The following is a 141,367-nucleotide window of genomic DNA, read 5'->3' on the forward strand; positions in this document are numbered from 1 at the left end:
GATTGTGTGAATCAAGCTCATACTTCTGTGCACCTAAACCATTCAAAAATGTCACGGCAACTGAGTGAAAGTTTCTCTTAAAAGCCCAGTAATCATTGTGATGGCATTTACAAATGAGCTGAAAAAATGGGAAGGATTGATGCAGTGGTCATGTATCCATAATCTGGACTATAAACTTGTTCTGTAGCTTATAGTCATTATAAAAAAAGTGAAATTGAATGAATGCAACTTAAATATTTCTTAATATAAAAATTAAATGTCCGTTGTGGCACAAAAAAGTACAATGCCTCTACTGATGGGGGATCTGTAACATACAAAACCTTTGCCTAAATAGCGACCTTTTCTACAATACTGCTGGTTCTGTGGTGTTGGCGCTTAAAATCTGATGCCTGCAGTGTGCCATGGAAGCATCAAATGAGGCAGGTCAAATAAGGCAGGTCAAAAGAACTGCGTCAATTATCGCTTTCAGTGCGTTTGGGCCTTGATTTACAGCATACAACATATTTTTCTTTTGATAGAGAGCAAAAATAAAAGGTAGGCTTTAATATATATAGCCTATTTCATAATTATATCTTCTGTAATATATTTAAGTTTGGAAAAGTTGGGACCTTTACCTATCCTCTTTAACATTCTTGGCTCAGTAGTCACCACTGGGACACACATTCAAGAATACACAATATCCCAGGATCTGAAGTGGGATGCAAAAATCAACACCACTGCAAAAGGCTGAAAGAGCATACTTCCTGCTTCTGGTAAGGTTAAACAGGACTCAGGACTTGGCCAGACTCAGCTGCATTATCCAGTTTCATAAATCATTCATTGGTTGAAAGCTACCATATCTATGTTTCCCCCCTCATTAACAAATAACTGTATGTATATATATAATATATATAGATTTCTTTATTTAAAAAGGGACAGTGCACATTAATCAACATGAGTACAATGTCCAACATGTAAATGTGCCAGATTTAGCCGTACCGGCTAATTTTCATCTGCAGTCCACAAACCCCTTATAACCCTTAAGCCCTGCTATTGCTATTGCTAACAAAGAAATCTGTATATTCTGTTTGATAAGATCATTACTTACCCTAGCCCAGATTTTCTTTTTTTTTTACACTCAGCCCAACCTAGTTTGCTAAAAAATGTAATGTGTTTCACATGGATTAATCATGCTGCTGCATCTGTATCCTTCATAACTTGGGCTGTTTAGGTTTAAACAAACAAGCATGTTTCTAACTGTGTGTTCAGGTGTGCCTGGATATTACAGAACTATGGGTCTTCATGTTGAGGTAAATTTCACAAACAGAAAAGTCAAATCCATAATTTAAAGTGTGTTCTCAGTCATCCAGGTCAGAGGATGCATTGAATTACTCAGCAAGAGCTAAATTGTCTTAAAATAACAAAAAAAAAAAATCTGCAGTCCTCCATTTTAGTAAAAACATGACCAGTCAGGGTCAGTAAAATTGCAATTTCCATATTCCCTTGAATGCAGCAGTAGTGCAGGTGCAGATTGCAGTCCTCCCTCCCCACCCAATGTCTCAACTGACCTGGTTGTGACCTCTGAAGCAGAGAGGCCCAGAGGAACAGACAGTTTGGCATGAATTCAGTTTGAGGTTATTTCCAAACAAAACCTCACGTTATTTTATGCTATACATTTTCAATAAAGACTAATGCATTAAATATGTGTTCATTATATTTATAATTATTTAAGAGATGATTAAGATATTTTAATACTTAAGTAATAGCTTACAACAGGCCATAGTATGTTGTGATAAAGGCACAACATATAGCAGGGCAGATAATGTTAGCCTAGCACAGAGTTTTTGCAGAGACTATTTCTTATACGTAAAGCTAATGAAAAGGCAAACAATAACAAAAACTAACTTAACAATCGAGACAGAACTAGACAAGCAACTAACTGCTGGCCGCAGTGGTAGAAGAGCAACTCCTGTTTTCTGCTAGATTAAAATTGCTGTGTTTATCAATGAAGAAGGCTTTCAAGAGAGCATAGACAACAACTTCAATTCCTTTTAGTAAAGGGCTGTCTGATGGCAAAATAAAGCGGGGAAAATATTCTAAATATATACAGTATATAGATACTTCGCCAACCAACTCTGTTTCATTGCAGTGTGTGTGCAGATGAACAGCTTTTGTCCGTTGCACCAGCTATCAGTTTGTGTAATGTTGTATCTCAAACTTGGAGTGATACTTATTGTTCAAAGGAATTCTAATTATAGCTTTTGTATGTGGTTGTTATTATATCACTATTATGAACCAGAACAAATCAGTTTGCTTGATTTGAGCAACCTTTTTATAATATGGTTTTGATATTTTAGTTATGCCACCTCATTGCTGGACTATCATACCTGATATTCAAGCTCATTTGAAGGTTTGGTGCAGTTCAGCTTTATTGCTTGCCATCCATTCTCCCTTTTTTTTCTCACCATGGATACTTCTGATGTTGCTTCAGATCTGCATCTTATCCCTACATTTCATTTACATATAGATAATATAGTATAAGCTAACAATGATGAATATATTGTTACTTTTGTAATTAACTTTAAAAAAGCTGTAAGGCCTAAAGGGAACTATGAATACAATTCTGAAAACTTTAAGCTCATGTATTAATAACAATACTCAAAACCATATAATTTCTATGGTCCAGACTGCTTAAAGCTGCCTACACATAAAAGCCGGCAAAATCGCTCTGCGCGGGCCAATCCATTGAGAGCAGTGCCGCCCAACTAGGCGCTGCTCTACCCCTGGCATCATGCACCTCTCAGAATTGCCGAATTGCTCGCTTGCTCTCAGCACAATTACATTTTTTTTCACTCAAATTCTAAATCAAACAGGACATCTTAAAGGCCCCTTTCAGTGTATTTTGACATATTTATGGTATTTCATATTTTCATGACAATTCTGAGTAACAAGTGAGAGATTCTGTGTTGTTCTAATAATTGTCTCATTTGTGGTCTAATAAACACTGACTTTATCAAATTGGAAGTTTCTAATATATTATAGAAGAGTTTAGACCAAAGATTTGGCGACGAGACACAACTGTTTTAGAACATTGCAGTTTCAGCAGTCTACAAACCAGCTAATGGTGTTGCTGCGACTCAGCTGGTCAAGTCTCCAGAGGCTGGTTTTAAAACGTTAGAGACATCTTCTGTTTCAACAGAAGTCAGCTGGTCGAGTGAGCTTACAAACTATAGAAATAAAATGATCCATAATGCATTTATTTCTGTTTACAAACTGTCAGCTGGTGGAAATGGCAGTTTTAGACGGTGGCTCAACGAGCGCTGCAACCAGGGTTTGTGGTGCAGCGATTTAGAGAGAGATTGAAGAGAGGGAGCTGCGTTATAAAGTTGAGAATCAGAACTACAATATATGAAATATATTTTGATGAATGTTATGTACATGTAAGATAAAAATATGTATAATAATTATTATTAATTAATTTTGTATTGATGGGGAGAAAAATGTATTAATTTAGTATAAAAAAACTAATAATGAAGAAATTAATTTCAAATAATGCCAAATATTTGTCTGCTTATATGCTAAAAACTTTCAGGGTTTGTAGCGTATGGTTTATATTGTAGTCTTAAATTGAGCTAATGTTACCACATTTAAAAGAAAACACTGTTACACACAATCTGTCATGTTCAAGTCCCCATCCTGACCACGCCCATCCCCCACTCTGGCCATGCCTTTACCATGTGGCGAACATGAGGTGTGTGTTTAGGGTCCCCTGCGTGTCCAGGCCCTCCCCTTACATTAGGTGAGTTTGGCGTGGTGTGAACTCAAATATCAACTGAACAGATAAGAGCACGCTGACATGCACAAGCATATACAGATATTTTGAAGAATGTTATGAATATTTATTATAATTATTAATTTTTGCTAATCAGGAAAAATGTATCCATTTAGTATGTACACTTGTCATTGGCTTAATTTTGAGGAAAAAAACTAACTAATAATAAATTAAAAAAATAATTATTTTTATTTCAAGTTAAGCCAAAAGCATTCGTCTGTTTATATGCTGAAAGGTTTCAGGGTTCGTTTGGTTTCGATTGTTGTCTCAAATTGAGCTACTGACGCCGTTTAAAAGAAAATACTGTTACACACGTATGTCATGTTCAAGTCCCCATCCCGACCACGCCCATCCCCCACTCCGGCCATGTGGCAAGTGTGTGTGCCGGAGTCCCCATGGTGTCCAGCCCCTCCCCTCACGTAAGCTGTGAACTCTGCGTCAGATCTTCACTGCATGGACGAGAGCAGGCTGGAGTCATGGATCAGGGAGAGATGGTGAGTCTAAAATTGATTTTACTGCCATTTAAACCGTTTACAATTCTGTTTAAAATAGATTTGTACTGTTATCACATGTAAACCAACTCTTATAGATTAATTTGAAAGTAAAATGTTAGAAGGCTAACTTATATCTTGTCAGCCAAATAAGTTAATGCTAGCTAGTTTAATGGCAGCTAACATTACAGTTTATAAACCAACACCATCTTAGTTTACAGTAAATTGTGCCGTCGTCGTGTCAAATGGAAACCTTAGTTTAGGACAGTAGCAGGTGTGGTTCTCAGGACAAGGTCAGCCATTTAGTAACGTGCACATGCCGTGACCTGTCGCCATTTTGCAACTTTTACCATACGTGTGTATGTGTGGGGGGGGGGGGGTTTAAACAAAAGTATAAATCAAGAGAGATGGCTGCAATAATGTTAAATGCACTGATACTGAGCTGAAATGAAGTGTGCTGCAACATGTGTCTTATAGTCAGAATCAGATAGTGCTGTGGGTGGGGGGGGGGGGGGGGGTGTTGAGTGAGAAGGAGTGGTGACTACAGAAGGAGAGGTGGCTGGGGAACTATTTTCTCCAGAGAGAAAAATATGTTGTACTTTTCCCATATAAAAAAACATCCTTTTATCGAAAATATGGACATACAGTGTTATACTACCTCTTTGATGGTGCATGTGACACGTACTGCCTAATCTACTGTTAATAAACTGGAGAAATGCAGCTAAAATGTGTGACTAATATGATATATGATATGACTTGCAGGAAGAAGATTTGACAACCATTCATGGTCACTGTGACAGCCCTTTAAATTCTTCAGGTCAGTAAGTCATAATTAGGACAACTTGTGATATGAATTTGCACTTAATGATCTCTTTTTGGTCATTTTGCTGGTACACATTAAAATGTCTGCTATAGAATGTTTGAAAATATCATGGAAATCAGTGTTGGTTTGGTGCATGAGAGTTGATGTGTTGCATGGCAAAGGCTCGATTTGATTATTCCACCTGCATTTTTGTTGATTAATCCAACTTTCTGAGTCTTATGCAGGGTTATCCCTGACATTATAGAGCTTAGGGGCAGCGCTGAAGCGTATAAACATAAAAACAATTTGGACAGCATCTGGACTGCGAACATAGACTGTATAGAAGCCGATGAACAGGAGGGGCTCCTGCTTGTTGTCTTCTGGACACGTGCTGTATGATGGACACAAACAGTGTCACAATCACACACAAACACCATGCATGTTACGCACACAGCTACAGGCCACACATTAGCGAGTGTGTGGTGGAAAAAGAGAGGGACTTGTGTTTGTCTGTGAGTATAAAGTTAATAATCATTAACATATTAGATGTTAATGTAGAAGTGCAGTCTGTGTACAGTATATCTGTTGGTAATTGCTACAACTCCTCAAGACCCAAGCCAAGTTCCCGTGTCCTGCTTGCTACCTGCTGGTTTAAAGTGAAACGGTTAGCCAGCCCGGCACAGAGCTAGCGACAACTTTAGCTAAGGTTCACTCACCAACCGTGGGCTGACCTTTAAGGTGGACAAGCTATTCTCATTTTAGTGACAAGCTCCTCCTCCAAGTTTTGCTTCTAATGATCTTTCCCTAGCTGCAACCGACAACAACTAAGCTTTTGCAAAAATAGATATATAATAAAGTTTAATGTCGTCACCAATATGCAAATGAATGTGTGACGTCATTGCACCTAAGCGCTTTGAAATCTCAGGGAAACCCTGTCATGCACTGTCACACATCAAACAATGCAATGTATGAAACATCCTCAACATTCTATGGCTGCCATCTTATAGTTTACCAAATGAGATTACCCTGATGCTCTATAACGTTTTAATTTGATCTATTTAAGTTCTGTGGTAAACATATTTTTGTCATATCTTTACTAATGACTATAACCCCATTAACACTCTCTGACAGTGCCTTGAAGAAATAGATACTAGGATGTCACAGAACTTCCTCCAGCCTAACAAAAATAAAACTGAGGTTGTAGTTTTTGGAAAGGAGGAGGGATGCAAACTTTCTACCTTGCTTGAAAGGAAGAGCTTAATAGCAAAGAAAGTGGTTAAAAAAAAAACAACCTTGGTGTCCTTATAGACAATGATCTAAATTTTAGCACTCACTTTTATGACTTAAAACAGTCATAAAATCAGCATACCTTCATCTTAAAAATATCAATAAAATAAAAGGATTTATGTCAAAGGAGGATCTTGGAAAAAATCATACATACTTTCATTTCTAGTGGGATTGATTATTGCAATGTGCTGGACTCCCTAAAAAGACTTTAAAACCACTCCAAATGGTACAGAATAGGGCAGTCAGGATCCTTACTAAAACAAAAAGAACAGATCATATTACGCCAGTCTTAAAGTCCTTACACTGGCTCCCAATTAGATACAGAATTGATTCTTAGGCACTTCTGTTAGTTTTTAAGTCACTGAAGGGGATGGGACCAAACTACCTGCATGACATCTTCCAACAACATTCTCAACCAAGACCCCTTCGATTACAACATAAGCAACTACTACTGAAACCTGCTGTCGGAACAAAACAGGGGGAAGCAGCTTTTAACCACTATGGTGTCCATCTTTGGACCAGCTTCCAGAGAACATAAACGCCCCAACTACCATTTTTAAAACAAAGCTAAAGAACAAGTTTTTCTCAGATGCGTTCAGCAGTTAATGCACATTGTTTTTTATAAGTCTTTCTATCTATTCATTTAGTTATCTATTTATTTTTAAATTGACTCTTTGTTGTTGTTATATATACATTTTACTTTTTCTATTATTGCTAAAATTGTATTTTAATTATTGTTTTTGCGTGAAGCACATTGTATTGCTGCCATGTATGGAATGCGCTATACAAATAAATCTGTCTTGCCTTACAGCTGATCGAGGGATGAATCCATCTGGACACCAGAATGAGGTAAGATAGAGGCTACACATGGGATATTATGTTAGATGGACAGCAAGAGATGGATCTTAAGGACAGTTATTTTACAGGAAAAAAACTGTCACATGTGTCGCCTTGAGAAACTCAGAAGACATCATGCTTTGTGTGAGGAGAGATACAGGAAATCTAGTATTGAGCGAGCAAATAAAGAGCATGAGAGGACTCTCCATCTACACACGCTGTTGAATGTGGTCAGTGATAATGCTATTGATTTTAATAGTACAGGAGCCATTTAAGTCAATGTGAGTAACACTATTATTGATAGGTTGAATAGGGTGACCACCTTTCATGCATTGTACTGGAGACTCACACATGAACTTTTCTCCCACCTCCTGCAATTATCGCACAAAAATCTCCATCAGCTGTCATATATAAAGGTAAATATGATGCATAATGCGCAAGCTTGTAGACTTCATGTGAGCACTTGTAGACCATGAGGTCACAGGAAAAAAAACATGAGTTTGTAGAAAAAATCTGAACTTGTAAATTGAGATTTTCACTCATAGAAAAAATTCACACAACCGTGATCTAAATGTGATGTTACAGAAAAAATAATACTAATTCACAAATGTGTAGATTTATTTTACCATAGATACAATGGCAGTAGCAAATTTGTAATGTAACTTTACTGATTTTTTTTTCTTGTTTTTTATTACATGAGTGCATTTTCCAGCACAACCACAACATTGCTAACAACATCTTAATCAATCACTGCAACTTTACATACATGCTCTCTCACATCACAAAGCTCCATGCTACACTAAATGAGCAAGACAGAGTTGTCCCTCATCTGGCCATAGAAACCCTGCTTTCCCTGTTCTGTTGGCTCAGAGCTCCACAGCCGTAGTCCACAGGTACAAATTAGTATTGCACCAAATGTATCGCAAGAAGTGTTGCAAAAGTAGAGGCGCACAGTTTCACCACTTGGTGATGCGAGAGAGCACTATACAAAGTTGCAGTGACAGATTTGAGAGGTTGTAATCACTGAGTTGTGATGTGATGGAAAATGAACCTAAGTAAAACAAATGATGGGTAAATGTTGCATTAAAAGTTTGCAGCTATCATTGTATCTATGTAAAAATCAATCTACACATTTGAATTTGTTTTCTGTGATTTCACATTCAGATCACAGGTGTGTGAATTCTTTTCAATAGGTGAACATTTTTCTCTTACAAGATCAGATTTTTGTTCTACAAGCTCTCACATTTTGCACCATATTTACCTTCATAGTCATAAATTACTGTGGCAATGCAGAAATATAAGCTATAAGTGTACAATGTTTTCCCTGTGTAGGTATTTTTGAAGTGGAAAATGAAAACAGTCCAACAGCTACCTGTAATGACTGCCTATAACTGCATCCTCAATAATAATGCGGTCATCAGCTACAAGTTTATGAGAAAAGTTCAGCAGCACCATAAGAAGAGCTGTGGCTAGTAACATTAGCATTATGTTTTATTATGCTCAGCAACAGTAATCATTCAGTTAAAGCATTCTTGCCATAGGCCCTCATACATGTTATCGGTTCATTATGGCTGCTGCTTAAACTCACGCCGTAAGTCAACTAGCCTGCAACACAAATCAAACATAGCTTACCTTTCTGTCATGCCAATGTAAACTTCCTACTTTTTAAGCAAACACACCTAGCAATCTCTTCCTCTCTCTGCATCATGTTTTTATTGAACAACATGGCATCATAACTAGGGTTGGGTACCGAAACCCGGTTCCACTATGCAGAGGTGTATAGTCCAGGTGCCAGAAAGTAGAAATCCTGTCCAGCAGCTGTCCCAACCATCACTAAACCAGCTCCTCTACCAGGTAGATGAGTTCGTTAGTGAAAACACCTGTTCTAGATGTAAAGGCAGATCCAAAAACATGGCAGGATTTTTACTTTCTGGCACCTGGAATATACACGTCTGCCACTATGGTACCGGTTATACGCAAACGGTAGTATTCGGACCGGATTAGAATGTGAATTTCGGTTCCTCATTTCGGTTCCGACTGAAATATTTTCCCTCTGTTGCTCCGGACAGCGGCAGACTCTTTTTTTTCCTTTCTCCCTTTTCTGCCGAGTGGCGCGCATGCCCGCTCGCGGTGTGAAGCGCGTGTCTGCGTTATTCTCGGACATGCACTCTACAATCTCTGCTGATAGACGGCTTTTTGTACACGCTCTGAAACGGACGTAAAAATATCACACTTTGTCTGTAGTCTACCGTTAGCTAGCTACCGTAAATGTAGGCTACTTTTAAAATGGCATATTTTCCCTCTGGGCTCACCAAAACAGACGTAAAAGCATATTAACCATTCACTGATTGCACATGATCGCTAGTAAACATTACACTTACTCTGCTAGTCTATCGTTCAGGACAGGACCCTGTAGCCTGGTGGTGGGGGGGGCAGGACAGCCTCTCCAAATTAAAAAAAAAAACTCCATGAAAAGCCTTTCTTTTATGTCATTTTTCAGTTTTTCAAGAATCGGTTTAAGAATCGTTTAGGAATCGTTTTAAAAGTACCGGTTCGGCATCGGAATCGTAAAAATCCAAACGGTACCCAACCCTAATCATAACTGGCTTAAGTGAGCCATTGCAGGATGATCCAGTATTTAGCCTGAGTTGTAGGTTTCATATTTTTTCCAAGTAAGGTTTTGCTTTGTGTAAGTCATTGTATTATAGATTTTGTTTTATAAAATCACAGTGTTGTACATAATCTCAAGTAATAATAAGCCTACATGAATCCCACCATAATATGTCACATTTTCATCATTAGGTTAATCTCTAAAAAAAATGCTTGTTAGGCTTTATCCATCATCATCAGTGTCAAAGATTACAGGTTTTCAACGGTGGTCATCCAAAGGTAGAGTAGAGTCAGTCAGTTTAGCAGGTTATACTAGGTACGTTAGATGTGGTGTATAGTAATACTAATATGGAATGTAGTGGGAGAGGAATTCTAAAATAAATTAGTTTTAACAGAAAAAATATCAATAAGTAAATGGCATACATTTATTTTAACTAACAACAATAATTGTTTGTTTTTTATTTGATCCCCAGGAAATGGACCAGAGCTCTTCTAACTCTACAGTGATCCTTGAACTAAGTTCCGTCCCTGAAAAGGAGGACATAAGTGTTCCTGAACTCAAGAGAGCAGAAAGTGTATTTGTAAGTTCACATAGAATCCAATGCACAACTTGGTCTGACAATAACAGTAGTGGAGGAAATTGTCTTGGTTTTAACCTGTTAAGTCTGGTAACTGTCACTGGTTCCACAGCACAGTAAGGCATGACTATATTTTAAAAATACTGATACATCAGGTGAATTTAACCTTTTATTTGATAGAAAAAATTTACATAGTGTCAACATGTATCTCACATGCCAGCCTACACCAACCTCTTTTTAAATATGAGATTATGGTGTGAAAAATGTTATTTCCCCTTGCAGGATTAATTAAATTTCGGCTTCTTTTTTAGCTTACCAGAAAAACTCTTGGATATTCTACAGATGAATCAATCAGCCTTGAAGACAGTGAGGACAGTGAGGACGAGTACGTTCCCTACTCAGTTTCTGACTCAGAAGATTCCCTTTTAGAGAAAGAAGTTCAAGGGCACCGGGCCGGTGGAAAGGCAAAAAGAGGCAGAGAAAAGAGAAGAGAGGTAGAGAAAGAAAGGGTAGCAGGAAGAAAGAAAGGAGGAAAGATGTCAAGTTTACATGAGAGGGAGTACGTTTCACCTTCAGTTTCTGAGTCAGAGGATTCCCTTTCAGAGAAAGAAGTTCAAGTGCACTGTGATAATAGAGAGGCAGTGAGAGGAAGAGCGAGGAGAAGAGAGGCAGAGGGAGGAAGAGCGGAGAGAAGAAGGGCAGAGAGAAGAGAGGAAGAGAGAGGAGAAGAGAGGAAGAGAGAAGAAGAGAGAGAAGAGAGGCAGAGAGGAGAGAGGAAGAGAGAGGAGAAGAGAGGCAGAGGGACAAAGAGCAGAGAGAACAGAGGAAGAGAGAGGAAGAGAGGCAAAGGGACGAAGAGCGAAGAGAAGAGGGGCAGAACGAGGAAGACTGAGGAGAAAAAAGGCAAAGAGAAGAAAAGCGAGCAGAAGAGATGCAGAGGGAGGAAAAGAGAAAGGAGACAAGGTGTCAGTCACATGAGAGAGTATGTTCCACCTTCAGTTTCTGAGTCAGAAGATTCCCTTTCAGAGGACAAGTGCACCAAGATAAAAAAGAGGCAAAGAGAGAAAGAGAAGAGCAACAATGAGAGTAATATTGAGAGGAAGAGAAGAAAGGCAGAGAGAGGAAAAAAGAAAAGTGAGGTACTGAGAGAAAGCAAGCAAGGGAGAGGGGTGCTGAAAGGAAAAGCCAAAGTAAGAAATGAGCAGAAGGGAAGAGAGAAAGGAGAAAAACTGTCAAACTCAAGTTCCTCATCAGACAATGAAGACTCTGAATCTTCTAGTGACTGTGATGAGGTTTCAGTCATGACATTAAAAAAGAGAGAGGATGGGGGCAGAATATACAGTAAAAAACAATACTGCTGCTTTTGCTTTTTGCCATTCAGTAAAATGGCTCGCCACTTGGAGGCAAGACATAGTAATATACCAGAGGTGAAAAGAGCAGTACGTTTTCCGAAAGGATCTAAAGAACGGAGAATTCAACTTGATCTCCTAAGAAATAGAGGTAACCGTATACATAACAATAAGGTGCTTAAAGATGGAAGAGGAGTGATGATCCCAAGTCAGCAGAACAGTGAGCCTGTCACCCCAAATGAATATATGCACTGCATTAATTGTGAGGCATTACTCAAAAGGAAAGGCTTGTGGAGGCACATGCAAAGATGTCATCTGGCCAAGAAAGTTGGTTCCTTAGCACCAGGAAAAACTAGAGTACAATCACTTTGTGCTTTTATGCAGCCAGTCCCAGATGATGTCAACAAAAATCTTTGGAAACTTGTAAATGACATGCATCAGGATGAAATAACAGACACAATTCGAAGTGAAAACTGCATAATAAGACTTGGAGAGAAGCTTTACAATAAGCTTGGACATGACGTAACGAAACACGAATACATCAGGCAAAAGATGAGAGAGACCGGAAGACTAATACATAAAGCAAAGTGTATTGGCAAACTTAAGACAACTAACGATTTCTTTGTTCCAGGTAACTTTGCTCATGTTGTGGAAGCTGTGAAGAAAGTGGCTGAATTTGATGAGGAGAAAGGTCTGTACAAAACTCCATCACTGGCTTTAAAGCTAGGCCACAACCTCAAAAAAATGGCAAATATAGTCGAATGTGAAGCCATGATGTCACAAGATGAGAGTGCCCTGCACAATGTGCGTACATTCAAACGGCTTTATGAAGCCCGATGGACTGAGTGTGTGTCAACACATGCACTCAGGAATCTAAAAGAAGCAAAGTGGAACGCACCTACGCTCCTTCCCTTCACTGAGGATGTTAAAAGAATGCACAAGTACATTGATGAACAGCGGATTGAGTACCAAACAAAACTGCTCGAAGCACCAAATAAGAAAAGCTGGTCGGATTTGGCCAACCTCACACTCGGTGAGATTATACTGTTTAATCGCAGGCGAGAGGGCGAGGTAGCAAAAATGCCTCTCAAAGCTTTCACTGTGAGAGACACCGCTTCAGTTCATCCAGATGTTGAAATTGGATTAACTGACCTAGAGAAGAAGCTCTGCAGGTACTTTAAGCGCATAGAGATCCAGGGAAAACGTCAAAGAAAGGTCCCTATCATCCTCACGCCAAATATGCTCTCATCCATGGAGGCTCTAGTTGAGAATCGCATACAATGTGGAGTTCCCAATGAAAACCACTTCCTGTTTGCAAGGCCTGAAGCACGAACACATCTTAGAGGATCAGATGCCATCCGACAACTTGCACGCAAGTGTGGGGCCAAGCATCCAGAGGCCCTGTCATCCACTAAATTGAGGAAACATGTGGCCACCATGTCAAAAGTCCTAAACTTGCGGGATAATGAAATGGATGACCTTGCCGACTTTCTTGGCCACGACATTAGAGTACACAGACAGTTCTACAGGCTCCCCGAGGGTACATTACAGCTCGCAAAGATCAGCAAAGTCCTTGTGGCCCTTGAGCGAGGACAAATGTCAGAGTTCAAAGGAAGGAACCTTGATGAGATCAGCATTGACCCAAATGGTACAATATTTATGATTTTAATTAAATGTCCTAGCATTCATAATTTAGCACGTGTTGTTTTGATGTGCATGAGTTAACAATTTTGATGTCTTAATGTGAACAAGTTCAGTTTGTCTCTGTTTTTTCAGAGGAAATGGCTGGGGACAGCAATCTATCTGAGAACGAGGAGTGTGAAATGACCCCGGACCAGTTGCTTTTAACAGGTATTCGGACACATATCCTCATTGTAGAATGTTTTTTGTAGGTTGTTTTTGTACATTCTTAATTTCTGGGGAAACAAAACGTATCGTGTAAAGGGTCAAAGGTGTTGGACAGTGATTTACAAAGGCATAAAGGTAATTGTGAATTTGCATTTGAGCTTAACTAAAAGGGATCTGGTCATGTAAAAATGTCTTGTTATTTAAGTAGGCCTATGGGATATAAGGCTGATTTTGTCAGTAAACGGTACTTACTTGCAGCCGGATCAAGGCGAAAAAGGAAGTGCACGACTGAAGTTGAATCTGACAGTGATTCACAGGACACTACAGGTATTGGAAGTTTCATTTGACAATTTCACTAAACAAAAGGTGAGATGCCCTGATTTAAACCGCATTTATATTGTTCCAGTGTGTCCCGTGAGTAAGACTGCAACAAAAAAAAGACCAGATAACAAGAAGCCAGTGGGTGAAGACAAATCTCCAGGTGAATCCCAGATCACCAAAGGTTAGTTTTTGTGATGACAAAGGAATACTCAAATCCGGTCCTTGGTGGCACACCTGGTGGTTGGTAGAGCATTGCTTTGTTTTTGCTAAGTAGATGTTAGGGGCTTATGGGGCTGAAAATTAATCAAAATATAATTTAAATCACTAGATTGCAGAAGCAGAGATGCCTTCAGCTACAAATCGTGTTCTTCAGATGTAAGAAAAAAGACCCCAACATAATATTACATCTTCATGAATTTGTTTTTTTTTTTTAAGTGAAAATGTATATTGTGACGTCTAAATTCCCACTTATTTTTTTTTTTCTCCATATAAAGACAGAGCTCTCCGTTGACTTGTATCGTGTCAAGGTTTTCTCTTTATTCTCTGTGCTAGCAAAAAACAGAAACATTTCTAAAAGCTGCTGTGTGATGATATTCACTACCAACAATGTGAAGAAGTTTTAACAAGCTGCCAAACCCGAAAATCTTCAGCTTTTATGAAGACAAAAGTGGATACGGACATGAGTAATCAGCAGAGAGAATGGGAAGACTGGAATCCTGACACTAAACTAAAGTTATGTCCAACGTTGTCCTGTGTTAGCTTACCTTACAGGCTGTAGTTAGCCTAAAACTGACATCTGGATATTTGACTTAATTAAATGCTTGCTGCAAACGTAACATTGGGCATGTCTTTAGCTTAGTGTCAGAATCCCATAGTCTTACCGTTCTCTCTGCTGATTCCTCACGTCTATATCCACTTTTGTGTTCCTAACAGCTCAGTTTTTGTTCCACAGCTTATAAAATCTTAGGTTCTGGGTTCTTTACATTGTCATTAGTAAATATCACCACACAGCAGCTTTTATGAATGGTTCTGTTTGCCAGCAGACAAAATTGACAATGAGGCACCTTCACCCAATACAAGTCAGGAGAGCGGAGAGATGTTCTCCCCTCTGGTGGGAGTGGCTTTCAGAGAATGATGCAATGTGATGTGTCTCTATTGTGCAGCCCTAGGTGGTTATGAGGTAACATCTAGCAACCACCTAGTAACTACTGTCCAGACACCCATAATTTATTCTTAATAAAACTGCAAGCGATTTTACATTGATTGGCCTTACTTCTTTGTCTAAGGTTCATCAAAAATGGCGAGAAGGAAGTGGAGCACAGAGGAGGTCCAGGCTGTGGAGAGCAATCTCATGGACAACATCAACTCTGGCAGGGTTCCTGGTAAAGCCCAGTGTGAAGCATGTATCAAGGCATCTTCAGAGGCGCTTATGGGAAGGAGCTGGCAGGCAGTTAAGTTCTATGTGAAGAACCGCATTGACACTTTAAAGCGTCTGGAAAAAAACTAATGGAAATATAAATTGTAATCACTGAACATAATTCTTTTTTGCTATCTAGTTTTTCTACAATCCCACAAGTAGGTACAGCTCTAGCTTTAATTTAGTTCATATTTGAGCATGTAAAGACATTTTATTAAGATTGATTGTCACAGCCATGTCAACAGCTATTTTGCTTTCAAATTTAAGGTGTCTACATCCTCTGTTATTTCATTGAGTGATGTCATTTTATTTTTTATCCTAAAGAACATTGTGGTAGTGGGTCATGGGTGGTTGGAGAAATGGAGGTAGAGAGGGACACAGGTTGTAGAGAGAGACATGTATGCAGGGAGAGTGACAGGTTAATAGAGAGTGACAGGTTTGTAGAGAGAGACATGTATTCAGGGAGAGAGAAAAGTTAGTAGAGAGAGAGACATGTATGCAGGGAGAGTGACAGGTTTGTAGAGAGAGAGACAGGTTTGTAGAGAGAGACATGTATGCAGGGAGAGAGAAAGACACCTGTCTTGAAGATACTAGATATGTTGGAGAGAGAGACAGGTATGTAGGAAATGAGACCGGTATGTAGAGAGAGAGGCAGGTATGTAGGGAGAGAGAGAGACACAGGGGGGAGAGAGACAGGGGGAGAGAGACAGGTATGGGGGGAGAGACAGGTATGTAGGGGGAGAGGCAGGTATGTAGGGATAGAGAGAGGCAGGTATGTAGGGAGAGAGAGAGGCAGGTATGTAGGAAGAGAGAGAGGCAGGTATGTAGAGAGAAAGAAAACAGGTATGTAGGGATAGAGAGACAGGTATGTAGAGAGAGACAGGTATGTAGGAAATGAGAGAGACGGGTGTGTAGAGAGAGACTGGTATGTAGGGATAGAGACAGACAGGCATGTAGAGAGAAACAGGCATGTAAAGAGAGACAGGTATGTAGAGGAGAGAGACTACATGGAGAGAGAGACAGGTATGTATAGGAGAGAGAGGTTTGTAGTGATAGAGAGAGACAAGCATGTGGAGAGAGAGACTAGATAGAGAGACTAGATGGAGAGAGAGACTGGTATGTAGATGAGAGAGAGACTAGATAGAGAGAGAGAGGGAGACTATATATATATATATATATATATATATATATATATATATATATATATATATATATATATATATATATATATATATATATATATATATATATATATATATATATATATATATGTATATATATATATATATATATGTATATATATGTATATATATATATATGTATATATATATATATATATATATATGTATATATATATATATATATATATATATATATATATATATATATATATATATATATATATATATGTATATATATATATATATATATATATATATATATATATATATATATATGTATGTATATATATATATATATATATATATATATATATATATATATATATATATATATATATATATATATATATATATATATATATATATATATATATATATATATATATATATACATTATAGAGAGAGAGAGACTAGATAGACAGAGAGAGACTGGTATGTAGGGATAGAGAGATATGGGTATGTAGAAAGTGTTACTGAACATTTGTTTTAAATAAGAAACAGGAGGTAGAAAGAGACACATACAGAGACAGATATGTTTGTAGAGAGAAATTCAGGTCGGCAGAGACAGACAGGTTTGTGGGAAGTGAGAGAAAGAGGTGAAGGAGAAGGAATGATCATAGCAAAGAGCCAGGATAAGTTAATTTGTGTATGGATGAGTTGTGACAATAAAGTTCATCTGCAATGTAAACAGCATTGCTTCTGTAGCATTTCTTGAATGAAATCCTATTAGATGCAGAAACGGACCACTTACACACATAAAATAACATTTGTCACAAACTATGCTATGAATAAATTAACTAGGTGAATCTGTGTTAAGAATCTTGACTTTTTAAAAATCAGACTCATAAGGTTTATTCAATTCAAATGACTTTATTGACCTGACATATTGCCAAACCGTGTTGAAATGTTGAAAAGTTAACATTACAGTAATGACAATTCAATAAAATAAACTAGAATATAGAAAGTACTACAAGTCAAAAGCTGGTTGGAACAATACCAAAAGGAAACCAAGCCAAATTAACAGAACATGTACAAGGTGCAGGCGACTGCTGTCACTCACTGTCCCTCCGTTTATGGAAGCAACACAGACTGCTGCCTCCTCACAGCTCTTAGTGTCTTCTCCTAGTAGGACTGGTAATTTAATTTAATCTGAGAGCTATAGAAAACCTTTTGGTTCTTATATATATTCTTTGGAAATATATTTTCCAAATGTTTATATATTTGACATGTTAAGTGAGGAAGTTTGGCTGTGTTTTAGGCTCACTAAGGGTGCAATCAGTGGAGCCTTTTGGTCTACAGGGAGCCAGGTTTTCCTTTGTCACCTGTTTTCAATGGCAAGGCTGTGCGCACTCAGTCTGTACTGTGCCGATCCGTAACCATGCTCAAATAATCTGCTATGGTGTCCTGTTGATTTAGAATGGATAGCATTGCATTTGCTCTATGCTTTTTTCCAATAGATGTAGTGTTTTTTAAGCTGTGGTGTAATCTAGTTGAGTTGTTGGTTATGTTCCTGATGCTTTGGTGGAACAGGTTTGTGAACTCAGCAGGGTAAGGGGGTGTCCATTTTTGTTCATTTTTGGTTTTCAATTTTGATAAACTTGCCTAATTCTGCCTCTTTGCATTATATGTGGTTTTCCTCTCGACATGTAGGAGAAGCTTACAGAACTCTGCATGCAGGGTTTCAATAAGGTGTTATCTTATTGATTAAATAATAATCAATAAATCATTATTTTGTTTTTTGGGGGGATTACTGTCATGGCTCAGGTCTGATGGTACTGTTGTCATGACGTCCAGGCTCTGCTGTGGGGTACAGCAGGAGCAGAAATTTAGCTTCCTGATTGTAGACTTAGACCAAGGATAAGGTACTTTTATATTACATCAGCCAATTCATTTATGTTAATATTAAAGAAGCCTGAGATGAAAGCCTGGTCGAACACCCTGCCCTTGGTTAAAGAATTCTTGTTGTTTTTTTATAAATACATTTTTATGCTGCACATATTTAGTATATACTGATTTAATAGCATCTGCTTTACCCTCCACCCCCTTTACATTATTTTCAATAGCTTTGTAGGACAGTCTTGTGTCAAATATACACAAAAGCTTTCTAAAAGTAAATTAAAAAAGCATGTATATTCTTTTATATGTTTATCAATGAGGGTATATAGGGTCTAAATATGATCAGCGGTTTTATTGTGATGTCAGTAGTCTGGAGTTTGAGTGGAGGATAGGGCATAGCAGGTCTGTTTGCGGAGCAGAGCTACTCTCTTTAAACCAGCTTGTCCACCCTTGCAGAATCAGAAAACATTTGTGACATTAAATGGCCAAAACAAACTTAAGACAGGCAAGAGGAGCATCAAAACATAAAAAACAAAAACCATGGAAGCGCCACCTGGTGGCTACTTTAATTATTTCACCTGTAATATACAACAACGAGTGATAAAAGTAAATATGAGGTCTTTTAAAAAAAAAAAAAAAAATTATATAATAGAAGGAGGAGTATTTCAATGGAATGGGGGTATAAATATTATAAATATTAAAAGAATTTGCCATGTGTCCCCATAGGGTTGGTGAAAGTCAGGTTTGACCTTTATTTGTGAAATCCTAACATTTTAAGTGATTTTCAGGATCCCAGAATCAAAAAAGATTTTTTGGAGTTGAAACCAAGTCTCTAGCTCATTTAGAAATAGTAGTTTAGAAAGGGTCCCCATGGTCATTCGCTATGTCATGAGTCCTCACCGAGTAATAAAAACGGGTATGTGTGTGTGTGTGTGTGTGTGTGTGTGTGTGTGTGTGTGTGTGTGTGTGTGTGTGTGTGTGTGTGTGTGTGTGTGTGTGTGTGTGTGTGTGTGTGTGTGTGTGTGTGTGTGTGTGTGTGTGTGGCCTGCTCTTTCCCCTCCTCTCTGGTTTCCTTTCCAATTTCATTCATAAAATGCAGCAGCCTCACTCCACCATTTTCACTCTAGCCTCATGTTGCTAGGCAACTGCAGCACAAAGAGGAGGGGGGGGGCTGTCTGGTCTTAACCATTTTATCTCTTCTTAGTTGAAGGGACTAACTCCTTCGTCCACCCATCTGTTGGACGAAGGTCTCTTTGTGCTTCTCACGTCTGCACACGGTTTGGTAGGACGCTGTGAACGGTTATAATAGCTGCAGGCGAAGTTAAAAAAATAAAACTGTGCCATGTTAAAAAAAAAGAAATGAATATTCATATTTGGCATCAAAATCCATATGTAGCATTGCCTGTCCCACTGGTGGAAAGTAACTGTTTACTTGAGTACAATTGTGAGGTACTTTTACTTAATTTAAGAATTTTCATTTTATGCTACGTTATACCTCCACTCTCCCCATTTCAGAGGCTACTACATTACTTTGATATAATTAGTTACTAGTTGCTTCAGAGATTCAGATCAATAATACAAATTATACAGCATACATTATGATGCATTATCAAAGGTTAAAATATCCTGCAGTATACTAAATAGGTCCACCTTTACCAGCTGCAACATTAAAGTGCATCGGTAATCATAATCCAATTTTTAATGTGTTCCGAAGTGGGCCATTCTGCATGATGCTCATACTTATGTACTTTATAGTTTGTGTACTATTTTCTCAATTTACAGACGGAAATGTTATTAATCATGACAATAATTTACAATGAAAACAAGTTTGTTGCTACCCGAGACTAGTTTTGAAAACCTGAGTAATGTGCCAGAGAAATTACTCGACCAACCTAACAGTGACACTGAGCTTGGTTAAAACCGTCAGGCAAGCACTGATAATTTCTCAAAGCGTCTATAATAATTATCAGAACACATTGAGATGTCACATTAATGTAGGGCTAAATATCTAACACAGTGCATCTTATTTAGCTCTAACAGTTTGGGTTCCTTTCACATAATAAAGTAGGTGGCTGTACAACCCTAATCTGATGGTGTCAGACACTGCAGTAGCTGTAGGGATCACCTATTTATAGCTTGGGTGTTGTTCATGGGCATGGGTCCTTTTATAAATTAAGATATTTTACCAACACAAGCTCAAATTGTTATTGAAATAAGATATTCAGATGCAAATCTATGTGAAATTATGCCTTTTGATGATCCTGATAAAAAAGGCCCTCGGGCATCTGCTACACTCGCCCTGTAGCTTGCCTACACCAGGTGTGGGGCAAGGATGACATAGATAGATGCTGTTGGAGGATTCTGACTGTAAAGCTCGTTGGTACACAGACAGTTTGAGGCTCTGTGTGTTTTCATCCAACATCGATTGTAAAAAGATTGTCTTTTATTTCCTGTGATTCATTTCCCACCATGCACGGCCGTCTGCGATCTGTTTAGAAGTCTTGCCAGCTAGACCGCGCCGCGCGTGCGTTAAATTCTGACCAACATTTCTAAAAATAGCTCGCGGTTGACGTCACTTAGCTAAACGTGTATCAGTCGCTTGGCGGCGCGGTAGGGAGTTTTTTTGGGGAAGAGATTGGGGGGGGGGGCATTCCTGTCAACCGCTGCTTACAGCCAATAGATATCCTCGCATTCACCGAGATTCCCACGGTTCTGCCGCGCCAAGCCAATAGAGGAGAGCAATCTGAGAAAGTGGGCGCGTACGTCGTCGGGAGGAAAATAATCGCTGATGTTCCCGTCGCTTGCTATTTGGAGGGCGGCGGGACGCTGCCGTTGTTGATGGATTACTAAGGGCCAATCAGAGCGATCCGTGGGACAGCGCCGTAGAAAGGTAGCCAATCCGTAGCAAGGCTTAAGCTGTCAATTTACTCCGGTTCTGGCAAGTAGGCGGGACGTTCGCTCGGCTGTAGTTCCGTCATCTCGCTCGTCTCCGAGGCTACAGGGGGCCAATGTTGATTTTGGCAAATTCCCGTCGTTGTCGGACCCCGCCGAGGATTCATTTTTAAAAGCTGGGTTCGGTAACGAAAAGTGGCAGGCTTTTGATTGAGAATATTGCATTCCCGTCGTCGGTATAGCTGTTTTTTTTTTGGGCTGGGGGAGAGGTGGGGAGCCGGGGGGCCTCGCTCGGAGGGGGCTGCAAGGAGGGACAGGAGAAGACTGAATCCTCCGTGTTCAGGCCAAATGCGCCGAGGTCGGCCTGGCAGTCCAGTGAAGCCCCAGCGAACCGAGATACCACAACGATAGCTCCCCGTGGATTTAAACACTATATCAGTCGCCGGTGGTTGATGACCGTGGAGTGAGTGAGCCCGCTGCACTATACCGTTACCGTCTCGCCGTGGCACCCCATCACCAGCTGTCAGGCTACCAAAGCTCAAAACCTCGGAGTAAACGCTTGGTAACTGTTACTGCTGGATTTAAGAAATACCGTTCAGACCTAATCTAGATTAGACCGGCTTGACAAGTCTGTAGGGCGGCCAAAAAGCCACGCTTCGCCCGTTGACAAGTTGTCATCATGGGCAACGCGCCCACGGCCAGGAAGGGCAGCGAGATGGAAAGCGGTGGGTACCGTCGCCAGTACACACCACTCCTGAGCAGCACCTGCTCGGTTACAGACTCATGAAATGATCAGAGACGATGTGATAATGCAGGCAATGTTAGCTTTACGTAACAAGCCATACACTGTTATTATAGGCCTATTCTTGCTTTCCCATTCACTGAGATCCACTTGTATTTCCATGATAACTCCTTGCTGCAAACGAATGAGCTTGTGCCATGCAAGCTCCAAAGAACCTACATTAGAATATAGGAGCATTGTATGTGCATGTAGATGAAAAGGAAATATCTCTTCAAATTAGGCTCAGGCGTAATGTTCATTGTTAAACTTTGTTTTCAATTTGATTTTAGTGGGTGCATAGGTAGGGTGAAGCAGGATGTAGAGCTTTTTCCATAGCCACATCTCTCTATGAGCTGCAAAACAGCCAACGGCAATTGTCTGCAAGGATCTTGGAATATTCACTGTACTGAAATATTGGCAACCTCCCAACACTGTCTGCTGTACTATAAGTCCAATGTAAGGTTGCTGTTATGAAGAAGAATGAACGTATGCTAATGTCTGAGGCCACTGGGCTGTTAGTTATTGAAGTAGTTAGTTACTTGGGCTTTTGTTTTTATAAGGACATATAAGGTACAGACTTTTTTATTTTTTTATTTCTAGCAACAGTGAGGCATAATCAATGCATATCTTAGTGTCTATAACATACTTAAGTCAGTCTGAGTTTGGCTGCCTGTGCTGGATACAATGTGTGTATGCTGCAACCATGCATTGCTATTGGAACAGTGTCCTATCAACCAGATATGTTTTTCAAAGAGTTTATGAAATATGATTTTAGAAGCTCTGAGGTATCCTAATATTTATTTTCTGTTTTCTTTCACTCTTTACACAAACTACTAAAGCATTTCTTGTGATTTTGTCTTCCACAGTCAAGGAGTTCCTTGCTAAAGCCAAAGAGGACTTTCTCAAGAAATGGGAGAACCCTGCACAGGTTAGTGTTCATCTAACATAACAGGAATGTGTCATATTTTCTGCATGAATTTGCATGCATATGGGGGTTTTTCATTCAAATTCTGTGTGACCAAATATATCAAATTTAAATTTAGGCTCTCTATGATTCCTCTTAAAAAATAACAGTCGTCATCGCTAGGCATGGGCCGGTATACGAGTCTGACGGTATGATAACCTTCAGCACAAAAATATCACAGTTTCACGGTATTGCAATTACAGTTTTAAAAAAATTTGTTTTAAATGTCTGGGTAAAAAAACACACTGCACACTGGCAGGGAGACGGATTACTGAACTGCAGTTTCTCTCCTTGACCACTCATGAAAAACAGCTTATACCTTAGGAACGGTATGACAGAAAACCTTGTTTTGAAACCTTGACTTTTTCAAACCGCGGTATACCTTAAAACTGGTAACCAGCCCATGCCTAGTCATCGCTATTGGAATTTTAACTTGTTTTTATTATTTATTGTGCACCACAAATTGGAATGTTTTTTTTTGTTCCTGCAGCTTTTTAGGTAAATGTATTTTTTTGTATATTTGTATGGTGACATGAAGCAAGTGGCTCGTAAAATATGTAGGGTGATGATTGAGTTTTATCATTTATTAATTTAGATTGAAATCATATTCTTCTAAGTCTTATCTTTTCTCACATTCCTGTTGTCCAAGTTATTTTAATGTTTTTGTTACATGTGTGAAGTTTTGTCAAATGTAATGGATAGCATTGCATTGAACATTAAATTGCATTACATTTTACATGTAATATTTTATATTCCTGTAATGTGTTTTAGAAAAAATATTCTTGTTAACATTTTTAACTCTATCATCCAGCCCTAGAAATATGATGGAAAAAGTTGGATGTATCCTATACAACGAAGCTTTAAGACATATTTTACAGACACAGATAAGGAAATTAAAATACACGTAAGATCTGTATCAAGGTTCTTTACATTATAGAGTATATCTATCTTTTTCTTTGACTCACAAAGTTATGAAAAATAACACACTTTAAAAAAATATATAAACTTTATATCGATGAGCTCAATCAGGACAGCTTTTACAGGCTTACAAAATAGTATTAAATATGACTGGGATCTATATTAATATTCTGTACAGTATATGTACAACATATCCAGTATGTACATATATGTATTGAAAACATAAAACATAAATACCATGTTTCCTATACTATACAGTGATTACTCTATAGTATGCAGAGTATGCACATATCCCACTCACATACATGTACACTCAGGCATTTGCTTGTCTGTACAAAAACATACATAATATAAAATAGACAGTACATGTAAGCATAGGACACATTAGAAAATAACCACCACATCCCTCACATCCCATTTTCACAAAAAACAACTAACCCTTTTTTTGTTTTGTCTGTTTAGAACACTGCTGGCCTGGAGCAGTTTGAGAGGTTGAAAACCCTGGGCACGGGCTCATTTGGCCGTGTGATGCTGGTGAAGCACAAAGAAACGGGACAGCATTATGCCATGAAGATCCTCAACAAGCAGAAGGTCAGTCTGGGTCAGGAGGGTCACAGTGGGATGGAGGGTGTTAAAACGTGACTGTCATTTCACGAAACTTGCAAGATGGTCATAGAAAATATGAAAATTGATATGGAAATTGTCCTAAAAGGGCTTCAAACATTTGTGGATATTGGAGAAAAAAAAGCCCCCTCTTTGTATGCTGGTGTAAAGATGCAGAGACTCAAATACAGGTGCAAGCCTTTTTCTCCCTTTGAACCTCTTTGAACCAGCTTGTGCTGAAGCAGGCATCAGCTGGAGTGGCAGAGCTGAGGTTGTGATTTTCCATGTTGACTGATTTGGGTATATGGTGAGAAATAAATTATATTTTCCTCAGTCTGCAGCATTGGTCTTTTCTAGTGTTTGGTGAACTTGTATATTTGCACTTTCTCTGTGTGCTTCAAATGAGAAGTAGAATTGCTAAAAGTGTTTTAGGTTAGCAACAGCAGTGTGTAACTGGTTCAAACAGAATTAAGTCATATGAAATGTGTGGGTTTCATATGGTAACAAAATATGTTTTTAAAAGAGTGTTTCATTCTGCTAATTGGGTGTGTGGTTGTGCTAATTGGGTGTAGTGTTTTGAAAAGCTGGTCCCTGTTTTCAAACTAGTGCTTAAGCAATTGAAAACTGTAAGAGTTCCTTATATATTCTCTCTCTCTCTCTCTATCTATCTATCTATCTATCTATCTATCTATCTATCTATATATATATATATATATATATATATATATATATATATATATATATGTATATGTGTGTGTGTATGTATGTATATATATATATATATATATATATATATGTGTGTGTATATATATGTATATATATATGTATATGTGTATATATATATATATATATATATATATATATATATATATATATGTGTGTGTGTGTATATATATGTATATGTGTGTGTGTGTGTGTATATGTATATATATATTATTTTTCTCAGACTGTAATTTTTCAGTTTGTTCCGCTTAGCACTATAATTACTGTATATTTGTGTGTGTGATTACCAAAAGTGCAAAAACATTTGTTGACTTTTTCCCAGTTTCACAAGAATAAAATGTTTAAACATTTTGGAAATATTGTATCTGTCATCTGGTAGGGCTGGGCAATGTATCGATATTATATCGATATTGTGATATGAGACTAGATATCGTCTTAGATTTTGGATATGGTAATATTGTGATATGACATAAGTTTTGTCTTTTCCTGGTTTCAAAGGCTGCATTACAGTAAAGTGATGCACTTTTCTGAACTTACCAGACTGTTCTAGCTGTTCTATTATTTGCCTTTACCCACTTAGACTTATGTCCACATTACTGATTATTATTTATTTAAGTATGAAGATATTTTGTTAAAGCACCAATTGTCAACCTAGAATATCGCCGCAATATCGATATCGAGGTATTTGGTCAAGAATATTGTGATATCTGATTTTCTCCATATCGCCCAGCCCTATCATCTGGTATATCACGTTACCTTTAAAACAGTAGTGTGCCAGGTGAACATAACCAGCATAAAAAAAAGATATGCTTTGAATGTAGATGCTTGCAGATGTTGGCCATGCAATACATTTAATGCCAGGCACTAAATACATTGCAATACAATAAGAATGTGCAGCCTGAATAAGGCAGATTGTGAAGTTTCAGAGCATCTATAAACTCCTAAAATTGGAAGAAGATGTGTTGATACTGGAGTAAAGATTATGATGGTGATAAAACATCATTGGCAAGTACTTTTTACAATATTGAAAAAAAAAAATTATTCTTATAATAAGACCAATATCTAAATCTTTTTCATTATTTATTTGTTCATCAAAAATAAAAAAATATTATTCACATTTATACAGAACTAAAAGTATGTATATATCATTATAGAAAAATAACAGAAATAGCTCAAAGATATAGCCCAAAACTTTTCCCAACATTACTTTTTTTTTTAAGTACTGTGGCCTCTTGGCCTTCTAAGTTGGCTTTTTTTTTTTATCCAAGCCAAAATAATGTTTTTCAGTTATTCCTGAGTCTAAAGAAGGACGTAGCTTAGAACAGTGTTATTCTTGCATAGAAACAGAAAACATGTTCAACATGTTAAAGTTTTAGTGCGTAACTCGAGTGAAGATAATTACCTCTTATGAAGAGTTCATCATGTTTTATTTGAATCCTCCGTGTCGTCCTTGGCTACTAGCAACTGCGTGGTGGGGGTGAAGCGTGAAGGCTTGTGTCATGTGGGTGCACCGACATAATTGTTGTCATTACTTAGAATTCATAATGGGGGAGAAAGAAACTAGACACTATACAGTAGCTTTAAAGAGACCTAAGATTATGCTGCTCTGATAAAACAATAGTTTATTCTTCTTAAAACATGATTTTGTGGACGGGTTGGCTCAGTGGGTAGAGCAGGTGCACATATACTTGGAGGTTTATGCCTCGACGCAGAGGTCCAGGTTCGAATCTGACCTCTGATGATTTCCTGCATGTCTTCTCCCTCTCTCTCTCTCTCTCTCTCTCTCTCTCTCTCTCTCTCTCTCCCCTTTCTCAACTAGCTGTCCTATCAAATAAAGGCGGAAAAGCCCAAAAAAATATAAAAAAAAAAACATGATTTCTATTTTGTTATAATAAAATATAAACTCTCCTTCTCCCGCTCTCTTTTTGCCTTTCAGGTGGTGAAGCTCAAGCAAATAGAGCACACTCTGAATGAGAAAAGGATTCTTCAGGCTGTCAGCTTTCCTTTTCTGGTGCGGTTAGAGTACTCGTTCAAGGTACTGTGTGTGTGTGTGTGTGTGTGTGTGTGTGTGTGTGTGTGTGTGTGTGTGTGTGTGTGTGTGTGTGTGTGTGTGTGTGTGTGTGTGTGTGTGTGTGTGTGTGTGTGTGTGTGTGTGTGTTCCTTCCATCTGCTCATCAGCTTGCCCTACATCCCCCATTAACAATTAAGTTGCTATTTGTCTACATTTTTGTAAAGTTCGTCCATTAAAAAACTAAATCAATGTTTTACCCCAGCACACCCAGTTTTCTTACCTATCACGTGTGTGGACGACACTTCGAACAAACTCGTTATTTCCAAACATGACCTGACCCTTACAGTCTAGGTCAGGGGTCTTCAGCATTTTTTAGTGCAGGGACCCCTTAGCTGAAAGAGACCCGCAGAGCAGGGACCCTCTAACACATATATTGTATACAAATTTAGTTCCATATTAACATGGACCAAATGGATGGATGAATAATTATAAAGTATATTATCTAGACGTGTTTCAGTGTTAAACATACATGTGGAAGGCACATTAAATCCTTAAGCGTATGTGTGGCTGGCTACCATGATGGGATACCTTACTTAGTAATAAGCGTATCATCAATGTTGTGTAAATTAAATGTTGTTTTTTTGTACAAATAGGCCAATTAATCTTTGCTAATAAAATGTTGCATTCATGTTAATATATATTTTCAGACGTATTTAAATAAATAAAAAAACTACTCCAAAATAAATATCAATCAATAATTTGGTGCCTCCCCCTGCAGTAACTCTGAGGACCCCTAGGTGTCACGGACCCCCTGTTGAAGATCTCTGGTGTAGGTCATTACCTTGAATAACATTCTCTATAAAGCTTTATATTAGAGAGTCTCACCCTGACTGCCAAAGTCTCTTATTTGTGTATTTGTATGTAAAGGTTTCTATTTGTGTTTATTTTGAGGTAATGTGGTACATTCCTTTTTCAACTGAGAACCCAAACACTGCATATTAAGTTTAAACCTTTGACTTTGTGTGGTGTCAAATATTCTTTACTTAAAGGGAAAATGTGCCACCTTTTAATGTGGATGTCTAATCAGTACTGATTGTATGTAGGGCTGGGACGATATGCTTTTGTCCCGATTCAATTCTTTCACGATACATGGGTGCTGTTTCGATTTACATTTATTGTGATTCTAGAAGTATTGCGATTCGATAGTATTGTGATTTTCTTTTCCTTCTTTAACAAAAACAAAAGTTGAATAATATATTTCTAGAGACAATATATCATGAGGCCTTTTTAAAAACGTATTGTTTTCTAAATATAATGTCAGTCAGTCTGACATTTATTTAATTTGTAGAGAAGTACATAACATGTATTTTCTGCATTTTGTGCTTCCCCTCTGTTTTGCTGGAAACAGATATGTTGTAGTTGCCATCGGCGGTACCATATAAACAAAAAAATATTTAGGTGAATCATTGGTAAAAAAAATAAATAAAAAATATCTAGGGAAAAGAATTAAGTTTAAAAATCGTAACAAAAAGTATCACGATACATACAATTTCCGATTTTTTTCCCTACCTCTTAATATATAGGGTATTGAAGAAATACATTCCCCAGTTTGTGCTAAATTGACTGAGTAAGCAAGTTCTCCTGCTCGCAGAGCTGTGGCAGCTGTACCTACATGTACCAGGATGCATTGCACGCAAGGGGGCATGTTGGCAGCTCTCACTCCTCCAGAGGCAGTCAAAAAAAATCCCCCTTCTGGCCTTGTTTGTCTTTTCCAGTTTATCTTTGGGATCCTGGAGAAGGTCTCTAGCACACCTCTGTACAAGTAAACGTGCAATGACTCACATACAGCCCCATGAGAGCTGTCATTGGTGACAGTATCCAGCGAAAACTGCCCATGCTGCGTTCCTTGCAGCAGAATTATTTCCTTTCTGTTGGTATCGGAGGTCAATTGGAGCAAAGGCCCCACCAGTTGGTGTTGGCTTTCTGCAGCTCATATCACCCCCGCTGCAGCCTCTCTCTGGCTGAACACAGATACGGCTGACTACCTGAGTCAGTCAAAACACTGTAAAAATAATTCTTGCCCATAACATCCTCTCGCTGATCAAAACGTAGCTAGTTTGCAACTACCCTTTCTGCCAAAGGTCGGCCGTCGGGTTGGTGTGTCAGAGCCTTAAAAAGAAAAAAATAATTGCCTTAGGCCACAATGTACAAAAAGTTGGATAACTTCCAAAACTGAGGAAATAATAAAGTGTGAGGAAATTTATTTATAGATTATGAATTTGTCATATTTACAAAACTAAAAGTGTATTAACATTTATCCAGTATAAAGCAGTTCTAATGTATATATTGCATATATATGGGCGTAAAATGTCATATCTGTCAATAATTGATTTAGTACCTATTGTTGTTTTTTGTAAAAAAAAAAAAAAAACCTGCTATCTCTTTATTCTGGTCAACTCTTGTCTAGGTAATTCCTGATGCAATAATCTGTCAATTTACAATCTCATCCTGATCGTCACTTTCATCATTATTGACTATTAATTCTATCAGGGGTGTGTCATCAGCAAATATAGAGTGAAATGAGCCACAAATTCACAATCTTCTTCAACATTTTCACACTCTATCTTTGTTGTTGGCTGGCTGTACCCGTACAGGCTAACCCATCTGATGGCCATTCTCCAATTAAAGCCTTATTCAGGTTAAGCTGTTTAGATGCTCATTGGATGCCTTGGATTTGAATATCCTTGATGCCTCAAATAAACCTATTAACAGAATTTTCCTGTCCACGTGTCTTGCCCTGCTCACTGAGAAGAGTCCACAACAAAAACATATTAACTTGGCTTAGTTAGAGTTATTTGACTATTCGAATTGCATTTGCAGGTGTCAACCAAGGGTTGATGCATAGATTGTACAAGTGAGGCTGGCTGCAGTATAGGTCATAAATCCCATCCCCTCCATTTTAGCAGATGGAACATGGGCCAAACAAAAAAATCAAAGTACACATACAGTTTTTTTTTCCTAAAGATAGTACTTCTTGGCAAGCTGATGTTTGTTCGAGTCTTAATTTTTTCTGATAAGTTTGGTTTTTATTTGTTATTTGATGCTATAAAAACGAGGTGAAACATCATGATTGAATGTCTGTGATTGACTTGCGATTGGTCTGGCGGGTGTATGGGCGGGGGGTTTGATACCACGCTGCACTGTCCAATCCCTACTGCGCAGACTCTGGCTCTGAAATTACAAAATGGCAGCACCCAAATCTAACTTCACTTTTGTACAGTCAGTGGAAGCAAGTGGAGACACGTGGTCCATCTTTATGTACAGCCTATGGTGTCAACCGATAAGCATGTGAAGAATGAAATCCTCCTTGACAATATAAAGCTAGTGTTATTTATCTCGGTGAAAGGGTCTAAAGAACATATGATTTCTACACCAGGTTTTGGAAATATAACACAATGTATAATAGACACATAGTATGGTAATAACTGAAATAAATCAGTGGATTTGTTTCATATAGACCCACAAAATACTGCTTCCATGTCGTCTAGTTGCCCATTTTGTGTGTGTGTGTGTGTGTGTGTGTGTGTGTGTGTGTGTGTGTGTGTGTGTGTGTGTGTGTGTGTGTGTGTGTTAATATGTATGTATGTGAGTTAGTGTCACTAACAGGCCCTCTGTCTTCCCTTCCCCAGGACAACACTAACCTCTACATGGTGATGGAATATGTACCAGGTGGAGAGATGTTCTCCCACCTACGAAGAATTGGCAGATTTAGGTTAGTGTCTGAGCAATGGAGTTAACATGAAGTTTACTCTCAATTCAGCTCTGTTCTCCTCTTTTTTATTCTCTTGTAGTCAATTTTATTTTATTCTAAAGAACTCTGTTCTCTTCAGGTCTGTTTAGCTATGTTGAACTCTGTACTGTACTCTCCACTAAACTGCTCTCTTTCTGTCAATCTCCCTGTGTGTGTGTGTGTGTGTGTGTGTGTGTGTGTGTGTGTGTGTGTGTGTGTGTGTGTGTGTGTGTGCGTGTGCGTGCGTGCAGTGAGCCTCATGCTCGGTTCTACGCTGCTCAGATCGTTCTAACCTTTGAGTATCTGCACGCTTTGGACCTGATCTACAGAGACCTGAAACCTGAAAATCTGCTCATAGACCAACAGGGCTACATACAGGTAAACAACACCTGTTGCAATAACATACAAAAGCTGATCATAAATTAATTACTCAAAATGTCCGCATGTATTCATATGATTTGTCTGCAAAGGCCCACATAAGGTCTTAATTAATCTTTATATTGTACATCAGTGGGAGTTCCCAAGTGGTGCTAAACAATGTCACCTACTCTTGTGATGGCTGACATTAATCTCGCATTGCCAGACCTTCCTCCACAGCGCTGCGGAGGAGGGTCTGGCTAGTCCACACTGCTTTCGGGATAGGAGATTTCTTTAAACCAATCACAACCGCCTTGAGGGGCGCTAAGCGCCGGACACATTGACAGTGCTTCTGCAAAATAGATCCTTGAAGGAACTTGTTTTGGTGGAACGTGTATGTTTAAAAGTCATGCAACAGAAAACTCAGATTCAACAGATAGTCTAGCTAGCTGTCTCGATTTACCATGCAGAGATCTGAGGAGCAGTTAACCATAGTCCTCATAGATCGACCAGAGTTTAAAATGCCAAGAAAGCGGAAGGTGTGGGACATCTAAAAAGAAGGACATCCGGTTGAATTTCCAGCAGTACCTGAACAATCCCGTAAGTGGAACGCTGTCGATATAAACTAGCTGACATTGACATTGATGGCTGCTGTATTTCTAAACATACAGGCTGAGCCAGCCCGGTGTGTTTGCTGGGAATTCTCCTCACCCCTTAAATTTTCCGCCTACAGCCAAATCTCCCTATAATTTCTTGCTGTGTCCCATGGTTTAGTTTGTCCAAAACCCGAGTTAACATCGGTGCAGCATTTGAGAGATGCCAGTGCATTTGAATTCATATTTATTTGGTCTGCACCTACAATTATTTTCATGATCAGTTCATCTGCAGTTTTTTGCCCCAATGAATTGATTTTTGGTCTTTAAACAACAGAAAACTGTGAAAAAAGGACATCACAATTTCCTAGAGCCCAACATGATGTCATTACATGTCTTTTCTTGTATGACCAAAGCCAAAGACATTCAGTTTACAATCTAAGACAAAGAAAAGGAATCTGGAACCATAAAATCTTTGACAATTTTTGCTTGAAAATAACATAAGGAAGGAATAATGTCCGACGAGGTGTCTATTAATTCCTGGATTATGGACACCTCGAAGGGCAATATCTCGCTTATAATACCATGGTCACTTACCAAAAAAATTAAATATTTTCATTCGTTTTGCAATCAAATTCAAACATTTTTCACATGCCATGACTTATTTTCCCTGGTAACACCTGGGGGTTTGACTAATACCTGAAACAAGTATTCCCATCCCATAATATTCTTATGAAATGGGAATTTTGTTCACTACTCCAGTAAATAGGACGAACCTTAGGCACGACTTGGCAATGGGAGATGTTTCTAATCCACTCAGCTCACAGAACCCTTTGGTTCAGCTATGAGCCAGAAAGCTAAAGTTTAGCAGTGCATTGCATGAAAATAAGATGACGGATTATTTAAATAAACAGAACATTTTGAAAGGTATTGGTGCATATTTAGAAAGATGGGTGTCCCAGAAATACAAACAATATAACTGTGTTTGCCCCACCCCTCAATCCAAAACATACATGAAAGTGTCTAGAAACTATCAACAACTACCCAGAGAGTGCACAAGCGCAGCTATGATGCCAGTGTTTATTTTGCAATTTTCTGCGTTTGCTGAGTTGTGTGCTGGCACACTTAGGCTGTCTTGTAGCACAGATGATGCTGCCCTCTAGTGGTAAACAGATCCTTGCTCTACTCCCCCTCTGTGGCTCTGTCTAAGATTTGTCTCTCCTTTCTGCTGCCTTTCATCTGCTAAAACTCAGTGGGGCACTTTGAGATTGTGTCTGCTTATTTTGTTCGTTGTCTTACTCTCATTATTTGTCATTGCTCTTTCTTTTCCTCTCTCAGGTGACAGATTTTGGCTTTGCCAAACGTGTAAAGGGCCGGACCTGGACACTGTGTGGCACCCCAGAATACCTGGCCCCAGAGATTATTCTCAGCAAGGTGAGCCACCATAGTTTTTATCTTGTGAACTGTCCGCTGTGTTTCCTTTCAAAACGAGATATTCTGCTTTTGAACAAACAGTGACACCAACTTGTTGCACAACACATTACAACACTTTTCTTACAGGATAGTTGTTCATTTGAAGAATTATAACACATGGTTGCTGTTATTTCAGAAGTATTGATTCAAAACTTAAAGTGGTATTCATGGCCCTACCAGCCAGAGGATGTTGATGTAGGATTTCAAACCACGCTGGGCATGTGGGTTAAAGGAGCATCTATGGAGCGCACACAACTCAGATGTTCCTCAAAACAAGATGTAAACTGTGAAACATGCCTCAAAGGACATTTTTAAAATGTTTAACATGCTGTTGTTAACTACTGCATTTGACAGTGTATCACGTGGTGGGGAACAAAGCTGTGCAAATATTTGTCAAGGTTCGACTAGATGTTGTTTGGTGCTATGTAAATACAACGTGTGACGATCATCATGTAGGATGCCCTTGAATAGTTCTCATCTTCATAATATCACAATTTTTTTTGACTAATTCATTACTTCTAAGGACATGCTATATATAACAATCATATATTTTTCCTCTGAACCTCTAGATGGGTTGCACAGACTATGTTAGAAAAATAAGATGTATAGGATGAATGAAGTTTAATAACGCAAAAAAACAAACATTTTCAAAACATTTAAAATGTTATCTCGATTAACTGTCTATAATAATCTCTTCTTTTCTCTCCTTTCCTCCTTCCTTGTTACATCCACCAGGGGTATAACAAGGCTGTAGACTGGTGGGCGCTGGGCGTACTCGTCTATGAGATGGCAGCAGGGTACCCGCCTTTCTTTGCTGACCAGCCCATTCAGATCTATGAAAAGATCGTATCAGGGAAGGTGAGCCTGACTCTCTGATTACCACTTTGTCCTGCATTTAATATCTATTTGTAACATTTGGAGTATACCCACGCCTCATCCATAGTCCCTGACTTCTTTCTTCTGGTTTATTGTAGAAAATGTTTCAGTTTGGTTTATTTTCATAGTATAGCTCAATTTTAGGAATAAACAAAACTGTTAGAATTAATCCTCAGCAGCAATTTCAATTTTGGGTCAAGCATGCCTCTGTACACTTTGAAGGCAGGTACTTTACATAATACAGTATGATAGACAATTCCAATTTAGAAAATACTGCCTTCTGTCTTACTTTACTCTGCTGACTGATTTGACTTTTTTTTCAGGCTGATAAAGACATATTCAGTTATTTTTCTTTCAGCCAAATTTATCTCTATTCTGTGCTAATAATATGCTTTTATTTACAGACACTCTGTAATGATTCTGTTGCATGTCAGGGGTGCACACAAGGGGGCAAAAAGATGCACATTAAACACAAACACACCCACTCATGCAAAGGCCTTTGCTATAGGCAATTAGTCTATTTCGTCTGTTCCAACCACGACCACCTCTGTGTCACAGTTTTTAAAGCATATTTATGTTACAAGGTATACTATACTGTATGTCCCATTTTCTATATGAGGTTCATAAGCTTTAGAAACAATGTTTTTAAAAGCTTTAAACAACAAATTATATTGCAACACCTTTAGTGAGAAGCCATGGTTGCTGTTTTTTTATTTTTAGTTTCCTGAGATCATTTTACAATCAGTGTTGATGCTGTGATGTTTACATTCTTAGAATTTTATGTTGTTTGATTTTCTGTTCGGTCCAGCCATGTTGGATATGTTAGATAGCCGTACAAAATAAGGCTTCTTATTGAATTTATTACAGACAGACTGTTGTAGCAGATGTCAGAATTGTAAAATACATCACTTCTTCCGGCCACCACATGGGGCAGTGGTGGCCTGAAGGTTAGAGAAGCAGGTTTGTCCCTATAAATCTGGGTGGGGCAAGTGAATGAGCAGCACTTGCCTCTCCCTCATTTAAACCACTTCAGGTTCCCTTGGGCAGGCCTGTGTGAATGTGAGTAACTGACTGAGTGTCAACAAGGCATTCTCAGCCACACTTACCTGCTTTAATAAAGGCTAAAATAAAATAAAAAGTTTGTGCCTGAAGATTTTACCAAGGAAACACCCATCACTGGCTATTTCAATCACAACTGTAATATATGTCATGAACTGACTTTCAGTTTAATTATTCTTGTGTTATATCAAACAGCAGGTATATGAAATTAGATATTTATTTGAATGTACATTTTTTCTTCAGCACATTTTGCATTTTTTTCCCCCCCAACATTATTCGTCAATCCACACACTCGCACCTGGAAAATGACTAGTTGAGGGAGGTGAAGCATTAGTTACTTACTCTTTCTGTACAGATGTATTTAAATTGCGAGAGATTCATAGACTGCATCTCCGAATTCTACTGCTGCCTCATTCTTCTTCTTGCCTTCTGTCTCAGGTGCGTTTCCCATCTCACTTCAGTTCAGACCTGAAGGACCTCCTGAGGAACCTGTTACAGGTGAAAGCAAATATCTCAGTCATTCTGATGTTAAGGCTGCCTTTACTTTGTGTGTTCTGAATTTATTCTAATCTAAAAGTGAGAAAAATGTGTCGCTATTATTCTCAGGTGGATCTAACAAAACGTTACGGCAACCTCAAGAACGGGGTCAATGACATTAAGGGACACAAATGGTTTGCAACCACTGACTGGATTGCCATCTACCAGAAAAAGGTAAGTGTGGCTGTGAGTTGTAAACTTTGTAGATGTGTTAACTTCCCTTCTGTAAAGTTCTCTTCTTAACTGACGCTTTTAATTGTCTTCAGGTGGAAGCTCCCTTTGTCCCCAAGTTCAAAGGACCAGGCGACACCAGCAACTTTGACGACTACGAGGAGGAGGAGATCCGCGTCTCTTTCACTGAGAAATGTGCCAAGGAGTTTGCGGAGTTCTAGAGTTAGAGAGCGAGAGAGGAAGAAAGAAGGAAGTAGGGAAAGTCAAAGGTAGGCTGGTCAAGTGGGAGACGTGAGGAGAGAGTACTGTCTCCTGTCCAATCACAAGCACCAGCTACGAAAAGAGGGGGGGGGGAATGGGATAGAGAAGGGAAAAGAGCAAGGACACTGACAACCAGCAGTGTTGCCTTTTCTGTTGCGTTTCTGTTGTATTTTATTTATTATTCTGTCTTATTTATGGATCCCTTTACAACGAAGGTTTGCTTCAGATTCATGAGTGTTGGGAACCCCACTTATCTAGAGTTGCCTCTAGACATTTTCACCCAAGATCTGCCCTGCTCTTTTATTGTTGAATTCATAATTTAGTCACTTTTGGGCCACATCACAGAAATCAGTCAGTCTGTTCTAATCTCCTGCAGTCTGTTGGTCATCACATAAAGCCCATTGAGTCATACAAGTTGAGGTCTCAGTCTGCACAAAGCTTTCTTAAATTTAAACTGATAACCGTCTAACTTGCTCTCTCTTTGGTGAGCAAGAGGAGCATCAAAGTGACCATTTAAATGAATTACACATATGTGCGTAAATAACTTTTATATTTTGCAGTCCTTTTTCTTTTAAATATTTAAATCTTCACCGTTTCATATCATAGACGGCATACGTCGAGTCACTGGCATGATTGGCCAAAAGAAAAACGTAAGATGATGCATTGTGTGCTCAAACAAGTTTCGGTCAGAGACAAATGACACTTGTTGCTTGTAACTAGATAGTAGTGACACCAATGATATCATGTCAGGCTAACAAACAAGGAAATTTGGATAAGGGAACGTAAATATCTCAGTTTTAATGGTGTTGTGAAGGAACACCATAACATAATGGTATCTCAGGTTTGAACATATCACTTAATAAGACATTTTATCAACATATAGCATTTGGATTAGCAGGTAAAGAAGATGTGTGCGACACTTGCTTATGATATAGATTTGGGAATTCAAAGTTCTGGTTAGCACTAAGAGGAACGCGCAGGAATACCAAGACTTTCGGTTAGCGTATTCCACAGTTTCCCCTTCCAGAAGATTTGGTTTTGCTAACTCAACATCTCTGTTTGGTATTAAAAGCACTCACTGTCTCGGCTCAGAGCTCACTTCAACAGTCAAGTTGATGCAGCATTTTGAATCAATCGTTTGGCCTTTCCAACTCCAACTAAGGGAGACTATCTGAGGCAGACTACCTCAAACTGCTTCTGGCTGGTGGTCAATGGAGCACTTTGACATGTCATTTAAGGCAGTCTGGATAGTGTGCTTTATGGTCTTTTATAGAGACCTGTGTTTATGTTCATCTCCCCAGCACCCAGCTCTCCTCTTATCACTTGCAATGTTGGACCACATGTTTTACATGTGAAAGCAAACTATTTTAATCTCTGTGTTTACATGCACAGTTTAATTTAGAATTGTATGTGGTGGTGGTGGTGGTGATGATGGTGTAAAGATGACTGCTTCTCCATGGAACAAGTTTAAGGTAGTGCACCTGGAGTTGATTAGAACTAGTACTGAGAAGAGAAAAACATGATCTTAGTGCACAGTATACAAGCTGCCTGTACAGTGCACGACACATACAGTAGCTTTTCAAGTGTTCAATGCCTCCTTATAGCTCCAGAGCTATGATGGCAAAGGACTCAAGCAATGCCCAAAATGGTGGTCATTGTAGGATTTGGTCATTCAGAATTTATAAAACAAAACAAAGTGACACTGGTGTCTGTTTCAAACATTCAAATGCCTTTTTCATAGCTGTTTAATGTGCGACCATAATAAAAATATTCTGTTTTGGTTCAGACAGGTGCTCTGGTTTTCTGCGATTGCTTTAAAATCCAGATATTTTTGATTCACACGAGTCCTTCCTGTCCAAAACAGTTTAGATATGGGGAAATATAGTTCAATATGTACAGTATAACTGTGCTGTAATATTACATGGCCCCAGGTTTACTGTTTGCTAATTTGATTTAAAGACAAATTAATTTCCGAATATGCACCATGTCAGCACAGCATTAGAAGAATTAATGAAGGTCTTAAAGGGCCATTCATTCAGTATTGCACTTCCATAAAACTTGCAAGAGATGTGCAGCAGAGGCCTAGATATCCAAATTTTATGCCGTGTTCACGTCATATGGGATGGACAGTAGCGATGGGAAAGATTACCATGTCCACTTGTGAGCGTTGACACCATCTGACAACTTTTCACAGGCTGAGGAGTAGTCCCCTTTACTAGTTAACTGACTTTGCATGTAAAATCAATGGGGTCCAGGACCTCTCTGACGGGGCCTCAAGATGAGCTAAAGAAACAGGATCCATCTAAAGTCCCTTCATAGTGTCAGCTGATATTGTGCTTTAGTAATGTATATTCCCAAACAAAGTTCATTTTACACAAATTACCACAAACAAGCTTCCTCAGTGACCCTGGGGCTTTTGGGGACCTGGGGCCCGGGGCAGTTGCTTAGTTGGTAATACAGCCTGGCCAATTTCCAGAAAAAAGGTTTTTGACTGATTGGTTTTCTATCAAAGAACTGAGTCACATACAAGGCAACAGACTTGTGACTAAAAGGGTTCATCCCCCCCTATATACCCCTACTTTTCACATTCATCTTTCTCATTGAGAGGTGAAACAGCTGAAAGACATTTCATTGATCAATCTGAAGTCAAAATCATATTGGCAGATAGACGGGCCTGAGCTGCAAGGTGGATACATACTACTTGTAGTTGGTTATTATGGACTTATTTACCAACCTTTATTATTATTATTATTATTATTATGACATTGTTGTAAACCACTTGTTGAGACTTCACATTCGCTGTATTTCCTCCATGTCAAGTTTAATGTTGACTATATCATCATGGACAAAATGTTTGAAGTTATGATACAATATTAGTCTGTGTCTCCTCGATGTTTTTTTGCAGTAATACAACTTCCTCTCAATGCAGGCACAATGCTGGTACATACTGTCGCACTTTTTAGGGAAATGAGACCCCAATGTAAACCATGTTAACCCCCGCCACACACACAGACACACAGACACACTGCAAAAGGAAGCAAGTCACGGGAACAGTGACATAAAAACACGAAGTGTAATATTTTGCAACATGAGTATCATTCCAATAAAGTTTTACTTGTAAAAATGTACTGAACTTGGGTGTGCTTCCTGGATGTGTTTATTTGATAGTTCAGCTGCCGCGAGTTTGGGAAAGAGTGATGTGTAGGAGATGACATATTTGAAATGTAGCGTGAGCGTTGTAGCCTGGAGGTCAGACATCCATCATCACTGCCGCCTGATGCGGAATGGAGCCGCCATCCACCCATCTGTTGACCGCACGGCTCAGTCTGATTCGCTATAACGCTTAAAAACACGACTCTCAACAACTCAACCATCTCCTCTGCTCTGTGGTTGGACTGCGCGTTGGTGTTTCTTTGTGTTCAAATCAGATTGTTATACACGAGACTATCGACACTGCGAACAAAGAACACGGTGCGTTAAAAGACAGCCAATTCCACCTTAAATGCCATTTGCGTCTGTGGTGGAGACCTGGGCGCCATCTTCGGTCCACCTTAAGCGCACAATGTGGTCAACGAACGAAAGCGTACACCAGCCAGGCTTCCGTCCTTATTCTCCAGCCGGGGATCGCACTCTGGCTTCGCAGCTTTGACACAGCGTCACTTGTGAAACAGCACAGGGGGGATAAGACGCACTCGGGCCAAACCCCATCCGCACTTAAAGCAGAAGAAGATGTCCGAGCCCAATAAGTACCGAGAGTGGATCCTGGAAACGATCGACTCTCTCCGCTCGAGGAAAGCCCGTCCGGATCTGGAGAGGATTTGTCGAATGGTCCGGAGACGACACGGGTCAGACCCGGACCGAACCAGGACAGAACTGGAAAAACTGATTCAAGAGCAGACGGTGCTCAAAGTTAGCTACAAAGGGTCCATATCGTACCGAAATGCGGCAAAGGTGCAGAGGAAAAGCAGAAAGAAGAGTGAGTTTACGGCCGCTGGGCAGCAGCAGCAGCAGCAGCAGCGGAGGCAGCGAGGGAGCGGACCAAACACGACCATATGAACAACAACGGCGACAGTGCGCACAGCTTCACCGACCAGGAGGAGGGAGATGAGGACTCGGAGCCCAGCCCAGATTCCCACACTCAAACACCAGCCAGCACAACCGAGAAGAAGCTCGAGCCTGCCGCCGCCAGCCCGAGTAGCGGAAACGGGTGCCTCAGTTGTTGCGCAACAACGGGCTGCGCTGTCGGGAGCTGCTGTAAAGAGGAGAAAGCAAGTGCGCCGACAGACAAGGGATTAGGACCGCAGGGAGTGCGGAACTGCCCTTCGCCCGGTCTCTGTCACAGAACAAACGCACACGACGCCGGCGGCGGTGATGCCAGCAAGTTACCGCCGAGCAAAGCCGATGCAGTTTGCGGAGAAAAGGAGTCGTGTTTGTCCGGAGATGACACCCAGAACAAAACTTGCTGTAGGAGCGCCAGCAGCCTCCCGCAACAACAGAGGCAGAAGCAGACTGAGCTCCTCAAGCCCAAACTTCAAGTCGGAGGAGGAGGGGGCACCAAAACTGCGGGGAACTACGCCAACTCCGACCTGGGCGACAGATTGGTGGCTTCTGTCCGCAGCCTGTCCGAGAAGAGCATGCGAGGGGGCACCGCGACCAGAGGCCACGTGAAGCCGCTCGGGCTGAAGGAGATTTTGGGCTATCTGAGCAGCCAGGACCGGCTGTCGGAGGAGAAGCTGACCCGAGGCAAAGTCAAAGTGGTCATGGAGAGAGAGGTGGCGAGGGGCAGGCTGCGCAGGAGCCGCTGCGGGAACATCACTCTTCCTCTGAGGGGGGTGGTGGTGGAGAAGCCGATGCCGAACAAGGCGTCCGCTGACAGTCTTGTAAAGAGCGCACTGCAGGACACGCACACGGTGAAAAAGGTGGGCGCTGCACTGCTAACTCAGTATTTCCAACATGTCCCGGTTGTACAGGGCGCCGAACAGCGACGGCTTGCCGATAAATTAATGATCACTGGTTAAAACCGCGCACACGGCACCAGGATGCGCTCGGCTTCCATCTCCAGATATGTTTGTTTCTTGTTCAAACCCGATGTTTTAGATGTAAAAGTGTTTAGGAGAGATTTCCCACATTTAGGAAGATAGGGTAATTGTTGTTTCATTAATTGCCAGCGGGATGCGACCGTGCCTGGCGTGTGTCCTCTGTAGCCTCGGTTAATGTGTGTGTGTGTGTGTGTGTGTGTGTGTGTGTGTGTGTGTGTGTGTGTGTGTGTGTGTGTGCGTGTGCGCGTGCGCGTGCGTGTGTGTGTGTGTGCGCACGAGCGGGCGGGCGTGCGCGCGGCTCTGCTTCCTGCACAAAGGAGCAGGCGGCTTCCCCGGCTCCCAGGATGAGCGCGCGCACCGTAAAGAGCGTCTCTGCACGGATCGAGCACGGGCCGGTTCTGTTGTCGTTGCCAGTGCCACATCTCACTGTTTGTGGTCAATAATAACATTTCATTTCGCTCTCAGGAACTTTAGCTGCGCGGAACAGAGCGCGGAGTGTCTGGGCCTGCCGCGCAGTAGGCGGTGTCTGTGCAAACTTGAGACGTGCTGCTGCCGCTCTCATCTGGGCGCTGCTCTGTCGCGCAGGCCGGCGGCGGCGACGACTCAGCCCAAACAGCCGAGCATCACGTCTGTTCGTGTAGCATATAGGCTATATTTCATTTCGTGTGGCACGTTTCTGACCCCGCAGTTTTGTTTCCCTCTTCCCCTCGCATCTCTCGTTTCGTGCCTCATAAAATCCTTTGTATCATTTCTGACAGCACGCTCTCCTCCCCCCCTCCCTTGTGGATGCAGACTTGAGTAGGCTAAGTAAGTAGGCGGCTATCGGTATTTCTGATGGCCTATCTGTGTTTTTCTCTAAGTGGGAGGTGTTTGTCATCTAGCTACTTATTTTTTTAGGCTACCGTTTAAAGCTCTGATCAGCTAGGTTCCAATGAGTGCAACCTGAATGAGAACTTCGCTCAAACTCAAGTGTTGCCCATTCATCTCCGATATATATATATATATATATATATATATATATATATATATAAATAAAACTTTATCTTTTATTGCAGCCGCCGGCCCCTTCTCTCCAGGAGAATGAGCCGATGGAAACAGCCAGTGACGAAGAGGAACGGGAAGAGAATGAGGAAGAGGAGGAGGATGATTCCCGGAGTTCTGAAGAGGAAGGAGGACCTACCCCTGTAGCCATGACAACCGAACCAGAGCTCATTGAGAAAACCACAGAAGATGCTGAGATCCAGACAGCATCTAAGGAGGAGAGCCCCCAGCAGCAGCACTTTGGCAAAGGTGTGCGTGCGTGTGTGCGTGGATATAATGATGTGCAGCGTCTGATTTAAAGGTTCTAGTTATCACTAGTAACCGTCCTCTGTTAAGGGGAGAGGGATGGTATAACACCTTTTGTTTGAGCATCAGTAACTCAGTGGTTGATTGTGCTAGAGCTCTCAAATTTTGATACATGGTACCCATATTTGTTTACTGCAAATACAACTTACTTGGATATCTACTACACAATCACAGATTATGTGACATTGTTACAACCTACCCCACTACTGGGGTGAGTTGTGTCACTAACTGGGGATAGATGTAACAATGAGAGGTAATTTGCTGAAATAATATTCATACTTATGCAACAACATCATTGAAGAATAAAGTAAAAGCGCCTTAAAATAAAGTAAACAAGCCCTATTTCTTCTAAAACTTAAAATTTAGCACAAAAAACAATTGCTTTGAATGTGCTCGTGTATTTTCTCCCTGAATGTGCATGTTTCACATAAGGGTTCAATCACTGTCACAGTTGTGGCAAATGTAGATGGGTTCCCTTGGGTTGCAGGCTTTTTTTGGTCCCAGGCTTACAATGTACTACACATTAAATGAACTACAGAAACACACAACTATCCCCACGCCAAGCAGCCATTACATAGCTAACTGTTTTAGCATGTGGGTTTTAACGGGCATGAATGCAAAGCATCAAATTAAATGGAAAAACTACTTTTTTCCTTAGTTTGTGTAGTCAACCATTGTATCTACAATACAATGAATTCTAGGCAAAAAATAATCTTTGTTACTTTGGTTTTTGTTTTGGTCACTTGCCACTTCTCCTGAGAGCTCTAAAAGGAAATGGGAGTGTACGATATTAAAGACATCACCGCTGCAAATTGGTCAACCAAGTTTTACAACAGTCTCCCCTAGCACTATCATGACTACTACTTCTACTTTAAACTTTTGTACTTTTGTAAGAAAATGTTTTCTAACTCTTACTAATATATTACATAATTACTTTACTGTTGACCTCATTAACGGTTATTTAAATATTACTGTTTTTGTTTTTTGTAATTTGTTTCTGATGTAAAACACTATTTTATGACTTTTTTTAAATTACTGTTTAAATACATTTTAATGCATGTGTGTTTAATTTTAATATCAATACTATTGTTCAATATACATTTTGACTACTACTCTTACTACTACTACTACTACTACTAATAATAATAATAATAACAGAAGTAAAAGCTGGTCTTTAATTTTTTCTCTTCACTCTTTTTGTCTGGGTTTGGCTGCTGGTCTCACAGGGATGTGCGGGCTTGATTCCCTAACCAGGACGCCGTGTCCACCTGTTCAGGGAGCTACCCTGTCACAATGTAACAGCACACACTTGGAGGAGAGAGCTGTCGTCCCTGATCAGCTATATACGGAGGCACAAGTAAGTGCAAGCATGTGCATCTGTCCTGTTTGGTTTTTATTGTTGTATGATGTTCCGTGCATTATCAAAACAGGTCAAAATGACTCTAACGCCAACCATGAAATACAGCGCCCTTCGTTAGAGTCTAACTGGGGACCTTTGTTGCATGTCTCCTGTCATTTCTCTACTACGGTCTTTAACCCTCCTGTTGTCCTCGGGTCAAATTTGACCCATTTTCAAAAAGTTTCTATATCAGAAATTTTGGTTTTCTTTCAACCAAATTAAAAACAAAAAATAACGTGGATGGTTCCGTACAACTATTACTCTTCACAAGTAAAATAAATGATCAGATGATCAGTTCACTACTTGAATTTGGGTGTTTTATTCAATTTTATAGCATTTGAAGATATTTCTTTTTTTTATTTATAAAAGAATGTTGAAAAAAGTGACAAAAATGTCGAAAAGACACCCACACAGTTGGGGAAAAAAAGTTTTAATTTAAAATTTTGACCCAGAATGCCGTAAAAATCTTCAAAAACGTGGGGGAAATCCCCCACAAAAACGTCAAAAGGCGCAGAAAAAAAAAATTGACAAAAACATCCGAAAAAGTGACAAAAAAATACTTGGAAAAAAGTGACAAAAGTGTCAAACGTTGAAAAAAAAAGTTTACATTTTTAACCTAGAAAATCATAAAGTCGCATGGTCGATGGGAAGACAACATAAGGGTTGATAAAGGCTAAAAATGCCCCAGATGTGGGATATGTTCTAAAATCATATCCTATCATATCATTGTAGTTTTGTCATGATGCGTGACACAGTCAGCTCCTTTCATCCTTGAGTTTAGGTGGAGGTCATAGAACTCTGATGCTTTCAACATATTTTCTCTGCCACTCTTTCTAGTCATGTTGGCTTGTTCCAGGGAGCAGATATCTTATTTTTGTCATGTATATTTATTTGCATCTTTGTTTGACTCCCTCTCTTCTCTCCACCTACATAATCAGATGCAGCATGACAGAAACAACCACAACTCCTCAGGCTTTAACAGTGAGTTCTGCTTTTCAGATAATATCAAAGTCTGTGTGTATGTGTTTGGTGGCTAGCAATGATGACAGGTAATCAGAATGTACTTAATTTGTTTTTTGTTTTAAATTAAAAATTAAATTGCTTTTAATAGTGTTTAATTTGTTCTTAAATTTTCTTGTTTTGTCTGTCGTGTGATATTCTATTGCTCTGTAAAGCACATTGGTCAGCTTGTCTGTATAAATAGTGCTGTATAAATAAACTTTGACTTGACTTGACTTGACTTGTTTTTCCATTGTAGGCTTGGAGTCTAAGACAGAGGTTGGAGTGTCGTCCTGCCTGCTCACACCCACTGCCTCCCCGAAGGACTCCGGCACATCTGAGGAACGAGGGATGAACGGAGTTAGCAGTGGAGGGTAAGTACAGCAGAGATACTGGAGAGCCACTAACTGTGCTGTTTGGTGCTGAGCACCTTTTCAACGCTTTCACATTGTCCCACTTATACAATTTTATAATGAAATTATTGATTATACCGCTATAAGTAAAGTGTAAAAGTCTGACAATTAAAAAAATAATCAATACGTAATATCTGATTCTCCTGTTTACACTGACAATGACGACAATGTGCAGTCACAAGGTTGTAAAATTAAAGTTAAAAATGTATTCATCACTAAAAACATGGAAATCCATCAAGATATGGCAACCAGTTCTGGCCGCGGTGGAGCCCTCTGGACTGAACTTTGTCTCACCCAACTAACAACAGGATCTGACTACAGCCTGTTCTAGCAATTTGAATATAACTAGGCCTTCATGGTGGTGTGTGTCTGTCTTGTCATTATTTTTAGGTTATTTTATCATTATTTTAGGGGTATGTCTCCCTTTGTTTTTCTTTATTTTTTTTAGTATGATGTGTGTATAGTGCGAGCCATAGACTGTATATGGTGCGAGCCCTGCTGTGTTTTTCCTTTTCCAGTGGGAGCCCGGTGGACTGGACAGTGTCTGATGTGGTCAGTTATTTCACAACAGCAGGTTTCCCCGAGCAGGCTGCTGCCTTCAGGACCCAGGTGAGCCTGTTATCCCCTTTAACAACCACTAGAGGCCACCAGAGACAAGGAATAATGGCTGTACTTGAACCTTTAACAGTTGTAACCTACATCTACCTACCCACTTTGCTTTGCTCTCTTCATTAGGAAATCGATGGCAAGTCTCTTCTCCTCATGCAGCGTAATGATGTTTTGACTGGCCTTTCGATCAGACTCGGCCCCGCCCTGAAGATCTATGAGCGTCATGTAAAGGTCCTGCAGAAAACACATTTTGAGGATGATGACTGTTAACAATGAAAATGCACATAGAGACTGTTATGTCTGTATCTACACATAGCTCAAGTAATCCTATAAAAGTGTATGCATGATATACTATACACTTCACTTTTCATCTCATGTCAAACAGCACACATGCACGCACACACACACACACACACACACACACACCTAATTTTCTCTCGCTCTGGCCCTCTGTGACTGCTCTGGTTCAGAAACAACACACAGAAATGAGACTGGATTTCCTGGATAACAGGGATTTTCTACCAAACCGAGCACAAATGTTGGAGGGAGAAAGTAGACTCATACAATTTTCAGATACAGAGGTTAAAAAAAAAAGTCATGCAATCATGCGTCCTTTTTTATTTCCAATGATCAAGCACTTTCTCGACTAAACTCTGCAAGATGGTTTGTTTTTAAACTGTTATTTTGTGCTGACCTTTATGCACATTTTGAAGAAGGTCTGGTTAATTATGTGTGGAAGTAAATTTCATTTTGTTCTTTTGGGGCTGTGGTGCAACAAATTAGAAGATGACCAGATTAAACACATTCCCAGAAGCTGGAGCGAATGGTTGGGATGCTGACCCGTCAAATATCCACCCCATATGTCAGACTAGAATCCGGAGCCGGGTTCACGGCCATGTGCAGAAGGCCGTAGGTCAAAGCAATAAACTGATAAACTAATTTCCCTACTAAATTAAATTAAGACTGGCGATGGTAAAAACATGGCTGCATTAAACTGCTCAGCTTGTTTCACTGCAGCAGAAGATGTTTGCCTGCTGAAAGGATTCAATTATTACAAGGAAATCTTTCCTGGAAAAGTTCAGCAAAGAGTATACAGTAAGAATACAAAAACTTCCATTGAAATAAAAATCGCAGAGCTGAGATGCTGTGGCTTCTTAATGTGGCAGAACTCGTCAGTCAGGCTCAGGATAGTATCTCTGGACTAGGGTTGGGTATCGTTTGGGTTTTTTCCGATACCTGTGCTAAAATGATACTTTTAAAACGGTGCCGGTGCCTGAACCGAAATATATATAATATATTTATAATGTATATAATATAAAATATAAAAAAGGAGCACAAAACAACAGTTGGCGACATTAAAGAATGGCTTGTTTATTGCTAAGGCCATATGGTCAAAATGAAGTGATTGATTAATAATGTAATAACAATAAGTTATAATAATGACTTATTTCGCCAGTAAATCACTGGTTAACGGCAAAAACAAACACCAGATGGGAAAAGGGTATTTTACAATAACTTAAAATACACCACAAGGCTGGCGAGTTTCAAGTGAACGGTAGCTGCAGTCAGACTGTTACGTCCCGGTGTTGGAATCCTCTACAGGGAAATACAGTCACACTTTACACCGCTTAACGTAAGCTGTCAGCCTTTTAACCATTGTTCTTATTCGGTCTCGTTACTACCGTTTACGTCGGAACCGGTGCCCTATTGGCACCGCGTTTCGGTACCCATCCCTACTCTGGACAAATGAAAACGACTGACGATGTCCTCGCTGCTGTATATTTCCTACAAAGGTTTTTTTGGGGGTCATTTGGTGCCACTGGTCAGCAGGTGTCACCGATTGGTACGGTGGAAACATAACTCTTAGTTCAGAGTTACAATAGAAAGGCTAGGTTTTTAGGCTTAAAATAAGTCTGCAACTAACACTACAGACCAATCTAAAATATATTTATGAAACTGGCCTCATAGTCGGCTGTAGAAATGTTGATCAAACATGCCAGCTAACTGAACTGAAATCAGCAGAGAAATCAACTCTCAACTAAATATTATAGTGTATATATTAATAATCAGTCAATTTTATACATCAGCCTCCATCTGTACATTTTTTTTTTTAATGATCAATGATGTTATTGCAGGGTAAAGCTGAATCAATCAAGTAATCTCATACCACCAGCATTTTGAACTGTTTTACCGGTCAAATCTTAGAAACCAAATGCTGTCATAAACACATATCTCATTCCCACCTTCACTGTAAAGGGCATACATTCCAGGTTTGGCATCTCCTCTGTGCATGCATTATAAAATGACTGTTTGTTTTCATATTTGTATGTTTGTATTCCCTTTTTTCAACATATTGTTTTCATTTTATGAAGGTTTTCAGTCCACTCTCCACTCCCTGATGTTCACATCAATGTTTCTTTGTGCATTTAAACCTCCTCTACCTCTTTCCCCTCATTTTCCCCTTCCACTTTCTTTGCAACTTCCAAGAACACATTTTCAGGTTATTCCACTTAGTTGAAGCTGTATGCTATGGTATTTGTTGCCCCTGTTAGCATTCAGATCATTTCATTCTCATTAGTCAAATCTGTAGGACAGCTGTGTTTGAGTCCAAATTATCACAAGGGTATTGTAAAGTGTGTCTATGCTCTTGTTGCTTGTCTCAAGTTCTTTGTTAAAGGAAAATTTTAGCAATAAAAGTTTGAATTAAAATACCACGTGTCCATTCAGAGAGAGAGAGAGAGAGAGTGTGTGTGTGCATGTTGCATGTATAAATAATGTGCATGTTTGTGAGGGTTGTGTCTGGTACAGACACATACACAAATGTGCATATGTTGAGTGTGTGAGGGAGGGAATCCAACAACAAAGCAGCTGCATTACAACAGCTACTCCCTTCACTCTCAACGGCATGGAGTCGAAGGAGGAAAGACCATGCTGCATTTTAGACTTATCCAAATGGGACGGATGAGACTATAAGTCATTTCTTTTGGGGGAAAAAAAGGCTCTATACAGCATTTATTTTGACCCATAAATATTTCAGAGTAAGCCTGGAAGTATTTTCCATGATCAGCCAGGAACTTGTGCCTGCATTTGTTGGTAAGAAGCAGGGGGGAGGGGAGGGGGGAATATCACGCTATATCTGTCCTGGGACACTCTCCAAGGTAAGTGCTAGGGATCTGTGTGTGTGTGTGTGTGTGTGTGTGTGTGTGTGTGTGTGTGTGTGTGTGTGTGTGTGTGTGTGTGTGTGTGTGTGTGTGTGTGTGTGTGTGTGTGTGTGTGTGATGATTATGATGGGGTTACAAATAAGACAGGGAAGCAGATTGGAATATATATATCTTCACTGAAAAAGAGACCTGTTGCAGCTCCCACAAACATGTTGGTTAGAGGCAGAGAAAGAACAAAAGACTGAGACTCTCTGCTGGGAACTTGGCTCCAGGAAGACTAAAACCACACCAGGGCAGTTCAGGTCAGGTCAGGCAGAACCTGAAACCTTTGGCACTGATCACAGCAGAAATCAGACTATACAAGAGCAGCCCCTGAATTCACCACAGTAAACAACTGCAGAGGACAGTGACGGGGTAGATTTAGTGTTAAAAACATCGGATATCTGACGAGACCAAGGAGACCAGTCATGCCAGGCTCTGGAGGAGCAGAGTGAGTAAAACAGCTGCATGTGGACAATGTGGACTGCAATATCTAGTATTGACATACTTGATACAGTATATTTGTTTGTGGCATAAAACTGGTGTTAACTTATCAATGTGCAAGTTGCATGTGCAGGTGATCAAGTTAAAAAAAAAAAAAAAATATATATATATATATATATATATATATATATACAAAATATACGTTTTACATTAAACTCAAAATGATTAAAGAATTAACAATATGTTTTTATGTGTACAGGCTCATGTAGTTGCTACGCACAGAGCTAAAGAGAGTCTAAATACAGCTCTGTGTCACATGAGGAAATTAGAGCTACAAGTGCAGAGTCTGCATGTGAGAGAGTCATAATGTGTCTCTTGTTTGGAAAGCCCAAAGGGAGAAGATTTCTCCACTGCCATCCTGAAACAGAAACACAGACCGAACAGACTCATTGTGGACGAAGCTCTCAATGAAGACAGCAGCATTGTCAGCCTGTCACTGGTGTGTGTGTGTGTGTGTGTGTGTGTGTGTGTGTGTGTGTGTGTGTGTGTGTGTGTGTGTGTGTGTGTGTGTGTGTGTGTGTGTGTGTTCTTGTTTAACTATATTCGTGGGGCCCAAAAACCGGGATTCCAGTATACTTGTGGGGTCAAAATGCTGGACCCTACGAGTTTAAAGGGCTGTTTGAGGGTTAAGACTTGGTTTCAGGATTAGGAATAGAATTAGGTTATGGTCAGGGTGAGGGTAAGGGTTAAGGTCAGGTATTCAGTTTTGATGGTTAAGGTTTGGGTAAGGGGCTAGGGAATGCATTATGTCAATGATGGGTTCCCACAAAGATAGTGCCACAAACCTGTGTGTGTGTGTGTGTGTGTGTGTGTGTGTGTGTGTGTGTGTGTGTGTGTGTGTGTGTGTGTGTGTGTGTGTGTGTGTGTGTGTGTGTGTTTGTGTGTGTGCGCGCCTGTAAATATGTATAAATATAGCTTAGTCATGTTTGTATTTGTTCTGAGATTTGTGTGTGTGTGTGTGTGTGTTTGCACTAGATTAAGACAGAGGAGCTGCAGCTCTTCCGGGGGGACACGGTGGTGTTGCGAGGGAGGAAATGTCGCCAAACAGTGTGCATCGTCCTGACAGATGAAACCTGTGGGCATGAGCGAATCCGCATGAATCGTGTGACGCGCAACAATCTGCGTGTCCGGCTTGGTGATGTCATCAGGTAGCCTAGATCTCACACCTGTATCTTTGCGTATGGTATATGGTAATCTCGCTTTGCCAGACCCTACATGTGAGGTTTGACAATATTATCTTGAATAACCAGGATGTTGATGTGTGTTTTATCGCAGTATTCATGCCTGCCCTGATATCAAGTATGGGAAGCAGATCCATGTCCTCCCTATAGATGACACCATCGAGGGCCTGACAGGAAACCTCTTTGATGTTTTCCTCAAACCATATTTTCTGGAGGCTTACCGGCCCATACATAAAGGTACTGCAACACCTCTGCTGCTTATCATACCACAGTAAAACAGCTCTGTTCATAACATGATCTTGTCCCAGGGGATTTTATCAGAATACAGCCTAGAAAATCTGCTTAGAAATATAGGAAATATTGAATATGATAGAATAACACAATGTAATTCTGCTAAATAATACACATCCCATTCATTGTTAATTTCACTTTACTTTACTTTCAACAAATTGTGTGTCCAAATACAATACACATGTTGGGCTATAGGCTCTTAAGGCAAACATTTGGATAGTCATCATGGAAACATTATTGGTCACGTGACAAGGGCTGGGAAGATTGTTTTCACAGAACCGTATAAAAATAAAGGGCTATACAATTATTATAAAGTTGCCTCAATCTTGAACAAAGAAAACCTTGCTGTACACAGTTTTCAGATGAAAGGAAACAGAACAGAAATAAAGTGCAATACACAATTTATTTCTTACAGCAACAAGTGCTCTACAGTGAGTTCAATATGTTTCTACTTCTAAACTGTCCTTAAAATTTCAACAAAGTACACAGTTGCTATACAATGTGTGTTTAAAGTATATATCCATTTACCAAATGGAAAGACAGTGATTGGCAGAACAGGCAGCAAAGTGACAGTACTCTGATCAAATGGAAATCAAATTTGTCAGATTGACAGCACTCTAGCCCAATGGATTGGGGGGGCACAGGGCAGCGGCCACCCAGGGCTCCCTCTCTGCCACCCAGGGCTCCCCCTCTAGACCCACCCCTGATCTAGAGCACACTTACTGTAGATGATGGTGGTGACTTTTTTATCTGTGTTGCCAGGTGACATCTTCTTGGTGAGAGGAAGCATGCGGGCGGTGGAGTTCAAGGTGGTGGAGACTGACCCCAGCCCCCACTGCATTGTTGCCCCAGACACAGTCATCTACTGCGAGGGAGAGCCAATCAAAAGAGAGGTCTGTGAGAGATTCAGCTTGTACCAGCTTTATATTATAATACACATTTCAGAAAGTATACAATATGTATTTATCTAAATGCACTATGTTGGTAGTTAGTGTGGGAGGAATGTGCTTTGCTGTTTGTAGGAAATTATCCAATGCATACACTGCAACTTTGGAACACATCCACCAATTTAAAAAAATGTTTAGATCATTGTTCATTGTTCATTTTCAAAACTGTTGTTCAATCCATTGCTGAATCATCTACCATAATTTGTCACTTTTTCCCAAGCTGTCAACCACCCCTCTCTTGTCCATAGTACATTGCAGTGCAGAATAACTCCATGAACGTGACACTTAAAATGTTCGAATTTCTGTCTGCATGTTGGCCTTGAAAAATATACTTAATTCATGTCATTTTCCAGTATGAAAGATCTACATATTGAAAACTAGGCTAGAATACTGTATATACTGTAGTAACTGTGACACAGGGTTGTCTACAGACTTGATGCCCTCATGGATGTATATTTTTCATGCTGCAAAGATGTCTGGTCCACCAGGCCAATTAAGTATCTTGTCATCTTCCTGGAGCTGACCTGAGACGATGTTTGGTTCAATATAAACACTCTCAATTTCACTTTTGGACAGCATTAAGGTTAAGCCACATAACAGTGAGCAAATGATAATAATTAAGTTTTAATGGGCCTATTAATGGTGCAAGGAAACCTGCTTATGAAACCAGGCAGCAGGGATCCATGGATTCTTTGCACGTAACAATGCTGCAACAGAAACTTCAGCAAAGTCACCCAGTTTGGGTGATTTAATGTATTATTGGCATCAGGAACTGGGCCAATGAGTGCATACCACATTCATGACTGAGAACACACCCAACCAGGCGTGAATCTTGCATATCGCCCTGTGACAGGATGAGGAGGAGAGCCTTAATGACATCGGCTACGACGACATCGGAGGCTGTCGGAAGCAGCTGGCCCAGATTAAAGAGATGGTGGAGCTTCCTCTCAGACACCCCGGCCTTTTCAAGGCTATCGGTGTTAAGGTGTCATATACACACACAAACCCTGACCTTATACACTCTTATATCTGCTTCATTTGATTATAACATTAGGTTATTCTCTTTTAATGACTCCGGGGGTTCTTCCCTTCTCTCCCTCTCAGCCCCCCAGAGGAATCCTGCTGTACGGCCCTGCAGGCACAGGGAAGACCCTGGTGGCCCGGGCTGTAGCCAACGAAACTGGTGCCTTTTTCTTTCTCATCAATGGTAAGGCTTTGTTTTCACACAGTGACACAGTCAGAGCATTTGTACGCAGGAAGAGAGCAAGAAATAAGCTGATACTGTTTTTGCAGGTGAGTGAGAAACTTTAGAAAATTAAGTATATACAGTTGCTATAACCTGACTAGAAATTGCAATGTACTCATTGGTGTTCTTATTTATAGATCTGTGTAGGAGAAAATGTGTTTTACATGCTGTGCATTATTATGTGACAAGGTCCGGAGATCATGAGTAAGCTGGCGGGAGAGTCAGAGAGCAACCTAAGAAAGGCGTTTGAGGAGGCAGAGAAAAACGCTCCAGCCATCATCTTTATTGATGAGCTGGATGCCATCGCTCCCAAGAGAGAGAAGGTAAACAATAGAGAACAAGAACAAAATGCCTGTCTCTGTTGTACACTGTACTCTAACTTGTTTGTGTGTGTGTGTGTGTGTGTGTGTGTGTGTGTGTGTGTGTGTGTGTGTGTGTGTGTGTGTGTGTGTGTGTGTGTGTGTGTGTGTGTGTGTGTGTGTGTGTGTAGACCCATGGTGAAGTGGAGAGGCGTATAGTCTCCCAGCTCCTGACCCTGATGGATGGCCTAAAGCAAAGAGCTCATGTAGTTGTCATGGCAGCCACAAACCGACCAAACAGTGTGGACCCTGCTCTGAGACGCTTTGGTCAGGACAGCCACGCACACGCACACGCACACGCACACGCACACGCACACGCACACGCAATTTTTTTTTTAAATGGTGATGTCTCTCTCCAGGCAGGTTTGACCGGGAGATTGACATTGGAATCCCTGATTCGACCGGCAGACTGGAGATCATGCAGATCCACACCAAAAACATGAAACTCTCTGGCGACATCGACTTGGAGAGGGTGAGAAAGTGTAGCAGCCCGGGCCAAAAGAAACATCATTAATGATAATAATATTAATTATCAACTAAATGAATCAAAGTTGAAACAATTAGTTTTTTAGTGCAACTAAAAGTTTCTCTTCAAGCAAACACACCAAACATGTAGATCTAGCGTTTTTTAATTCTGAAGATTTGCTGCTTTTCTAGACTGTTGGAAAGGGTTTTCTGTCATTTTATACAACAAACTATTTTTATTGTTATATTAAAATATGTTTGGATATTCCCCATGAAATTAAATGAATTTGTGAAATGTTACTGATTTAGAATAACGTTTCACTTTCTTCACTGAGATAAAAGTGCTGAGAGTCAAATTCTTTATTTTCGAGACCCTCCTAATTTAAAGTGCTCATATTATGCTTTTTCCCTTTCCTTTATTGTGTCATATATCTTTTTGTGTACGTTATAGGTGTACAAAGTGAAAAAGCCCAAAGTCCACCCCAAAGGGACTTACCATCTCCAACAGAAAACACTGTTCACCAACTGCTCCAAACAGCTCTATTGTGCTCCAGCCTTTATTTCCGTGACGAACGTGTGTCACTTTGTAACACATGTTATAATGCTCGCCTAGCTGCTAGCGTGGTAATCCCTCATATTCTGCTTCTAACTAGCTAGCAGTACTTACTGCGTATGTGCGACTCCCAACAAAGATGGTACAGAAGTGAGATGCCTCACTCTATAGCTAAAACAGAGAGCTCAACACACAGGGTGAAAAGAGGAGCTGCAGCAATGTGCAGTACAAAAAATATATATAGTGTTTTCTGAAAATTAAACCACATAAACCTATTCTGGTACAACCTCTAAATACAATTATGTACCTGAAAATTACATGAAATCCACTTTATTTCTGTAACTTTTCAATGATATAATTAGACAGAAAACGCTATAACGTAAATTATGAACCATTTTTGAGAGAATAAAACTACCCTGAGAAAAGGGAAGATGGGAATTGTGACATATTCTTAGTAAAGTTATGATGATCTGATATATAAATATTCACCTTCAGGTGCTAACCTGGCAATAACCGATTTAATTGAGTTCAATAAAATTCACTCTCATGCGGGTGGAATTACAGTGTAACAGCACAGGTCTAACAGTCAGTGTCTAATTTAAGTGTTGAAAAAAGAGCTATCAACAAAACTGTAACACCGCCTTCTGATGGCATCAATCCCAATCTTTATATGCATTTGTGCTGTTTAATAAAGTAATATTTACGTTAACGTAATATCTATCTATTAACATATCTCAGATTGCCAAAGAGACCCATGGTCATGTAGGCGCCGACCTGGCTGCTCTGTGCTCAGAAGCTGCTCTGCAAGCCATCCGCAAGAAGATGACCCTCATAGACCTGGAGGACGAATCCATTGATGCTGACCTGCTCAACTCACTGGCTGTCACCATGGATGACTTCCAAGTACACACACACACACACACACACACACACACACACACGCATGCACGCAAATACACACATACAGACTTTTGCTCTTCCAGACCGTATCTGGGTGTACTAATCCCTCAATGAACACTACTGTGCATCTCGTCATTTATAACCACACGATAAGAGGTAGACGTGAATATTTTTTAATGAATATGCAAAGAAAGATGCATCGCCTTTCAGTGCCTCCGTAAATTCCGCCGTATGTCCCTCATTTAGGCCGGATATTCGTTGCCTTGGGCTTTCTTTCTGTTGGCATTTTAAATCCCGGTCGATTTATGAGGACTATGGTTAACCTTTTTTTTAGATCTCTGCAGGGTAAATCCAGAAAGCTATCTAGACTATCTGTCCAATCTGAGTTATCTGTTGCACGACTAAGAACGTACACGTTCCACCAAAACAAGTTATTTCTCAAGGCTATTTTGCCGTTGCTCCCTATGGCTCTTAGCGCCGCCCAAGATGATTGTGATTGGTTTAAAGAAATGGTAATAAACCAGAGCACGTTTTTCTCCCATCCCGGAATGTTGTGGACTAGCCAGGCCCTCCTCCGCAGCGCTGTGGAGGAAGGTCTGGCAATGCGAGACTACCTTTCCCTAACACTCATCATGTCCTCCCTCAGTGGGCGCTGAGTCAGAGCAACCCATCAGCTTTGAGAGAGACTGTTGCAGAGGTGCCTCAGGTGAACTGGGAGGATGTCGGAGGACTGGACCAGGTCAAGAGAGAACTGCAAGAGCTCGTTCAGGTGGAAGAAACACTCACACTCACGCCGCCAAGCTCTGCACATACCTCAAAAACACAATCCCCATCAACAATCCCATCCATCTTCATCTCACTATTCCCAGTACCCTGTCGAGTATCCGGACAAGTTCCTGAAGTTTGGTATGACTCCATCTCGTGGAGTGTTGTTCTACGGCCCTCCGGGCTGTGGGAAAACCCTGCTGGCTAAGGCCATCGCCAACGAGTGCCAAGCAAACTTTATCTCCATCAAAGGACCTGAGATGCTGACCATGTGGTTTGGAGAATCGGAGGCCAATGTCAGAGATGTGTTTGATAAGGTGAGAGCAGAGAAAGGAAAGAAAATTAATAATTGTAGAAGGATAGAAGTAAGAGGATTTGTTTCACACTGTAACCTTGCTGACCTTCTCTGCCTACAGGCCAGACAGGCAGCCCCTTGCATCTTGTTTTTCGACGAGTTAGACTCCATTGCCAAATCTAGAGGAGGCGGAGGTGGGGATGCGAGTGGTGCAGCTGACAGAGTCATCAATCAGATACTCACAGAGATGGACGGCATGTCGGACAAAAAGAATGTCTTCATTATTGGAGCCACAAACAGGTGCATGTGTGATTTTGTATTTAATGATTATGGATTGAGAGGTCAGTACAATGGAAGTCGAGATGAGGATCTTTACCTCTGTGCTCATCTCACTTTCTTAACTGCTCTTATCACACCAGACCAGACATCATAGACTCTGCCATCCTGCGGCCGGGCCGTTTGGACCAGCTCATCTACATCCCGCTCCCAGACAAACCATCTCGCACTGCAATCCTAAATGCCAACCTCCGCAAGTCCCCTGTCGCACGAGTTAGTGATACACACACACACACACACACATATGGAGATGAATTTCTCTGTACAGTATCTTCCTTATGTACGCAAGAGACAGAACAGAAAATGGTTGTTTCATCCCTTTATACTGTGGTATAATGTATTTAAGTATAACAAGTAATCATTATAAGGAATGCTCCTATTCTGCCTTTTTTCTCTTTCCTTTTACACTTCATTCTTGTAGGATGTTGATCTGGACTACCTGTCTGACATCACAGATGGGTTCTCCGGAGCTGACCTGACAGAGATCTGCCAGCGGGCTTGTAAAATGGCCATCCGTGAGGCCATTGAGGCCGAGATCAAGGCTGAGCGTCAGAGGCAAACCAGATCAGGCATCCCCATGGTACTGCTGCAGCGCTTCTTGCTTATTTACACCTCAGCGTACTGTCACGGCATAACCACAACCCTTGGAAAACTTGATTCTGTCATTACTCATCTAGGGGCTTCCAGGCCTTGGCCGCCCGTGCATATATGAATCTCCAGGGATAGCAGTGTTCTGGTAAGGTAAGGTGAAAAGGCCTACCTGTCCCGTTGCTGCTCCGATCCATCACCCTGTCAGCCTGCTCTCCCTGCTCCGATGATGTTTAGCGTCGGTGTTCCATTGACAGTTCATTTGTAGACATTTAAAGATACAGACAATAACTTTAACACAAAAGAGCATCTCTGTTGTGGTACTAGGAAACATAACCTTTTCCTGAAACCTCTCAGCTGCTCTCAATCGTCCCTCCCTCCTTAAGCCCCACCTACCCCTAAGTCCTTACTTACCCTGCATAACAGCCATGCAGAACAGCCAATAGGAAGATAGGGTGCCGTGACAGTGCTATGATGTGTTAAAAAGGAGACTGATAATTGGGTCTCTCTGACACACACACACACACATATGCTCCACTCCTCAAAGCAGTACCAGGCTGTGTGTGCAGGGTACAGAAAGAGACTGTGGTAGATAAGAAAGTTCCCTAAAGGGCGGCTGTGGGTTTTGTAACTTTCAGCCTTTGGACTGGGAACACACACACACACACACACACACACACACACACACACACACACACACACACACACACACACACACACACACACACACACACACACAAACAGTGTATTGTTTCCATATGATATCCTCTTAATGTTTCTCTGCCTGCAGGATGAGGACTTTGATCCAGTCCCAGAGATTAGGAAGGACCACTTTGAAGAGGCGATGCGATTTGCTCGTCGCTCTGTCAGTGACAATGACATCCGCAAATATGAAATGTTTGCTCAAACTCTGCAGCAGAGCAGAGGATTTGGAAACTTCAGGTACACATATGAAAGTACAACACTACAGAAAATGTAGTCTTGATTTCTACAAAGCTTATTCCTTTTCCCCCCACCTAGGTTCCCCTCTGCTACTGGTACCCGGTCTGGAGGTCAGGGGTCAGGCTCTGGGTCAGAGAGGCCAGGCGTGTACAGAGAGGAAGGCAATGATGATCTCTATCAGTGACAAAATCTCATCATATAGTTGAACAGCAGCACAGTGTTTTCCTATTCCACTGCTGTGCTTGGCTTCCTCAGAGGAATGGAAACCGAAGCATACCGGGAGTGGAAATGGCAAGACACAAAGGGAAACATGGGGAAATAATAGTAATAATAATTTTAAGGAATCTTTTTTGAAAGACTGAAAAAAACATGAATTAAATAAGAAATCAAATGATAAATGTCTGTCTAGCTTTAATTGTTAGAATGTTGGATTGTTTTAATGTAAAAATCAATACACTTGTAAGACAGTGGCACTAAGATAAAATGAGAAATGAGTCAATCCTAATAACATAAACTCTTTGGGTTTTCACACTGTAATCTGTTTGCTATATGAAAGTTATGTAAGTTGTGTGTATGTGTGAGTTTAAAATGTGGTAAATAAATGTATTTGTATGCCTCTATGATTACTCTTACAATGTTTATTTTGTAATACTGAATGCGGTATTTTTGAAAAAGCATAATTTAAGAGTACAGTTTAGAGTACTATGATACAGTGGGGGGCATGATGGTTTCCATTTAGATGCTTCTGTGTCAGTGTCGTGGTTATTCTTAATGCTGGCTGATTGTCACACTGTCATGGCTTACTGGGACACTTGTATAGAACCGTTGTTAATGTTATAAGAAACACCTGCACTTTCATACTATGGTAAGTCCAAATATCTGCTGTGAAAAAGGCCCATTTGATTAAACACATATATGAATGTGCATCAGGTTCAAAGATTGGGTGTCAAAACTAGATATGGCACAGGCTCCTCAAAAATGATTCATCAAAACAAAAGGGTCAGTTCACACAAAAATAATAATTAATAATGAGTTTCCCACATACACCTTGTTGTTACATACTACTTCACATCTTAGTCATCATGTCTTGGTTTTGTTTTCTATTGGTATGAGGCACCAATACAATACACCCCAATACCATAAATCTAAATGGAATTTTCAGACTAAGTGTATACACATATGTATATATATATATATATATATATATATATATATATATATATATATATATATATATATATATATATATATATAAACACAGTACAGGCCAAATGTTTGGACACACCTTCTCATTCAATGCGTTTCCTTTTTATTTTCATGACTATTTACATTGTAGATGCTCACTGAAGGCATCAAAACTATGAATGAACACATATGGAATTAGGTACTTAACAAAAAAGAAGTAACTGAAAACATGTCTTATATTTTAGATTCTTCAAAGTAGCCACCCTTTGCTTTTTTTTATTAATAAGGGGGAAAATTCCACTAATTAACCCTGACAAAGCACACCTGTGAAGTGAAAACCATTTCAGGTGACTACCTCATCAAGCTCATTGAGAGAGGGTTTGCAGAGTTATCAAAAAAGCAAAGGGTGACTACTTTGAAGATCAATTTTTTGATAGCGCTGCAAACCCTTGGTGTTCTCTCAATGAGCTTCATGAGGTAGTCACCTGAAATGGTTTTCACTTCACAGGTGTGCTTTGTCAGGGTTAATTAGTGGAATTTATTTCCCTTATTAATAAAAAAGAAAAGGGTGGCTACTTTGAAGAATCTAAAAAGACATGTTTTCAGTTATTTCACACTTTTTTGTTAAGTACCTAATTCCATATGTGTTCATTCATAGTTTTGATGCCTTCAGTGAGAATCTACAATGTAAATAGTCATGAAATTAAAAACGAAACGCATTGAATGAGAAGGTGTGTCCTTTTATTTATATATATATATATATATATATATATATATATATATATACATATATATATATATATATATATATATATATATATATATATATATAATGCATTTTATGGAAATGTCCATAGTTCTTTTTGTTTTCTAACTGTGAAACATTTTCACTTATTTTTCTCCAACGTTTTACATAATCAAAAGCCAGTTGACAAACAGTGAACCTAAGGCCTTCATGGCCCCCGAGGGTCTGAATCTGGTCTCAATATGGTCTGGGTCCACCTTCCAGCTTCCAGCGGAACCTTTGTTACTTGTCTAGAGGGAAGGTGTTCTATTAAGTACCACTTGGCTGTTTATTTCCGGTGAGAGGCGGAAGTGGCATCAGGGGGCTTGTGGAGGTGACCGAATGGCAGACAGCAGAATCATTTTGGAAATATTAAATTAATGCGGAACCGAAACAAACAAATATCATCATTCTTTTAGCTTACTGTGTATAAACATCGTCGCTGCCATGGGAGCTCACCTGGGCCGACGGTATGTCACCGAGACGGGTACCGAGCCGGACCCATCGAGGAAATTCGAGTTCGACCCCCAGTTTGGCTTTCCAGAGAGAAGCGAGAGAGGTTTGTCAGTAGTTACCAGCTCAGTGAAACCCATACTGCATCCTGCATGTGTTAATAATAGTCTGAAGTGGAACAGATTTCCCTATCAGCCATGCTAGGTTGGCTCTTCAAACGTTAGCCGAGTTAGCTTTGCGCTAATGAGAGTAATAATACGCTGGTTAGCTTAACGTTAACTGGTGTTTGAGGAGTTCAGCGTCAAGTAATGTATTTACCCTTTACTGCTTATTTCGAACCATGTGCTCCAACTTGTTCTGCAAATTGTTGCTACCTCTGGAAGTCGGTGTCAGTAGACTCCACTTAGACAATGTCACCTTTTCAAATCAAAGAATGGACCATTTACAGTCTAGCCTGAATGTGGTGCATGGAAAAGCATTTGGCACTGTTGCATTGTCTAATATACGTATAGAAAAGTTAGAACATCTAGACAATTCTTAGATTAGTATGTATTATCATGAATATATACATAGCCTCTACTCTGGGCAGAACTTGCATAACAGACTCTGTATTCGTCCACTCCCACAGCCATCCATATAGTAACAAATAGTGTCAGGTACTCGTACATTGAAAGATGACCATGCACATTTGTATCCCTTTGCCAGAGATGGTAGCAAGCCAGGAGCAGATGAATCTGGCCCAGTTGCCTTTGGAGCAGAGAGACTACTGTGCCCAGTACCTCCTGAAACTCATGAAGTGTAAGAGGGACAACTGGCCCAACTTCCTGGCCTGCAAGCATGAGAGACACGACTGGGACTACTGCGAACACCAGGAGTAAGTGTTTACGGAGTTAAAGTTAAGACATTTGAATGGTTGGGTTTAGTTTGGGTTTTTTTGTAGGATAGACTCTTGTAGACTGTGATGCTTTCAGCAGTCCCACTTCATTGGTTTAACTTAGGGCTGGGCAACATATTGATATTATATCGATGTATTAGGCTAGATATCGTCTTAAATTCTGGATATCGCAAAATGACGCAAGTGTTGTCTTTTCCTAGTTTTAAAGGCTGCTTTACAGTAAAGTGATGTAATTTTCTGAACTTACCAGACTGTTCTATAATTTGCCTTTACCCACTTAATCATTATATCCACGTTATTGATGATTATATCAAAATTCTCATTGTGTATATATTTTGTGAAAGCACTTCTAATAACAAGGTGGAGTTTCCTAAAAACGTATCTCAAAAATGGAATCCATGTTAACTTGTAATGGCACTAGAGATCTTCAATTTCAGATAGGTCAATTAAAATTTCATCTTGTGATAATATGCAACTACCGGTCCTTAACTATATACCCGGTGTCTTTCTGCCTCCAGCTATGTGATGCGTATGAAGGAGTATGAGAGAGAGAGGAGGCTCCAGCTGAGGAAGAAGAGAGTCGAGGCTCAGGCTGAAGCTGCATGATCAGTGCATCCTCTGATGCGTCTTCTTCTCTGTATATATATGTGCCGCGGCTCACAATAAACAATATTGTTTAAGCTCTACAACCCTCTCTTATTGTCAAAACGTACAGTAATCCTCTAGATGACATCACCAAAACATTAGTGTAATCTTTAGTTCAACAGAGTTGAGTTTTGGTTATTTATTACATTTGTTTGCCAAATTCTTGCAGGTGTGATTTCCCCATATTTTGAACATGTAGTTGCAACCAAATTCAGATGACCCAATTGAGCCTGTAAAATGTGTCTGTTTTGCCTATTGGTGACACTAACGTCTGCACAATACATCCTTGGACAAAGCTCCAATATTCCCGGGCTGGAGTGGTGCTGCACAGAGTGACACCTGTAATACATAACGGAGCAACGCAACAACATTTTGGTTAACCTTTTTTTAATAAATTACTTCAGGCATCTACAAAAATGACTCATGATTTCAAATTTAGATGAATTGATATAAAAACTAAACCGTTGAAATTTTACTGACTCTCACCAGATGCAGATTCAGCCTAAAAAAAAAAAAAGTATTAGATGACAAAGTTGTTGGACATGTTTACATTATCTATGTACAGTATGTCACTGAATATACACTGGGTAGTTTGAAGGTGAATATCTGCTCTGGGAGCTCAAACACATGTCGGTTAACCAATCAGAATGGGTTTGTGGGCAATTTAAAAAAGCAATCGAGTGCTTCACATTTGCACTCAATATTACAGGGATGGCAGATGGGAAGCAAAAGAAAATTTGGGGGGGAGGAAAGGAAAAGGGTACAGGGTTAGATTCTTTCAGTCAGTAGTCTACTAAGTTCCAGTGGAGATTTTGGAGGGTAGAAAAAGGGAGAGCACACTCTCAGTTTAGGAGGGGGTGTATTTGACTCCTACAAGCAGGGAGAGCAGAAGGGGCGAGGGGAGCGGTCAAGTAGTCCTCTACAGGATGAAGGGCAGGATGGGTGAGCGGACAGGAGGGTAGTCGCGGAACTCCTTCAGGTAGCTGCGGTGCTTCCCCTTGGCCCACACAGTCATCTGGATGAAACCCACCAAGGTGAAGAAGGCCACTGGCAGACACTGGGTCATGAGCGTGAAGCCAAGCCAGGAGCCCAGCTGCAAGAGGGAGAGGAGGGATGTTACACACAGACTCGTACCACAAGAGGGCAGCAGCCGCACGTTTAACTAAAAAAAACTTTCAGTCTTTTTAAACAAACAAAAAAAAGGTAAAGTACAATGATACAATAGCTACATGGGACAATGTAATCAGGTGGACTAATTTCCCAAAGATTAAAACTTCCAGCTGTGCAATAAATGTGTATTCTTTTTAAGCTAACTTTACAATTCTCTGCTTTATTTGCAAGCAATTAATGCCACATTCATGCAGAGAAAACTTATCCGCCATCACTTGATGCATAAAACATGTGACCTCATAGGTGTAGTTGGGGCAGGAGACCAGCAGGAAGATCCAGGTGAAGGGGTTCTTGGTTGGATAGGGAATCTTTCTGGTCTTAGAGCCTGGATGAAGATAGCAAAAGAAAGGGGATGTCGAAGAAAGTTTGTTTTTGTTTTGAAATCCATCTATTCGTTCCTTTGGCCCAATATTAAAAGTAAATATACTGATGAATGATAGTTTTCTAAATTGAACTTAAATACTATGAAAACCAATGTTCTCAATTATCTTCTCACTATGAGCGGTTGGGTACTATATAAACACACAATTTCCTGCCAAAGTATGAGCAGTTTTGGTTATTTCACATGAGAGATTTCCATCTGTGTTGCTTTGTCTGTGCTCTTCTCACTGGTTTGAGGTGGGTTGGGCTTAGTTGAAAAAAAACAACAACTGATGTCACATACTTCTGTGCACCAATCAGGATTTAGCTATATTTGTATCAGGATCTTTTGCTTGTTGAGTCAAAATATATGTAATAATGTCTTCAGGGGCTTCAATTTAAAAACATCCTATATTACAGTAAAAAGCCTTTGTGTATGTATTCTCATTGTAGAGCTACTGTAGTCTTTGCTCTGTCTGTCTGTCTGTCTGTCTGTCTGTCTGTGTGTGTGTGTGTGTCTGTGTGTGTGTGTGTATACCTGGTGGACGGAGGTTCCGAAGAGCAATGTGGATGGAAAAGTTGCCGATCTGACAGAACTAAAAAACAACAAGTGATTCAATAATGTGTAGAGCAAAAGGGTATAAAAAAAACTAATGGACAAAATACAATTAAAATTATGTTTTTTTAATTTTTTTATTAGTCAACTTATGAAGGATAGTTTACAGAGCTAAGTGTTAAGGATAGAAAGATTCTCACCAAGAATATGACGAGAGCGAGTCTGATTTGTTGCTCCCCGTAGACTGCAACAAGACACAATTAACAAGAGTAAAAATGAAAAAAAGAGTTACAATGAAACGGTATATGTGAGTGTTTGGTGCGTGCATACTCACTGGGTGGTGTGTACAGTGGGTGGTTGATGTAATAGGCCATCCATGCTGCAAAGCCCCAGTAGTAGGTACAGTTCTGAATGAAACAGGAACATTGTCACTTACAGGCACTTTTTTTTTTCCCCCAATCACAAATTGAATAGCTAGTTATTCATCTTTTACTCCATAAAAAAAAACTGCATTACACCTTTGCCCATGTTAATGTAAGGCAGGCTATGACAGCTTGAGTGGTAGAATGCATCTCACCTTGAAGATGTTGCGTAACGGCATTGTTCCATGAGAGAAGCGATGGACAAACAGCGTCTCCAGAAGCCTCTTAAAGAAGTGGAACGAGTGACACATACAGGCGAGACTGAAAAAAAAAAAAAGGCACAAACACATGTGTTAGCTCCACTAGTTATTAAAAAGAGGATGCAGGTACATAACAGCCATGGACAGCCATGTGCTGAGAAACCTTTTATTCCGCACTCTTCCATCCAGCTCTCGATCTATTTCCTCTTCACCGACGATGCAGAGGAACGTCGGCACCAATCGCGGACTGCAGTGTTTCTAGCTTCCCCTTTTAGTATCGGATCAGTGTGCTAGAAATAACTGTTCTAATGTGTAAAAAGCCGAACTGAACAGAACCGGACTGCTTGGTAGAAACAGGGCTTTGGACCATCCTAGTTTCTGAAGCGCTGCAAATAGGAATGGCACAAGTTAACTCTATCAAATGCTTTTCCACAGTGTCTAATTTTATTATTTGACAGCTGCTTTTTTTTGCTTGGCTGCTTTTTATCATTTTGCAAGTGTTGGTGAATAAATGCCTTCCTTTAATAAATGCCACTGGTCTGGATGTATGGTAGCTACAGTCTTGCTAATAGTTTAATTAGTCTGTTGATTAGGAATGGTAACTAGATTGATCAGTGGGGTCTCCACTGGGTTTTAACAAACAATGAGTTTGGAGGTGAGACTGAATTTGGCCTATATTCTATTGAACAGTGGTGATATGATTGACCAGAATGGAAGACATCCAGTCCCAGAGCATTGTTGTTGTTGGCTAAAACTTAATATTCTACATACAGACCCAACACTGGTATCGATCTTTTTCAATCCAACTCTTAGCAAGAAAGCAAATCAGCGTATTTCCCACTACTCCTTAAAGTTGAGACAACTTAAGGAGGACACAATTGCTCTCTGGGGGACGAGACAACGCTACCTAACTACTGTATATAAAGTCTGTGAAGGTGTGTTGGAGACACTCACTGTACGACCCAGTGTTTACTGGTGGTAAAGTCATATTTGGGTGCGTAGATGAAGGGAACTCTGAAGTAGAACATCAGATAGAGAACCAGAGGACCGGTGTACTCCGTCAGAAAGACCTGAAAAAGGTAAGCAGGACGGGAAAAGTCAGAGCCTTGGTAGTCTGGCTCAACGGTTGTACATTGCTGGGATAAAGCCTGACATTTGGCGGGTCTCCCACTAGCCGGATGGTCCCCTCTTTTTTTCCTATCCCGGAATAGATATGTGGTGTAGCCAGATCATACCGCAGCACTGACACAGCGCTGTGGAGATAGCCCTGGCAATGTGAGACTCTGTTAAATATACTGGTTTGTTGTTGTGTTAGAAAGATATCATATTCCTTCTCTTTGTTCTGTCTCTCCCGTACCTGCCTCTCCCAGAAGAGCTAGTACAACACACACACACAAACACACACACACACATGCCCTTTTTACCCAGCGGGAAATCTCAATATAGCTGTCCTTGATCCCACTCGTCTGTTGTATGTGAGCTTGTCAGGACTGTTGGACTGTGACAGCATGACATATTGTACTCACTGTGACCCAGCTGATCTGGGCTCCCAGGTCTCTGAAGTAGAAGGTTGCCGTGGTTCCCACAGGGAGATGCTGCAGAACATCCTCATCCTTCAGAGACTTCCCCTCTGAAACGCACACACACACTTACTTAATGAGATGTACAGTACAGTACGAGTTGATTGTGGAGAGAAGTAGTACTATGATCACTTTAAGTATACTGATAGACGATCACACTTTGGCTGACTTACTGGGGTCGAGGCGAATGGACTGCCTGGCTGGGTACCACTGAGGATCTGAAACGGATACATAAATACGTCACAGACATTGTGAATATTTCTGTGTTCAGCTTCAAGATTAGCTTGATGTTAAATCAGATTTATTAGGCTTTAGACGCCTGCAGAGAGATGGCACTCACGGCTCTTGTGGAACATAGACTTGATCTCTCCAATAGTGGCATTTGGCTCGACCTTTAAATAACACCACAATAAATAAGTGGAGGGACATGTACACACACAGATAATAGCCCTGTTTTCCATTCATGATGGCGATTAGTTGTAAATTTAGCTCACATACCCCATGTGGTTTATTTAACAGCTGGTATTAGGGCACACACACACACACACACACACACACACACACACACACACACACACACACACACACACACACACACACACACACACACACACACACACACACACACACACACACACACACACACACACACACACACACACACACACACACACACACACACACACACACACACACACGACGATAGAGTAGTGAAACCTCCTGGCCCGAGGCGGAGTCAGGTAACTTAAAGCCATCATTCTCAATATCTGATAAAATGGCTTTATCTGTTTGAGTTGAGGCAGCTTACACACTACATACCCTCCGTCAGACCTTTCTCTTTTGCACTAAGAAAACCATTTAAAAATATGAGTATCTCTACCTTTTAGTGATATGAAATTATGTTAGATGTACAGTACACATCTAACATATGGCCTGAATACTGAGAGTGGTGAGCTCTGCTAGTCTACAGGCAGCAATATGTTCTTAGCTCTACAAGCTTACGCCAGCCATTTACAGTATGTTCAGTGTGACATGATTTATGTGGAATACCATCTGACCAGCTCAATAGAAATTTTATAAAACAATTTTTGAATTAAAAAAAAAAAAAATTATATATATATATATATATATATATATATATATAATAATATAAAACATTATATAACATTTAATTGGTGCATCCCTAATAAGGTCCAGTAACTGTGGCACTCTGCATGGAAAAATATAGTTTTGACCCGAGTTAAAAAAACTGTTTCATTCATAATGATGACCTTATCAATATAAAAGAAAACACCAGTGTTTCCGCATGTTTTAGCCCATTTAATACACATGGTTACTTTATCTTATTAAATAATATAATACATTTTTTTAAATGACTTTTAAGCATGTTACACTTACCTAACCCGTATGAAAAAGACTGACTCATAGACCAGTTTATGAAGCTTTGACGTTTGAATTAGTAGATGCCTTTAAACAATGTTTCATGCAACCACTGATATCCATTCATTTCTGAAGGTTACAAAAATAAACTTAGAGAGTGAGAGATGTGAATACTATCCCTTCCTTCATTATTTTGTAAATGACAGATGGTCCGTCTTGTACACGTTCCAAGTCGCTGCAAGTTATTGAACTGAAACGAATGGAAACCGAAAATTCAGAAAATTCCTTATGAAAACAAACTATGCTTTCTGCACATTACATAACTAGAATATCTCAGGCATCCACATCAAATTTCTCTCAAGGCCTCTGACATTTATGAAGTTGGTGACAGGTTTCTCCAAACATTTTAGCAGTAAGCCTATATTTCCCTGCTGGCCTGGACTAGGGGAGCTAAAATGCTTCTGTGAAATGTATACCAGTATTGGGGCGGCCTCTAGCTCACCCAGTAAGAACATTTGCCCTGTGTTTGCAGAGTCCTGCAGCGGCACAGGGTTCAAATCCGACCTGCGTGTCATCCCCCATCTCTCTCACCCTTTCATCTCTATCCACTCTGAAATAAAAAGGGAAAAGCCCCCAAAAAATGATTTTTAAAATAAAAAGAATGTATACTAGTATGCAATCACACCATACAAGCAAAAGGTTTGACCTAGGAGGAGACTTGCAAGATATAGTATGAAACATATTCTTCCACATAGATGAGCTCATCAGCCTAGTGTAAACACTTAATGTTTAGCAAGTTTGTGTCTCAAATTTGTTTGCTTTGTTAGAGAGCACTGAGTTTGGCCATACTAAGAATCAAAGGCTACATTAATCAGATTGTGTGGTAGAGCTAGATTATTTTAGCACTAATGCTTAGATGAAAAAGCCTAAAACTGTTACCCTTATTATAGTATTTTAGGAACTTAAAGAACTAGTATTTTCTGTGAGAAAAAGTTCCTCAAACATTGTGTGACCCATCTAAAGTAGACTGAAGAAGTCTGCTACTGTAAGAGTCTTGTCTTCTGATCACGTCGTCCAGAGGACTACAGGCCATTTTCAGCAGCATGACATCACTGAGAAACCGCCTCTCTGTGACCACTGCTGCCCCCTTGGTTTTTTTCCACAGGCTTCATTCAGTATTGAGATCACGGAGTCTGCCCTAGTAACCCTGACAAGAGTTTTACTTCTAACTCAGTCCGTTAGTTTAGCTCTGCTGACCTACTTCAGGAAACCAGTCCCCCAAAAAGCCCTTTATCCAGTTCCAGATCTATATCTGTCAAACCTGTGAAACTTGCTCTCCAAAAAAGGTGTTAAGATTGTGCATGATAACGCCATGGAAACTCTGCTAAGCCGACTACAGGGTATAATCCAACAAGGATAGCACTTTATACTTGAGAAGCAGGCTTTGATAAGCTGAGTCTGGCCCAGCTGACAGACTAACCCCACTGTAAACTTAGCTAATGCAACTGTATACACCAACAGGCCTCACACCAACAACACACTTAACCCTCCTAATGCAACAGCACTGAGTTACAGGCCTGACAGTAACAAATGAAAGCAGTCTAATACAACAATAACAAATTAATTAATTAAATTACTGTAAATATACCTGATAAAACAATGAATTTCAAGGTCCTATCAAAATAATGGTGGCTAATGCAACAGTGATACTAAATCCTGACTGTTAACACAACTTAAGTAGATCAGTCAGTATCACATTTACCTTTTCTGACTGTACTGCAAAACTCGTATTACATCTGAGACTAAACCACAGAACATTTACACTTCACGTTACAGCAACATGGTTCAACCTTAATGAGAGCGGAACCATGAAGCCAAAGTGTTAACTTGCTGGGTCTCATTTTTACTCAGTTTCTATCTCCAAAACAGACAATTAAATATTAGTTACAAAACAAAAACAAATTCTCTATAGTACATCTATGAGGGACTACTTCTACAAACTGCTGTATTTTGAAAAGATGACAATATCTATTGTGCGCAAACTAATCTGTCCTGCCCCTGTACCCAACTGGGGTTGGCGTCTTGGAGAAAAACATACGACTGGGTTGAGAGTAGGGCTGGGCAATATATCGATATTATATCAATATCGTGATATGAGAGTGGATATCGTCTTAGATTTTGGATATCGTAATATCGTGATATGGCACGTGTTATATGTCCCTGGTTTTAATGGCTGGATTACAGTAAAGTGATGTAATTTTTTGAAATTACCAGACCTAGCTTTTCTATTATTTGCCTTTACCCACTTAGTCATTATATACACATTAATGACGATTATTTATCAAAAATTTCATCATCATGTATATCATGTAATATCATGAACATTATGTAGGACTTTTTCTCTTCTTGGGAGAAGTTCAGGGTTTAGAGACCGCTCAGAGCTGCAGTTCCGAGGCCATCCAGGTAGGTTGTGGTATTGGTGTAATGCCTTATGTAAGGTCAACTGTACCTAGTATTATGTCTGCACAAAACAATCACCACAGAGTTTAATCAGCCGCTCTCAAACAGTTTCACAATGAAAAGTCAACAAAGTTCACAAAAGGTTGGATTTGTTGGAGGGCTGTCGTACTGGTTTGCACAGCTGTACTGTACAGTTGATATTTTGTCTACCCCTGTGTGTGTGTGCGAAAAAACCTTGCGTACCCAGCTAACAGAAAACAGCAGTGCTGTATCGTATGCATGTAAGAGGGCACACACACACACACACACACACACACACACACACACACACACACACACACACACACACACACACACACACACACACACACACACACACACACACACACACACACACACACACACTTTTTGTCAGAGATGAGGTTAGAAAAAAGTATACTTGTACTGAAATCAAGATGAAAAACTGTTAGAAATACGTTCTCACCTTGTCCAGGAAGCAGAGCTTGTCCTTGGTCTTGGCATCCAGTATCTCCACCTCAAAGAAAACAACAGCCTTTTTAGTTTTTTTAGCAGCTTTGCGCTTGACCGGGGCTTGAGCCGGCAGCGGGGCAGCCACCGCCGCCGCCCCGTTAGATGGCTTTTTAGTGCTGGTGGCCTCTAGTGCTAGGGCATCCATGTCCACAGTCCTCCTCCTGCACTCAGTATTTTTCCCTTCTTTCCCTCACTCTTTCGGCTCTCTTTTCACTCTTCACCTCTCAACTGTCTGTCCGAAATCTACGACAAACCATAGAGGAGCTCTCAGCTGTGGAAATAAATCAGTCTCTCCCCCTGTTTCTCTACCCCTCCCTCCTCTTTTTCTCGGCCATTCTCTCGCTCTCCCGCCCTCTTTGCCCCCCTCTCATTCTTTCACTTCTGGTGTGTTGCTTTATTTAACTGCCAGTCGACCCCTGGAGCGCGGACATACGCCACATGTGTGTGCACAGTTGCGTACACAGGAATGCCCAGTATCCTCCTGGCAATCTGTCTGCAGTAGATCATCTGCAAATACCTCATGAAGGAAACTTCATGAGACACTAGAGCAGTAGCTATTAGAGCAGTAGCTACATTTCAACATAACTCCTCCCTAAGAAAAGGACACCTGATGACTCCTGACACCTCTCAACCCCCGGCTAAGTGGGAAGATGGAGGAGAGGTAATATGACAAACAGCAATCCCCCTTTCCTAGTTTGTCCCACTCTTTTCCTCTCCCCAGCTAAATATAAACGTCTACTGTTAACTCTGCATGACCAACCCTCTCCCTACAGACACCCACCCATCTACGCCTTTGTGGTGATGTCATGGCGCTCACTTACACTTAGTGCAGTACTGTCCATTTGTCCATCTACTGTATCTACAGCCCTGATGTACATCACCAACCTTTGATCACACACCTGAATGGACCAGTTTAGGGTCTTACACACACACAGACCGCATACTTTTTACGGAGTGTGCAGACTTAGAAGCTAGATCTCTCGGTCACTCACATGGGGAGTCACCTTTTCCTGCCACCAAGGGGTGATAATACTCCAGACTCTGAGGGCTTAGTTGGGGCATTCCCCTTGGTGAAGCCCACCCCCACCCTTCCACTCTCTAATGACAAACAGTTGGGATTCAGTTTCCATGGTGGCAACATGAAAGTTTAGGCCAGTCATGTATCTATAGCCATGCTTCCATTCAATTGTCAAACTAATTTTAAACAAACTTTTAAAATGTTGCAAATAAGAAATGCAACTAATGCCTGTTTCCATAAACTGGAGCGAATAAACAAGTAACAGATAGCAGAACAAATGCATTATTATAAAAAGGAAGAATTATGACCAAGAAAGTCATAAAAAAATCATTTCCATGCTAAGGAGGTTTCACACCCTGAGGAAAGCTCATGCCGACACGTGTTGGTGTATTTTTAATGTCTTGCCCTATTTATTAAAAGCCTTTTTGTCACTTTTTATGACTTTCTTGGTCATCCTTTTAACTGGTGGTTAAAAGGATAACAGAAGCGTTCCTGACACTTCTTTCTTTTATAAATGCATTATTATAATTGAAACCATTTTTTAAAGAAGCAAGTGTAAAAAGTCACCATTAAAAAAAACATTTTTTCCCATAATGTAGACAAGAAATGTATGCAGCATAACAGTCAATCTTCATACTGTGGTATACTGTGAAAACGGTACACTGCTGCAACCCTGCAGGACACATGACACTACGGTTAAGACTTCGGGGAAATAACCCCATCTCAGCCTCCCTGTGCCAAGCATACCTACTACCATGGTACCTCCCCCATCTCGTCTATATAAAGCTTCTGTCTGGCAGTCTGTCCTGGTAATGCACTCTGGGGTGAGGGTGAAGCAGGGAGGAATAGGCTTTAATTATGACAGTGGACTTTTGCTGTTCTTTGCTGTTTTTGCCTGTACCGCTTATCCCAAGGTAAGACACCACTTATTGTAATCTGGAAAGATTAGCCTACTTTTTTTTTTTAGACAGATTAACTGGAAATGTCTCTTTGCTCCGAAAGTGCTTTTGTACACACGTCAAGATACTGATGGGCAGTCGGTGTGTAAGCAAGACAGACCACTGTGAAAGTGAAGCAGCTCTCTGGTGTTATGTGACAACTATCTATGTAATGACCCAAATGGATAACATCTACAGTTTGATTTATACCCCAAGATATTTTTGGTGTTACATCGTAGCTAACAAAAATAACGATTTACTATTTTTAGTTGTTAAAGTATTTCTGTTTGGCTTTAGATTGATGTGGTGTCCTGTAAAGCATGCAAAAAGTAAATAATAGAAACCATTATGACTGATTCAACAAAATGGTTCTTACATTTTAATATAATTTGATTTAAAAAAATGTTTAAAGGAATACATAGAAAGAAATGGACTGAAAGAGCACCTGTCTGCACTGGTTTGAGCATGTATCTTTTAACATGTGTACTGTTAGGGTATTAGTCACAGTCCACACCCCGGCAACGACCACATTTTTGTGACTTCAGCTAGCATACTTGTTGTAGCTAATGGTGCAACAATGCCTATTTACTGGATAGTCATTCAGTTTCATTGGCCACATACACAAAACATTTTCACCCACATGGTTGCATACTGGCGTAACTCTATATGCTTTTACCGTAGGTGTGTATTCAAACTGCAAAACGCACTATGGTCACATATGCCATATTCTGTAAATCTTTCTTCCACCTTCACAAAATCTTAGCACTCACAATGAATACTGGCCAATAGTTACAACATGGAAACATAGGTCTGATTATAACACAGTGGCTTCACACATACTTCAGAAATGTGCAGGCTAGTGGTATTCAAATGCAGCCAAGTGTATAGAGCCAAGTGTATGGCCAGAAGGTGTTAACTGAAGATACAGGTTGTGGTAAATGTGGTCACAATGCATACTTACTGGCTTATCATTCCATTTCAATGGCCATGGCCATGAAAAGGTAAGTCTAGCAGATCAATTAGGGGTCACAGGAATGGCCTTCTACTGACACATTGGCCAGTGCAAACAAAGTCCAACACCAGTGCAAAATAAATAAATAAATAAATAAATAAATAAATATATATATATATATATATATATATATATATATATATATATATATATATATATATATATATATGTGTGTGTGTGTGTGTGTGTGTGTGTGTGTGTGTGTACACACACACATTTTAGTAAATATTTCATTATATCTTTTAATGAGACAACACTGAAGAAATTACAATTTGCTACAATGTAAAGTATTAAGTGTACAGCTTATAACATTTAAAGTGTAAATGTGCAGTCCCCTCAAAATAACTCCACACACAGCCATTAATGTCTAAACCGCTGGCAACAAAAGTGAGTACACCCCTATATTAAATTCCCATAGAGGCAGGCAGATTTTTATTTTTAAAGGCCAGTTATTTCATGGATCCAGGGATCAAGGGGTACTTTCCATAAGATCATCTCTCAATGCAAATCAAACCAGCTTTTAGGCTAACTGAAATAAAACCATGCCAATCTCTAGGTATGGTGAAGGGTATGTGATGATGTGGGGCTATTTTAATTCCAAAGGCCATGGGAACTTTATCAGGATGAATAGTACCCTAGATCCATGAAATAACTGGCCTTTAAAAATAAAAATCTGCCTGCCTCTATGGGAATTTAACATAGGAGTGTACTCCCTTTTGTTGCCAGCGGTTTAGACATTAATGGCTGTGTGTTGAGTTATGTTGAGGGGACAGCACATTTACACTGTTATACAAACTGTACACTTAATACTAGAGCAAAGTGTCATTTCTTCAGTGTTGTCCCATTAAAAGATATAATGAAATATTTACTAAAATGTGAGGGGTGTACTCACTTTTGTGAGATACTGTATATATGTTTCATTATTTAAATGTTGTTTCACCCCTCATCTGTTGCAACAGCCACATCTGTCAACAGAAAGAAGAGGAACCGAAGAAGCACTGGTTGGGTCAGTTTCTGTCAGACTAGTTCAAATCCTGTCGGATGGGTTTTGGAAATTCTTTTTGCCAACATTTAGAGATGCTTTTATTGTAATTTTTCACATTATTAATGATAAAATACTAATACAGGCCTGTGTGATGAGTCAAGTCTGGATGTTTTTGAGACAATAACAGATATCTGTTTTTTCTTTCTAAGTTTCTTCCCTCAACATAGGGTCAGACTGATGCTGATGCGGCGTTAAACAACACATCACATCCAAGCCATGAGAGTTAATTTAACAGGGTTTGCACACTTGACTCTTCACCTGCATTATTGGGTAATAACAATGATAAGAAGCTGCCATGCGCCATTCCAGCCAGGCGAGCAATTATCTTGAACACAGTGGTCTGTGTTCAGCTAACATCGAAATTCAGCGTATCGAAGACCTAACAAATACAGAATGCAAGTGTAATTCGCCATAACTGTGGGTGCAGCTTGACTTTCAGGGACGATATTAGCCGATAACCGTTAATTCCCGTACACGAGAGGCCACAAATCCCCGGGTCATCGCAACCAGTACATGACAAGCGTTGTTGCTGCAGTATGCGATCTTTACTGCTCATGTTTAAAGCTCTATGACTGTTCTGGTGGAATTTACCCTTACATAAATCACAGGAAACCCCTGCATTGTTCTGATTAATTAAACTGTAACCCCATAAAGCGCCCCATTGAAGATTTAGACTTTCATAGACACTACTTACCTCGTAGTGCTTCATCTTGGCAGCTTGCACCCCCTTCCTTAATATCAGAGTCGAGTGACAAAGCCGCCTCCAATCAGCGGAGTAATGTGCGACTGCTGGGGCCACCTTAGGCGGGCACTACGTCCGCGCAGCAGCCAATCAAAACCGGCAGCCTTCAGACACTATCAGTGTCGTAGCCAATGACATTTGAGCAAATAGAGAGGTCGCAGCTTTGCTAACCTACCGGTCAATTGGATTATCATGTACCTATCATGCATTGCTCTTTGAGTAGCAGCTCTGTCCATTTGTGCGCAGGTCATGAGGTTTACCGATCCAACGGGCGACGACACAATGTGGACCACTTCCCCTAAACTATATAGAAAATTGATCTATCTGTTGACTCTTCCCAAAAGTAACTTCCAAGCTGAATGCCATTATTTTTTCCAATTTCTTTTTGCATCTCTTTGTCAAGTTTATGCTACTACAGTATTTATGTATTTTACCCCACAATTGCACAATATGTATCTTCGTTTCTATCTTTATTATCTCTCACCCCCTCCCCTCTGGGAGGAGGCTGTGGTCCATCAGAACCCTCAAGCCACAAAAACAGTTTCTTCCCCTCTGCAGTCTGCAGACCCCGGTCCCCCATTGACATTGAATATAATCCTACATCCTTGTTAATGTTATATGTGTTTTTGTATTTATTGTTTTTCTATTTAATATTAATGTTTAAATGTGTTTTTATGTATGTACCAAACCAAGGCAAATTCCTAAGTGCTACCTGGCAATAAATCTTTTTCTGATTTCTGATTTGTCTTTTCTTGTTAAAATGCATTTCTGTGTATATTCAGTTTTCCTCATGCATAAATTGTCCTGCTTAAATAAAGTTTGCTATTTGCCTGGTACATTGTCTTTTTATAATCCTTTCCAATCTATAACAAAAAGCAACACTTATTATAAAGGAAACTGTCAGGCTATGAATTGTTTTTTTTCAATGCACATTTACCCAAAACAATGTTCTTGTGCAGTAGCAAATCAACACATATTGAAAAGAATAACAATTTTAGCACATACCAAACATAAAATGATGTATTCCCATACAGATTCTAGATAAAACCTCGCCTGCAAGTCTTATATCTCCAAAAGTGCCATAATTGTCTCAACTCTTGTTGTCAAATACACTTAATATACATAATATACAGGGCTACATATGTATGTAAATACTTTAAATTGATTGACTAAAATGTTCAAAGCAAGTGGCATAATAGGCATTATGGCCTTTCTAAAAGAATATTGTTCTGAACTCCACCGTAACCAAACCACTCTCATCCCTGAAAAACGGGTTCTGCCTGACTTAACAGAGACAAGTATCTCATACAAATAGTGCAGTCACCATTGGCAACACCCCAAGCATTGTTGTAAAATGAAACACAGGACAGCTAAAGAAAACCTAATGAGGTTCTTTTGTGGTCTTCGTGTGTTCGACCATGCTCGACTCGTGCATGAGTGTGTAGAGCTCTTTTTTAGAAGGTATATTGTTTATTAAGTTACATCCAAATGCTTGTTTGTTTTATTTTACGATTACAATACCCAAATGATGTATAAAGTTGAGAGATTGCTCTCAGTAACTTAGTGGGCACTATTTTCAATGTGAACACTGCTAAGGGTGTTACCTGCCCCAACAAATCTCTGATCGACATTTGAGTGTAAGCTGAAGCTTGTACATGCATGTTGTACACTGAATCTGAAATGCTGCCTTCAAGTGCTACTCGTACACATGTCTCCTGTCTTTGTACAACGTGCAAAGCAGTGTTACAGAACATGAATCAAACAAAATGGAAATATTGTCCAATCTAAAATTATTCAAAATCTTTGGACATACCACCAATCCTGAGCTGCGAAAGTGTTGTCTTAGTTTGGTGGTGTTATATCTGGTTGCATAAATCATGCAGTCCGATGGCCAAACTGTACCGCATTACAAAAAAAATAAAATCTACAAATGCAAAAACACAGGCTATAAGACTGTAGGCCTAAGCACGTTAGCATATGTAGTATCATACTTAGCTCACTCTATTGAAGGTCCAATACAGTTTCTAATCTATCTTTCTAAGCAAAATTTTGTTCTATGGTTCTTGCCTGTCTTCTTTCAACTTCCATACATAATTTTAAAGCCATCTTGTATGTACTTGAACACAGATTTAGACAAGCCATATAAAATTGACATTAGTACCTCATTAAAAGTAGGCTATACATGTTTTACTCAAGTCACAGGTCTAAGAAAGGTGATCATATGGGGAATATTTGTTTTGAAGAACCTTTATTGGCTCCCCTAAAGGTAAAGTGCCACAATGTTATGCCCTACATGTCCTTGTTGTGCACCGCACTATACCAGCCAGTACGCAGGGGATTTAGTAATCTTGAATCTGGGCCATTTTCAAGCATAACAAAAGCTTTTGCCAGCAATCTATCCAGGGTTCAGTGAGAGGAGTCTGTCTTTTTATTCTTGCACAAGTCTTGCCCAACAAGTAACGGTTTCTAGGCTATTGTTTATTGTGGTTTATTCATAGCATTAGCTGGGACTGCTTGTGATGTAGTATGCCATTTCAGCAATAGCAATGTCCATAGGGCAATGGGCATGTAGATGTAGCCTACTTGCACTTTACTTGAGTATTTTCATTTTAGGCTAATTTGACTACATTTTATTTGACAGATATTGATACAAAGTACTATACAGATTAAGATTTTGCATACAAACATATGATCAGTATATGCCTAACGTTACATGTTAAATATCAAAACAGTAGGGTAGTTTCCTAAATGTTTTGCTTGTGACTCACAAGAGCAAAACAAGGTCATTTTACATAGGCTACTACTTTTACTTGTACTCAAATAGAATTTTGAATGAAGAACTTTTTATTGTAATGGTGTAGGCTACTTCACACTGCTGTATTGGTACTTTCACGTTAGTGAAGGGTCTGAAAACTTACACCAATGTTATAGCCATATCGAGTTTTGGGAGACTGGTAAGGCAAGGTATGTTACTGTACAGAAATAATTCCGACAGCCCCTGAAGGCAGCACGACGTCGATGGGCGTTTCGTGGCTTAACTGTCACAGTTGGGAATGTTCGGGCCGTTTATGGAAAACTCTCGAAGTTTCCACGCGGTTTATAAAGAAAATACTTGGCGGGGCAGCAGCGTTAGTAGAGACATAGGACGGTTTGAGGACTTGCTTCATAAACACCCGTTTCCGAACATCTGTAACATTTACTAAACAGGCCACTGGATGGTCAAAATGGATAAAGACTACTACGACATTTTGGGAATTAAAAAAGGAGCGTCGGAGGACGATATAAAGAAAGCTTATCGTAAGCAGGCTCTGCGCTTCCATCCCGACAAAAACAAGTCACCGGGAGCCGAGGAAAAATTCAAAGAAATCGCTGAAGCTTATGACGTTTTGAGCGACCCAAAGAAAAAGGACATTTATGATCGTTATGGTGAAGAAGGTAAGGTTTCAATTAATTGCATGATTCTGAGAGTGAAGCTAGCCAGCGTTAGGTTTACACCGTGTTATGTCATATTCTTTGATGTCCGTAAGATGAATGTCGAAAAGGTAGCTAGCGATAACGATACATGTTTTCGTTATCGCTAGCTACCTTTTCGACATTAATCTTACGGATTGTAAGATCGTTAGCGATAACGATACATGTTATCGTTATCGCTGGGACCAAACAGTATAACGAGCGTAACGTTAATGGCGCTCCCCTCGGCTCTGCCCTACACTTAAGGCTTGTTGTTAAAACAGGGAAAGGGGCAAGGCTCTGCACTACATTCCTGACACTTTAGACACATCATGGTATTCCGGAGAGTTGATTTTTTTCTTGACAACCGCTGTCACGTGATTTTCCCAAAATGTGTCAATCAAACCTTAGTAGGTGTGTAAGACCCCCAGAGACAGATAAACTAATCAGGCTTATCTTTCCACGCATTGATATCTTATGGGACTTTTACTTTGCTTACTGTGTCGAAAGTAAGTAAATATAATTCTCAGATTTTCTCCCTATCGCCCAGAAAATCAGATATCACAATATTATTGACCAAATATCTCGATATCAATATTGCAGTGATTTTCTAGGGTTGACAAGTGGTGCTTTAACAAAATATCTTCACACTTAGATTTTAGATAAATAATCATCAGTTATGTGGATTAGGGCTGGGCGATATGGACCAAAAGTCATATCCCGATTATATTTTGGCTGAATATCGATAAACGATATATATCCCGATATTTTTTCCGCAAAGTAAGAGCAAATGTTTCAGTTTGTTTTAGTTTTTTCCAACGTTTTAAATTGTAACATTTTTCTTCTACACATTTTCAGCGCTTATTTCTACATCCTATATTTTCTAATATAGTGTTGGGCGATATAGAGAAAATCAGATACCATGATATTCTTGACCAAATACCTTGATATCGATATTACGGCAATATATTCTAGAGTTGACAGTTGGTGCTCTCGCAAAATATCTTCACACTTAGATTTTAGATAAATAATCATTAATAATAGAACAGCTAGAACAGTCTGGTAAGTTCAGAAAAGTACATCACTTCACTGTCATGCAGCCTTTAAAACCAGGAAAAGACACTTATGTCATATCACGATATAACGATATCCAAAATCTAAGACGATATCTAGTCTCATATCACGATATCGATATAATATCGATATATCGCCCAGCCCTAATGTGGATCATATATTAAAGGTACAATATGTAACATTTCTGCTTTAAAATGTCTAAAAATGACCATACCTATGTTATATATTTTTATGAGTTGTGTTCTTACACTATCCTAAATGTTTCCACCAAATGTCAAACCCAGAGAAATCTGTTATTTTATTTTCAGACACGGCACGTTTCCTTTAGTCGCCCGTCAGTGGCGTCATATAACCTTTCACCCTCCAGTTACTCTAACTTCCGTCAGAACACTGACACCAAGATGATACGTTCAGGAGTAATTGTAAATCATACAATGTCTCAGAAAAAAAATACTTGTAACCGTAATACTGCTTTTTTTTGCCATACAGCATCATTTTGTGATTAATTACATCCCACTTTTTATCACAGTAATACAACAGAGACCTTATCTATTTTGAAAGTTCAATATCGATACCAGCTTGACGTTACTACAATATGCTAACGTTGATGCTAAAGCTTTGTGGGTAAAATTGAGGTTACAACATTGTTCAACACGCTAATAGTTATTTTTAGTATGACTGTTTCGACCACAGCTAACAGGACTGAGCTAACCCACGAATAACTTCACTAGTAACGTTAACGTTAGCTGTATAGATAGACGATTAATCCAATGCTAATTTAGCCAAAGTAGCACACCCCGGTCTGTCTGCCTCACTCCCCCGGCGCAGAGAGACTCAGTCGGGATGACAGCTGACAACAGCCCTGGGACATAAAGCTAGCTAGTTACCGTTAGCCCCCAGTCAGCTATCAGCCAGCTACTTCCATTACAGCAACCCCCAAGAACTTATCTCCAGTGCCTGGTGTTTACGACGCTAACGGCAGTTTAATTAAACGTCGGGAAACAGACTATATCAGACCCAGCAATCTCCTCCCTGCCGAATTTCTCCCCCCTTTGCGTTTAGCTGTCTTTACGGTTAGCTTAATTAACCCGACAAAAGGTGGGTTAAGCACCAAAACGAAAAGTTAAGATTACTGAAAAGTGAAGGGGAGATAATTCCGGTCAGCTGGGAGATGTTCTGCTGCTGCACAACAGGCACCGAACGTCCTGGCTCGCTATCGCGGAGATTTCCCCGGCAATCCCCCACCCACACCCGTCTCTCAGCCTCGTTTAGTAGCTAGCTAGCGTTACAACAAACCCCGTCTGCCCCAGTGTTGAAACCATCCAAAAGGTGACATTGATATGTGAAATATTTTGTGTTTTAGCTGCTGGCTACTGTTAGCTTGCTGGCTCACTAGCTAACTGGTCAGCTACAAATAAAAATCTAATCAAGAAAAACGTAATTATGTTTGGGAAACTGCAGCTATTTTATTAGAATAACATGAATAAACGTAACGTGAATAAACTTGAATGGGTAAACTCGTCCGTGAACTGATGCATTCTAACCGGCAGCAAAGGTGTTCAACACTAAAAACTCACATAATTCCACGCAACCTCACAACGTCATCAAAATTCCAGTTTTACCGTCCATTGTTTTGGTTGAGAGACCCCTAGCGGCAGAGAGTTACATATTGTACGTTTTAACTAAGTGTATAGATGATAGAACAGTTACAACAGTCTGGTAAGTTCAGAAAATACATCACTTTATTGTAATGCAGCCTTTAAAACCAGGAAAAAACAACAGTTATGTCATATCACGATATTATATCCAAAATCTAAGACGATATTTAGTCTCATATCACGATATCAATATAATATCAATATATTGCCCAGCCCTATGTTTAACCACAAGACTAGCTAGCTATCCAATCATGTCATTGTCCCCAAATCAATATCAAGATTTTCACGAACAAATGATAATCCATGTGTATTGTCGACCGCAGCCTGAATTGGCGAATGGGATTTGAAATGATCACTTTTGTGAAACATGTAAGTGTTTGGGTTAGTGTTGTAAATAAAATATTAGCTTGGGTGTTGCGATTAATTGTAAACGGAGGCTTTGGCTGCATCCCTGTTGCTATGGTTACTCAATTTTGACACAGGCTGATACTATGTAGCCAACTGCAGAGCATTAATTTAGAATAGTGAACAGACTGTTTGTTTGACTGGAACTACTTAGTAGGTGTCCATTAACACATTGTAATGGACACCATGCAGCTAATCAGAATTGTGTATTTACCCAGGCCATAGTATAAACAATTGATTTTTTTTTTCTCACTCAGGTCTGAAAGGCGGAGGCCAACCAGGTGGTGGTGGTTGTGGGGGTCCTGGTTCCTATAGCTACAGCTTCCAGGGTGACCCTCATGCCATTTTTGCAGAGTTCTTCGGTGGACGTAACCCTTTCGAACAGTTCTTTGGTGCCCGCAATGGAGGCATGGATGAGAATATGGACACTGAAGACCCTTTTACCCGCTTTGGGATGGGGGGTGGTGGGATGGGCGGGTTCCCTCGCTCTTTCAGCTCTGGCATGGGAGGAATGGGTCCTCACACTAGTGTCGTTAAGAAGCATCAGGACCCCTCTGTGGTTCATGAGCTCTCTGTGACCTTGGAGGAAGTTTTGTCGGGTTGCACAAAGAAAATGAAGATCTCTCGTAAAAGGCTGAACCCCGATGGGCAAACGATAAGGACAGAGGACAAAATCCTGGAGGTGCAGATAAAGAAGGGGTGGAAAGAGGGCACAAAAATCACGTTTCCCAAAGAGGGGGACCAGACTCCCACAAACATTCCAGCCGACGTGGTCTTTGTGTTGAAGGACAAGGCACATCCGGTGTTCAAACGTGACGGCTCGGACATCATTTACACAGCGAAGATTTCACTCAGAGATGTAAGTTTAGATTACCTATAGCTTAACTTAGTCACTTATTATTCTTAAAAACACCTTATAAAAGCACTTCAAGACGAACCAATTCATTTTTTTATCAGCTGAAAATCATGTGTAGAATGAAGATTCTATTAGTGCCTATTCATGATTTATGTTGGTATTTTCCCCTGTGTCCCATCAGGCCTTGTGTGGCTGCACAGTCAACGCACCCACACTGGACGGCAGAACGGTGACGGTGTCAACAACAGATATCGTGCAGCCAGGGATGAAGCGGCGGGTGAGTGGCGAGGGGCTGCCTTATCCCAAACGGCCCGATCGTCGAGGCGACCTGTTAGTGGAGTATGACGTCAGGTTCCCAGAGAGGCTCAGCCAGAGTGCCCGGGACACCATCGCTCAAGTCCTCCCGCGGTCTTAAACAAGACCAACAGACATCCGGGACTTTAGAATTATTGCACTAATCTGGCAACTATTTTTTTTTTTGTCAATCATCACATGGACATTTATCTGGCGTTATAAATCGCATCAGACAATAAAGCCTGAGACAGATGTGTGTAAACTGTCAAACATAGTGTAACCATCTTGGGAAGGTGCTTATCATGAATGACTGCAGCATTTCACCAGTGTAAAATGTAAATATGATCAATATTGTTTGGTGTTTTGGTTTGCTGAATAAGATTATATTTTGATGAATTCAAATAAAAATATTTATATTATATAAAAAGGACAACTTTTCATGCAAATAAAGTTGTTTCAAAAGAGGGCAGTAGCCTATATTTGTTGGACTAAATGTTGAAGCATTGTTATGAAAAAAACAATAAAGAAATGGAAACAGGTGCTGTAAATATTAACCAGAGTGGCCTTACAGTTCTTCAGTAATGTGTGACTCTCCCTTGTTGCTACTGCTGACACCAGGGAGCTAGCCAGGCTCCTAAAGCTACATTTGTGGGATGTTTTCTCTTTCCTACAGAGGGGCTAGGGCCAGAGTTGCCGCTGGCAGGTACAGCGGTATAGCTCGTGTTTTCTGTAGGGGCTGAAGACATATATTGACCTAAGTTCAGCCTATATAAAAACAAAACTGTAACTGACCAATGACAGGGTCCAAGTCAATGTTTCTCTGTTGCTAACCTCAATAAATACTGTTCTATCCCTCCAGTTGATTTCTATATTAAACTGTAGGATGCTGTGGAAACACTGGATGTTAATCACACTTGTGTGAGGTGCATATTGGACCGTGACTGTCTTCCAAACTGGTAGTGATGTCTCAAAATCATGCTTGTAAGTACATATCTTAAAGAAATATACATTCTTGGAAATACGCTTATTTCCTTTCTTGCCAAGAGTGAGATGAGAATAACACCTCTTTTGTATCTGAATTAAGGAGACATGATCTAAAATGTTTTTTAACCTTTTGGACAGAGCCAGGCTGGCTGTTTCCCCTTGCTTTAAGTCTTCCTGCTAAGCTAAACTAACTAGCTGGTAGCTCCAGCTTTGCAATGAATGGACAGATAGAGTGGTATGAACTTTCTATTCTCTATCTCTCCTAGAAAGAATGTGTGTATTTCCCAAAATGTCAAACTATTGCTTTCAACTCAGATTCAAGGTGAGCAGAAACTAACTTCCCCCTTCAGTAGATCAATGTGAAAACAGGCTTCTTGTGTCAATCTGCACCGTGAAGTTTGAACATCCAACCGAAGCAACAACTTAATTCAATTAAAAAGTCTTAGTCATAATTGTTTGTCATAAATATATTATTATGAGCTATACGTAGAGGTTATTGCAGTTCTTTTTCTAATAATGCTGGACCTTGCTTTTTAATTAAACAAAATATAAAAATCAGCCCCCTCCTTATGCAAACAATTTCCATATAGTCTCTTGAGGGAAAATGCTGTGTCATACTTAAAGTTTGAGGTCAAGCTTTTTTACCTGATGAAGGACGGAGACCGAAACGTATTTTTCTAAATAAATTATTGCTTGCGTAATGGTCAGTGTGCAGGATTTTCTCTCAACTTCTTGATCTGCTACCTTTGATCATCCTACGTACCTGCCCAACAAAAGAGGTGTGCAAAAAAGCTTTCCTACGTCAAGCTAAGCCTAAAAGCTTGAGTGGAGCAATATGGTTTCAATGGTAACTTAGAGCAAACGTATGCTTGCTGTATAAAACAAAATTCTCTGAAAACAAACCCGATTTGCTAAAGTTGCCCTCAATCTGCCCTCTGATACCCGTGACACAGTCAGCAGACAGACAGCTTGTTGAGTTTGATGCCCTCCAGCTTCATGCACTGTAGATGCAAGTATCACAGTTATGATAGGCTCTTCAGAGAAAAGGGGGCTGGAGAACTACAGTATACTGTATATTCTCTGTTTTACAAAATGTAAGTAAAAAGCCATGGTAAAACAAAAACAACATAGCTGCACAATCGCAGCCTTGTAGCTTTTCTGGATATTCACAGCACATGCGCGTTATTGCACTAAATCAAATGACTACTTTGAAGCAGACGATTGCATTTTCCTGATCCTGCTGGACTACAATTTTCTTTTACTTGGCTTTAAACCTGGATGAAGAATGAGGATTTTTCACATTGTTGTGTTTTGCTGCTTGTCAGGTGAGTTTTGATGTGTTTTTACATTAACATTCATATCACTTGTTTTATTTGTGAAAGTTATATTCTGAATGTATTATTAATCTACATGTAAATGAGAGGGCATGCATCGTCAACCTTACAATAGTTAATGAGTTATTGCTAAATAAATGAGTAAAAGTGTTACTGCATTGATGAGCTGCACTGATAACATTTGGTATGGTGTTTGTAAAGGGGAAATTGGTCTTAGGGCGTTTTCACACCTGCCTTGTTTAGTTCGGTTGAATTGAACCCTGGAGCGGTTTACCTCTTGGTAAACTAAACAACTAAACTCACTTCAGTACGGAGCGTTTGTGGTGAGAACGTGATCCGGCCTCGATCCATCCCAACTGCAGTATAGCTGTACAGTACATCACAACCAAGGGGAAAACGCTACAAACTCATCAACTCATTCATACCAGAGTAAAGGAACTATAGGTGTGGAAACACTCTGATAATCCATTACAGTAACTTTGAAATTGGGGTTGTTGTCTCCAACGATTCCATAAACATCTGAATTAGTTTACTCTTGGTCAGACATGTATAAAGTACTAGAGACCCAGACTTGAGTAAAAGTACAAGTGCTCTGTCAAAAAAGTGACTTGAGTAGAAGTTGAAGTACTCTTTAAACACCACACTTAAGTAGAAGTACTAAAGTATTCAACATTTTTTGTACTTAAGTATTGCAAGTAGTTTATTTTAAAAGTATTGTTATGTAGTTATTAAAGAAAGCAGTCAAAAGTTTGAATATAATATTGTTTATATTATTTCGCATGTTTAGCCTAACAAGTAACGATGCAGCATGTATTGGAGTAAAACTATTAAACTCATCAAAAATATGTATTGAAGCAAAAGTGGAAGTAGGCCTTTTATTACTTAAGTACAGTAGTGAAGTAGCCTAGTTCTACTTCGTTACTATACATCTCTGCTCTTGGTCTCTTTATCAGCCGTGACATTTCCTGCCTGCACTAGCCTATTTAAATCAAGTAAATATACAAAACATATCCTTTCTGTGAAAATACATTGAGGCAATTTTAAAAACAAAGGGGCATAGCCTAATTATGTCGTTGATCACACCCGCCTACTTTTAAATGAACTTCTCATTGCACATATATTAGATGGTATAAAATAAAAGAATAAACCCAATGGTAGACGGCCAGTAGTCAACAGCTGTAACCAAGCAATTTGTTTTATACTGCAGTTGTCTGTGCGGAGGCGTCAGCAGTGCTGGAGGTGAGCGGCCATGTTGGAGGAGAGGTCTCCATCCACTGTTCTGGTAGCTGGACCACAAACAACAGCTCTGAACACTACCACATGTACTTCTGCAAAGGAGTCTGCTCCAGAGAAACCATTCTCATTCAAACTGAGAGGAAGAGGCTGGCTGGCGCGCGGCGAGGGAGATACAGCATGGAAGTCAACCGAGGAGATGGCGCCTTCAACGTGACCATAAAGAAGCTGAAGAGGGTGGATGCAGGGACGTATCGCTGTGGAGTGGAGAAAACCTTTAATGTGTTGCACCAGGAGGTCAATCTCATAGTCGTAGATAGTAAGTTTTTGGCTAGATGCATAGAAGTTCCTTCAGGATTGGTAATTGTGTGTGAAACAAAGCTTAAAGTGGGAACGGTAGGTTACTCTAAGATTACTAGGTCATATTGTCTGTAGGACTCTTAAGCCAAACCTGGGCTGTGTTCGAAAACCGTTCCCTCATTCACTATCTCCTATATAGTGTTCATTAAATTATATAAACCATATAGGAAATGACCAAAAGAGTCCTTCTGCTTCTTCTCCTCCAGGAAAACACGACCACGTTGCATTGTGGTATACGGGAGTAAAATGTAGGGTATGAGAGTACATCCTATGTGCACTCAAATTAGCTGTGCATTGTGGGTATTTTATAGTGGACTATAAAGGGAATTAACTTAACCGCTGAGAATTTGAACACCACAAAATGGCGAATACACTACACCGTATAGTGCACTATTTCCGTGACTGGTCTTGCTTTGCATGGAAAGTCTGAAATGATTATACAGTACAGGCCAAAAGTTTGGACACACCTTCTCATTCAATGTGTTTCTTTATTATCATTATTATTTACATTGTAGATTCTCACTGAAGGCATCACAACTATGAATGAACACATATGGAATTATGTACTTAACAAAAAAGTGTGAAATAACTGAAAACCTGTCTTATATTTTAGATTCCTCAAAGTAGCCACACTTTGCTTTTTTTGATAACTCTGCAAACCCTTGGTGTTCTCTCAATGAGCTTCATGAGGTAGTCACCTGAAATGGTTTTCACAGGTGTGCTTTGTCAGGGTTAATTAGTGGAAGTTTTTCCCTTATTAATAAAAAAGCAAAGGGTGGCTACTTTGAAGAATCTAAAATATAAGACATGTTTTCACACTTTTTTGTTAAGTACATAATTCCACATGTGTTCATTTATAGTTTTGATGCCTTCAGTGAGAATCTACAATGTAAATAGTCATAAAATAAAAAGGAAACGCATTGAATGAGAAGGTGTGTCCAAACTTTTGGCCTGTACTGTACATACTGTAAATGTGATGCAACAACGTCACATGAGCACACACAGTATTCCTCACCAATTATCCTCTGTCCTGTTCTCCCAAAGCTCCCACTGTTCCTCACCAATCTCCTCCCTCAACCACCACCCTGCAGACCGAAGCAGAAACTCTGCCGCGAGGCAGCTTTGCATCCAGCACTAAACGGTCACCAGCAGCATCAGCCCTGCCCGCTACAGAGGCCGAGACTAACCAGCCAGCAGCAACTCACCTCAAAGGTATTACACAGTCACTGTTAGCAGCAGTTCTCCTATAGCAAGCTTCAAAACAGCTTAACTTAAAAGTTTTACATATTATAACTCAGCTTAATAATACTGGCTTGGTCTGTGTATGTGTTTTAGGTTTTGTTACTTTATGTGGATGTTTAACCTCCATTGTGCAGAATGTTGTATGTGAAGAGTTTGAGACTTGAACGCTGTTTTCACATTCATCTGCAGAAGGTGGAAAGTTTCTCTGTGCTCAGCTTAAATATGAGTTCAATGCCTGGAAGTACCAGCAGGATTTTGGAAGTATGGTCTGATATACAATTTATACAAGAGTGATGTAAAAATGTGAAGCCTCCAGGTCACATACACTGAGGATTAACTTTCCAGTGAAGATGGAGACATCTTGTTTTCATCAGTTGAACTTTTGAAATGAACATTATGGTTCCAGAGTTATTGGCGAACAAGAAAAGACTTAGTTACAGCTCTGCCATCCAGTCAAGTGCTGAGTTAGATCTTAAATCAATCTGTAGAGTTTGTTATAGTCCAACTACTATTATTTTTAGCGTAGTTAAATGTCTGCATATTATTATAATGAATTAAAAAGACATTGTATTGTACCACAGGACACATCCAAAAAGTGAATTTGTGAACATACGCTACACAACATCGTTAAATGTTTAAATGTTGATCGCGTAATGTAATTGTTTCCATTTGTATTAGAGTGCAGTTTGAGTAAAAAGTGGCTAAACATGTTGGACTATGAGCAAGAAGGGTTATAATAATATGATCATATATATAATAATTTATTATAACCTCTTTGCTCTGAGTAAAAATGAAAAAAAATTGTGATGTTGTCTTGCTCTATAACCCACAGTTGAATGTTCACATGCAAAACTGTTCTGAATATCAATGACTATTTTTTTATTTTGTTTGGAGCACCTGAAGTAACCTGTATTGTCAGAAGCACAAACATACTGTATGTCTGCCTCTGTTTGCAGACACCACAGTGGCCATCATTGTTTCGGTGAGCCTGGCTCTTCTGGTTTGCGCCATTATACCTGTTATATTCTACGGACACTGCCGGAGTAATGCGGGTGAGGTGACGCACGCAAGCATGCACGCACGCGCGCACGCGCGCACGCACGCACGCACGCACACGTGTTTTAATACATCTTGTTTGTTTGTTTCAGAAGGTCAGAACAAGGGTGAGGTGAGTGACCCATTTTGTCATTTACCAATTGTGATTTTGATTAAAATGTTTATCTTTTATGACTGTATTTTTTTTATTGATTTACAGTCTGACTACTGTGAGGAACATGCAGATGTTGCTTCTACTCCAGCTGCAGTGAGGCTGCGGCCTTTAGAACCAGGTGCTGATCCAGAGTCCAGTATTCAAGATTCCTCACAGTTTGCTGCCGTCTACCAGGCACTGGATCCCAAATCTTTGGACTAAGCAGGGTTTATTCTGTGTCTGAGCTGACAGCTAATCTCACCCTCTGTGTTTTGAATGAAATAAAGGACATATGTTTGAATACTTTTCTGTACATATCCTTACTTTGGATGCCTTACCTTTTTTTTTCAATTTGTAAGTTATTAGTTTCTTACAATAAAAAGCAGCAGCGACCTCCTTGCTGTTCTGTTCATCTTCCAGATTATGAATAAAGTTAATACAATTTTGACATATTGAATACACCTCTGTTAGACAAAAGTAAGTAAAAATGCATGAAAGTAAAAACTGTTTTGTGAACGGGACCAGTAGATTTGCAGGATGAGGCTTATATGTTGCACAAATGGGTATGGAAGATTTAAAATGCCTAAATTAAAACAAATCAAACTAGGAGAAACAGTGAAAGACAATACACATTGTCATTTGTGTTTCCTATTTTTGCATGCATTTTTTGTAACATAATTAAATGAAAAACCATATGTGAAGTGACAATTATTTAGCTTTTTTTGTCTTCAATGAGTGAGCGAGAGAAATGTTTTTCATTGTGTCATGAATCTTCTACGCTACATTCAAATTAAATCCCAACACAGAAAACAAATTGAAGAAGTGTGTTGCATTTCAGTGTTGACCACCAGATGGAAGGGAGTGTTGTTTTTGGAAAATGTTTTTGTCATTATGACACAGTAAATGCATACATAAAAAGGAAATACGTATAACAACGTGTATTTTATTTCACTTTATTTCTTTGATTTGTTTCAAAGGAACGCCTCCCCTCCAAAATGTTAATTTGTGTATCAATTACTCTCCCCATGTTACCTGAAGAAATGTTAAACTTCACTATTCGGCACATTGATAGCTGTGCTGTAATTCTGATTGAAGAAATCTTTGGTTTACTCCCCTCCATAGTGAACAAATAATCAAAAAAGAGGTTGCTGATGTATTAGACAAAAAGGACAAGGCTGTAATGACAAATATGCTCATGTGAATAAGATAATGGTATGTTTCAGGGACAGAAATACAACAAAATAATGCACACCGGACAGATAACACTACATCCTCATCAGAGAGTACATTTCTGCTGCTTGCAGAGTTTGGTATGCTGAGCTTAATACAATTCAAAGTAGTGCTGCAGTAAGACCTGCAGAAGGTGCTACACACTTGTTAGGATTCAGCCACCCTCCCCTTACACAAGCACCTCCTGACAGCACCATGACGGTTATCTTTAGAATCCTTACAATATCAGGGTCTTAGAAGCCATTTCAAACTCTTACAAGGCTTAATGTCAACCATTTCATTTTGGCTTTCTGCTCTCGTTGCTGTATCATTATGGTTTAGGCTTTTTTTGTTGTTTAAAGCTTTAAAGCGTAACTTTTTGATATTAATGAATGTCCGTTACATTCAAGCCATTGCCAAATTAGTTGCTACAAAGCTAATTAAGACTATCGGCTCCACACAACTCTCTCTGTATTTCTCAGTATGGCTATTTTCAGAAGATTGTGGCGTCCGGCGACTTTCGCACGCAGAAACTCGAGTAAAGATAATTACCTCTTCTGAAGAGTCCATCATGTTTTTTTTTAATCCTCCGTGTCCTCCTTGGCTACTAGCAACTGCGTGGTGGGGGCTGTGCACACCGCTAGTGGTGGGCGGATCGATCCAAATATTGATAATATCGATATATTGATCAATACCAGTGTAATGAGATCGATACTTTAGTTTTAGTTTCTCTCCAGTATGCGCTGCTGCGGTTTCATCAAAGAGGCGACCTGGCTGTCTGTGTAAGTGCCGCTCCTGTCACAGCCCAGAGCAGGCACACTTTGCTCCTCCTCCCCCGTCTTGTGATTTGACGTTGTACCGTCACGTGACTCAGCGGCGCCAGGCAAACAAGCAAGCGAGCAGCCAGGCCCGGCAGCGGCCAACAACACACACACACAAGCAGGACAGAGACAGAGCAGAAGAATGGCAGAGAGGAAGAGATATTTTCAAGCCAAAAAGGAAACAACGGCAAGCTGTATAATTTGTAAGATACAGTGTAAACATAACAAATTTATTAAAGCATAATATGATAATGTTGTCCTGGGTTTTAACTTATTAATAATCCAAAGGAAAAATCACAAAAACACTTAAAGGTCATTAAAAAATTCATTCAGATTTAGCAATTTAATGATGAATCCACTTTAATTATTAAAAAGTATCAGTATTGTATTGGTATCTGCGATACCGGCCCTGTATTTACTTAATTTTGCAGTATCGCACACTACTACTGTGCGCGATCACGGAAGGCTTGTGTCATGTGGAAGCGCCGACAGTTTTGTTATCATTACTTAGAACTCCTCATGGGGGAGACAGAAACTACACACTATAGCTTTGAGAAAGATGAATTACTCATTTCGGAACAGGACCCATTATAAGGCAGTTCAAAGCAACCATAAAAGTAGAATAAATGTGATGAAAATATCTTGCTTTGATCAGAGCCACCAAATTCTATTCTCATGGTAAATGAAAGCAATGAGTTTAATATACTCAGTGACCACATCATTTATCACACCTCTTTCCACATATTCTTGCACATGCACAAGTCTGCTGAATTGTGATAATTGCTCAGCATCACTTTTCAGGGAGGGTTTGAGAAAGTCAGAGAGAAGTAAGACACACATAGCCATTCTTTTATTACATTTGCACCCTATTGTCTGAAAACCTTTTACTGTAGTGCAACTTCTCCTAATTAGTTAGGATGGGTTAAATGCAGAGGATATCCATCCATCCATCCATCCATCTTCGTCCGCTTATCCGGTATCGGGTCACGGGGAGAGCAGCTCCAGCAGGGGACCCCAAACTTCCCTTTCCCGAGCAACATTAACCAGCTCCGACTGGGGGATCCCGAGGCGTTCCCGGGCCAGGTTGGAGATATAATCCCTCCACCTAGTCCTGGGTCTTCCCCGAGGCCTCCTCCCAGCTAGGGTTAAATGCAGAGGATATGTTCCTTGTATATGTAAAATTGTACTTGGCGAATAAAGGAATTATAATAATAACAATAATTATAATAATAATAATATAACAATATTTAATTATTAAGTTGTGAACAGCACTGACATATCACCATCTTTACGTTGATATGGAAGACTTGTTTGCAAACAGTTACTCATTTACACATCCAGCACTTTATCCAACACATTATCATTTTTTCGTGTTTCTGTCCTTGTGATGAATGTTTGGCCAATATTCACTCTCTTTAGTCTCTTTAGCTGTAAATGCTCCTCAATGTTCACCAGCTATAGTCAGTAATTGTGACTGACTGTGTATTGTTGAGCAGGTGTACAGTGGGGTGCGAAGGCCCTGGGCCGTGTGACTACCTGTTTTGTTTTGGCCTGTGTCTGTCTCTTTCAGGTACCTGATTGAGTGGCCTCACCTGCTGGGAGTCTATAAAGCTGGGTGATTCCACGAGGTCTGGTCTTACTCTCTCTCCAGGCAGGCCGCTGCCATGCTAGCACCCCAATGTGTTTTTTTGTTTGGTTTGTTGAATCCTTGTTTATGTTAAAAGTTAGGTGAGCATTTACCCTTCCATAGCATCCAAAACCCACTATACACTACTGATTACTGACATCACATACAGTAGTTTAGTTTAGTTTAGTTGACTTTAATAAAGTTACACTCGTGGTGTGGACCTTCCTCTTTTGTTATGCTCTTAAACAAGCTGGGCAAAACAGCTGAAACTCACTATAAAGCTCCATAAAACCCAGGGGAGCTGCAGCTTCAGGGCCCAGTTTTTCAAAAGTAATCCAGTGGGATTTCGGATCACGGATTGGATCAAATCTTGGAAATGGGTTTTTCAAACGCAAAAGAGAGATTCCGAGCTGAAATCAGATCACGTAATCCAATTTTACATTTGATCTGGATCAAACCTGCCCTTTGGGTTTTTCAAAACTTTGAACACGGTTTGGGACTTATTTGATCCAAAATTATCCTGATCATTATCCTGATCCCATCAGAAGGGGGGATTCAGTTATTTTCGAACCAAATAAAATTAGAGTGGTTTTTTTTTAAGTGAATGATCACAAAATCAATGTTTACTGATGATATATACATTTCTTCATATTTGAAGCATATGTGAAGCATGTCACAGCTAATGAGATAAAAAAAATTATAACACAATAAAGAATGTAAAATGCTTCTGTTTATTACAGTTTTTCTGTTTCTTAAAATTAAAACAAACAATGGCTTTTTGTGGCCACCGGTATTTTGCCTACTTGTTGTTCTTTGCTGAGCCAGTAGGCTACACTGTTGGTTCCATTTAAGGCTCTGGTAAACAGGATTTGGTAATCCTGAAATTTGGTATTTGGATCACAGTGATCCAATCCAATGTTCCTTTTAAAAAACTGGCATAAAAGTAAGATGGATCAGGTGATCCTGGACAGCAAAACATGAGATTTCCAAAGACACTAAACAGCTATGTCAAAGCAACATCTCAGTATTAGTGTCAAAGTGAACTATCTGAATTTTTATTTACATATGCTTAATTTAAATTGTTCATCAACATATCAGTAGTGGAGATGAAGAAAAAATGAAAATGAAAAAAAGTGTAATTTAGTACGCTATAGTAGGTCGGTGACGTAGGTATTGCATTTCAATTATTTGCTTTACATTCACTGTATTGAGATCACAGATACTGATACAAGCATAGCACTGAAACTAAGCTCTGTCTTACATCAGAGACAGATCATCTCACTTCATCTTCATCCACGTGTTTCTCTTCTCTTTATGTCTGTCTACAGCGCTTGACTTCCTCTCTCATGCAGTCAAAACCACAAAAGGAAGATACATAGTTAAGACCTTAACTAGGTGTTATTTCATTTGCAAGGTTGTGCAGGGAGTGAAGCATGATGAAACACTTAACCATTGTTGAGGTTTCTGAATATTAAGATAGACAGAGCCTGGAGAGACTACCCAGAATAAGAAAATACTAGAGCTGGCACTTCCTCAATAAGAATGAAGACCATTTCTATCTTCTACTGTCTTCTATATGGTAAGTGTGTTAAAGGAATACATCCATTGATGTGTCTAAACTAGTCAAAAATGCTTCAACTCTTGTAACACAATTTAATTTTGGCAGCTGCTGGGATAGAGGGAACAGACATCAATGTAGAGGGATTCGAGGGAGAAGAAGTCTCGTTTCAGTGTTCCCACAAACTTGCGTGGAAAAACAACAAATACTTCTGCAAGGATCCATGTAAAGGCAGTGAAGATATACTGGTTACTGTACAATCTGGTAGAAGAGTGGAGTCAGGGAGGATAGCTCTGGTGGACTCGGGGGACGGAGTCTTCACTGTGACCATCAGTCAGCTCCAGCTGTCAGACTTGGGGAAATACTGGTGTGCAGTGGACAGGCCTGGTTTTGATACATTCACTGCAGTACATCTCACTGTAAAGGAAGGTACGTGCATGCATGATCTTATTACTTTTACTTTTTCTCTCTCCATTCATGACTACACATTTCCCCATCAGTGGTGGAATGTAACGATGTAAATTTACACAAGTACTGCACTTTAATACAATTTTGAGGTACTTGTACTTTACTTTAGTATGCTACTTTAAACATCGAGAGAAATATTGTAGTTTTTACTCTACAACATTTATCTGCTAGAGTTACTTTACTAATTAATATTTTGCACACAAAATCTTGGCGAGGTTTGTAAAAAACTATACATTTTTGTATAATTAACCAGCGGTTCCCAATTTTTTTGGGATTGTTTGGGGCGTTTCATTTCATGTTTCACAAATCCCGTTCCACCAAACACTAATTCGCCTTTTAAAACTTTCCAGGAGATTTCATTGAAAGAACTTTTCGAGACAAAAAAACAAAGATTACATAAATGTACACATACATTTACACACATTTGTGAATGAGATTTTATTTCTTCTCTTCTTTACAACCAACCCCATTAATCATCTCATGAATCTCAGCTTCATCTTGTGACCCCTAGGTTGGGAACTACTGGACTAAATTGTATAGAGTAATAAAAACTAGCTCCACACTGACCTGCTACCACAGTTTACCCTTGTGTTATCTTTCCCGTGGACCATGCAACTTTTTTTTTTTTTGTGGGTAAAGATTTTAAATGAAAACGTTTTTTTTTCTTTTGTCGCTATTCCCGATGTTTTTGTCACTTTTTCCAAAAAAGTTTGTCACTCCTTCCAATGTTTTTGATTATTTTCTACACTCTTTTTGGTGTTTTTTTCAAATTTATTAAGACATTTTTGTCACTTTTTTCAAAGTTCTTTCACCAATTTCTTTCCCCTGAAACTGATCATTTATTTTACTTCTGAGGAGCGTTTTATGGAACCATCCACGTTATATTTTTGACAATTTGGTTGAAAGAAACCCAAATTTCAAATTTGACCCGAGGACAACAGGAGGGTTAAATGCTGTTTACACACTCATGCATCAATATTAACAATCTAATAATGTGATATATAATGTTATATCTATACCAATTTACAGTATATACCACTGTTCCATATACCGATGAGACAAAGACTGTCATACCTGAACCTTCTCCTACATGGACACATCAGAGTATTTCCAACTCCACGCAATTTACATCTGGAATGGACACCAGTAGGCCTGCAAACATTTCAACAGGTTGAAGGAATACATCATTAAATTTGAAACTTTACAAATATTAATCATAGGTAGAAAAACTTACAATAAGTAATATTCTATTCAACCTCACAGCCTTGAACAGCACTAATGGAGGAGGACAGAACACCATCACAGGTGAGTCTCTATCTTTTTGGTGTGTGCATGGTGCATGGATACAGCTGGAGACTGACACCTGTGGATGTGTAAAATTGTTGAGCCATCTCTCTGGTTTTTGGTCAGGCACCGTGTTGTACGCTACAGTCGGGGCTGTTGCTGTGCTCACTATGTTGGTGCTGACAACAATGCTCGTCAGGAACCGCAGAGAAAACGCCAAAGTTCAACCACAAGTTTGCTCCGACAGCACTGACCTCGTCAGTGCAGATAAAAGAGGGGTATGAGACACAAACTAGAGCTCGACACATTAACAACTCTAGAGAAACATGACGGTTGTCTTGACAGCGAATTATATTAAGCTGACGATGATTAAGTTTCCTTTCCTGGTTTCAGAGGTCAATGTACGAAGAGGGGTTTTCCTAAAGTCCATCACTTCACGTTTCTATTTCTCTTTATTTTGAATCTGTGGATTTTCTGCATTGGGATGCTTTAAAACCAACACTTAATCAGTATTGTCAGTTATACAGGAGCATTGTGTTAAATGAATAGTTTGAAATAATAGGTAATACACTTATTTGAGTTCTTGCTGAGAGTTACTGTAGATGAGAAGATACCAGATTCATGTCTTTCTGTTAAATATAAAGCTGAAGGAGACAGTTAGCTTAGCTCCAGGAAGAGTCCAGACAGTCACTGCTCCATAACAAGAAATAGGCCCATACAGTACACAACCACCCTCATGAAATACTATTTAACAGTTTGATTTTTGTGGGGATTAAATTGTGAGTTTTTTTGGTGAGTTTTAGAGGTGCTGGGGTACTATAGACAGAAACATACTATAGATGTAATTGTTTAGTGTGTGTAAAATGATGGCAAATATTTTACAGTATGTGTAGTGGTACAACAGTAAGACTTTATAAACCGTCCCCATCTTTACCATCTACCATTTACCATCCCCTTGTTGCATTATGGCTGTGAGTTTTGCAGTAGAAGGCGTCCAACTTGTCCAAGTTCTGCCGACTCACTTAGCTGTGAACATGGGGAAAATTGGACTCTTTAACTGTTGTTTTGTCAGCTACAAACAAAACAAGCAAAAACAGCTTTATGCAGTTTGTACAGTTCATTTTTTCCGGGTCTGTAATTTGTTACTAATAAGAGGGAAAATAGGGAAAGCAATCAATTGGTACACTCCCAATTAATTTATTCCAATTAATTACTAGTATAAACTTGAAGTCTTTTAGTAGGTAAGCTGAATGTGCAAAAGTGAGAAATTTGTCTACATATAACATATTCAAACATATTCAGTTGAACATATATGAATAATTACAGGTTTTTGAACTATGAATAAATAATGAATGGATATCTTTGCGGGGTTGAATAGTTAAGAAATTCCAATCTTCCCTATAATTAGTACCAAATTACATAGTTTTTTCCAGAAAAAGAAAATGTATTTTTCATCGTTTTTTTTGTTTTGTTTTTTAAGTCTGCAGTACATCATATTTGCAGTGCAAATTTTAATAAGGCTTTAGTAAACTTTATATGGTATTCATGTATGTTTTGTGTGTAGATTCAGTACAGTGACACAGTTAAATTCAGCCCAGTAAGTTGTGTAACACACTAGAACTAATACGTGCAAATAATTTTTTCCTTTTTCACTTTTCAACAGGGCAACTCTAATGAAGTGCAGTCGTTTACAAAGTTATCGGAGAAGTTCTCTTGTAGTCACCATCCAAAGCAGGATCCACCAACAGCTCCCTCCGCAGCAGCTGAATGTAGTGTACACATGCATATCTATGAAAACATCCCCTGCTCCACAGGAACTGCACATTCAAGATACTCAGTTGCAAACGCCCAAGACGCACATGACATCAGCCCTAGAATCTACATCAAACCTCTGCCACCTATATCTGAAAGAACTAGAGAAGGCTATCTTAGAAAACACAAAAATAAACCTACATCAACTACAAATGCGATAAGCAGTTCTACAGAGAGCTGTACAAGCAGCGCATCAGCTTGTCACTCCCGATCTTACAATGATTGCACAGAAGTGAGGCCCAGATCACTTTGGTTTGGTTTGGATTTATCAGAAACAGCATGAGTGTGTGCTCAATGGTGGGATTTTTATGGACATTAATGGACAACTGAATTGTACCTCCTCTGTTTGTCCAGTTATAACCAACATTTATCTTTCACTTTGAGAGAAAAAAATTGTAAAACCATGCAAAATTGTTAACCTATGGCTTTTTACTGTCACAGACTTAAGATAAAATCTAAAGGGCACAGGAAAACACTTTTTATTGTCTACCCTATGTATGTAGGTCACTGTGTGTGTGTGTGTGTGTGTGTGTGTGTGTGTGTGTGTGTGTGTGTGTGTGTGTGTGTGTGTGAAAGAAAGCGGGAGAGATGACGAGATCACGCGGGCCACGCCCATGCGAGTGTGCATGTGTGTGTTACAGTTAGGCTAAGTATTGGGGCATATTTACCATTTTTCTGTACCTTAAAATACGCATATCTGCACTTTTGGGCTGATACCTCAGTGTGTAGTATGTTAAAGCTTCTGATTGGGGTGACTCCTAGTGGTCATATTAATAAAGACGCTGTGGCAGACAGCACTGAATACTGATCAGAGGTGTCAAGTAACAAAGTACAAATACTTCGTTACCTTACTTAAGTAGAAATCTTGGGTATCTATACTTTACTGGAGTAATTATTTTACAGCAGACTTTTTACTTCTCCTTACATTTTCACACAAGTATCTGTACTTTCTGCTCCTTACATTTTAAAAATAGCCTCGTTACTCCTATTTCAGTTTGGCTTGTTTTCATTCCAGCTTGTCATCGTTCAAAAAAACACACAAAAAACAAAACCCTATCCAGATAAATCGCGCCATCCGGATAGAGTGAATTTGATTGTGGTTGGATGAAGTATATAAACATACAGTATACCATTCCGACAGCCTATTGGTTTGTACGTGATCCATCGTACCTGCACATGACACAAATCACGTCACACTCTAGCAAGGAAATAGCAGATGTTTGTAGCCTAGTACGAAGACGTCTGTGGCAGAGACTCAAGAGAACTCGAGTGAAATGTCCCAACCAAGCACCAGGGAGGAGGTTGGTAGCCAGGAAGACCAGCCAGCCCTTCTACATCCCCGGCCGTACCTGGAAGAGTTTTTCGAAATGGTTGGATGCAAAAACAACTCCTTTCGAATGCGCTGCAAACTCTGCGCACCCAAGTACCACGAGCTATTTACAATACTTATAGGCAACTAGTCATCATATCTTCTGCTCCATGAAACACATGTTAATGCTCAGTAGTACACATATATGGTTCTTTAATGTATTTCATTCATTTTCAATGGGCATAAATGCAGCTTAAACAGGTGCAACCCACATTTTTCAACATTAACATTTTAATATAACATTATAGTGATTATGGCCTATTTTGTGGAGTAGTGCACTATAAGCTTTTGTCCTTTATGGCATTTTCTTCCCCTTACATTACTTTTACTTTTATACTTTAAGTAGTTTTGAAACCAGTACTTTTACACTTTTACTTGAGTAAAAAGCTTCAGTTGATACTTCAACTTCTACAGAAGTCTTTTTAAACCCTAGTATCTATACTTCTACTTGAGTAATGAATTTTTTGACACCTCTGATACTGATACAATCCACCACATTATAATTTCCATCACATTATTGTAAAATTGTAAAACATATTATCTTGTGTGTACTATGGGGCCACAGCAAATGGATGAATTAATAATAAAGTGGAAAGAAATTATGTTTATGGTTTACTTTCTTGGATAATTTAAAAAAAGACTTCCTTAATTTACATCTGGTAAAATAGTAGTAGAAAGTGTTTTTTAATGGATACAGACATAATGTGGTTCATGGCATCAGCCTTGAACTTATTCAATTCAATTCAATTCAATTCAATTCAATTCAATTCAATTCAAAAAAGTTGTCACTTTTTAATAAAGCAAACTTTTTAAAGGGTATATACAATGTAAGTTTGTGGGCCTATTGAGGCAAGCAGAACAAGCTGTGTGGTGAAGGTATTAGCAAACAGCTGCTTATTTACAAATCCAACAAACACAGAGCAACACTATCATTCATTTGTAGTTGTGTTTGTGTCCATCTGACGAATATAAGTCCAATATTCGGCTCTATTTTTATCTCCACCAACTCCTGATGAAAATATCTGGCTCTTTAGCTGCTAAATGCTGCTCTATGTTCACCAGCTAGTCGCAAACTGTGTCTGTTCGCTTTTTAGTGTTAGGCAGTTACTAGAGTACACTTGGTTTACTAAAGACAACTTAAACAGCTTCCTGCTGCAGCTGGAAATAACTTTGACGAGAGCACTAAGAGTAATAAATAAACGGTGAAGTTGTGGGCCATAAAACAAATACAATCAGCTAAAAGATGCCAAAACACTCCATAGAGCTGTTAACTGCAAAGTCTGGTCATCATCATTTTCTGTGGGTTCATCACTACTGTCAAAACCATTGACATTATACACAGTCATTTGATCGATTGTTGATATATAAATGTTGCTAGGTGCAGCTTTAATTGTTAATAAATAATTTGTTAATGCCTCATAGATCAGCAATAACAACATTTGCGTTAGCACACTAAAAAATCTCTTTGGCTGGTGTTAAACCTCCTCACAGCTATACTTATCAGTAAGTGGTACAGTAACAGACAGCAATAAGCCTACTGGAGTCCAGCGCTAGTACCGTCTGTGATGTCTCAAGTAGATTACAGAGGAGGATGGAATTTCCTTCAAGGATGCATCAAATTAAACCTGCATTATTTTCTTAATTAAAGAAAAAACAGTGAGCGCCCATGATTTCACTTCCATAGGTTGAAGGTTATAGGTTTGTTCATGAAAGAGGAAGAGGTTTAAACACATGGACATGAAAGCACCAGATTTAACACACAGACACAGTCTTTAGTCTAGGTTGCTGCCTCGTTGGGCAAGTGGGGAAGAATCCGAGTTTTTGGACTGAAGTTAAACTGGGAGTAATGGGAGCGACCTGGATCTCATGGAGAACGACTACAACTGTCATCATTACTATACTACAAATACAAGGTGGGCTGCATGCTATGCATTAAGATTTTTTAAGGACTTCACTTGAGTTAAACTATTTGTTAAAACACATGATTACATGAGTACGCACCTAACACAGCTTTTTGTGACTGACAGCTCTGATCAGCGTCAAAACCACAGCTGTTACCGGTGTGGAAGGCCAGAGATTTGACTTCAGATGTGACTATAGCAACAACCTGCAGAGCAATGATAAGTACTTCTGCCATGACAGTGATGACAATGGGTCCCCCAACCTCCTGATAAGCACAGTAGAACATGAGATACACACAAATAAACGTTTCTCTCTGTACGAAAACCACACCGGAGCCTTTTTCATTGTCAGTGTGGACGAACTCACCTTGGAGGACAGCGGGAAGTACCGGTGTGGGGTGCACATTGCAACCCTCCCTGATGAGATCAGTTTCATACAACTGGATGTTGCCAGAGGTACAGTATGACATGTCTCAGCACAGGATCACTATGTCCTAAAAAATTTAATAATATAATCTGTTTTCTGGTTAGTGCCTTATAGCTTTAATAGGTAGTTTACAAGACAAATGCGGTATATTTTCTGTCCACCTGGTGATTTCCATCTAAAAATGTCAGACCAGTCATATGAGAACTAAGTAGTGTTACTTTTCCCATACATGTTCCTCTTTTCTGAACTTTCTATTGGTTATTAAAGGTTACAACTGCACAAGTAGGTGAATGTACATTTTTGTAAACACATTTTTTTTGCTGCCCTTTATCAGCAGCAACCCCTCCAGAAAATCTAATGCATCATAGTAATTAAGATACAAAATAACTACACAATACATTAGTTATCTCTGTGTGTTCAATTCTATTTTTGTACCTACATACTTTGTTTTTGTATTTTTGCTTTAAAGTAACTGGATCCCCCATATTTCCAAAGGATGTCACAGTGGACAGTGAGTAATATGTGTGTGTGTGTGTGTGTGTGTGTGTGTGTGTGTGTGTGTGTGTCTGTGTTCCTGACTTGGACGACACATTAAACTGACTTGACATTTCAGACTAAAGTTAATTGGGGACGATGTGTGTATGTGTGTGTGTGTGTGTGTGTGTGTGTGTGTGTGTGTGTGTGTGTGTCCATCTCTTTTAATAGTGTTTCTAATTTAGAATTAATAGTGTGTCTGAGTGAATCATCTGGCAGGTAAACATTAGTCATTGTTCTCTCCTGCAGAGCTCCACCTGCCGCTGTTCGTGACTGCAGCGATGTGTATCACAGCAATGCTGTTTATATGTATGTTCACCCTTGGCCTTCTGCTGGCTGTTAAACACCGAAGACCCGGCCCACGCCAGAATAGAGAGGTTAGTCCAAACATTTAGCCACAGTAGCTGGCTCACACAGCATGGCTTTAGGGTTGCCAACGTCGGTTGGTCCACCACTTTTGTTCAGACTGAATTATCTCAGCAACTAGTGGATGGATTGGAACAGATTCTAGTACAATGTTATGCATCATCAGGTAAAAATGTCTAATACTTTGGTTAATGACTAAATACTTGCAACATTAATGACGTTCCCATGAGCATCAGCTGTACTTGGTGCTTTATGCTAATTAGCTAACGTTGAGCTGGATTTTCAGTTGATGCAATGCGTTAATGCCTACACATACCATGGTTTAGGTTTTAATGAGGGTCAGATGTCAGCCGTTGATGATCACCTTATGATCCTGGTAAACAATATACCTGCTGAACATCAACATATTAGCATAGTTATTGTGAGCACGTTAGCATGCTGATAGCATTTTGTTCAAAGCAACAATGTGCCTGAGTATTGCCTCACAGAGTCGCTAGCATGGCTGTATACTCTTAGTCTTGTTTGTCGACTGAAAAGAACCACATTGTCCAGTTCCCAGTAACACATTTGCATTTAAAGGATAATATGATCTTTCGTGCAAGAAGCGGTTCACTATCAGAAGGTTTCCATCCCACAGACATCATCTGACTACGAGACAATGATGCCTGGTGTCAGAACTGAACCTGAACTCCACTGCAGCTTTTCGGCTCCAGACTGCGCTGATATCTCAGCTTTACCGGTGCCACCACCTGACCTCTGCTCCCACTTCACATCAAAGCATCGGGAGTCTACTGTCACTCTCGGCCTCGGTGAATATGTTGATGTGGATGGACCAAAGCACGTCTGCCAGTACCAGCATCTGGATCTCAGCCGGTTAGAGGAGCATGTCTATCACAGCCTTCATGGAAACTACGATCCTAAAGATGGACCTCTGGGAGTCAAAGAGCAGATTAACAGTTATATTGTTGAAGGATAGTTCCAGGTTAATTACAACCGATGGAAAGTTAACTTTGGTTTTCTTGTTGCCATGTTCCCGGTGAAATCTGTGTTTTTATAATTGTTGATAGGAATGATGGCCAAAACGACAAAAGTAAGACCCTAATTGTAATAAACCAAAATTATTATTTACTGTGTATGGATGAAAGAAGGATATGATGGGATGTTGGCCAAATTAAAAGTTAATGATTAAGGATCTTTAGTAATTCAAGTAGTTATAGTGTTAATTATTGCTGTGTTTTGTCATTTCTTGAGGAAAATGCAACATTTTGGATGGGACAAACAAAAGAAAAGACCAAAAAGAAATACCAGTCTGAGCATGACTCTTAACTCAAGCTGTAGGAGTTAACAAAATCCATGAAGAAGAGCAGACTGGATGTAGTAACCACTGTCTCACTCTGCTGTCATATATATTTTACCAAAATAAACAAAGTGATAATATCTGAGGGTTTCCTTGTGTGAATTATTTACTCACCTAATTGATCTTAAACATTTGCTACAAGACAGGCAAGAGATGGGAGCGATGTTTTGATGCTTTTGAGATGGTTTATGTGGTTTGGTGGGGAGATTTAGGCAGAAGACGCTGGCTAAAGACAGGAAGTGCAACAACAAAGAGGAAGTTGTCATTAATTTGGAGAAAATTACAAAGACATGTAATCAGGGTGAGATAAGAAAAGGCAACGGATAGTGACAGACATACAAATCTTTTGAACAGCGTGAAGATGAATTCCCTCATTCTGGTCTTTTTTCTGGGAGGTAAGTTTATGGAGATTCATTCTTCTGTCCCTTTTTCTCTTTTCCTCTATTTGAATGTTTAGTGTCTTGTGGTAGTTTTTTCAGTTGGAGGTTTTTTGTCTTGTCTTTGTTAGAGGGCCCTGCTACTCCCAGTAATTCCTTGCTGTTGTTTTTGAGCCTATACCGTACAATTTGTTGACTATCAAAACACTTGGAAACACTGGATTTGTCGGTGCTGTTTAGAGCTGTAACAAAATTAGGAAGTGCACTTTTGGAACAGCCTTTCCTGAACCCAGAAGGGCTTGTGAAATGATTACTAAGGTTAGAAAATACAAAATGTACTACCCAAATGTCACACTTCTTTAATATCTGCTTTTTTTCTTGTGAATACTGCATAATCTGACCTCTCCAGGCCTCTTAAAAACAATTTAAATGAAAAAGAATAAACTGCCTACAACACATTTGCAACCTGTGTCAGGGTGAGAAAGCAAAAGGGTCAGAAGCCATAAACGTTTTGCAACCACTGCTTTGAATAAGAGGATAGGTCTAGCTGGTTGGTAATATACGGTGTAACTGAGGTCCACAACTGGATGCAAAAAGCTTGACACTTGTGCTTTGTTGTTGTGTGTTTTGTGCAGGGTTATGGGAGACTGAATCTATGTCCGTAACAGGAGATGTGGGGAGTGATGTCAAAATAAAATGCTCTCACTCCAACGCATTTTCCAATGTCAAATATTTCTGCAAGGGAACGTGTGAAAATGAAGACATCCTGATAAGTAGCAGAACAAATAACAATTTAAACCAAAAATACAGTATTGAAGATGAAGGAAACACATTCTACGTGACCATCTCTCTTCTTACAGAAGATGACTCAGGAATGTACTGGTGTGGAATAGAGAGAATCGGTTTGGACACATACAATCAAGTTTTCCTTACAGTCATAAAGGGTTAGTTGATTTTATAGACATAGCTTTTATGACATTGTTGTTATTCATCACTTAAAAATATAAAGACATTTGTTCTCTTTCCTTTTTTATGGAAAATGTTTCACAACACAGTCTGAAACTGATCTTCTCTTTTTCGCAACAGACAGTAATTACAGGAAATAGATAATTCACTAACGCAGCAGATACATGTGATTGAGAGACAAGGAACAACATTAACATAATTCTTTCTTTTTTCTTTCAGGAAACACAAATGACCCTCAATCAAATGCTGTGTCCTTTAGTAAGCAACTGTCTGGTTGTGTGTAGATGTGTATGTGAGAGACAAAGTCCTAAGTGAAACATCATTACTGAGACATGATTTTGTCCCTTTTTCAGAGAAGCTTTTGTGCATTGGAGCAGGTCTCGGGGTGGTTGTGCTGGCTCTGGCGATTGCCCTTCTAACATTTTTCAGACATCGCAACAGAGACATCAACGCACATTCTGGTATAAAATGAAACAGATTTATTATATAATAATATTTTCAGAGTATTATCGCAGGGGTCCTATAATAAAACATCTAAAAGCAAAAATCCTATCAAATGGGGGCCTCTGAGACGAGACCCTATCAAAGGTACATGGTCTAATTTGTGTCAGTTTAGGGGTCCTTGGCGTGAAGTTTTGGAAAAACTGGTTTAGAACACTCTAACATACTAAAATCCTCAAACTGCCTTGGGAGCCATAGCAATCACTTAGCAGCCACCTGAAAACACACAAGCAACCACAAACAACCCATGGATTTATTATATCTAGTGGATACCAGACTCAAGTAGAAAATGCATTTCCTGCAGAAAATGCGTGTGTATGCTGAATAGCTAAATTGCTAAAGCTAAACTGGATTTCTAATCTGTAAGAAGAAGTTGAAGTAGTGAGGATAGTTGGAAAAGTGGGAATTGATTTAATTGGTATGGATTTCATTGACAAGTTGAATAACACCACTAATGTAAAAAAAGATGTGGAATAATTAATTATTTTTTTTAAAGCTAATGCTAAAGCTAAACTGGATTGCTCGTTAAAATGTGTAAAAAGAAGTTATAAGAAATGTGGAAAAGTGATAATTGTTTTAATTAATATGTCTTTAAAAGTTGGATAATAGCCATATTGTGTGAACGTTGTAGGTGTTACGACACAAACTGGCAGCAAGGCTGAGCAGACAAATTTGTAATTGCGACTTTTTTCTCCGAGTCACGTCCTTCTGTCTGTTTCATCTTGGATCTATAATATTCTCTAAACTATTTATTTTTGAATTAACAAATCGCCTACTGCTTATAGCCAGAGCATATCACATTCTAACAACCAAAGCCACTCTGCCAGTCTCTCAACATTTTAGCACTTTGAAAGTACAAAGTTGGAGCTAATGTGTAGGCAACCACCTAGAAGCAAGAAGGATGCATTTTTCATTTTGTAATTTTCCATATTGTAATTTCTACTACTTTATTTCCGTCTATTCTGCAAACATGTTTGTCCTGAAAGATATCTCCCTTTTCTTTTGCTCTCCCTGGTGGTTTCTTTCAGAAATGGCAGCCTTTATTGAATTTTTAATTATTTGTCTGTGCCACTTTTAATGCAGCATTATGGCACCACAAATATAGATTGTTTTTCAGGAAGTGAAAGTAAAACACTTAGTTTTAATTTCACAGGGATCTAAAACTGTATTGTATCATCACTCACCATACAGGAAAGGACCATGACATAGTATATGCAACACCATCCAGTCAGAAACAAGATGTAAACCACGTCACTACTTCCTCTTCAAAAGCCAATGAGGATCAAGAAACAGACGGCAGGGCTAACAGCACCTTCTGCTCATCGAGCGTTCAGCACCAAGACACCAGCAGCTATCACTCAGATAATATTTACTCCAATGTCATTGTTTCATCAGAGTCTCAGATCCAACCAGAAAGTCTCTCCTACTCCACTGTTAGCTTCATAAAACACACAGATTCCAGCACTGTCACACCTGTGCTTACATACTCCGCTATTCAACACAAAGCAACAGAGGAATCAACAGTCTATTCCAATGTATGACCTCAGTGCTGATCACCTTCACTGTTATGTGCAGTATCTTCCTCTGCTGTATTATTAGAATATATTCTGATTTATGCTAAACAGCAAATGCCCACCACTCACACATTTCTGTAAAACTAAATCCACAGGTAGTTGTGAATTGATAATTTAAATAATTCTTTTCAATTATATTTATTTTTTAACATTTAGATATTATAAGAAATATTTAGATAACTCCTCTAAAACTAATATTAATCGTGTTCAGTAGATTTTAAATTTTAACCTGATAAAACAAAGTAGTCAATATAAACATTTTCTTTACCGTGTGTTTTTGTATTTTCATGAGTCTGTTTGTGGTTGATGAGAGTTGGTGATGTTGGGAACCAAGCAGTGTGGTTAAACACTATGTTTAATATACATAGAGATCTCAGAGCATGTGACCTCTGAGACAAAGGAAACCACATGGCTCATGTGAGGCCTGAGCGCCCTTTCAAACAAAGAGAATGAGGCCTCCAGGTCAACTCTAAAGACTAAAAGTCACACCTCCACGAGAAAAATGGCCAGAGATAAATAAAACTACAGAAGTTGTAGTTCACACCTATGTTAACTGCGAGAACACTGATTTCCTATTGGCCGTGGCCGGGGTTTTCCGTGAATCACAAGTGAGATGGATCCGTTTTGTTTACTGTGGAGCATCTATGGGACCAAACAAATGGGAACACACACACAGTAAGGAGGCTTAAGTTTCTGGGCAGAGAAATATAGGTGTGTGTTACTAATGTCAGTAACTGCTGTTGCTGCAACTTGTTACTACATTGAATGTGTTATTAATTAGTAAGTGCTACTGTTGCAAATGTCTGATCACGGGACTTGTTGATATTTTGAGTTTGATACTGTAGTTAATATTGAAACTGTAATGCTACACTGCTATCTCCCTCCGCGGAGAAGTTAGTTACTGTACAAGCGAGATAATAAACCTTCCGTTCGTCACTCAAACCCCAGCACTACCCTGTGTAGACAAAAGGATTGGTTATTGTTGCCGCAAGAAGTCAGTTGCTGGCCCACAAGAGGCTGAGTAATAAACATTCCCCTCATGAGACAACTTCTCAGACCCCTGCCACAACGTCAAATTAGGTCCGAGTCCTGGGTGAACGAGAAGATTGGTAATTATCACTTCCTTCTTTCTATAAAGTGTGCTTTTCTGCCCTCTTTACACACTAACCTAACACACGCACACACACGCACACACACACACACACACACACACACACACACACACACACACACACACACACACACACACACACACACACATACACAGATCAGCTGACGGACGGTTAAATAGCCTGTTTGTGTATTTCCTCGAGTGGCCATGTTGTGCCTACAAAGGGCCTCAAATCCATGCTCAAATCTCACTGTGTTTCATCCGCCAACTTGATCTCGCGTGGGCGTGGCCCGCGTGATCTCGTCATCTCTCCCGCTTTCACACACACACACACACACACACACACACACACACACACACACACACACACACACACACACACACACACACACAATATGTTTGCTCGTTTTGCCTTTGTTGTAGTTGTAACAAGTAAATAGGTTTATTGATTGACAATTAATATTTTGGAAGTTAAATAAATTCTATTTTACTTTAAAGAGCAGTTGTTTGTGATTATTTGTGTATATGTTGTAATAACATCGAACAGGTCAGTGCTCAAATTTCACTCTTCCCGTTCACTTTATAAATATGAGATCAATTAATCAAATTTATTAAGATCTGTATTTTCAAAGAGAACACCACCTATTAGACTGTTTTCACAGTTCAGTTATTGGTCAGGGTGGTGTCCCGTTTTGATTGTTTGTCAATTTGATAAAGTTATTAATACACATGTCATAACTTCATTAATATTGATAAAACATCTTTAATAAATTGCTAATAACTGAATCTGTACCTTCTTAATCCCCAACAGTGAAGAAGTGGAACATTTTCACACACCCACCACCCACAATAAGTATACACACACACACACACACACACACACACACACACACACACACACACAGGAATTGAGAAGGGGGAAGTGAGAAAAAGGAGAGGCTACAGTGGACAAGCACCTACAGCTCTAATGTAAAATCCCCACGTGTTATGCTTAACCTCAAGACTTCCTGGTTCACTGTGGGGCTCCAGTAGGTTAAAAGCCTTAGATTGAGACTTGGTGAAGGGCAGAGAAACCAGTAGACCCTAAGGAAAAACAAAAGGGGAGAGAGAATTTAACAAAGATCGTAATGAGGAAAATGCTTCTTCTCATCGTCTGTCTTTTCTCTGGCTATTACTTAAAACAACGCAGTCTCCCTACAGTGTTGATATCCTTAATTATATTGCTGAGAATATATATTTTTAAATATAATTACAGTAATTGTTGAATGTCAATGACGACATCCAACAAGGGTCACTTGAAGTGATTTGAAGGACAAAGCAACATTTTTCCGCACATTGGCCATTACAAAAAAAAATCTTTAAAAATAATATTTATTATTATATTTTTCTTTTGAAGCAGTCAGATGCCAACACTCAAAGGTATATGTTAGAGCCCAGAAGGGAGGACTGGTTAACATATTCTGTCCATATGACACTGGGAATGAAAACTATCCTAAATATTTCTCTAAGGGTGACCATGGCACAAGAAGGATTCTCATTAAAACCACTGACAATTTGTGCAAAGAGAGGACGCAAAAAGGGAAATATTACCTCTGTGATGACACCAAAAATGCATTGGTGAGGTCTGAAATATTAAGAAAAACGGAGCATTTACTTGACCCTCTGCAATTTGCTTATAGACCCCGTAGGGGGGTGGAAGATGCCACAGTCACTTTACTAAATTTACTCTTTAAGCATTTAACAATGGCTCTCATGCCAGACTTTTATTTATTTATTGACTTCTCCTCAGCTTTTAATACAATTCAACCTCATATTTTAACCACAAGGCTGCTAGAACAGTTTGATCTGAGCAATAACCTGGTAGGCTGGATCCTTAACTTATTAACAAACAGGACGCAAAGCGTGAGAGTGAATGGCAATCTTTCTGAAAAAGTCTGTTCATCAACAGGCTCCCCACAAGGATGCGTACTCTCACCTCTGCTTTTCATCCTGTACACAAATATGTTCCAGAGCAGGTGGGAAAACAGGACTATAATTAAATACGCAGATGACTCAGTAATTGTCAGCCTGCTCCAAGACAGTGAAACAGGTGAAGGTCCAGTCGTCAATGATTTTGTTGAATGGTGTGAGGTGTCTCACCTTCAACTAAATGTAGTTAAAACAAATGAAAAAAAAATCCAAATAAAAGACATTACATCAATCAATGGTCAAACTGTTGAATGTGTCGATTCGTATAAATACCTGGGGATGATAATAGACTCCAAATTCACATTTGGAACTAACTGTGAAGTGGTATGTAAAAAAGGGCATCAGCGCCTGTTTTGTTCGAGGAAGCTGAGTAAATTGCATTTTGATAAATCCATCATGACCCTTTTTTATCACGCTTTTATTGAATTTATTTATCATTTGCGCTAGCAGTCTGGTTTGGGAACCTCACTTTGAAAAATAAAAACTCACTCAACCAAAGAGTAAAGTGGTCTAGCAGGTTGATTGGTGAGCCACAGCCTACCGTGGAGACCCTGTACACAAAACAGGTACACCAACTAGTTCAATTTTAAACGACAGTTCTCATTCACTGCACACAGAGTTCCAGCTTCTACCCTCTAGACATAGGTTTATAATCCCCCAGGTGTAAAACAAAAAGACACAAAAACAGTTTTGTCCCTGCAGCCATTACATTGAGGAATAAGTTATAGCTATATTTTGCACAAGTGTTTATTCTGTTTCTTTTATGTATGTACTCTTTTACTCCTTTGCTTTTATATGTGTGTATGAGGAGTCTACTGCAAACAAAATCTTTTACTTTTTTTATTCGTATTAAATCTTTTTACTCGTATCAATCAATCAAAATGTATTGATATAGCACTTTACAAAAACCAGCAGGTATCCAAATTGCTTAACATCAGAAACACATGTCATACAATAGAAAGAATGAACATAGAAAACAGTAAAATCAGAAAAGGTTACACAGAAACAAAAGAAATATCGTATCTTACATACGATTTTTATGTAGGCCTATGTATTATCTTATTCTGGACCGATAAGAACTTTTTTGATGATGTGTGATAATGTGAGGATGTGTGATAATGTGATGATGTGTGACTCATGTGGCTTTAGAGGTTGACCGACTTCATCTGGAGGCCTCCCAGGGTGAAAGTCATATCTGAACACGCAGACATCTTGCGCATGTTTAGATTCAGTGTCACTTCCACTATTTGAGGACAGTATTTCTGATGTCCATCATGAATAAAACCATAAATCTGCTTCAAAATCACAGTAAAAAGGATGCTCCTTATAAGTCTAAACTAACTGCTAATAACTAATTCTGCATATTTTTTAATGGTGCCAAATTGCCAAAATGTAAACAATTATATTCTAAAAGATGGGGCTTAAGTAGTAGATTTTTATGGAATTTAATTGTCAACTTGATAATCTAATAATACTATTAATTTTTTAAGACTTAACACATTTTACGATTTTATTGACTTTACCAAAGATATAAACCAACAGATTAATGTTATCAACAGGTGAATTTTGAGTCATTCTATAGCCTTGACTTGACTGGACATTTAATTATAAAAAAAAAACATCCTGTATTGTCCACAATGAAGACCTCTAAAAATTAACTTTTAATATAAATGTAACAAACGCCAATGTTATACCATCTTCAAGAAAGTAAGGTCTGCATGTGGATAATGTGGTTAATTATTTAAAAAGTGAAAGAGTTTCTTCTTCACTTCCTGTTTTGTCTGTCTGTCTTGCTCATCTTGTGTCATGTGTCACTCTGCCACCTGGCAATTTAAATATAACTCGACATTTATTAACAATGACAACTTTTTATTGTTTTTTTATGCAAACATTTAGAACAGAGAAATACAAACTGAACAAGAACAAAAACCCTCTCCCACCCACTGCAGTCTCGAGGAAAATAAAACAAATAAACAAACAGAAATCACACCTTGCCTAGTCACTCTCCTCTATTTCTTATCAAAATCCATTTAAAAACCCATTTTAATTGGATAAGGCTCATAAATAGTTGATGTCAATCACTGCGGAGCCTGGGTCTGAATGGATTAGATCCATTTATTTTTACAAGAGTATGAGTTTTTACAATAATATAATGTATTGTCATATGTTTCACTAGCAATGAAGCGAAAAGTATAAGTATAAAGAAGGGAAGCTTTATAAAAAAGCACTTTTTGAAAATACAATATCATTTCTTTGGAACACACAGGGATCATATGTTCACACAGGTTTTTAATTGTAGCTTCAAGCAAGTTTTGAATATTCCATTGCACTGTTATCCCTCCTGAAAAGAATACAAATCTCTGATCATCACATACTGTGTTAGGTAGATCACCTACAGTCTGGATATAAATAGCAAGTATGATTTTTGATCTAAAGATAAGAGGGACATTGTGGACATTGTTCTCTGACGTCCATTTGTATTTGTTTTTTTTACTTCTAAGCAGAGGAAGAGATCATTAGATGCAGAAGGTGAAGAACTGCTCTGAATATGAGTCAGCAATCTCACTCTCCATCTCTCTATCCCTCTTTCTCTTCTTCCTTTCTCTCTCCATTTTACTCTCATTGCACATGACATTGTACATCCTCATTTTAAAATGCAAATGTGTTTAGTTATGTGTTAGAAAGGAGAAGCTGGCACACTCTTACAGTATTTGTGCAGAGAGACAGAAGGTTGGGAGTAGTCCTGACATTAGTCATACATTATTAATGTCCTGATGAATTAATATTTGATGAAGTAGGATTTAAACTATAGTCAGCTGGAAAAATCAGGACTAAGACAATGAGAATATCACTTAAAGTCATCATGTACTTAATGACAGGTAATTATATTATTCTTCTCTTTTTTTTTGACTAGTGTGAAACATATTTTGGCAAATAACCTGTTGACTGTGTTGTAATGACATAACTTAACTTGCCATTTTTTCAACAGCCAGTGTGAGTTTACTGGCTGTGACAGGAAACAATGGAGGACCTGACACCATAAACTGTAAGTACAGTGAAGATATAAAGCGTCACATAAAATACTTTTGCAGAGAGGTGCTTGCTTGTTTCATGTCAAAATGAAATAACGCCTAGAAAATCATACACATTGCAGCTCAAACACCAGACATGGAAAGTACATTCGCTTAAGTACTGTACTGGAGTACAATTTTGAGATACTTTTATTTTACTTGAAGCTTTTTTTATTTTTTTATTTTGTGCTACTTTATACCCACTACAGTGCAGAAATGTACACTATACTCCACATTTAGTTACATGAATTTATATACAAAACATGTAATGAGCTTATAAAATTTGATGCATCGTTATACTGTAGATAAAACTAACATTAGCTTCACTGTAACAAACTGCAACAGTGTCATACTACTTATTAGAGCAACAGTAAAGGCCTAAACACATATTTTCTCATTAAGCTATAAGTGACGGGGGTGTTATACTGTACACACTATTTTCTTCAGCACGAGGAAAACATCTGCAAGTTATTTACATTACACATCTTTGTTCCTCTCAATGGATTGAAGTACGTGGGGCTCAGTTAGAAAAAAGTAACGCTGCATTCTTCCATGCACCAATCAGGATTTATCAACATTTGAATCAGAATCTGCTGGCGGTGGGTTGTTTGGTTTCTGTCAATCAAATCTGATCAAACCACGCCCATACTGTCCTGATGAAGCAGAGTAACCAAAGTTCTGAAATTCTAAATAAATCATAACTAAAGATATGGTTTAATTGTTGCTTATATACTTAAAATGTGATGCCAAGTTTTCAGAGGCTTTGATACAATTCAATAATTGAACATATAATCATATAACTCTCACAGGCAGCCATATTTCATACTATATTTCTTTTAATACTTAATAAATTATATTTCATAATACTTAAAGGTGTTCTTCTTGTTAACCTTCAAAGTATTTTCAAACAAAACGAGGCTAGCTCGCCCATCTCTCCTCCTCATCCATTCTTGTCGGTTATTGGCTGGAACGCTGGAACCCTGTTTGTTATGTTTGGTGGTGCAGGTTGGCACAGTTTGTTTTTGTTGGCATTTGTGGAGCCTGGGCTGTCTACAGAGACCGCGTTTTTTTTTTTACAGTGTGTTCAGGGGACAGGCAGCTCGCAGATAGTGAAGAGATGTTTGCTTTATGTGACAAAAAAAAATTGTAGCCCGAAAAACGCGCAACATTGCTTAGAGCACCTTTAAGTAAGACTTTGAATGCATGCCCTTTATTTGTTATGGGGTAAGTAAAATACTGAAATACTTCGTCCACCCCTTACAAAGACAGATTATGTGTGTACTGACCAGTGTGTGTTGTGGACAGAATTGGGTTGGACAAGAACCTTCAGGTATTGGAATGTGAGACAATTAGAGCTACATAAAAATATGCTGCCTTACTGAGTGAAAAGGTCAACCTTCAGTTTCATACTCAGACATATTTCATCTCTCTGGCAGGTGACAAACCCCCAGTGATCCAGAAGGCACGTCATGGAGGCTCTGCTACCATCAAATGCCAGTATCCAAGAACAGAAGAAAGCAACATCAAACACTTCTGTAGAGAAGATGGAAACTTTAATTGCACAAATCTGATTTCAACTGTAAATTCAAATCACACAATTCTAGGCAGGTTTTCTCTGACAAACGACAAACGGCAAGGAGTCTACACTGTGATCATTTCCACACTGACCCAGGATGATGCTGGAAGATACCGGTGTGTTATGGAAAGAGCTGACAGTTCCACTGCATGTTTAACTAAGATCCACCTGCATATTTTGAGTGAGTATTGATCTGCTTTTAATGATCCTGATTCAAAAGTAGCCAACATAACACAAGCTTACATACATACAGACAAAGCATGTCTATAGAAAAATTTAATTTAGTTTGTAAAAAAATGTTTGCATTGTTCTGGTGTAACACATTTTTCAGACTGGGATGACATTACATCAAAGGCAATAAATCATGCCATTGGAGAAGCTGCCCAGATTAGGTGTCTATATCCAGACAGCCACAACAGCAATGAGAAATTCTTGTGCAAGGGAGAGAATCCTTCTAACTGTGAGGAGCTGATACACACATCAGACCAGGAGACAGATTTTTCAAAAGGCAGGTTTTCTATAAGGGATAGAATGAAGTACTTCTATGTGTACATCAAGAATCTGAGCACAGAAGACTCTGGATCATACTGGTGCGGCTCTAGCAGGATGTGGGAGCAAGCTGAAGTCACCAAAATCCTCCTCTCTGTAGGTAAGTACACTGAGCACTCTTACTTTAACATATATACTCTGTAAATATGAACTGAATGCAGTATGATGATTTAATCCGTGCTGCTGTTGGTAAATAGATAACTTTGCAGGGTATTACTATGCACCTAGTCAAAAGGTCTGTTCGTATTTTTTGTGTCTCACACAGCTGCATAACTGAGCTGAAGAAAGGAGAGAGTGATCCAGTAGCATGACTGAAATTAGAAACATGTATATATTTCCAGTGGTGGACTATGACTAAGTACATTTACTTAAGAAGTGCAATTTTGAGATACTCGTACTTTACTTGAGTATTTTAAATTGTCTGCTACTTTATACTTCTTCTCCACATTTGTTGACAGCTACAGTTTCTGGTTATTTTTCAAATTACAGTAAGATTCAACATACAAAACACATGATGAGTTTTCATTTTTTCCAATTTCTGGGTGAACATAATAAAGGAAAGTGTTATAATAACAGTGATGAAGAACAGAGGAGCTGGAACAAACAGAAGGTAAACACAGAGATGGGAGATTAATTGAGACAAGCTCCCTGCGTTAAAAATGCCGGTGGGACCGGCCCATTCTGGGAACGGCAAGGATTGCAGGTGGATTACATGTATAGAGCAATGGCTTATACATTGTCCCATACTAGCAGCCTAAAATCTCCTATTTTATCTGCTTTTATATGTTTAACTGTTTTAACTCCTCTTTAATATTTAATTTCTTACACTGCACTGTAACTTTTATTCTTGTATTTTATCTGATTTTAATTTTTGTATCTGTTTTTATGTAAAGCACTTTGAATTACCCTGTTGCTCAAATGTGCTATACAAATAAAGCTGCCTTGCCTTATGCCTTTCATCACATCTCTAACTTTCTGGTTTTTCACTCTTTAACAGCTGAAAGACGCAAAACCAGAGAATCAGTAATGCAACTAAATGACAACGCAGTGACAGTTAACAATTCAACAGATGGCCCCGTGACCAAAGGTAGCCACTTTGATTACCGCTAACAAACAAACAAGCACTTCATATCTCCGTAAAATAGGCCAACACTTCTACTGCACAAACAAACACTGAAACAACATCTGCTTTTTACATGAATACTGAGGACAATGAAACTCTGTTTATAGGATGTGTTCTCTAACAACTTTAACTGTTGTCTCTTGGTTGCAGATTGGCTTGCCCTTGTGGTAGCTGTGGTAGTGTGTCTGGTATTGATACTGCTACTTGTGCTTGTACTTGTACTGTGCCGACACAACCTCCCCTGTAAACAAGGTGAGGGATGGAAATTTAGCAAAATAACATCCAAAACCCAACACATTCACACAAATACAGTATATTATGTGAATTTGTAGTTGTATAAACATTCTTCTTTGCTGCTTCTTTCATTGGCAAAATGATTGTTAGTCTGTCAAAATCATGTTAATATTTCCTTACAAAACAGATCATGTTATTTCAATGCTGAATGAGAAGAAAACTAAAATGAAACCTTACTTGCACAAGATTTTAACTGTGATAAATAACTTTGAATGCTGATAGATAGATAAATATATCTTGTTGTTTCCATCTATTCAAATGTTCTGTGTGTGTTATGCTGCAGAGGGATCATTAGAGCAGAGGACAAGCGCTGCTGAACATACCACAGAGGTATATGTGTGTGTGTGTGTGTTTGTTTGTTTATGACTTTGCATATGAGTACAACAGCTGCTACACTGCACCCTTACTTGCTCTGCAGGAAAATCATGGAGATCACCACTTTGACGAGATACAGACGGGGAACCTGCAGGCAAGCTCAGAAGAAGCACTGACGTCCGTTTATGCCAACGTCAACCTTCCAGCAGACCAGCTCCAATATGCCAGCGTCAATTTCCGTGTCGGTGTCTCGACAGATAGGAATTCACTTCCTGGCACAAATGAAATCTCCTCTAACAGCACGTCTCAGGGTGTCACCCATCCTTCAGCAGCAGAGCAGACTGTCTATTCTACAGTCACAAAGCCTGGGGAACCATGAGATAGATTGTCTGTCTTTTACCTGATGGGTTGATGTTAACGGTACAGTTTGTTAAATGTGTTCTATGTACATAAAGTCCCTACAGCCACAATATAGAAAAGTAGATTCTGCAACTTTTTAGAGTAATTGACTCTATCATTTGAGACAATGTAGTTTACCAGTTAGCTAGTTAGCAACTAGTATGGCTGTGTTTTTGACATGTGTCAATATTAATGTAAATGTGCTCTGAAGATAATGATTACACTTTTGTTTGAGAATACTGCTGTTTCTGGCTTGGGTCACTCATTCTCAGTAAATCTTACATTTTACTCAAGCAATTCTTTTTTTTTTTTATTCCGTTTTTTTTAAACCAATTCTTAAGTGTCCTTATCATATAATGGCAGAAAATATTTAGTTTCACTTATTCATTTTATCACTTTTAGTGAATCATGTTCTATCAAAGCTCATGAGTGATGCACTGCCAGTATACAGGATATTTGTATTGAATACTTCCAGCATAGGACTCTTCTTTTCCTTCTGCTTTGGAGCGCTCTCTTCTGGTTGAAAAGGTGACCTGCCAATAAACGGCTGGTGTGACGACTCTGCAGACACAGCTCTCACAAATAAGTTCAACATCCTATAACCTCCACCTGATATTTTATATTCACAGCTCATTGGCGTTTTGGAGGCGAGTTTAAGGAACTGTATAATAAAAGTATTGTAACTTTGGCAAATACTGACTTTATTTGTCTGAGACTGCTGACACTTCTGAATATTATTGTACAAAACAAGGACTTTTTATTTCAAGGCCCATTACTTACATTGCAAGGGCATTTAAAAGACACAGGCTATTTTAAAAGCCAGTATGAGCACAATTCAATGTTCATATATTTTTTTTGTTGTATGATTAAGAAAATTTAAGTGAAGAGTTAAGTTAAGTAGCCTACCGATTAAGAATATTCTTGAGAATAAACTAAATTTAATTAAAAAAAAATGTTTTACTTTTTATTGATCCACAGTGGGGAAATTACAATTTACACTCTGTTAGAAACCACTACACACAGGCCTGAAATACATACACACACATGCTCAGAACCTATTCACAAATGGAACAACATCAGAGTGAGTGGGCAGCTAGTGCTGGGCCAGCGCCCTGAGTGGTTGGGGGTGGTTACGGTGCCTTGCTCAAGAGCACCTTGGCAGTGCCAGTGAAATGGCAGCTCTTCAGCTACAAATCCACACTCCGGTTCCCAACCCAACTCCCTACAAACTGAGCTACTGCCACCAATACAGCCAGGCCGGTTGATATTTCCTTTAGTTCACAATACAAAAAAAGAACCCTTAAAATGTTTCGTAATTTGTATTATGACTACAAACAGACTTTTCATTTCCCCTGTTTCAAAGTGCAAGTTCAAAACCTGTTTTGTAAAAAAGGATATTATGTGTAGGCCTACATTAGTAGACGTCCCAGCTGACCAATGACAGAGGAGAGTGACGCAGTGGAGGCGGAGCCACAATCTCCGGCGGAGGCTGGGTGTCGCCTGACCGGATGATGACAGAAGTTTTCGGTTTAATGTTGCTACTTTTATCATGCAATCATCCAGCTAAAAACCTTGCCAGTGCTCTGACCGCAGACGGGACTCTTGACTCTAGACTGCCTTGTGCTTTAATGAAATAAACTCACAGAGACTTGGACAGACTGCTGTGCCATCTGGGAAGTTTTTGCTGGAAGAGAGACCATTTGGCTCTTACTTGACCGGGAGCAGAGCAGGATATAGCCCGCCGGGCTGACCGAGGTGCCGCTATGGGAAACCGGGGGATGGAAGACCTAATTCCCCTCATTAACAAACTCCAGGACGCCTTCAGCTCCATCGGCCAGTCCTGCAACTTGGACCTGCCGCAGATTGCGGTCGTCGGCGGCCAGAGCGCAGGGAAGAGCTCCGTGTTGGAGAATTTCGTCGGGAGGTTGTACCGTTTATATGTCGTCTTGGAATAATCTGACATTGTGAATGTGCTTATTTTTATTTTTTTTACTTTTATGACTATTGTTTGTGCCCGTTGCTGTTATTTTAAGACAGATTACGCCGAGTTTTTGCGTAAAAGTGGCCAACTAAGCACTTGATTACGCGCTGAGTGTGTCTGTGCCTCACACTTCCTAACGTTTTTTCCCCCCATTGGATTCTTTCCATTTTGGTCCCGGCGTATTCCCGATCCATAATTACGCATTTGACGCAAAAGAAAACAGCTGTTGGTTGTGAGACAAAAACTGAGGCGAAATTGGTTAAAGGGTGTCTATAAGTAATTTTAGTCTCTAGCTCAACAACTGTGAAATGTAACTTCGTCCGCGGGAATATTTATCACCGATCTGTGCTGTCGCTGCTTCATAATAGGCCCATTCTGTCAAACATTTACAAAGGTTGTTTTTCCGTGAGACTCCTTGCCTCGGGTTGTAAATGCATATTTATAGGCCTCACATTATATGCCAAGTCAATGTTTTACTTTAATGGGTGAGGTACAAAAAGATTGTTGGCAGGTTTGATGAGGTCATTGTCAAATAGATGAAGTATCGGACACGGTAGACCTACACATGGAAATGCCTCCCAGCCTGCACTGCTGAGTTTCATGTTGAGGTTGATGAATGAGTATAAAGGAATTTAAATTGTGAACCCCCTTTGATGACAAACTGAGGCAAATCAACTATTCCATTAATGTCATATGTTACTCTTCTCAGTTTATAACAATGTAGAAAATAATCACTCAACCAGTTCAGTTAATACACAGTAGCCAAGCCTTGCGAGAAAATCTATTCATGAGAAAAGGGAAGGGAAGGGAAAGAAGACATGGCTGCGTTGCCACCGTAGAGGCCTAATCTACTGAAGTTATCCATAGCAGCTTTGAGCTTTTATCTCCAAGCGAAGGTGCCCAGAAAAGGGAATACTTTCTTCTTAAACATGTCAGCGTGCTTTCACTTGTTGTCGAAGAGATAGGGAATGTTGATTAGCCAGCCATGTCTCCTTATTTTCCTGTTGCCTTTTGTCTCAGAGTCCCAAGCAGTGGCTGGGGGAGACACTAGGGGCATTGATGTGTTTGTGCTGGGGTCATCAGTGATGTCACCAGCTGCAATGTTTTGTGTATATGACACACTGGGTACCAGATACCCACAAAAGGCTACTTAGCTGTTTTCGTGTTTGGTAATTAGCCTACTGACATGCAGAAGTACATCACTGGCTCATGAGATTAGTTTATTTATTCATTTTCAGTTAGTTGGAGTTAGTCAGTCGGTGCTGCAACTTATTATTATTTAAATTATTCATCAATCTATTTACCGTCAGTCTGAATGTATAGGCCAGTGGTTCCCAACCTGTGGGTAGAGACTCCTCCAATGGGTCACATCATTATTCTGAGGGGTCACAAGAATAATGAGATAGAAAAGATGATATCTTTTCTTTTGTTTGTGTCTTACATCTTCAGGCCTCTAACAATTATTCAAGCATAACAGTTGGAGTTGTTTTGAGCAGATATCACTTTTTTGTGTTTATATGTAAGCTAGTATGACAAGAGGTGGCAAGAATAGTCAGTGCTTCATTTTAAAGGGCCAAATGCCAGAAAAGTTGGGGAAATGGTTGTAAGCTAACAATTACTTTCATTATCGAAATGTCTTTAACTTCAAATGTCTTGTTTTGTCCAACCAACAGTCCCAAAAAAAATGAAAAGCACCAAATTCTTAAAAGTCAAGAAGCTGTAACCAGAAAATATTTGGCATTTTGACTGAATGGGAACCAGTTAAGAAACACTGATTTATACTGTTCAGTGTGAAATAAATAACAATCGGAGCCCAAATCTTCCCATTTGAGGAGCTGTTACCAGCAAATGGATGTTTACTAGATAAATTACACAATTATTTAATTGATTAACTGTATTGTTGGTAATCGTGTTATTTATGATGATACATAAGTGACAGGAAGAGACGAGGAAAGAAAATTGTTGTGTAACATCCTGACTGCTCTGTCAGCAGTAGACAACATGCACAGTGTGTGTGTGTGTGTGTGTCTGTGTGTGTGGCCTGCTTACCTTACGTTGAAACTCAACTCAGACTTTGCTGCTGACCTGGCAAACACACAGACAGAAGGACAGACATACAGAGACATATTCTCATAGCCTGAAGAGATGTGTAGTCAGTGACCTGGAAATTATTAAAATTCTATTGACCAGGAGTTTCCATTCTGATGATGTATGTAATGAGAAGGGCAGACAGAGAGACATGTTTTGTTCTCTTTGCACTATTTATAATGAATACGGTTGTAAGTCAATCTTAGCCTTGCATCAATAATGCACACATGTACATGTGTAGACACTGGGGATCAATTTTAAAGCTTGTAGTCTTATTTTTTTGTAGAAGCTGACACATATTCAGTACTTTGACATGAGAATGAAGACAAAATCCTTATTTATTTACTGAGAAAAAGCATCATGTCGCTGAATAATTAATCGGGGATTAATGATGAGTGCACTCGATTTCTCTTGTTCTTATTTTAACATTTGATTAAACATATTGTTGTGACACATCTGTCAGCCAAACAGCCATTTGCCTGTTTGTATTTATTAAACTATCTCTGTCTCTCTCAGGGACTTCTTGCCCAGAGGATCTGGCATCGTCACCCGTCGTCCTCTCATCCTCCAGCTGGTTAACAGTAAAGTAGGCAAGTTGTATACATGAGTCAAACAGTCGGGAACGGGTTTGTGCTCTTAAATCCAGGCTTTTCAAGACAAGCTTTCTCAAAAATGTTCAATACAATCCGTATTATTAATAGCTTGCTAAAACATGTTTTATGTTTTTACTCCTTACTGCACTGCCACTCTTTCTGCCATCTCTCTCTGTCCCCTATCTTATCATATTTGTTTCTTTATTTTTCCATCGCCCTCTCTCATGTCTATATCTCTCATTTACTCCATGTAGAGTATGCAGAGTTCCTGCACTGTAAGGGACGTAAGTTTGTGGACTTTGATGAGGTCCGTCTGGAGATTGAAGCAGAGACTGAGCGGATCACCGGATCCAACAAGGGCATCTCCCCCATCCCTATCAACCTCCGCGTCTACTCCCCTAATGGTAACACAAACATACAAACTCAGCCTTCTAGGTGCAAGTTTTTAATCACTGATTGATCGCGTTCCTTCTTTCTACCCCTCAACATCTTGCAGTGCTGAATCTGACCCTGATCGACCTGCCGGGGATGACCAAAGTTGCCGTGGGAGACCAGCCTCAGGACATTGAGCACCAGATCAGGGACATGCTGTTGCAGTTCATCACCAAGGAGAGCTGTCTGATCCTGGCCGTCACCCCAGCCAACACTGACCTGGCCAACTCCGACGCCCTTAAGATTTCCAAGGAGGTTGACCCTCAGGGTAAGGGGGACTTTGTGAGACCTTGAGGACAGTGTGTGTTTGTGTGTAAGATCATCTTAATTTCTTTTCTCTGGATATTTTTCGAAACGTTACCATTTTTGGCTCTAATTTGGTACAAAGTTAATTACTTTTTGCTGTATCTTGCAGCCGTAATCACTCTTTTTCTTTCTATTAATCTTTGCCTCAGTGCAGGAGCCAGCTTGTCAGAATAATTAACAGTTACATTATTAAAAGACTTATTGCATAAGATTAGAAAAGACATACTTTAATTTAATCATCCCAACCTTTGGCCTTCTTTCATTCAATCCAGAAGATGTTATTAAATGTAGAAAGGAAACTACAGCTTAGCAGGTTTTGCTCAAAGCTTTAACTTATGCCACCATCAGATAAAAATAAAATAATTTATCCCAACCAGCTCAACTGTGTTAAGTGCTACTGATGCACTAATCTCAGCATGAGATGATGAACAAATTGGGAAACGTTTTACCAGCTAAACATCAGCATGTTAGCATTGTCATTGTGAGCATGTTAGCATGCTGATGTAAGCAGTTAGCTCAGAGCTAAATGCAGCCTCACAGAGCTGTGTGTAAGTTTGCAGTAGACTGCAAAACACTGCTAACACACTGTTCCACTGTGGTTTATTATAATCTAACTGCCTAAACAATATTATCAAATTACCTGTGTAAATCCTAAAATCCCTGTTCCATATCTGAATATTAGAACATCAGTATTTAAATCTAATTATTTGTACTATTTGCAATGACGTCTTGATGATGATGATGATGATGATGGTGATGTCTTTAGGTCTACGGACCATTGGTGTGATCACTAAGCTGGACCTGATGGATGAGGGGACAGATGCCCGAGACATCCTGGAAAACAAACTGCTGCCGCTTCGCAGAGGTAAGACCACACACACACACACACACACACACACACACACACACACACACACACACCCATACACACACATTTTAAATGCTTTTTTTATATCCATCCATAAACATCCACTTATCCGGGGTCGGGTCGCGGGGCAGCAGGGGACCCCAAACGTCCCTTTCCCGAGCCACATTAAAGGTGCACTATGAGTTACTGCATGGTTTCAGTGCGATTTCATTTTTGTCTCAAATCGTAGGCATCTCTCCTTGATCCGCTAGCTGCCTGCCCCCTGAATACACTACGAAAAAGCCCGGTCTTGGGAGACAACACAGGGGGCGTAAACGTCAAACAGACACTAGAGGCACAGGCTGTGCACCAAAATACAACAAACCACTCCAGCCAATCACCGACAAGATGGTTGGGGGAGGGGGTGAGGTTTAGTGACAGTTAGTCAGTTAGTCATGACAGTTACGGAAACATGGGGGGAGGGGCGAGCTTGCTCTGTTTTGTTTGAAATTTACTTGGAACTTCAACAGAAGTGACCATGCAGCAACTCATAGTGCACCTTTAACCAGCTCTAAGTCGTGGATCCTGAGGCGTTCCCAGGCCAGGATGGAGAAGTTTCCCGATGCCTCACATTAATCCATTAATCCCATTACAAATATCCAAATATTTACAGACTTTAAATGCATTCTTTGACACTTGTGAGTAGAGAAAACACGGCCAGCATTACACAACCAGGCAACCTGTAACTTATGAAATGGAACAAAATTTGCTGTTGTCTTTTTTCATGGTCTGCCAACTGCCAATCAAAACCCACTAACAGTCAGTTTGTGAACAGACTGCCAAATATTAGTATCTCTAGCCCACATTTGTATCCTACCACGCTGATATTTGCAACTGGGGGACTGGTAAAATCAACAGTACACACACACACACACACACACACACACACACACACACACACACACACACACACACACACACACACACACACACACTCTCTTAATTTCCCACATTGACTTTGAAATGAAATAATTAATATAATGTTAAATTGACTATCAGGTCAAATTGCTTTGTTTTACACCCACATCAGGTGAACAGCCCTTCTAACACAGTTCTCCAATTTTAAAAGTCTTCATAATTTAATACTTGGTTGAACATCCTTTGCAATTAATGATGGTCTACAACGCACTGAGATCAGTAGACACTGTCTTCTCTGGTGATGCCCTGTACTGTACCTACTTTCACTACTTTTTTGTTTTTGCCTTTTTTAACTTCAGTCTGGTCTTCAGCAATTGAAGGACATTTGGTTTTGGGAAGCGGCCTACTGTTTAGCCATAAAAAATGTCTGTATTTTTCTTTAGGTTACATCGGGGTGGTAAACCGCAGTCAAAAAGATATCGATGGGAAGAAAGATATCCGTGCTGCTTTGGCTGCTGAGAGAAAGTTCTTCCTGTCCCACCCTGGGTACAGACACATTGCAGAACGTATGGGCACTCCACACCTGCAGAAGACCCTCAATCAGGTGAGACCCACATGATCATACGTACACGCACATATACTCTACATGCTCTGTAGGCCCTTTTCATCCATGTTATGTGGCAAAGATCACATGGCGATAAATTGTTGAAGGTTAATTTGGTAACTAATGTCCAGGGCTGAAAAATTATTCATTTGTGCTTTACATTTTTGTGTGTATTGGATGATGTGCTGCACTGCACTTAAGTTGCACTAATCTATTGAGTAAGTGACTGTATATTTTAACTTGGATGGATTTTTATGCCACACATTGAGAATATTATTTCTTAAGAAAAAGCACACATAAAAGCACAGATCTCCTCAGCATTAATCTTCTTCATTAAGTCATATCTAAAAAGGAAGTGACTTTGGGAAAAATCTATTATTTTTGTGTCTCTCCAGCAACTTACCAACCACATCCGCGACACGTTGCCCGGGTTACGCAGTAAGCTGCAAAGCCAGCTGTTATCACTGGAGAAAGAGGTGGAAGAGTACAAGAATTTCCGCCCTGACGACCCCACACGCAAGACCAAGGCCTTGCTCCAGTCAGTACACACACATACTGACACACGCAGACACACAAATACATTAATTCAAGAAGTTAAGTGCTATGTACAATCTGTAGGATGGTGCAGCAGTTTGGCGTGGACTTTGAGAAGTGCATCGAGGGGTCTGGTGATCAGGTGGACACCTCCAACTTGTCAGGTGGAGCAAAGATCAACCGCATCTTCCATGAGCGCTTTCCCTTCGAGCTGGTGAAGGTGACTAGTTCCATGAATTTTCATCATGATTATTATCATAAGTCTTTTTTTTTTTTTTTTTTTTTTATAGATTTATTAGTTACATTAATGTTATACGTCACACATTTTTGTATTTGTATTTAAATGGAAAGGAATTGATCTTCCTGTTATCAGAGAAACAAGCTGTGTCAAAGGATATTTTGTTTCGAAGGGTGAACAAGCAGTCATAGTTAAGTTAATAATGATTAAAGGAACACGCCAACTTATTGGGACTTTAGCTTATTCACCGTAACCCCCAGAGTAAGACAAGTCGATACATACCCTTCTTGTGTCCGTGCGTGTTGTAACGCTGTCTGACGGTTCCACCGGTAGCTTAGCCTCGCACAGAACCTGCAGGTAACTGGTTCAAACTAGCCTACTGCTCCTATAAGTGACAAAATAACGCCAACATGCTCCTATTTACATGTTGTGATTTGTAGAGTCACAGCGTGTACAAAGAACAACATAACATGAGACACAGCCATCTTCTAACTGTAAACAAACTGGGAACTATATTCTCAGAAGGCGAAGCTCAGGTACTTCTGCTACTTGGGTGGAGTGATTTGCTTTGCAGCAAGCCTTTCTGAGAATATAGTTCCCGGTTTGTTTATGGTTCTGTGCTGGGCTGTTACCGGTGGAGCCGTCAGACAGAGTTTCAACATACACGGAGATGAGAAGGGTATGTATGGACTTTTCTAACTCTGGGGTATACGGTGAATAAGCTAAAGTCCCAATAAGTCGGTGTGTTCCTTTTAAAGACTGTTTGTTTTGTATTTAAACTACTGATTTGGCAATCATAAATACTGGTGTCATACTGTAACTATGTTGCCTATGCTTTCTCATAAATCCAGACAACAACAGACTAAACCCACAGACTATCCCTAATTGTCTAGCTTCATGTTTGTCTGTCAGCTTATGTTTGGCAATAGGAAGCAGTATTCATTTTCAATAGAACAAATCAAATCTAAGCTTTTTTTTTTTTTGTTGCCCCGTCTAAGATGGAGTTTGATGAGAAGGAGCTGAGGAAAGAGATCAGTTACGCCATCAAGAACATCCACGGAGTCAGGCAAGTCTGCAAACAGCATATCACATGGCGCACACATTTGCCTTTCCTGTCTTTATGTCTGCTCACCTGTCTGCCAGTTTTATCCCTGTTTGTTTGTGTCCATTCAGCTTTATAAAGACCTACAGTCTTCTCTGTCTTCAAGTATCAGTGTCTCTTGTTTTTCACATCTACATTAAGTGTGCTGTCTCTTCTGTCTGACTTTGTTTTCTTTCATTTGTAAGCAGTTTTTTATTTAGCCTCCCTGGCTGCTTGTTAGCCTCATGGCTGTCTTTTACTCCAGTTTTTCTTCCACTACTTCTCATTTGGTCTTCCTCAGTGTGTCTCTTTGTGTTTTCCTCCATCCGTGTGCCCGTCTGACACTCTCCCTGTGTGTCTATCTACCCTCTTCGCCACGTCTCCATGTCTGTCTTGTCTGTATGTCCTTCAGGACAGGCCTGTTCACCCCAGACCTGGCGTTTGAGGCCATAGTGAAAAAGCAGATCATTAAGCTGAAAGAGCCCTGTCTGAAATGCATCGACCTGGTCATCCAGGAGCTCATCAACACAGTCAGACAGTGCACCAATAAGGTATCACTGCATGGTCTCCTGCCTGGCTGCCACACCCGTACATACACACCACAGAGACCAGCCAGCTTTAAAGCTGCCAGGAGCCATTTTGGTGCCAAACAGTTTTTAAAAAGCAGCCGTTGTAGTTTTTGTTTTTTATGTGTTTTGGGACATAATTTCGGCACCTTGGGTTGAAAAATAAAGTGGATGAATTCAAAGGAGGCCTCAGTTTTTACAGTCCGCTTTGAAGTACACTTGCATGAACGTCAGTGGATATATTTGAATGTCCTGGCTGTATTGCAGTGCACTGGAGTGGTGTCTCTGAGAGGCTGTGTGGTTAGAAACCGACGTGCCGTAACATGTTCCTGTATAGGTCCTTTTCAAAACAAGCTGCAGGTTTGGTTTTAAGCTACAGCTCAAACAAGACATAAGACTCTACAGCCAATGCTAGCGGCTCTGTGAGGCTGTATTTCAGCACATTGGTGATTTGAGCTAAATGCTAACGTCCGCATGCTAACGTGTCAATGTTTAGCAGGAATAGTGTTAACCATGTTCACCATCTTAGTTTAGAGCGTAAGCATGCTCACATTTGCTACTATTAGTAAGCTGGTTAGTTAAAGTTAAAATGTTGACCAGATGGTGGCGCTAGAGGAAATTTAAGGGAGTGATTAAGATTCATCGTCTGGGAAACGTCTGGGAAAATTTCATGGCAATCTATCCAAAAGTTGTTGAGGTCTGGACCAAAGTGGTGGACCGACTGACATTGCCACCCATGGCTAAAAAACTGCGGGCTGACTCTGACATACACATGCATATAAAGCTGGTATTGCAATGAATACTTCTCAGAACCTGGAGCTTGTTTCTGTTCTGACCATGAAGCAGAACTAACTAAATACCTGTTTTTTTCTTATTTTCCTCAATCTTTATCATTCTTTTCCTTTTTGAAACTATTTCTTCCCCCCCCAAACTATTCTATCCGACATGGGCTTTCATGTTTCTGCCACCGTTCCCTTTTTCCTCATCATGGCCCATGCTACACCGCCTCCTCTTTTCACCTGACATAAATGCCTCACCACAGGACAGGCCTGTTCACCCCAGACTTGGCGTTTGAGGCCATAGTGAAAAAGCAGATCATTAAGCTGAAAGACCCCTGTCTGAAATGCGTCGACCTCGTTGTCACTGAGCTTGCCGCCCTGATCAGGAAATGCACTGAAAAGGTAAACAGGAACAGTGGAGGGGCCGATTTAAAGAGTGATAGAGAGCAGTCAAAGAAAGGAAAAGAAAATCACAAAAATGTAATCAACTAACTTGTCACTTGTCTATTGTTGTTGATTATTCCCCCTCACTGCTGCTTGAAGGCTTACAGTACCACCTTTACCCTGTGGTTCCTTCTTTAATGACAAATCTAAAATAGCCCTTTCCCATTCTGATCCTGGACCCCTACCAGCCCACTTACCCCATCAGCACTGTGATTGGCAATTAACGTAACAACCCCTCACCCTGCCTCACTTATTAAATCAGATCCCCGCTCTCACGCTAAGGAAGGCTGCTTAGAAATGGCACAACTGTGGCTGTTTTCCACCCTGTCTTGTCAACAGAGATTTTATTAGATTTTGCCTGTGATACATCCTTTCTGCACTAGTGACACCAATAATGTAACCCCCTACACGACTCCACCAGACCCCACTCAATCTTCACCTCTTTCTTGACTTTAACCTTTTTTTCCCACATCCTCCCTGATTTGTTGAGACTCGCTATCAGCTTGAGGTGACTGTTTTGCTATAGCTCACAGTTTCCCTACAGGCTTGCTATCAAAATATCTGTATCTGACAAGGAATCTCAAGCTGATATGGAGCTCATTAGTGCATGCCTCCTCAGTCTTAATGTGTCAAATTTGCTACAGGTATATTTACGGTCTGTTGTTGGGTGTAGCTGCTTATGTAGATACACTGTGTGAGCAGTGTGAGCCGACACAGGTGTGTGTGTGTGTCCTATAATTACGGTACCTGCAGCAGTGCGTGTGTTTTTTGTGTGTGTGGGTCTACAGCTGGGATCGTACCCTCGACTGAGAGAAGAGACAGAGAGAATCGTCACCACCTACGTCAGAGAGAGAGACAGCAAGACCAAAGACCAGGTGTGTGTGTGTGTGTGTGTGTGTGTGTGTGTGTGTGTGTGTGTGTGTGTGTGTGTGTGTGTGTGTGTGTGTGTGTGTGTGTGTGTGTGTGTGTGTGTGTGTGTGTGTGTGTGTGTGTGTGTGTGTGTGTGTGTGTGTGTGTGTGTGTGTGTGTGTGTGTGTGTGTGTGTGTGTGTGTGTGTGTGTGTGTGTGTGTGTGTGTGTGTGTGTTGCAGCCCACCTGTACATTTGTACAGTCTCCGTTTTGTGTACATAACGTGAAATGTTTTGGCCCTCAGGTGTTGCTGTTGATTGATATTGAGCTCTCCTACATCAACACTAATCATGAGGACTTCATTGGATTTGCCAAGTAAGTTACTTTTTTATAATACTTATTCTTGGAGTAAATTCTCCATTAGGATCAGAGATGGAGGCCTGTCTTCAAACTTTTCTGAAGCTATAAATCTGCAACTATTTTGAAATTCTGTTCATTATTACATTTCTTTCAAGCAAGGATTTTTGGTTTCATCTTCTCAAATGTGAGGATTTAATGCTTTTCTTTTCTAAATCATTATGTTTTGGATTTTTGCCTGTATAATTTGCAGTTTCAATATGTCAACTTGGGCTCTGGTACGATATGGATATTAATTTTCACTAATTTCAAATATGTTTTGTTTAATCAGCTGATTGATTGATAAATCAATCAATAAGGAAAATAATAATCAGGTGCTGCCTTATTCTTTTTAACATCCAGGCAGTCAATGCGTAGGGATTGATCAATCAATGTGAAGAGCATTAAGCTTTCCATCCAAAATTGTCAAAATGTTTAGTAGTAGGGTACTGGTAAAAAAAAATTTTTTAAATTAAAATTTTTTTTTAGTATTTATACAAAGGCAAAAAAAGTTGGATGAACATTACTACAGCCCAGCCCATACGAGAATTTTATATTTGCCTATGTTATTTACATCAAATATCTTTTCTTCATCTTTGGCTTTTCTGTACTGCCTTTTTTCTGCAATCTGTTGACATATATGTACAGCTGCACTAGTTACTAGTCATTTTAAAGGGATAGTTCAGTTTTTTTCAGACATATGTTGTTGAATCCTGAGCGTTCCTACTAACTTAGACTAGCTCTACTGAAAAATAGGGACCTACACATAAAATATTGATTGTTTAATAGTTTTTACCAAAAATGAACAGTTTTTCTAAATACAACATCTTAACTATTAGATTATTTGTGTAACTACCATTTTGCATCTGTGACTTTGGGTACAGAAAAAACATGAATGCAATACATTATGTGATAAAGTGTACTGTTTGCTTTGTTAATAGCTGAAATTCTGACTAAATTAATCGTTTGGGCAATGGACAGAATGATTGATGAATGAATCGTCAACCATTTTGAGAATAAATTAATCATTCAAGTCAACAAAGTTCCCGGTTCCAGCCTCTCACTTGAGTGGGTTTTCTGGTTTTCTTTGTCACGTGACAATAAATTGAATGTCTTTTTTTTTTTTTCTTTTCTTTTTCTTTATTGAATGGTTTTTTTAGACTGTTGATCAGACAAAATAGGAGTTTTAAAGACTTCATCTTGGGCTTTAAGAAATTGTGATGGGCACTTTTCACAATTTTCTGAAATCTTGTCAACCAAAATAACTACAGTAAGAAAATAATGAATAATAGATAGTGAAAATAATCATTAGTTGTAGCCCTAGGTTATAGTGTTATATATAAATAATGCTTGGATATTATACCGGAGTTTATGTTATTGAATCTCTTTCCTGCAGTGCCCAGCAAAGGACCACTGCTAACGCCACCAAGAAGAGGGTCATGCCCAATCAGGTAACTTGCCTGCTGCTGCAGCTACTTTCTTTTCTCCTGCTGCTTTTTTATTTCTTGTTCTCTATGTCGTTGTCTCAGCCCGTCTCCCCTGTCATTGTTGCCCTTTGTTACTTCACATTTACGCACTCTTGTCTGTGCCCCTCTTGTCTTTATTTCCCTTTCCTCTTTCTCCTCTTCTGTTCCTCCTTTTTATGGCCCAGGGAGAGATTCTTGTAAGTACTGTACCCTCTGCACCTCCACTTCCTCTTTGGGTGGGTGGGGGAGTCAACGGTCGAGAAACAACATTTGTGCACCTTCATGAGAAGAGGGAAGTGAAGGAGTTACACTCATGGATGTATCATGAGAACTGGATACCATGTACCAAGATAGCGGCCTTTCATTCCAGTTTCACAGTTTCTCACCCAGCGAAAAGGCTTGTTTTGATTCTGTATTCCTTTGATCATATGTGCGATATGATGGAACATAAGCTCTTGTTATCCGTGTATCTCATTCTTACACAGCGGTGTGAACAAATAAAGTGGGTGGGTCACGAAGTAAGCGACAGCCAGAAGTTTGAATTCGTAACATGTCTGTGAGCTTCAGCCCTCCTTAAACTGTTTACATATAGAGTCAGCCTGCAGACTCTTATATTGCAGACAATCATTGGGTTTATTTAACTATGAAATGTGTGCATTGGCATAAGCGGGACCTACTTAAACTCTTTAGTTCCTAGCTCGTCAATGCCTAAACGGCCCTGATCATAATGGTGGTCTTTGGAGAAAATCCTATTTAGGCCGAGGGGGATTTTAAATGCAGCACCACAGCTTGCCCCTGAGACAAATTGGGGCACAGCTGACTCTTCAACCCTGTAATACATTTGCGGTTACACCACCCAGACCAAGGTATTGCATATGTCCGCTTATTATCCCTGTGTCTGTTCCCTTTGTCTTCTTGTCCGTCAGTCTGACAGAGAGAAGGATGCAGAGAAGGTGACTTTTCATTGGAGTCTTTCATCACTTATTTTCAGTCTCTACTTTTGTGGTGTAATTTCAGTTCATACAATATGGGTTGATCTGACTGCACTGTGCTCTCTTTTTTTTAAAATGAAGAACACTGTTGCACTTGCATGGCTGTTGTGCTGTATTTTGATGCCGATTGTCTGTATTGTCGATTGTCTTCATTTGTTTTTAGTATTGCGTTTGCTTTCCGAAGGTGCATATTACCCCTCTTGTGGGGTTTGTAGTTTAGTCAACTGTTGGTCTCATGTGTGCAGGTGATCCGCAGAGGCTGGCTCACTATCAACATCAGTATCATGAAGGGAGGATCCAAGGACTACTGGTTTGTCCTGACTGCTGAGTCTCTCTCCTGGTACAAAGATGAGGAGGTAAGACTCCTTACAGGACGGGACAGTAAATGCTCGAAAATGTATAGTTTACTCGTCTTATTTCTGTGGTATAGAGAGAGAGTGGCCTTGTTTTCAAAGACAAAAATTCCAGCATCTGGTAAAAATAATTAGTGAGTTCTTCGTATAATTCTGCAGTAAAACACGGTATAGTAAAATCATACTTGTTGTACTCAGTTGAGTTGATGGTTTATTTGTTATAGTCTGCCTTCTTTTATATTTTTCATTACATCCCTGTGTTTTATCAGGAGAAAGAGAAGAAGTACATGCTGCCTCTCGACAACCTGAAGCTGAGAGATGTGGAGAAGGGCTTCATGTCCAGCAAACATGTCTTTGCCATCTTCAATACTGAACAGAGGTGTGGATGCTATATGAGCCTCTAAAACAATCATGTTTATGGTGTTTGTCTGTTCTAATCTTTGGTTAATGTGTCTTACAGGAATGTGTATAAAGACCTACGTCAGATTGAGCTGGCATGTGACACTCAGGAGGATGTGGACAGTTGGAAGGCTTCGTTTCTCAGAGCTGGTGTTTACCCAGAGAAAGACCAGGTACAGCACAAATGCTCTTCTTTTTTCTTTTTTTTAGCAGTACCCTGTTTCACAACCTCATTAATTCACTGCCCTGCTGGTCCAGAAGCACTCTGGGGATCCAATATCCAGGCCACAGCTATCCACTGTTTACTTTCCAGTATATTCAGGTCACTTGCTAAAGAGAGTGTATCCAACAAGATCTATCATTCATGATCAAAAATACTGGTGTAGTGTGGATGGAAGGCTAAAACCAATAAAAATGCCTTAAACTGTATTTACATTACTGTGAACAAGAACTGACCACTGCCCCTTACGCTGCTTAAAATCTGAAGAATTTCTCTATAAAGGTAAATAGTCAAGCAATCCAACAATCAAAGTTTAACAAAAGACATCTTCAGTCATTATTATTTGATTTAATTTTAAAGTTTTACACTCAAAAACTCAGCTAACCTGCTTCATCAGGACTGTTTGGGTGTGCTTTGTTCAGATTTGATTGACAGTGGCCCAACAATCCACCAGCTGTCTGATTCAGATATTGCTTCATCAGGTTGGTGCTCAGAGGTGTGTGACATCACATTTTTCACATCAAACCACCTTTCTAGTGGAGAGACAAAAACTTATGTGAGTCCTCACATGTGAAATAACCAAAATGATGTCTGACATTGGTAGGCAATAGTGTGTTTGTGTAGTATCAGCAGCAATCTGAGGGAGAAAATACAGTTTTCCTTTTAATGGATAACACTCACACAAACAAAACGTATCTGCTTTTGCATCCCTCACATCTCCTTCTCTGTCTTGGTCTCCTCCAGCCTGAGAACGAAGACGCGATGAATACTAGCGACACCGTCTCCATGGACCCGCAGCTGGAGCGGCAGGTGGAGACCATCCGCAACCTCGTGGACTCCTACATCGGCATTGTCAACAAGTCCATCCGAGACCTCATGCCCAAGACCATCATGCACCTCATGATCAACAGTGTACGTGTTCTGCTTTATCTGTCTCTTCTTCCATTGGTCTACTCTTCAAGGTCTCTATGATGGCATTTCGTCAAGTTCTGATTTTATTGATTTCACGTTTGTTGTTTGTTTGTTGTTTGATTTTTATGTTTTTTTAGTAAGTACTCATGTACTGCTCTGCTTATGGATGGGCGTGGGGGGTATGGCTGTTATTTTTCCTCTTCTTTTTTAAAGCTTAACTCTCGCCAAAATGCAACCTAGGGTCTTTTTGTGAATGTACCCGAGTCAAACTTGTGTACACAGAGTTTACTAAAAAAGGTTTTGAGCAACTCACGTTAGCAGTTGTTGTTTACGCTATCTGCCATTTTTTCAGTCCAATAGAGTCAATCTCCGAATGCGAATGAACGGCCTCCATAGGAGGAAATGTCATTCTTATATGAGGACTCCTTTTTCAACTACAAGGTCAATGTTGTTTTTTACTAACGACAAAACAATAAATTATCCGTGCATTTATATGGAACTAAGCTTTAGGGGCTTTCCCTATTTACTCTCCTCCCACGACTATTTTTGACTTGCGAGATAGACGTCGACCGGAAAAACAACAGCTACAGTGAGTCGTTCAAAACCTTTCTTTTTAGTAAACTCTGTGTACACAAACAATGTTCTCAATGCTCGAGATCATGTGTAGAGACCCTGGAGATACTTCGAGCAAAGTTTCATGTTGTGTCGAGCCTTCTTAGTGTTGTAAAAATAGCGATTTTGATGCTATCATAGAAGTGCCCCTACCACTCCCATTCAAAAGGCCATTTGACCGAAAAACAAAAATACGGTAAATCTTAAAAGTGGCGTTTCCATCCTAATTATGCTTTTAAGTTACGCTTTAAGTAAAGCCCTTTCTGCTACCTTTTTGTGTATGTAAAGTACTATATAAATACAGTTTGATTTGATACTGTAGAGAGGTATGAGAAATGAGTTGGAAAGTCATTTATCAGTAACATGGGTCACTCTGTCTTACATAGTCTTGCTGTCTAGCTGTATTGACTTCCTTTTTCGTCTCCCATCTCCAGGCGAAGGACTTCATCCACTCTGAGCTGCTGGCCTACTTGTACTCGGCCGGGGACCAGGGCAGTTTGATGGAGGAGTCAGTAGAGCAGGCTCAGAGGAGAGATGAGATGCTGAGGATGTATCATGCTTTGAAAGAGGCCCTGGTCCTTATAGGAGACATCAGCACCACCACTATTTCTACCCCAGTGCCTCCACCAGTAGACGACACTTGGATTCCCAAGGACCCAAGGTAACAAACATGACTAAACACAAATATATTGGCCGATATTAGCTTATTGCAGCTATGTCGGTATCTGTTTAAGTAACAAGAAATGTCAGACATGCAGAACTAGGTTTGAGGTATTTAGAACAGCGTCACCATTAAATAGTTTGGCCACCAGAGGACACTAACTGTTGATTTTTCTACTGTACAATGTCCTGCTTGTACAGTATGTCTCCTAAACATAGTTCTTTAAAAAAAAATTGCATCACGTTATTTCTCCACATATTTACACAAGCACACCAAAATAGCTTCAGTGTATTGCCACCTGATACAAATAAATGAAATAATATGTACTCAAACTCCACTCAAATAAAATGTACTTTCATTTAAGCATATAATCCTAATTGCAATCATAATTTTTAGCATAATCTGCAAACCAAAAATATGCATAAAACCTCTTTATGAACTAATAATGATAATGTTAACCAGAACATATATATTGTATGACATCAACATATATTATAAAATAATATAAAAAATATGCTTAACTGGCTCTTACAGGTCCTTATTTGGATAATACCATTACTAATATTCCACAGTGATCTACTGTAACTCTTTAATGCTAACAGTCTTAATTGAATGTATCTCCGTCTCAGTCCTCCACCGGCATCCCGCCCCGCCTCAGCAACAGCGCCCCCTCCCAGCCGACCCCCGGCGGTGAGGGGCCCCACTCCGGGTCCTCCACCCCCTCTCAACCCCTCACCAGCCTTCGGAGCACCGCCCGTGCCGTCTCGGCCGCCGGGCCAGACAGCCTACGCAGGCGATCCCAACTCTGGTGTTGTGCCTCTTGTCCCTTCCAGGCCGGCCCGCGTGCCTCCTGCACTGCCGCCCGGGATTCCCAGGTAAAATCACACACACACACACACACACACACACACACACACACACACACACACACACACACACACACACACAAACAATCTGATGCATTTTGTGGCTTGTGGTATTGGTGCACGTTGCTGGGACAATTGAGACTGCTGGTGAAGGGTTCTTTTGGTGTTTTGGGAATCTTTGGTGCATGACTGATGATATTTTGCCTTGCATGTTTCTTCTCTCCCTCCCCCTCCCCTTCCTCCTCTCTCTTCCTGCAGCAGAAGACCCCCGGCTGCTCCCAACCGACCCACCATCATACGTCCTTCAGAGCCCTCCCTGCTTGACTAGAAACACACACTCATTAAAACACATTTCTTTACGTTTACACTATTATATTTCTTTTGAGCAGAGATTTTCTTTTTTCATTCCTATAACTACAACTGTAATTGATAATCTGATGCTGTTTCAGTCTGTGCATTTCAGAAGCATTATGTGTGTACTTCTGACTTAATGTGTAGGTAGCTTTTTCTTAACAAAGAATATGATGATATGCATACAGTGTCATGAAAAGGGATACATTTGGTGATGTTATTGACTTAAAGGTTATGAACCCGCAAGTCCTCTTGAATTGTGCTCGTTTCATTTAAAATGAAATTTGTCTTAAAACAATATACGATTCATTACTTTTATATAATGGTAAGAAAACTTATTTAGAAGTAATGTTTTTGTGAGTTGTATACTTGCTAACGTTTTGTCAGTAATCTTACACACTAAGCACCTCATTAAGGAAGCAGCACTTTTCGATAAAGTCTTTTTTTCTCTTCATTGTTGGTAGATTTTCAAAGCCTTGAAATGAGCTTATTAAAATTAGACTGATCAATGGAATGTGTATGCTTCAATATTTTTGGCTAATTACTTTTTTACAAAAATTCCAAGTATTAGATAGTTAGTTTTTTTTTGGTGTTTCTCCTGTTGCGAGAAAGCACAGCGGCAGTGGGTGTGTTGTGTCTTCTAGTGTGTTACTAATAATTATACAGTAGTTGATGGAAGAGTGACCTTGCCCAGCGATGCATCCCGACCGTTACCTGCCACCCACCACTGCTCATTCGTGGTGAAATTTGTATTCAAGTGCCTTGAAACTAAACTCACCACCTTAAAAAAAAAGCCATAATGAAAACAAATTATCGGGCAAGAAAAAGGGCCTCTATTTCAGAAGTTGTGTAAAATAATAGACTGAATAAAGGAATAGAAGAAGGTGTGGTGGCTGGTGCTTGTTCTTGCTGCTAGACATTCTTTGCTTTATTTCTCAAGTTTTCATGCGCCACCAAGACTTTCTTTATCGGTTTTGTTTCCGTTTGATCTGCCGTTTCCATCCATATAGTCTCGCACTGCCTGACCCATCTTCACAGCGCTGTGGAGTAACCATGCACATGACAGTGAACATATACTTCCTGTCACTGTATGATACTGTCAGTGTACAGGTTAGTGAGAATCCCCTTTTTCAAGACCTTTTCACTTTCATGTTAGTCAAATGGAGACAGCCATGCAGGACAGGAAAGTTTCACTTTGTGCAGCCTGGCATGACCTCCCTTCCTTCCTACCTTACTGTATGATGGAACTGTGGGTTCCCATGGTGACCGTGGTTGCCAGTGGCAACACACAGTAAAGACAGTGTTACTCATTGCTTTTTTGGGCTGTTCATAGAGCTGGGCAGAATTGAATAAAGTTATGCAATCCTACTCCTGTTTTCTAACACTTTTTACCTTACCCATTGTGTCAGTCAGCTGCTACTGATCCACTTATGATCAGAAACTGATCATAAATATCTTCTCACGCAGGCGACCTCCACAAATCCCCTCTCGTCACAACCAATGGTGAAGGAAACTGATGTCGAGCACTCTGACTTGGACTCTGTAGCCACACAGTGGGCTCAGTTAGCACAAGCTGGAAGAGTCTGGCTTTAGAAGTTCAGTTTATGTTGTCTGTTTCCTATGTCGTTAATCTGAAACTGTTGATGCTTTGTTTTTTATTAGACATTTAAGGAAGGCAAAGATGCAGCGTTATGACAATGGTTGTGGCTGGATCAAAGCTGACCTGCTGTGTTGGGCTTGTCCACGATGTAACTGATAACCTCTGTACACATTATGTTATTAAGCTTACACTGTATTCCTAGTATTTATATATAGGGTAGATCATGATCATCATCTCGTTTGAATAAGAATTACTGAAATACTTCGTCTTATAATTCCACTTGAAATGTCTGCCAAATCTGAGGGTGGATGAGTGAACTAGGAAATGGAAGTAAAAATCTCTGCGTGCCAAATTAAAACATAAAGAAGCTGTATCTTGAAACAAACTTGGCAAAAAGCATAACAAATGAAGTAATGTACACTCCTGCTACATGTTTTTCTTATATTGCTAGATACTCTATAATGTAAAATCTTTTAGTGCATACCATAACTTATACATTTAAATCATAAGCTCCAATGGCAACAACATATGTCACTTTACATTGCATGATACAGCAGAAATGCCTCAATCTAGTAATTTGGTAATTTCAACAAATGTTTTAAATATTGACAAGTGCAGTTAATTTATGCTGATTTTTCAACTATATCAAATCTACATGGTATGTAACCTTTATAACATCTTCAACTTAATGTCAGATATGTCAAAGTTGTTTTTGAAATTGTTTTTATAAGCTTTTAAGGTCAGACGTTAGGGGGCACTACATCAGCAGAAATAAAGTGTGTCTATACACATTTGGTCTCAGACTCCTGATTGTTTCCTCAAAGTGGCTTTGGGGGACAATACTGCACATTGACAAGCAGGGTTATGTAAAACATAATCTTGTATAAAAGATGCAAAAACAATCAAATATGGTTTCTTGTGGTTTAAAGCTGTGCCAAATGACAGCATATGCTGTCATTCAATCATGATTTACATGCACAATGTGCAAGTGATCACAGAAATTTAAAAAAGAACATTCTACGTCTTTTAATTGTCAAAGACAACTCACATCAGACCAAGTATCCTGTGTAAAAAATGCATTTAATAATATCAATGAATCTCATGTAAACCTGATTTTTACATATTCTATTGAATATGTAATGAAAGCCTGTTCTTATGAAAAAAAAAAAACACTGGCTGTCTGATCAGAATCAAAATGTTAAACATACATCTGAAAAAGAAAACAAGTTTGATCATCTAGAAGACCGAACAGAAGCCAGTGACACACAACACACATCAAACAATCAGTATGTTTACACTGAATTATCCTGATACATGAACTGACATACACATATGCTACAAACTGGAAGAGTACTGACACATTACAGTACATTACTGGCAATCACTGCAAATCATCCCTCTTTCTTATTCTACATTCTTATTTGTCAACACGTCAGCATAGACTTGAACTGGCACGTGAAAAGAAAAATCAGTAACATCTCAAAAGAACTAACCATCAACACGACTGTAACC

The 141,367-nt window shown here is 39.6% G+C and overlaps 13 protein-coding genes across 20 annotated transcripts; 12 read left to right on the plus strand and 1 right to left on the minus strand.

Moving 5' to 3' along the window:
* The first annotated feature begins 4,068 nt into the window (after positions 1-4,068).
* Positions 4,069-11,308, plus strand: LOC114562383 (high mobility group nucleosome-binding domain-containing protein 5-like). The gene is made up of 6 exons (XM_028588767.1): positions 4,069-4,305; positions 5,065-5,119; positions 7,203-7,240; positions 10,312-10,419; positions 10,728-11,114; positions 11,240-11,308. Exons 1-6 carry the CDS (start codon positions 4,207-4,209, stop codon positions 11,306-11,308), a joined length of 756 nt encoding a protein of 251 aa, XP_028444568.1. The 5' UTR covers positions 4,069-4,206.
* Positions 11,309-11,316: 8 nt separating this feature from the next.
* Positions 11,317-15,772, plus strand: LOC114571913 (uncharacterized). Its single transcript, XM_028603205.1, has 5 exons — positions 11,317-13,413; positions 13,542-13,616; positions 13,872-13,940; positions 14,020-14,115; positions 15,221-15,772. Exons 1-5 carry the CDS (start codon positions 11,391-11,393, stop codon positions 15,439-15,441), a joined length of 2,484 nt encoding a protein of 827 aa, XP_028459006.1. The 5' UTR covers positions 11,317-11,390; the 3' UTR covers positions 15,442-15,772.
* Positions 15,773-21,008: 5,236 nt separating this feature from the next.
* On the plus strand, positions 21,009-39,505 carry LOC114565306 (cAMP-dependent protein kinase catalytic subunit alpha). Its single transcript, XM_028593268.1, has 11 exons — positions 21,009-21,985; positions 22,908-22,969; positions 24,386-24,514; positions 27,186-27,284; positions 30,950-31,032; positions 31,302-31,428; positions 33,339-33,434; positions 34,209-34,331; positions 35,847-35,906; positions 36,015-36,119; positions 36,212-39,505. The coding sequence occupies exons 1-11, from the start codon at positions 21,940-21,942 to the stop codon at positions 36,335-36,337; spliced, it is 1,056 nt and encodes a 351-aa protein (XP_028449069.1). The 5' UTR covers positions 21,009-21,939; the 3' UTR covers positions 36,338-39,505.
* samd1b (sterile alpha motif domain containing 1b) lies at positions 39,506-47,454 on the plus strand. Its single transcript, XM_028593282.1, is given in 8 exon segments — positions 39,506-40,435; positions 40,438-41,296; positions 42,472-42,706; positions 43,990-44,120; positions 45,101-45,143; positions 45,421-45,535; positions 46,093-46,183; positions 46,310-47,454. Coding segments are annotated over 8 exon segments (1,947 nt in total). The 5' UTR covers positions 39,506-40,106; the 3' UTR covers positions 46,454-47,454.
* A 1,995-nt stretch (positions 47,455-49,449) lies between these two features.
* Positions 49,450-59,378, plus strand: zgc:136908. Of its 2 annotated transcripts, XM_028600754.1 has the most exons (18): positions 49,450-49,834; positions 50,215-50,326; positions 50,863-51,035; positions 51,163-51,305; positions 52,122-52,252; positions 53,160-53,291; positions 53,411-53,513; positions 53,742-53,875; positions 54,043-54,178; positions 54,271-54,383; positions 55,668-55,832; positions 56,476-56,598; positions 56,699-56,911; positions 57,011-57,189; positions 57,309-57,438; positions 57,647-57,805; positions 58,604-58,755; positions 58,834-59,378. In XM_028600754.1, the coding sequence occupies exons 1-18, from the start codon at positions 49,812-49,814 to the stop codon at positions 58,937-58,939; spliced, it is 2,427 nt and encodes an 808-aa protein (XP_028456555.1). In that variant the 5' UTR covers positions 49,450-49,811; the 3' UTR covers positions 58,940-59,378. The 2 variants fall into 2 exon arrangements, with proteins under 2 accessions (XP_028456555.1, XP_028456562.1); XM_028600761.1 differs by lacking the exon at positions 50,215-50,326.
* Positions 59,379-60,968: 1,590 nt separating this feature from the next.
* Positions 60,969-62,758, plus strand: ndufb7 (NADH:ubiquinone oxidoreductase subunit B7). The gene is made up of 3 exons (XM_028593934.1): positions 60,969-61,283; positions 61,883-62,051; positions 62,591-62,758. Exons 1-3 carry the CDS (start codon positions 61,172-61,174, stop codon positions 62,676-62,678), a joined length of 369 nt encoding a protein of 122 aa, XP_028449735.1. The 5' UTR covers positions 60,969-61,171; the 3' UTR covers positions 62,679-62,758.
* Positions 62,759-63,087: 329 nt separating this feature from the next.
* On the minus strand, positions 63,088-76,181 carry tecrb (trans-2,3-enoyl-CoA reductase b). Of its 2 annotated transcripts, XM_028593924.1 has the most exons (12): positions 76,084-76,181; positions 71,330-71,380; positions 67,346-67,397; positions 67,179-67,223; positions 66,952-67,055; positions 66,380-66,495; positions 65,381-65,486; positions 65,138-65,210; positions 65,004-65,047; positions 64,786-64,843; positions 64,124-64,212; positions 63,088-63,810 (listed from the first exon to the last, which is right to left on the minus strand). In XM_028593924.1, exons 1-12 carry the CDS (start codon positions 76,096-76,098, stop codon positions 63,637-63,639), a joined length of 927 nt encoding a protein of 308 aa, XP_028449725.1. In that variant the 5' UTR covers positions 76,099-76,181; the 3' UTR covers positions 63,088-63,636. The 2 variants fall into 2 exon arrangements, with proteins under 2 accessions (XP_028449725.1, XP_028449717.1); XM_028593916.1 differs by lacking the exon at positions 76,084-76,181 and having other exon boundaries at positions 71,330-72,081.
* Positions 76,182-79,149: 2,968 nt separating this feature from the next.
* On the plus strand, positions 79,150-84,422 carry dnajb1b (DnaJ heat shock protein family (Hsp40) member B1b). Its single transcript, XM_028598746.1, has 3 exons — positions 79,150-79,566; positions 82,976-83,577; positions 83,756-84,422. The coding sequence occupies exons 1-3, from the start codon at positions 79,347-79,349 to the stop codon at positions 83,987-83,989; spliced, it is 1,056 nt and encodes a 351-aa protein (XP_028454547.1). The 5' UTR covers positions 79,150-79,346; the 3' UTR covers positions 83,990-84,422.
* Positions 84,423-95,286: 10,864 nt separating this feature from the next.
* On the plus strand, positions 95,287-99,553 carry LOC114545943 (CMRF35-like molecule 1). Its single transcript, XM_028564570.1, has 6 exons — positions 95,287-95,446; positions 95,534-95,854; positions 96,923-97,063; positions 97,157-97,198; positions 97,304-97,455; positions 98,841-99,553. Exons 1-6 carry the CDS (start codon positions 95,410-95,412, stop codon positions 99,270-99,272), a joined length of 1,125 nt encoding a protein of 374 aa, XP_028420371.1. The 5' UTR covers positions 95,287-95,409; the 3' UTR covers positions 99,273-99,553.
* Positions 99,554-102,160: 2,607 nt separating this feature from the next.
* Positions 102,161-104,973, plus strand: LOC114546764 (uncharacterized). The gene is made up of 5 exons (XM_028565810.1): positions 102,161-102,271; positions 102,386-102,715; positions 103,156-103,197; positions 103,470-103,597; positions 104,224-104,973. Exons 1-5 carry the CDS (start codon positions 102,205-102,207, stop codon positions 104,560-104,562), a joined length of 906 nt encoding a protein of 301 aa, XP_028421611.1. The 5' UTR covers positions 102,161-102,204; the 3' UTR covers positions 104,563-104,973.
* A 259-nt stretch (positions 104,974-105,232) lies between these two features.
* LOC114571343 (uncharacterized) lies at positions 105,233-109,366 on the plus strand. Its single transcript, XM_028602243.1, has 5 exons — positions 105,233-105,338; positions 105,956-106,264; positions 106,506-106,544; positions 106,640-106,747; positions 107,979-109,366. Exons 1-5 carry the CDS (start codon positions 105,305-105,307, stop codon positions 108,326-108,328), a joined length of 840 nt encoding a protein of 279 aa, XP_028458044.1. The 5' UTR covers positions 105,233-105,304; the 3' UTR covers positions 108,329-109,366.
* A 4,793-nt stretch (positions 109,367-114,159) lies between these two features.
* Positions 114,160-119,419, plus strand: LOC114573760 (polymeric immunoglobulin receptor-like). Of its 2 annotated transcripts, XM_028606088.1 has the most exons (8): positions 114,160-114,319; positions 114,430-114,486; positions 115,948-116,268; positions 116,419-116,736; positions 117,634-117,723; positions 117,910-118,011; positions 118,337-118,383; positions 118,472-119,419. In XM_028606088.1, the coding sequence occupies exons 1-8, from the start codon at positions 114,280-114,282 to the stop codon at positions 118,745-118,747; spliced, it is 1,251 nt and encodes a 416-aa protein (XP_028461889.1). In that variant the 5' UTR covers positions 114,160-114,279; the 3' UTR covers positions 118,748-119,419. The 2 variants fall into 2 exon arrangements, with proteins under 2 accessions (XP_028461889.1, XP_028461894.1); XM_028606093.1 differs by lacking the exon at positions 114,430-114,486.
* Positions 119,420-120,225: 806 nt separating this feature from the next.
* Positions 120,226-140,620, plus strand: dnm2b (dynamin 2b). Of its 5 annotated transcripts, none has more exons than XM_028592180.1 (20): positions 120,226-120,691; positions 123,353-123,426; positions 123,684-123,833; positions 123,926-124,129; positions 124,934-125,032; positions 126,376-126,536; positions 126,932-127,074; positions 127,155-127,290; positions 128,307-128,374; positions 128,802-128,940; positions 130,967-131,053; positions 131,332-131,402; positions 132,820-132,874; positions 134,127-134,237; positions 134,504-134,613; positions 134,695-134,806; positions 135,598-135,765; positions 136,812-137,038; positions 137,668-137,913; positions 139,723-140,620. In XM_028592180.1, exons 1-20 carry the CDS (start codon positions 120,531-120,533, stop codon positions 139,760-139,762), a joined length of 2,562 nt encoding a protein of 853 aa, XP_028447981.1. In that variant the 5' UTR covers positions 120,226-120,530; the 3' UTR covers positions 139,763-140,620. The 5 variants fall into 5 exon arrangements, with proteins under 5 accessions (XP_028447981.1, XP_028447968.1, XP_028447975.1 ...); XM_028592167.1 differs by lacking the exon at positions 139,723-140,620 and adding an exon at positions 138,163-139,135; XM_028592174.1 differs by lacking the exon at positions 139,723-140,620 and adding an exon at positions 138,166-139,135.
* Positions 140,621-141,367: the final 747 nt, after the last annotated feature.

The sequence above is a fragment of the Perca flavescens genome, chromosome 2 (assembly GCF_004354835.1).
Source record: "Perca flavescens isolate YP-PL-M2 chromosome 2, PFLA_1.0, whole genome shotgun sequence".
Classification (NCBI taxonomy): domain Eukaryota; kingdom Metazoa; phylum Chordata; class Actinopteri; order Perciformes; family Percidae; genus Perca; species Perca flavescens.

Bases quoted from the DNA above. Each gene is read 5' to 3' on its own strand.
- LOC114573760 (XM_028606088.1), top strand. From the start codon at position 114,280: ATGAGAATATCACTTAAAGTCATCATGTACTTAATGACAG. The intron at 117,724-117,909 runs GTAGCCACTTTG...TCTTGGTTGCAG, and splicing joins AGATGGCCCCGTGACCAAAG to ATTGGCTTGCCCTTGTGGTA. The intron at 118,384-118,471 runs GTATATGTGTGT...CTTGCTCTGCAG, and splicing joins CTGCTGAACATACCACAGAG to GAAAATCATGGAGATCACCA.
- LOC114571343 (XM_028602243.1), top strand. From the start codon at position 105,305: ATGAATTCCCTCATTCTGGTCTTTTTTCTGGGAG. The intron at 106,265-106,505 runs GTTAGTTGATTT...TTTTTCTTTCAG, and splicing joins TTTCCTTACAGTCATAAAGG to GAAACACAAATGACCCTCAA. The intron at 106,748-107,978 runs GTATAAAATGAA...CTCACCATACAG, and splicing joins AGACATCAACGCACATTCTG to GAAAGGACCATGACATAGTA.
- ndufb7 (XM_028593934.1), top strand. From the start codon at position 61,172: ATGGGAGCTCACCTGGGCCGACGGTATGTCACCGAGACGGGTACCGAG. The intron at 61,284-61,882 runs GTTTGTCAGTAG...TCCCTTTGCCAG, and splicing joins TCCAGAGAGAAGCGAGAGAG to AGATGGTAGCAAGCCAGGAG. The intron at 62,052-62,590 runs GTAAGTGTTTAC...TTCTGCCTCCAG, and splicing joins GACTACTGCGAACACCAGGA to CTATGTGATGCGTATGAAGG.
- LOC114565306 (XM_028593268.1), top strand. From the start codon at position 21,940: ATGGGCAACGCGCCCACGGCCAGGAAGGGCAGCGAGATGGAAAGCG. The intron at 22,970-24,385 runs GTTAGTGTTCAT...TTGTCTGTTTAG, and splicing joins AATGGGAGAACCCTGCACAG to AACACTGCTGGCCTGGAGCA. The intron at 24,515-27,185 runs GTCAGTCTGGGT...TTTGCCTTTCAG, and splicing joins AGATCCTCAACAAGCAGAAG to GTGGTGAAGCTCAAGCAAAT.
- dnm2b (XM_028592167.1), top strand. From the start codon at position 120,531: ATGGGAAACCGGGGGATGGAAGACCTAATTCCCCTCATTAACAAACTC. The intron at 131,403-132,819 runs GTAAGTTACTTT...TCTTTCCTGCAG, and splicing joins GACTTCATTGGATTTGCCAA to TGCCCAGCAAAGGACCACTG. The intron at 134,238-134,503 runs GTAAGACTCCTT...GTGTTTTATCAG, and splicing joins CCTGGTACAAAGATGAGGAG to GAGAAAGAGAAGAAGTACAT.
- LOC114562383 (XM_028588767.1), top strand. From the start codon at position 4,207: ATGGTGTCCAGCCCCTCCCCTCACGTAAGCTGTGAACTCTGCGTCAGA. The intron at 5,120-7,202 runs GTCAGTAAGTCA...CTTGCCTTACAG, and splicing joins CAGCCCTTTAAATTCTTCAG to CTGATCGAGGGATGAATCCA. The intron at 7,241-10,311 runs GTAAGATAGAGG...TTTGATCCCCAG, and splicing joins CATCTGGACACCAGAATGAG to GAAATGGACCAGAGCTCTTC.
- tecrb (XM_028593916.1), bottom strand. From the start codon at position 71,521: ATGGATGCCCTAGCACTAGAGGCCACCAGCACTAAAAAGCCATCTAAC. The intron at 67,398-71,329 runs GTGAGAACGTAT...TGTTATTTAAAG, and splicing joins AGCTCTGCTTCCTGGACAAG to GTCGAGCCAAATGCCACTAT. The intron at 65,487-66,379 runs GTGAGTGTCTCC...TTTTTTTTTCAG, and splicing joins AGTAAACACTGGGTCGTACA to TCTCGCCTGTATGTGTCACT.
- LOC114545943 (XM_028564570.1), top strand. From the start codon at position 95,410: ATGAAGACCATTTCTATCTTCTACTGTCTTCTATATG. The intron at 97,064-97,156 runs GTTGAAGGAATA...TCAACCTCACAG, and splicing joins GCCTGCAAACATTTCAACAG to CCTTGAACAGCACTAATGGA. The intron at 97,456-98,840 runs GTATGAGACACA...ACTTTTCAACAG, and splicing joins TCAGTGCAGATAAAAGAGGG to GGCAACTCTAATGAAGTGCA.
- LOC114546764 (XM_028565810.1), top strand. From the start codon at position 102,205: ATGGGAGCGACCTGGATCTCATGGAGAACGACTACAACTGTCATCATT. The intron at 102,272-102,385 runs GTGGGCTGCATG...TGTGACTGACAG, and splicing joins TACTATACTACAAATACAAG to CTCTGATCAGCGTCAAAACC. The intron at 102,716-103,155 runs GTACAGTATGAC...TTTGCTTTAAAG, and splicing joins ACAACTGGATGTTGCCAGAG to TAACTGGATCCCCCATATTT.
- zgc:136908 (XM_028600754.1), top strand. From the start codon at position 49,812: ATGCCAGGCTCTGGAGGAGCAGA. The intron at 51,036-51,162 runs GTAGCCTAGATC...GTTTTATCGCAG, and splicing joins CGGCTTGGTGATGTCATCAG to TATTCATGCCTGCCCTGATA. The intron at 53,876-54,042 runs GTAAACAATAGA...GTGTGTGTGTAG, and splicing joins TCGCTCCCAAGAGAGAGAAG to ACCCATGGTGAAGTGGAGAG.
- dnajb1b (XM_028598746.1), top strand. From the start codon at position 79,347: ATGGTCAAAATGGATAAAGACTACTACGACATTTTGGGAATTAAAAAA. The intron at 79,567-82,975 runs GTAAGGTTTCAA...TTTCTCACTCAG, and splicing joins TGATCGTTATGGTGAAGAAG to GTCTGAAAGGCGGAGGCCAA. The intron at 83,578-83,755 runs GTAAGTTTAGAT...GTGTCCCATCAG, and splicing joins CGAAGATTTCACTCAGAGAT to GCCTTGTGTGGCTGCACAGT.
- LOC114571913 (XM_028603205.1), top strand. From the start codon at position 11,391: ATGAGAGAGTATGTTCCACCTTCAGTTTCTGAGTCAGAAGATTCCCTT. The intron at 13,414-13,541 runs GTACAATATTTA...CTGTTTTTTCAG, and splicing joins GATCAGCATTGACCCAAATG to AGGAAATGGCTGGGGACAGC. The intron at 13,617-13,871 runs GTATTCGGACAC...ACTTACTTGCAG, and splicing joins GGACCAGTTGCTTTTAACAG to CCGGATCAAGGCGAAAAAGG.